The following is a 142,971-nucleotide window of genomic DNA, read 5'->3' on the forward strand; positions in this document are numbered from 1 at the left end:
CCCCCTAACCCTTCAATCTGTTTCCTCCACAGGACGCTGTGTTCATTCTCGTCAAGGTTCCCACCCCTCCCTTAGTGCTTGCTCTAACTACTACTCTCCCAGCGCTTGGGCCAAGTTCTTAATCCCCCTTAACACCTCCCAATGGCTTTGCACCTCCACCGGGCTAACCCCCTGCCTCAATGTCGCCACCCTCAATGCTACCCATGAGACTTGCCTGCTCATCCTTCTCGCTCCTCGAGTCGTTTACCATTCTGACCACGAATTTTTCCGCTGCGTGCTGAGCAGACAAACCTCCCTCCACTTACAAAGGAGAGAGCCTGTCACCGCAGTCCTGACAGTCGCTACCCTTCTAGGTCTTACAGGGGCAGGCACAGGTATCGCCGCCCTCGCCACACAGTCCTCTGCCCTCTCCTCTCTCAGACAGGCCGTCGATGAAGATATCACCTACCTTCAAAATGCTGTAAAACATCTAAAAAAATTCTCTCAATTCTCTCTCTGAGGTAGTCCTCCAGAACCGCCGTGGCCTCGACCTCCTCCTCCTTAAGGAACGGGGTCTCTGTGCCGCCCTTGGAGAGGAGTGCTGCGTATACGCCAACTCCACCGGCTTAGTCAAGGACAACCTGAGAAAGGTCCAGGAGGGATTGTATAAGTGCCGCAAAGAGCGAGAAAATGCGAACTATTTTTCCAGTGTTCTCCATACCCTCCTCCCATACCTCCTTCCATTTTTAGGCCCACTCATCATCATCATCTTAGCCCTCACTGTAGGACCCTGGGCCGTCAAAAAAATAGTCCGCCTCGCCAAAGACCAAGCCAACGCAGTATTCAGCTCCTTTGTGCAGGTTCATTATCAACGCCTCGCCACTAAAGAGCCACCACCAAGCCACCCACCGTGCTCCTCCTGCCCCCACTGCAAACACCGAACCGCATGCCTGTAACCTCCTGTCTCCCTTTCCTCACTCATCTCCCTCCTTCTCCCCCAATCTGGCGAGGGGTTCAGGAACATCACGACCCTGTTTTGCTGGCAGAGCTCGGCGCGCGCCAGGCGCCGGCGTGCGCCGACCCCAGCAGCAGGCACATGCGTCCTGGCCAGACGCTGTGTCCTCTGCAGCTGAGAGCAGCTGGGAGGGCCCTCTGCTTCTCGCCGCCAGCCGGTCCTCGTGGTCTCCCTCCTCCCCTCGTCTTACCCCAGTACCCCGCCCCATACTGCCCCTGCTGCCACCAGTTCACCTCCCCCGAAGCACATACTTTTAAACAAAAGGGAGCAATTGTCCCCGTCTCCTTCCCTCCCAGTATTGGCAGCCAGCGCTGCCCCTCCTTCTCCCCTTCTCCGTCTTCCACCTAGCCGTTATCTAGACAGCCCACACTTTCCCCTTCCCCTCCCTTGCTCCTAACCCCTTAGCCAGCTTACTGTCCAGTAACCGCCTACTGTCCAGTAACCGTCTACGCAAGCAACAGCACCCGCCGGCACCAATCAAGTCCCTTTACGTATCCCTAGACCCTATAAAACCATGTCCCCTTCTACAATAAAGCAGACTTGTGCCCAGACCTTGTCTCCGTGGTGTTCTTGCTTGCACCGCGTGTCCCCCGTGCCTGAGCGGAGAGAGCGAGGGCCCAACGGCTTCATGCCGAACCCCCTCCTCTCCTTCAACCGTGAGGCAGCCCCTGTCTGGAGAGCCCGCCCGGCCATCCGCGTCGACCCTCCCAGAGGCCCGCCGCTGCCCACAGTTTATTTTCTGATTTTAGTATAGCCACCCTAACTCTCTTGGTTACTATATACATGGATTTTTTTTTCATCCTTTTATGTTCAACTTATTTGTGTCTTTGAAATTTAAGGTGTATTTCTTCTAAACAACATATAGTTCTATCTTGCTCTTGTATCCATTCTGCTAATCTCTGTTGACTGGAGAGTTTAATCCATTTGCATTCAAAGTAATGGCTGATAATGCAGGATGTAGTAAAGCCATTTTGTCATTTTTTTCTTGTACATCTTATACCTTTTTTGTCCCTCATTTCCCTGCTTCCTCTTTTGTGTATAGTTGATCTTTTGTATTGAAACTGCTTTTGTGTTGAAATTCTCTTCACATTACCTTTTTTGTATATTTAAAAAATATTTTCTTAGTGGTTACTATGAGTTTTATATTTACCATCCTAAGAATATAACAATGTAGTTTGAACTGATAAAAACTTCAAAACCATATGCAATCTCTGCTTCTCTACCCCTCTGTTCCCTCTTTTTAGTTCTTTTCACAAATTAGCTCTTTATATTATGTATTTCCAGTAACCTGAAATAGGATTATTTTTATGCCTTTGTAGTTTAGATTATGTGAGAAAAAAAAAGTAGAGTTACATAGCAAGAGTGTAGTAATCCATTATTGTTACCTTTGCTGGAGAACCTTTATTGGAGAACTTCGTTTCTTCCTAAGGCTTCAAGCTACTGCCTACCTTTCCTTTCAACCTGAAGACCTCCTTTTAAGATTTTTGCAGAGCAGATTTAGTAGTTTTTGAAATTCCTCAGCTTTTGTTTATCTGGGAATGTCTTACAGTAAGACTCATTTTTAAAGGTCAGTTTTGCTGGATATACATTTTGGGGCTTTATTTTTTTCTTTCAGCACTTCAAATCCTGCTTGCTCTTTCCCCTCATTTCTGATGGGAATTAGGTGCTAAATCTTATTGAGGATTCCCATGTATGTGATGAGTCACACCTCTCTTGCTACTTTCTGGATTTTCTCTTTCTCTTTGCCCTTGGACAGTTTAATAATAATGGGTCTCTGTGTGGATCTCTTTAAGTTTACCCTATTTGGAATTTATTGGTCTACTTGGATGTGTATATTCATGTCTTTCATCAAATTTGAGAAGCTTTTGGTTATTGTATTAGTCAGCCAAAGGGGTGCTTGCGGCGGCTTGCTCGGTCGGCAGAGGTGGGGTCTGGCTGCGGACGAGGGGTCGGTCCAGCTCTGGATGAGGGGTCGGTCCCGCTTGGGACGAGGGGTCGGTCAGGCAGGAGATGAGGGATCGGTCTCACAGGGGTCGCGCGGCTCGGCCGACGGGGTCGCCCGGCGAACCCGGCGACAAAGGGGTCACCCAGAGAAGCAGGCGACGAAGGGGTCGCCCGGAGAAGCAGGCGACGAACCGGGGACAAGGGAGGCCAGGCCCCGCCGGGGGCCCCCAGGACTGGAGGGCGCACGGCAGAAAAACCACCGCGGAGACAAGGCAAACACGCAAGTCCAACTTTATTGAGGGAAAGGCAACAGTTTTATAGGGGCTGGGGAAGGCTGATTGGTCGAAGCCACGCCCTGTTCTGATTGGTTGCCGGTGAAAGGTCAGTGGGCGGTACTGGATGGGGGAGGGGTGGTGGTTGGGGATTGGCTGTTGCTGTTGCTGGGGGAAGGGGCAGGGTTTAGGGAATGGTGGCTGCTGTTGCTGGGGTGGAGGGCAGACTTGAGTTTCCCGCCCACGCCTGACTGTTGCTGCTGTCGGGGGAAGGGAAAAGGGCAGACTGGATTTTTCCACCCACACCTGGCTGTTGCTGCTGTCGGGGGGAGGGAAAAGGGCAGACTGGATTTTTCCACCCACGCCTGGCTGTTGCTGCTGTCGGGGGAGGGGAAAAGGGCAGACTGGAATTTTCCGCCCTGCGCCTGCGCAGGGAGAAAGAAGAAGAAGGGTGCTGCCCCACAGGCATCGTGTGGCGCCATCCGGGAGGAGGGGCAGCCGTGGAAGCATGGCTGCCGAGAAGGGGAGACCCGAGGGCACTCTGCGCCCATGCCGAGCTCCCTTCAGGGGTGGCGGTGAGTCCGACCAGCCACCCTATTATGGGGGCAGTGGCTTGGCCTGCCGCGGCTGCTCCCACGCCAGGCCAGCAAACCACACTTCAGCCCGAGGGGTGACCGCACCCAGGCAACAGAGGCACAAACCCACTTGCCTCTGACTCCCTCCCCACCACTGTCCAGGTTGAAGGCGTCCAGGGATGTGCAGGGCCGGCCTCCCTCGGCATCTTCGAGCCGTTTTACTTTGTTTTACTTTGTTTTACTTTGTTCCTCTCAATGGACCATCTCTTCTGTTTCTTTGTATGCTTTGTGATCTTTTGTCAAAGTCTGGGCTTTTAATTCCTTTGGCTTCTTGACTCTGGAATTCTACCAGATGTTAGGGTATATTGGCTGTGTGTTGAGATTCTTCTTCAATATCCAGCCCAGTTTATACTGAATCTACAGATCAGCTTATGGTGAAAAGTTAGATTCTTCACAGGGTTTCTAAGCATGCATCTTGCCCTGGCATGTTTGGGACCTTTCAAGAATTTTTCAGTATGTGCAACTGTTTTCTCTCTACAAAAGGATTTTCTCTTCTCCGGTTCTCCTCTTTGGGCCCTGGATTGTGCTGTTTGTATCAATTACAGTCTTTCACCCCAGGCACTGCAGTCATCTCAGCTCTGTTCCCCTGCTCTGCTCCTCCTTTCTGCACTGTTTCTCCATCCTTGGCAAATTCCATGTTAGGCAAAACAAACATGTGCTTTAAGTCAGTCTTCGAAGAAGCAGATTGGAGCTGATGTACAAAGACATATAATGTGTGTGTTTGGGTAAGAGAATCACCAGGCATCAGGGACCAGAACTTCAAGATGTGCAGGCTGCCAAACCATCAAGCCTAAGATGCTGGGCCAAGCCAACAGCTGGGGAGGGGCTCACAAGTGAAGGTGTTCTGCAGCTTTCCAACCAATTTTAGGCTTTCTTTTTCCTGATTCATTGTTTATTGAAAAGTTATCTATTGCCAGTCAATTTCCAGAATTCTGGGAAAGTTGTTTCTGACAGAGTCTGCCAGGTTTCCACTATTCTAGGAAGAGCCATTCACCAGGAACATCTTATTCCATTTTGCTGATGTCACCACCTCAAGTTTTGGGTTCTTATAAATAATTACTTTTTTTAAAGTTTATTATTATCTTTAATAATTTGGCATATTTCATGGATCTGACTCTACAGTTGATATTCAAAAGGATTTGGCAGTTGATAAATCATGCAGAAGTGAACAAAAATTTGATATTGTAGAGGAGCATCGTAGCGTGTTGAAAAAAAGAATTTTTTCACTCTAGCTCAAAGAATGTCAGAAGAAATCATAGTTTTATATGAGGAGCTTTGATTTAGGAGACTTATTTTTTTGGATTGAAGAGTTAAATTGCCTTTTAAATCATTAACCAATTTATCATAATATTGGGGGGTGAAATGCATGCTTTCAAAGGATCTAGAATTGTCATGTCTGCTTTGTTTAACAGAATATTTCCTCAGAAATACCAGAGGTGGCATTAAAAACAGGTAATCAGACCAATTTTTAAATATAAACCTAATTCTTGAGCTGCAATGCTTTTAAACTTCTCTTCCTTCACTAAGTAGGTTATGTCTCTTTTTAGAGCATAGTGTCCTTCTTTCTAGTAGATGAGGCCATTGTTGGCCTGTGGGAGGGTCTGGCTGAGTAGACTGATGTATGAACCCTGGACTTTCCCTTGCCAGCATGCGCAATTAAGGAACCCATGCTCCCATCAGTAAGAGGAGGCTGGAGGGACACACTGGGTATGCCTATGACCAGAACCACATGCATGCTGTCCATTCCCTTTCATTTATGGTTCCATAAGCATTTAGATGTCACTTTCAGGAGATAAGTTCAATAATATTGCAAAATGCAGATAAAATGAGGATGAGATTAGTTTTTGATTCAGAGAGATATTCAAAACAGGAATTACAAATAGACTCAGGTCTCCTGAGTACGGGGTCCTACACCTGAGCCATCCAATATGGGAGCCTCGAGCCACGTGTGGCTGCTGAGCACATGGCTGGCCCAAACTGAACTGTGAGTGCAAAGAATACACTGGGTAGGAAGGTTTGGTATGAACAAAACAATATAAACATCCCATTCACTTTTATATTGACTGTGTGGTGGTTTGCAGCTGTCTGTACACCCGGAAACATGTTCTTAAATCTGACCCCGTGGGTGTGGACCCAGTGTAATAGGGCTCTTTGATGAGGCTTCTTCAGTTGAGGTGTGGCCCAGCTCCCTCAGGACAGTCCTTAATCCTATTACTGGAGTTCAGAGAGGGAGCAAGAAGCTGAAATCAATGAAACCCAGAAGAGATGGGTGCCACCATGTGCCTTGCCATGTGACAGAGGTGCCAAGGATCACGGGCAGCTGGTCTTTTGGCGAAGAAAGTTTCACCCTGATGAGCCTTGGGTTGGACATCATCTTGGCTTCAAAACCATGAAGCAAAAATTCCCATTGTTCAAACTATGAGCCACTTCTTGAAATTTGCTTTGAGCAGCATAGGAAACTAAGACTGCATTTTGAAGGGAACGTATTTTGGACACAGTGGGTTAAATAAAACATTATTAAAAGTAATATCTGTTACTTTTAATAATAGAAAACTTAAATGCTGTGGCGGCTTGCATACGTGGCATTCTATTACTGTTGGGTCATATGCAGTCCTGGGGGGTTGCAGACCCCCAGGGTGTCCCCACCACCCAGGCTGCCCTCCCCTCGAGTACCCCACCCTTTTGACATGCTGGATCCAATCACAGCCACCACCCACACTGCGCTGCATTTGCCATGCTTCTCACCGACCTTCTCCACCTGCCAAACACCCATGTGCTCCCAGGCTCAGAGGCCACGTGCTTGGGGAAGCCCCCAGCTCCATCTGGCCCCTCCCTGAGCCCTTTTTGACCCCCGCTGAATCACGCCTGACACCTCCTGACCTCTCACCTCCTCCCTGGCCTCTGTCCCCTCCTGACCTCTCAGCTCTTCCCTATCCTCAGGCACCCCATTCCTCTCTCCACATTATCAGCCCCACCTCCTCCCAGTCCTCAGGGGTGGACACTGTCCTGGGCATGTCCCCTTCCATCCCCAACCCCTGCCGGGCACACAGGACAGGGGACGGCTCAGCTCAGACAGCCTGAGGGAAGGCAGGGCCCAGTTCCCAGGAAGGTAGAGGCTGAGGGGGATTTGCCTGGCCCTCTGGGGGGCTGCAGGGAGTGAGGCTCAGCAGGATTGCAGGAGCCTGAGGCCTCCCTGTCCAGGTGGGCAGGGACAGGGGTCCCGGGAGGCCCGGCTGGGGCGTGGGTGGGAGCATGGAAGATGAAGGGACTGGAAAGGCCCCGAGTGCTCGGGCCTCACCCAGGCAGGGCCTCAGCCGGCTGTCTGGGCAGGGCCCTCAGGGGTCCATCCTGGGACCGCAGGATGGAGGAGGGGTCTGGGGAATGAGGGGCCATCTCCCCAGAGGTCGTCCCCAGGGAAGGGGAGGAGCAGGGGGGCTGCAGAGAGGACCCAGGGACATGTGAGACAGAGGAGAGCCGGGCCCTGCACCAGGATACTGCGGGCAAGGGCAGGGTGACCAGACGGCGACGACCACCCGGGACCCGGGTGTGACGGGTCTGGGACTGGGGCTGGGCGCTGAGCCGCATCCAGGGAGTCTCCGTGGGGAACAGGCCACGTCTCTGCTGGACAGCGCATGGACAGAAGGACAGAGCACCTCACCTTCAGGGCCTGGGGGCTCAGCCCAGCCCCGAGGCAGGGGGCCTGGAGAGCTGGGGAGCGCAGCACCCAGAAAGGCCATGATGTCCCCGGCACCTGCACCCCACCTCGCCCGGGGTGCGCTGCGGGAGGAGCCCGTGGGCCCCCAGCCCTGCTCCCCTCCTGCTGGGCGCACCTCTGCAGCCGCCTCCCGTGGGCCCGGGCCCAGGACGGCCGGGTCAGCTGTGGTGAGGTCCCCGCTGCCCACGCGGCCTCAGGCCCGAGAGGAGTGGCCGAGGGGAGGCGCGCGGCCCCGCAAGCTCCTGGGGAAACCTGCCCCCGCACGCCCCCCGCCTGGGCTGCCGTGGTGGGAGCCCCTGGCCACGGCCCTGAAGGCAGAGCCTCCTCCAGGCAGCCAGGGCAGCGGGGCGAGGCCCACGGCGTCCTGCCGGGTGACTCGGGGGGAGCGGAAGGCAGGCGTCGCCTCGTCCCTGCTCCTCCCACCCGCCCTGCCCCCTGTCGGGGCGTTTCCAGTCCTCTCTGCTCAGAGCTGCGCCAGCTCAAACATCGGAGAAGGAGGTTTTCAAGGAAAGGGTTCCTCTAGGGATTTTGCATCTTGCTGCATGGTCTTTAGGCCTCCCAGCCTGCATCCTGAAAACTGAACCAAAATTACGCGAGTCACCCATCACCTCCCCTCCTGGAGAAGCAGCCTGCAGGGGGCCTGCCGCCCCCGGGGGTGCCGCCATTTCCAAGGCCAGGGAGGTCCCGGGCGCCCTGGGAAGGGCCTTGCTGATGCCTCACCCCTAAGCCGGGTCTCCTGCTCCCGGGGGAGCAGGGTGCTCTGCGCGAGTTCAGAAGCCCCCGGCGCAGCTGGGCCTGCTGAAGGCTAGGGCAGAACAGAGTTGGGGTCCATGCCCTCCCCCAGCAGTCCACAGCCGCCTCCCCCTAAAGGCCTCATTTCCGGCCTCCCCCAGCCTGCCATCTGCCGGTGCCGGGAGCTGCTGCCCCGTCTCCCAGGACACGGCACAGGCGCCAAGGGCCCACCCCCAAGCAGGGGGCTCCTCGCACCTTCACCAACCTGTGGGATAGTCGTCTGGTGGTCAGAACCCCGGCCGGAAGGTTCTGGAATTGGCAGGTAGTCAAAATCTGGAATCCTGGCCTCGTGGTGTTTTATTTCTCTCCCACATAAAGATGGAAAGAAAGCCAGTTCTTGACTAAAATGGATCACTAAAATTCATCTGAAATCAAAATGTCTTATTCTAGTCTCATTGGCTCATTGTGGCAAATTTCAACATCTTAATTTAGCCGCTCATGCTGGAAGATAACTTATTGAGATGTGATTTCATTTTTCCAGGTACATATTTTCCCTCCTCTGTTCTGTGAAGTGAGCCACGCCCTCAGTTCTGCTCAGTACAGGCCTGCAGACAGCTTTGCAGAGACCACCACCACCAAGGCCTCGACCCTCTGGGAGGTGGAGGGGCAGGACAGAGGGCTCTGGGGACAGGGACAAAGAAGAGGAAGCCCAGGAGCTGCCTGCAGGTAGGAGAGTGTATTAGTCAGCCCAAGAGGTGCTGCCGCAAAATACCAGAAATGGGTTGGTTTATATAAAGGGTATTTATTTGGGGTAGGAGCTTGCAGATACCAGGCCATAAAGCCTAAGTTACTTCCCTCACCAAAGTCTATTTCCATGTGTGGGAGCAAGATGGCTGCCGACGTCTGCGAGGGCTCAGGCTTCCTGGGTTCCTCTGGGCTCAGCTCTTCTGTTTTCTCCACAAGGTCAGCTGTAGACCACGAGGCTCTCTAGACTTTGCCTCTCTCCACAAGGTCAGCTGTAGACTCTCAGGAAAATAGCTCAGTCTCTCTCCCTGGGGCTCCAGCTTCAGCATCAAACTCCAACATCAAAACTCCAATATTAAAAGGCCCCCCAACTCTGTCCTTTGCCACACCTTTTATCTGTGAGTCTCCACCCACCAAGGTTGCGGAGACTCAACACCCTAAAGACATGGCAAAATTAAAGCCCTAATCAAAACCCAATCATGCCCAAGTACAGATCAGACTACAAACGTAATCCAATATCTATTTTCAGAATTCATGACCATATCAAAGTGCTACAGAGAGGATGGGGTGGGGGGCTGCCTGAGGGTAGCAGAGGATGGGGAGTCCATCCGAGGCTCAGAGTTAGGTTAAATCCTTGGGGTGGGGCTGCTGGAGAACTTTCCAGGCACCAGAGAGACAGGGAAAAATTCAGTGATGATATGGTCCCACTGGAACCATAGGATTGGGATTCAGAGTGATTCAATTGGATAGAAGGGATTTATGGGATGTGAGCAGCGTATCCCAGAATTGGATTACAATTCACGCCTGCTGACGCGAGGCTTTGTGACAGTCTCACCTGCCGTCACTTAGCTGGGTGTGAAGGTGGCAAGGGCCCTCTGGTGCCAACAGGAGGGCAGGAGCCCCAGGCCCAGCGCCTGGTCCATAGCCACGGGGTGTGGGCATCGGTCACCCACAGTCTCCACAGCACCACGGGGCTGTCGCTGGCTGAGCAGCGTGGCCTGATTGTCCTCACGTGACGGTCACGGGGAGCAAACCCAGGCTTTGGCCGAGGGATGGGAGGGGGAGCAGGTGCCGTGGAAGGTGGAGGATGTGGGTTCCAGGCGTGAGGCAGGCACTCCGGAGGGTGTCGTGGGGGGACGTGGGCTGTGAGGAGAGCATGGGGGAGCTGGTTGGGAAAGGGGGACTGCGGGGACAGGGGAACAGGAAAGCAGAGAACCCGAGGGCTTGGGCGATGACGGGACCAGCTGGCCTGTGCGGCTTCCAGGACTCAGCTCCGCACGTCGCCTGTGGTCCTGCATGTCCCTGGAACTAGGGTGGCTGCAGGGGGCTTGGGAGCGGGGGCTGGGGCCTGGGGCTGCTTCCCATGGCCTGTGCGGTGAGCTCATGTGTGAGGAGCCTCACGAGGGAGCCTGGGGTTCAGCAAAGAATGTGGAGTCAGGCCCTGGGTCCCCAGGCAGGCACTGACCCCCTGGCCTGACCTTGGGCATGGGGACCTGCAGAGGGGCTGGGCCCACCTGGGGGCTCAGGGTCGGGCTTGCTGATCCCAGCAGAGGCTGAGCTTTGGCAAAGGGGCGCCATAAGCCTGGCGCCTGCCTGCAGAAAGGGGAAAATCAGCCTAACCATGGAAACGTGGTGAAATGTGTGACACGACGGTCAGGAAACCACCTCTAGGTGAGACAGAAGTCCTAGTCCTGTGTGTCCCCTGACTGCAAACACTGCGGTTTTGAGATCTGCTCTTTAAAAGGGCAAGGGATGACTGCAAGCCATGAGCGCCATCTTCTGGAGCCAACTGCACATCACAGGGGACTCCCCAACCCCCAGCCCCCACCTGGGCACCTGGGCATCTGGTGCTGAGGCAGGAAGGCGCTGGGGGGTGACCCTCAGCCCCAGGCCTTCTGGCCCTGCACCCTGGCTCAGGCTTCCCAGGCAATCTCTGAGACAACCCCCATCCAGGGCAGGGTCCCCCATCCCCAGTCTCCTGCCTCTTGTTGGTTTCCGGGTCCCAGGGAACACCTCCCAGGGCCGGTGCTACAGGAGCCAGAATCGGCTTCCTGTGGAGGCCCCACCCAGTGGGGTGGTGAGGTGGGGGGGCCAGTGGGGGGGTCCCAGACACAAGGAATCCTGTCCCTCGGGCTTGAGGGCCCCAGGTCACCTTTGGGCTCAGGAGCTGCCCTGCTGGTCATTCTTCCACAGGACGTCACTGGGGCCCCACCCCATCCCACCCACTCTCCTGCTCCCACCTGAGCCACCTGAGCCACCTGAGCTGAGCAGCGGGGTCCCCGTCCAGCCCCGCCCCCGGGCCCCTCATCTGGGGGTTGCTGGGAGCTGTGCAGAGCCTCGTCCACCCTCAGGACCACCGGGCTCCACTCCCCCCTCCTGGTGGTGGCTGCACAACGTGCCTGGGGCCACAGGGTCAAGCCTTACCGTTGCCAAAGCTCGGGGGTCTTTTCAGAGGTCACCTTTACCCCCAGTACCTCCCACTTCCTGAGGGGCTCCTGAGGTGTGGGCTGAGCGCTGACCCCCACTTCCTGCACGTGAGGGACAAACCGCCCTCGCCTCCCAGGCAGCACAGCCCTGTGGAGGCTGGGGCAGCAGGGGGGACTGCGGGGGGGCAGGTGCTGGGCAGGGGGCAGAGAGGAGCTCAGCGTGACCCCAGGGCTCAGCTTGCCATGAGGAGGCGCAGCTGTGGGAAGAGAAGCAGGAGGGGGAAGGGCACCCCAAGAGGACAGAGGCAGAGGCTCCCCAACATGTGCAGAGAACTCCGGGAGCGCCTGACAGTCCCCGGCGCCCCCTCCTAACTGCCCCTCCGCCTGTCTGGGCCCTGACAGCAGCTCTGTTGGAGTCATGTGACCAACGGGTCACCAGGAGGGACCCTGATGAGTAGGGGCACCGGGCAGCTGCCTGGGAGCCCCTCAGTCCTCCGTGCAGGGGCTGTGGTGGGGGGAAAGGGGTGCGGGCAGCACCCAGAGGGCAAGAGCCTGCAGGAGGAAACGCTGCTGGTTCCCAAGGCTTTCCAGCTTCTGGAGCCCTGGGCCTGGCTGCTGCCACGGCCTGGCCCTCAGGCCCCAGGCCTTCAGCCCCCAGGCCCTGCTGCCGGTCTCCGCCTGGCACCCCAGGTCCCGCCCTTCAGCTCCACCCAGGACCCGCCCCCAGGCCAGAGACCCTGCCCCAGGCCCCGCCCCTCGGTTCAGTTCTAGGCCCGCCTAGGCCCCACCTCCAGTTCACTCCAGGCCACGCGCCTCGGTTCAGCCCCAGGCCCCGCCCCCTCAGCCCTGTCCTCTGCTCTGGGGTCGCTGCCTCTGCGCAGCCTGAGGCAGGTCAGTCCTGTGCTGCTAGAAGCGGCCTTTAGCAGGGCTGCTTTGATGTTTCCATGGAAACGCCCCTTGGACAGAGGCACTGAGGGACACCGCAGGCTGGGGGCATCTGGAAGTGGCCTGTGGAAAGTTGTGCAGGTTTCATGGTTCCCTGGAAGCTTCCATGTTAGGCGATAGAAACCCCCACATTCAAGATGCAGCCTTCCAAGCTCCTGAAGCCCCCCTCCCATGATGGGGGTTCCCCCTCCCCAGGCTGGTGTCAAAGTCCAGAGGGGCCTGGCCCTGCTCCCGTCCTTGGGGCTGCCCGGCTCACCTGGTTGTGGCCTGCTTGGGCCTCAGGCCCTGGGGCCTCTGGGAGGGCAAGTCCTGGTCACCACACAGCCCTGGGACCAGTGACCTGCTCAGGGTTCAGCCCTGGAGCCTCAGGCTGGTTCCCTCTGACACCTGACCTTGACCTCTGCCCTCTGTCCCTGTTGACCCTGCCCGTGTTTAGAGACACAGTGTCCCTTGGGATGAGCATCAACCTTGGTCCATGCTGGGAGGGGATGCTGACCCTAGGCCTCTCATTCCCCTGCCAGCCTGGGCCACCTGCCTGTCCCATGGATCAGAAGACAGAGGACAGCAGTGGCCCAGCTGCCACTGCCTCGCCTGGCCCAGGCTGCCCAGCATGGCACAGGCAGAAGCATCTGTGCACATTTGAGAAAAGCAGTTTCCTCTGCGAGTCCTGACCCCCACTCCATCTCCATTCTGGGCTAGGCCTCGATTTGGACATTTTCTCAGCCTCAAGCTGTAAGCTGACAAACTTCCATTGTCTAGGCCACCTGATTTCATGGTATCTGCTTTTTAGCAGCCTAGGAACCCAGAACAGATGTGGGTACCAGGAGAGAGGGGTGCCTCTATTGCAAATGCAAAAGAGTGGAAAGGGCTTTGGAATTGGGTTGGGCAGAGGTTGCAGGAATTGTGAGGTGCTTGAAAGATAAGCCTTAAATTTATTTGAAGAGCCTGTTGGTAGGAATATGAATGCAAAAGGTATTTCTGATGAGTCCTTAGAAAGAATGCATGTGTTATTGAAAATTGGAAGAAAGGTAGTTGTAGCAGTTTGATATGTTTATGAATTCCAATAATAGATATTGGATTATGTTTGTAATCTGGTCTGTACCTGGGTGTTATTGAGTTATGATAAGGGCTTTGATTGGGCCATGTCATTAGGGCTTTGTGTCCCCACCCATTGGTGGGTGGGGACTCACAGATAAAAGGCATGGCAAAGGACAGAGTTGAAGTTTTGATGTTAGAGTTTGATGCTGAAATCTTAAGCTGGAGTCCCAGGGAAAGAGACAGAACCCTCCACTTGATATTCTGCAGTTGACCTTGTGGAGAAAACAGAGGAGCTGAGCCCAGAGGAACCCAGGAAGCCTGAGCCCTCGCAGACATCGGCAGCCATCTTGCTCCCACATGTGGAAATAGACTTTGGTGAGGGAAGTAACTTATGCTTTATGGCCTGGTATCTGTAAGCTCCTACCCCAAATAAATATCCTTTATAAAAACCAACCAATTTCTTGTATTTTGCATCAGCAGCCCTTTGGCTGACTAATACAGCAGTCTTTGTTTTAAAATGGGAGAGAACTTGGCAATATTGAGTCCTGATGACAGACGGGAGAACTTAAGAGCTATGAACTTGAGGATATTTCCAAGCTAAGTGTGGGTGGAAGGTGCAGCCTGCTTCTCCTTGAACCTTATAATAAAACGTGAGAGGAAAGGGATAACTGGAAACTGAACTCTTGGGTACAGGAAAAAAAAAAAGAAATTGATGATTGGGAAAATTCTGAGCTTTGAGAAAGCAAGTCCCAGAAAATAGCGCTCCCTGTGAGGGTTTAGCTGAGCATGGAACCGGGCAGTGGTTTCCTTCCAAGTCAGGACTGGAAATGCGGCTCTCCAGGTCGGAGCTGGGAACGCCCTGCTGCCTGATGGCTGGGACCCCTGTGCAGCACGTGAAAACCAACAAGCTTCTGTGAGATCCCTATGAAAGGAACCCCTGCCAGCCTGGGCTGGAAGGGACAGAAAAGGACAGATGGAAGGAAAACCCCTTCAAGGGCAGAACATGGGAGGCTGAGGTCTGGACCACAGGCATCCACTGGGGCCCAGAGAAGGGGCCACCTGTGCATGTGGGAAGGGCGAGTGTGCCCACAGCTGGAGGCTGCGCCTTCCCCCCGTCGCTCAACCAGCGCTGCTGCCCCCAGTTGCTCAACCAGTGCTGCTCCTAACTCCTGAGTGGGCGGAGCCCCCACCCAGGATTGTGGAGGGTCTGGCCCCCAGCCCAGGGCTTGAGGGGGGGGACAGTGAATGGGCACTGCAGGAGCCCGGCCAGGCCAGCGCCTGAAGAGGAGGCAGTCGGCGAGCCCGAGGCCCTGGCTCTGGAAGGCGGGGGTTCTCAGGGTGCAGGGGACCCCGGGCTGCGAGGCCAGTGGGGCCCATGGCTCCAACCCCATCACCGCCCCTCCCTGGGCTGGTCTCGCCCCTGCCTGTGGAGGCCTCAGCAGGGAAGGCCCTGCGGGTAGGGTGGGCGTGGGTGGGGGACCCTCAGGACTCACCTTGCCACCAAGCCCTCAGGTTCCAATCCCCTGCTGCCCTCCCCATGGGGGCTGTTGGGCTGACAGGTGCAGTGCAGGGCCCAGGAGAAGCCCCTTCATCCGCGTTTCCACACAGGGCAGCCCCCGTCCCCCACCACCCCTTCCCTGGCAGGTGATTTGGGACGACAGCCACGTCACATCCTGCCGCCACCTCTCCACGGGGTCTGGCTCCAACTGTGCCTCCCCTCAGCATTGTTCCCAGAGCACATCCTGACACACTAATCACCCCCTGGCCTGCCTGCATCCCCGGGTCTCCTCTAGCTCAGGTAAGCCACCTGGAAGAGGTCAGCTAGCACAGGTGTGCTGACCTGGTCCACCAGGCCCCGTGGGTGTCACTGCCATAGCCCCTCCGCGTGGATGCCAGGGTGACACCAGGAGGCCGGCTCTGAGGTCCTCCTGCTCATGAGGGGTCTGTGCCAGAGCCTGGGGACTCTCCACGTGTCCCTCCTCCCTACCTGGGCTCACGGCTGGACTGAACCCCAGGGCCTGTGGTCAGGTGGGGCCACATCTGAGCTCACGTCAGGGCACATGGCCAGGCAGGCCCCTGCCAGCCTCTCCAGCTCTTCCCCCTCCTGGGTGACGTTCCAATTGGCAGGGCCGCCACTGTCATTGGCCTCGAGTGATCGTGTGGCGGCTCAGCACCCACCGTGGCCAGGAGCCCCTCTGTCCTGTCGGGGTGAGGGAGTCCTCCCACATGGCATTTCATGAGTGGGGCTATTTGTTCCCACACCCATTCCAGCTCATTCTGACTCTGCAGGGTCTGCTTCATTTCTGCCTCTTGGGAAATGTGCGTTTATTGCTCTGATTTAAAATAAGGAGGAAGAATTCCCCAGGAGAGTCCCCCTTTCACTCCTCTCAGACGTGGGCAGCTCAGAGGGAGGGCTTGGTTTCTCCAGCCCCGAGGACTCAGGCAGGGGGGGTCACAGAGGGCTGCACCCCTCCTCCCCCCACTAGGGTTGAGGGGCCCCCAATCAAGGCCCCAGCCAAGGGTCAGCTGAGGGGAGGGAGGGTGGGAGAGGGCCAGGGAGGGACTGTCCATGAAATCCTATTTTTCTGAAGCCTCATGTTCAGTTCTCAGCAGAAGCCGAGGTCTGAAGTCCCAGGTGTGGCCATCAGGGGGCCCGGTGACCTCACAGATGACCTCTGACCTAAGCCTGATGCTGCCGCTGTGTCCTCGTGTGCAGGGACAGGGAAGGCATGAGGGGCCACACCAAGCTCGTGTTGGTTATACTAAGAGCGCCCTCAGCCTCCACTGTAGGAGGACGTGGTGGCTTCAGCGGGACTGCGTGGAGTCTTTAGGAGGGACAGATCCATTTCTCCAGAGTCCAGAGCTCCAGGCATGGGCAGGGGTCTGCTCGGTTCACACAGGGTCAGGGGAGCACAGCAGCCAGCTGAGGCACACCAAGCCTTCGGGCACAGCCAGCTGAGGCACACCGAGCCTCGGGGACAGCCAGCTGAGGCACACCGAGCCTCGGGGCACAGCGAGCTCTGAGGCACACTGAGCCTTGGGGCACAGCCAGCACTGAGGCACACCGAGCCTCGGGGCACAGCCAGCTGAGGCACACTGAGCCTCAGGGCACCAATTATGGTCGATCCAATGTGTCTGCCAGAGAAGGAAGAGAGGTCTCTACGCTTCCAGGTGATTGCAACCCCCTTGCTATACTTTTCTTTTTTCAGTGCAAGTAGTTTGGGGGCTGATCCCAGGAACCACCTCAGGAAGGGGGGGTGGAGACGGGGATGAGAAGGAGGCAGAGAGCACAAGGCAGTGGGTCTCAGCGGATGACTGCTGTGGGTAGGACTGAGCCCAGGGGCTCTTAGGAGACAGTGTAGACCACTCGATCGAGTTTTCCCTGCAGAAGTGGATAGGACTGGGGCAGTGGCCCACCAGCTCCTGTGTCCCGTGTGTCTCACTGCAAGGGGCACTGACTCCCTGACATTTCCAGCACGCCCAGTGTGTGGACAGGGCAGGCTCAGGTGACTTGAAAAGCCCCCAGGTGAGACCTGCAGGTGCTGGCAGGTGGAAGTCTTGTTTTGGGGTTTGGGTACACAGTGGGGTGCTGAGGGGACATGGGGGGCAAAGCTACAGCATCTGCCACATCTTTACTGAGTGCTTATTGTGCGACGAGGCATCATCACGGTATAGCTCCCAATCCAGAAGATTAGAACCTAGTAAATTAGAGGCAGCGGGACACCCAGTGAAGCAGGAAGGGGACAGTTTAGTTACAGCGGGTTAGAGCAGGCTTCCGGAGGAAATGGCATCTGAATCTGAATGTTGAGAAGATCCAAAATCCAGACAACTTGGGGAGCAGCATTTTAGGTGCAGGACAACCAGCAAGGAAGGCCTGAGAGGACGGAGGCAATTGTAAAGATGAAAGGAGCTGATACCTTAGAGGACTCTCGGCTTTCCATACTTTTGATCCTAGTTCTGCCCCAGTCCCCCAGAGCCATAAATCCAAAGTCAGTCCTTGAGAGGCATCTGGAAGGGTTTGGACTCCCCCATCCAATTACCCCCACTCCTCAGAAGCCCTTTCACCTTAGACAAGGCCTTCAGCTCCGAGCCTTATTTTCCTCCTCTGCAAAATGGCAGGGACAACTGTGTCTACCTTGTAGGATTGGGATGCAGGTTGGGAGGCTCCCTTTCTCCCAGGCAGAGGAGAAGGGTTCCCAGTGCATGTTACTCTTGTACCCAGGTTGTTGAATTTGTTATTGGCTCTATTACTTTTTTTGTGAATTCTTTGGGATTGTCTATATAAAGGATCCTGTCATCTTGAACAGAGTTTTACTTCTTCCTTTTCTATTTGGATGACTTTTATTTCTTATTCTTGTCTAATTGCTCTGGCTAGAACTTCCAGTACAATGTTGAAGAACAGTAATGAATGCAGAAACCATTATCTTATTCCTGATCTCAGAGGGAAAGCTTTCTGTCTTTCATCATTGAGTAAGATATTAGCTATGGCATTTTCATAAATGCCCTTTAGAATGCCAAGGAAGTTCCCCTCTCTTATTTTTTTCTGAATGTCTTCATCACAAGCAGGTGTTGGATATTTTCAAATGTCTTTACTGTGTCAATTGAGATGACTGTGTATGTTTTTTTCTTTCATTCTATTAATGTGGTGAATTTGTTTGATTGTCTTCTGTTGAACTAGCCTTGTATTCCTGGGATAAATCCTACTTGGTCTTGGTGCAAAATAATTTTAATATGCTATTGGATTCATTTACTAATGTTTTGTTGATGGTTTTTGCATCCACATAAGGAAAATTAGCTCAGGGTGCCCCCACCTCCCACCTACTCCCCAGGCACTGAAGCCCCTCCCCGATGCTTCACGCTGCAGGCTGCAGGGACAGAGCACAGGACGCAGGCGCTGTGACCAAGGGCTGGCTCCACTGAAGCTCTCACCGGGTTAACTACTCCCCCCAGAACCTGGGTCCCTCCAAGTTCAGCCCCACAGTCTCGGGGTGGAGGCAGGACCCAGAGCCCTGATGGAAATTCAAGCTCCAGCTCCCACTCGTTAGCCCCCCAGCTCCCAGAGACAAGGCCAGACACCCTCAAATCCACCGTTGCCAGGCCTCGAGCCAGACCTGGCAGGGGGTGTTGGGGTCCTGGGTTGAAGGCAAAACCGCTGCTCCCACTCCCGTGCCTGAGCTCCGCTGCACCCGTGTGAGCCCCCGCCCTGCTGCCACCGGCCCTGCCGCCTGCTGAGCCCCCACGCTGCCCCTTGCAGGTGCCAGCTGTTGCGAGGGGAAGCCTGCTGCCCTTTCTCTCCAGCAGCTTCCAGGTGACAGGCCTGGCGACGGGAGGGGCCCCCACACTCGCAGACCCGCCACCAAAAGTCACTGCCGAGCAGGTCCCCGCTGGCCGCGCTCAGCAGGGGCCCACGGAGGTGGCCGGGGAGAGGGCTCCTGCCCAGTTCCCGGGTGGGCGCAGGGCTCAGGATTCCACCTCGGGGAGGAGGCAGCTGCCGGCTGATGAGCGGGCACACCTGCCAGGCTGGGAGGCCCTTCTCCCCCTGCGCTGAGCTGGGGCATCTGGACGTCGGGCTTGGCCATGTCTTTCCTCCACGCCTGAGCCACGCTTGTCGGGCTCCCCGTCCTCTGACGCTGTGACTTGCTGGTTTCAAATGGCCGCTCAGTTTTTTTTTTTTTTTTTTGAACTTTCTCTTTTTTTTTTTTTAATATTTATTTATTATTATTTTTTTAATTACATTAAAAAAAATATATGAGGTCCCATTCAACCCCACCGCCCCCGCCCCCCACTCCCCCCACAGCAACACTCTCTCCCACCATCGTGATACATCCATTGCACCTGGTAAGTTCATCTCTGAGCATCACTGCACCCCATAGTCAATGGTCCACATCATAGCCCAGACTCTCTCACGTTCCATCCAGTGGGCCCTGGGGAGATGAGATGTGGAGGCGTTTTCGGGACGTGGAGTTGTCCTGGATAGTGCTTCACGGACAATTATGGCCGCTCAGTTTTGCGCGGCGGGGATGATGGCTAATTGCTTCTGTGTGACTTCCGTCTCGTGTGTTCCTGTAGTCCTCCCAGAGGTACCTGGCACAGAGTAAGGGCCATATAACTGTTATTATCCCTGCTGCTTCCTCAGGCCTCAGAGCTCTGCAGCCTCTCTCTTGCAACTCGAGAATCTCTGATGACGTGCTGTGCTTCAGCACCTGAAGACCAGAGACGCCCCTCCCCTCCCTTCATCCTCTTTTTTTTTTTTAATTAATTTTTTTATTGACTTTGTAATAATGTTACATTAAAAATTTATATGTGAGGTCCCATTCATCCCCATCCCCCCACCCCCCCTCTCCCCCCCCCAACAACACTCGTTTCCATCATCATGACACATCCATTGGATTTGGTAAGTACATCTTTGGGCACCTCTGCACCTTATAGACAATGGTCCACATCATGGCCCCCACTCTCCTCCATTCCATCCAGTGGGCCCTATGAGGATTTACAATGTCCGGTGACTACCTCTGAGGCACCATCCAGGGCAGCTCCATGTCCCAAAGACGCCTCCACCTCTCATCTCCTCCTGCCCTTCCCCATACCCATCGTCCACCATGTCCACTTTTCCCAATTCCGTGCCACCTCTTCTATGTGGACATTGGATTGGTTGTGTCCATTGCACCTCTATGTCAAGAGGAGGCTCAGATTCCACATGGATGCTGGATGCAGTCCTCCCATTTTCAGTTGTAATCACTCTAGGCTCCATGGTGTGGTGATTGTCCTTCTTCAACTCCATCTTAGCTGAGTGTGGTAAGTCCAATAAATCAGATTGTAGGTGCTGGAGTCTGTTGAGGCTCAGGACCTGGCTATCACATTGTCAGTCCAGAGATTCAAATCCCCTAAATATATCTTAAACCCCAACGTTAACTGCACCTCCAGCACATTAGCATGAAAGACTTATGAAGGGAGATCCCATCTGAGTCCAGATTCATCACACATAAACACCATTTCCAAAGAGGGGCCATCTGCCCTGATAGTTAACCCCATCGGCCATGACCATAACTCTCATGGGTCTCTTTAGCCTTCAAAGGAACCATTATCTGGGGGTTGTATCTGCTTTATCTATCCTTTAAACCCATCGCTATATGCCATTCCCTAGTAAGGGACCATGACATTATATTGGGCCTCAAATTTCGGGGAGTTCTGGATCACAGAGTGTTTCAACAATGGCAAAGGAGGAATACTGGTATGGGATACCAATTACAGGTGATATATGGCTGACAGGGAGCTATGCAGAACATATGTCCAGGGTGCATGGTAATGATTGGATATACTCATGGTGGCAACAATTGGAAACCACAGCAGGGGGGGTACTGGGTTCCTGGCCAGTGGTGCTCTGTTGTGGTCCCTAGGGGAGCAGCGACAGTCTCCCAGGTACAGCGGTGGGGACCGGGAGGGAGTGAGGGTTCAACGGTGAGCCCCTGATGCTAATGACTATGCTTGTGAGCTGATAAACCTAAAATAAGAACAAGGCCTAGAGCAACATTGTGCCTGGGAATTTCCTCCTGTCAGCCTTCATGTTACTCAAATGTGGCCAGTCTCGAAGCCAAACTCAGCATGTAAATGCAATGCCTTCCCTCCAGCGTGGGACATGACACCCGTGGATGAGCCTCCCTGGCAACGAGGGACCACTATCAAATACCAACTGATGATGCAACTGGAAAAGGACCTTATACGGAAGGTTCAATGCGGATCAGCAGAATATCCATGTCTACATAAAATACCATGACTTTAAAATGCTGTTTGACCTAAAGTAAGGGGGAAATGGAAAGGAGAAATGAGTTTATATGGCTACGAGTTTCTAAAAAAGAGTCTGGAGGCTGGCAGAAGGATTGCCCTCATGCACAACTGAGCAGAGTCAGAGAGACAGATAAAGCAGATACAACCCTTCATCCTCTTGTTTGCGCTGGGGTGAAAAGGTGGCGAGGGATGGGGGGCTGTGTCCTCTGGCCTCGAGAGGCTCAGGCTGGCCCTACGAACCCCGCAGGCCCCCTGGAAGTCGGGGAGGCAGGGAGACAACTTCTAAACAGATGCAGAAGCCCCTCGAGGGGCTCTGAGTCCTTGGGCCAACTCCCTTGGTCTCTGTAAGTCTCATTTTTTTTATCCCTACCTCGGAAGGCTGGAAGCATATAATCTCCCGTTTTCATCCCTTTAAGCTCTCACATTTTAGGATCTGCCTTATGCTGAAAGGTCTCTGAGTAACCTGTGGATTTTAGAATCCACAGAACCTAAATTCAGGGACTGTGGAAGATACCCGATAGATATGGGTTACTGTGGGAAGGCAAAATCTGAGTTAATCAAAATCAGCATCATAAAAGGGCTGGTTTTCCAGATAGCTAACCTTCACTTTTCTAAAGCACCAAAACTTGGAACTCATTACAAAGGAAGACAGCTTGAATGTTTTCAGCATCTACTCTCTCTCATCTAAACCCCCCTTAAGGGAAATTTTCAGAAAAACCAAGTTACAAACTGAATTTTAAAAAGCTGTAAGTGGAGAGAGAATACTGAGGTGCATATGGAAGGGGCTTGTGCGGGGCTGCTTGACACAACCCTGGGTACCCTGGTGCGGTCACCCCTCGGGCTGAAGAGTGGTTTGCTGGCCCGGCGGGGGAGCGGCCGTGGCAGGCCAAGCCGCTGCCCCCATAATAGGGTGGCTGGTCGGACCCACCGCCACCCCTGAAGGAAGCTCGGCATGGGCGCAGAGTGCCCTCAGGTCTCCCCTTCTCGGCAGCCATGCTTCCCCGGCCGCCCCTCCTCCCGGATGGCGCCACACGATGCCTGTGGGGCAGCACCCTTCTTCTTCTTTCTCCCTGCGCAGGCGCAGGGCAGAAAATTCCAGTCTGCCCTTTTCCCCTCCCCCGACAGCAGCAACAGCCAGGCGTGGGCGGGAAACTCCAGTCTGCCCTCTACCCCAGCAACAGCAGCCACCAATCCCTAAACCCTGCCCCTTCCCCCAGCAACAGCGACAGCCAATCCCTAATCACCACCCCTCCCCCGTCCAGTACCGCCCACTGACCTTTCTCCAGCAACCAATCAGAACAGGGCGTGGCTTCGACCAATCAGCCTTCCCCAGCCCCTATAAAACTGTTGCCTCTCCCTCAATAAAGGGGACTTGCATGTTTACCTTGTCTCTGCGGTAGTTCTTCTGCCGTGCGCCCTCCAGTCCTGAGAGCCCCCGACAAGGGCCTGGCCTCCCTTGCCCCCAGTTCATCGCCTGCTTCCCCGGACGACCCCTTTGTCGCTGGCTTCGCCGGGCGACCCTGTCAGCCGAACCGCGCAACCCCTTGTGAGACCGATCCCTCGTCTGCTGCCGGACCGACCCCTCGTCCCAAGTGGGACCGACCCCTCGTCCCAAGCGGGACCGACCCCTTGTCCAGAGCTGAGCCGACCCCTCGTCCGCAGCCAGACCCCACTTCTACCGACCGAGCAAACCGTTGCAGCCTGGTATGCTCACTTCATGATTTATTGGTTGTACAGTTGTATTCCCTCCACCTCCATGGTTCCTTCATCTGTCTGCTCGCTGTGCCTGCTTTTGTCTGTTCTTTTTTTTTTTTGTCCCTGCTCCATGTGCCCACTTATCTTCTTTAGGAGACACTGGGAACTGAACCCGGGACCTCCCATGTGGGAGGCAGGTGCCCAACTGTTTGAGCCACATCCGCTCCCTACAGTTGTATTTCTATACATTACTATGCATATAATTCTTCCCAGTTATTAAAAGACTCAAAAGAGCAGCAAATAGGTTACTTGGGCAGTTTTGATAGCCATTGTTTGGTATAAAATACTTGGTGTGTGCAAAGTAGCACTGCTTGAAAGCCACTGACCTGGCCCCACCCTCGTTTAGCCAGCATGTCGTGGTGGACAGGCCTTCTTCAAGAGCACAGATGGACAGCCCCCAGCTCCTGCCCCAGTTGTGTCCAGGCAATGACTGGGCACTCGGAGGTAGCAGCACCGGCCGCTTCCTGCCGGACACCAGACTCTTCTAAAGAGCTATTTGTGCTCGTGGCCTCCCCATTGGCCTGGGTGCCATTTTCTCAGAACTGCGCTGCAATCGAGGCTCTTCCTAGTCCATCTGTCCTTCCCTCTCTCTCCCTTTGCAGGAGCCTGATGTGGCTCCAGTGTCAAGCCTTCCTGGCTGTCTCTACCATTCACAGGCCATGCTCCCAATAAACCTCTCATATGTCTAATCCCATCTTGGCATCTTCTTCTCAGAGGACCTGAATGGACTCCTTTGTGAATATCAAGGTTTTTTCCTTATGCATATTTTTTTAAATTGAGACCATCCTGGTGTGTATTTTCATATAACATTTTGAGCATTTTCCATACTATTAAACATTCTTCAATATAGGCTTATAAAACTGGCTTAATATATGTTATGAATGCACCATTATTTATTCTTCCTATTTGGGACATTTAGATTTGTGGTGTACACATGTGCTTGAAGCTGCCCAGCATCCTCTGAACATGTTCCTCCATTTGGGAAGTTTCCCAAATTAACAGGCCTTGCCTCCCTACCTAGCAGCCCAAATTTGCTTTCCCAGACTCCCTTGCAGCTAGAGTGCAGAAACACGACTCTGCCAGACATGCCTGCAGGGACCCTGAGTAAGAAGGAGAGCAGTGAGCTGGGAGTGGGGTGGGGGTGGCTTTTGTTGATGATGGCAAACAGAGATGCGTGGCTTTCCAGGGCAGCAGTCCCTGTTTGTTCTTCATCCTTCAGTCACCATCTTATTGGTTGTCAGAAAGTAGCAGCCCCCTTTATAAAAAAAGAAAGTAAAATTTGAGGAGATAATTAAGGGTTCAAAGTGACCCAACCATTGTGAGCGAATCCAAACCAGTACTGAAGTCCTCTGACTCCTGACCAAGTGTCCTAAAATTATACACAAGGTGACTGATTAGTCTCTGGGAGGCTAAAAAGGCCAAAGAGGGGACACTAGAGGAGGCATCGGGTTTATGAGAATGGTTTGGCAACATGGTATTAAAAAAAAAGATCCCAGGGTTCTAGAAGCAACACGGTGCAGGCTTCAGACCTGTCTCTTCTCTTGGCTGTCTTTGGTCGAGGCACTGGCTCAGTTCCCTTTACCACCTCTCCATGGTTTCTTTGAGAATAAAATTAGATTATGCTTCTCATAGCAGAAAAGCTAAAAACCAACCAACCAACAAAAGCTAAGTCATTAATATAGAACTGACTAATGACAAATTCATCCAAACAAGAACCGTGCACAGTTGTTTAAAAGAAAGAGGTAGAGCCACATGCTCTGACACAGGAAAACCTCCATGGCTTTGGGTGGGGACGAAATTATCAAGTAGGTTAACTATGATTTTGGTAGGCAAAAATATGAGGGGAGGCGTTACATAAGTTTGTTTTTTTTCCCTTGCGTAGGCATAAAACTATAACAGTGATTACTTCACAATTGGAGCACAATAGACTCTTCCCTGAGCTTTACTATAAAACAGTCTAGTCTGATATTTTTTTGAAATGGAAACCTAGATCGAAAACTGACATTTTGCCAAGTCATATTTCCATTTTTGGCTGACCCATTTCAAAGGAAATGGCATTAGCCAGTCCATCTCTGAAGAGTTGAGCACGCATCACCACAACGTATTCCCCTACACAATTCCATAAGCACCCGAACATAGCAACCCCCTAGTATAACACCTAGTGTAGTACATAGTCAACTTCCCCCTCTTGTCCCCCGAACATCCTCTGCAACTTTTCTCTTGTATTTGGTTATTAGTCTTTCAGGACTTTTCCAGTCAGGTGCCACTGGTGAAGAGCTTGCGCCTGCACCCGCGTGCCCTCCAAGGGCCCACTGCATTCTGGGCGGGTCTCAGGAGGCAAGGAGACAGCTGCACTCGTGGCACCCTGCACACGGGGCAAAAGCTTCCTTCCACTCGACACACTCCATTTTTTTTATCCATACCACTGAAGAGACCAGGTCACTGGTTTGTAGAACCTGTATTTTAGATTTGCCTGATTGTTTCTTCATGGCATCTGTAGTATCCTGTTCTTCTATTTCCTTAATTTCCTGTAAACTGGCAGTTGGACTTAAAGGTCTGGTGAGGGCCAGGTGATGGATTTTTTGCGGGAACACATTGCCTCATCTGATGCCACCCCCCCCCCCCCAGTGATTTCGTTATTACTGATGCGGGATGATCACAGGCAGGTGGAAAGCGCCAGACCGCTCACATTGTCAAAGATTAGGGCCTCTTTTACTTTTCATTTCAAACTCTGCTATACTGTTTGTGTTTTTGCCATGTGCCTATATTAATATTTGCCGTAAAAGGATGATTTCCTTTTTAATCAGAAGTTATTTTAATCTAGAATTTATTTTAACCTGAAATAAGTGCTCCCAAGGATGTAATTTTAAGTCGCGTTTTGAATACCTGGCTTGATAGATCAAAACAACCTTGTTTTAAAATGACAAGGTTTGGCCTTCTTCTCATTGTTCATTACATTTTGGTTGAATAAAAGAATAGTATAAATGAATACTGATCATTAAAAAATTTTTTAACCATGGGGAGATTTCTAGTATATGAAAGTCACCTAGTATGTGGCACACAGTAGGCGTCTTACAAACTAGAGTCCATTCCCTTGGCAGTGCATACCCCACAAGACGGCCACTCAGGTTACATTTGGTTACGACCAGGTGTCCTAACGCCACCCCCCACACACACACAGCCGTGGCGTTGCTGAGCTGCCGTCAACTTGTCCCAGTCCTCGGTGGCATCGGCGCCACCATCGTCCTCCTTTTGCGGCCATCATACAGCCTTTCCCTTTGAGAAGGAACACTTGGCGTCCCTTTCTCCAAGCCTCTTCCTGTCTCGAGGTCTCTCTGGCAGCTCCAGGTGCCAGCACAGCAGTGAACACAATGCTGGGGCAAAAGCCACCCCCAATATTTTGGGATTTTGTGTTATTGTGAAAAAATTAAAACACAGAACACCGAATGCTACCTCCGGGGTGGGAATTCATATTTGACTTGGCTTTGTACACACCAAGCAGCAAGAGGAGTGAAGAAACTGATTTTAAAATGTGTAACTTTCTGGGCTGCAGGGTGGAAGAGAATCCTCTTTCACTGCTCATTTTTCCACATCTTTTTTCACTTTTGCCGCAACCTCTGCCCCTTCCCCCACCTACCCCCCCCCAAACCCTTCAGGGAGGTCTGACCACGAAATCCTTCCAGAGAGAGGTGTCCTAAGCCAAGGCGCAAGCCCCTCTCAGCTTGCCTGCTGAAATCGTGAGGGCCTCAATTCACCTCGCCACCGCCCCCCCTGCCCGTGGCCGAGGGTGAAGGGAGACAGGACGGAGAAGGCCGCCCGCGTGCCTGGGCCTGGGGAACCAGCGAGGCCTGCCGTGGAGAAGCCATGACAAAGAACTCCAGAAGCCTTTCCTCCCAGCACCTCCCACAGGGGCCACGGGCTGCCCCGGGACCCCCACAAGGGGACACGCACCTCCCCGCGGTCCCCTCCAGCTCTCCCTCATCTCTGCATTTTTAAGGACCAATTTCCCGAAGTAAGGAACCTGGCTTCTCATCTTCGAGGGTAGGCGCAAGAACACATACCTTCTAGATTCAACTCTGAGCGTTCTGGTTTAAAACAAATGAAGAGCCCCTCAAGCAGCAGCCTGCTGGAGGGTCCTGGGCATGGCCCGCGCAGTCCAAAGATTTAATACACTCACGGGAAAGTTACAAAAAAATGCAATTTTCAGGGAAAGTTACAAAAAATGCAATTTTCAAAAACGCACTGGTTTTATGAACAAGGAAATTGTTCAGAAGGCATCAACTATGTTGGTGAAAGTAAATGGTTAATATATACTTCAAACACAAAAATGTAAAACCATGTCACTGAACCTCAAGTTAAATAAATGTAAACTGGGGCAGAGGACTTGGCCCAGCAGTTAGGGCGTCCGTCTACCACATGGGAGGTCCGCGGTTCAAACCCCGGGCCTCCTTGACCCATGTGGAGCTGGCCCATGCGCAGTGCTGATGTGCAGGGGTGTCCCCCACGTAGGGGAGACCCACATGCAAGGAATGTGCCCCATAAGGAGAGCCGCCAGCACGAAAGAAAGTGCAGCCCCCCCAGGAATGGCGCCGCCCACACGGAGAGCTGACACAACAAGATGATGCAACAAAAAGCAACACAGATTCCTGGTGCCACTGATAAGGATAGAAGTGGTCACAGAGGCACACACGGCGAATGGACAAGGAGAACAGACAACCGGGGTGAGGGGGGGAAGGGGAGAGAAATAAATAAATCTTAAAAAAAAAATGTAAGCTTGCAAAATGCAAAAGTTAAACAATATTCTCTTTGTTCTAATTATTGAAGGTAATTTTCCAAAAAAGTTAGTTAAAAAACACACTGTCCCTTCCAGTCAAACATCTGACAATTTTAGTTTTATCATTTTTATATTTCCATGGAGAACCAATACCAGCACACATTGTTGCTCAACTCAAAGCCGCTCTGGTTCTGTTCTTTAAAGAAAAAAAACTAAAAAGATCATTCCATGCTCAGAGGGGCAGATGGACGTCAGCCGTGACTCCAGATGTGCTGGGGGAAGGAGGGACCCGGGCCCTTCATCCCACTGCTTGACGGCAGTCACAGAGTTCCCAGCATCTCTGTGCACCTTTACTTGTCTTAAATGGTGTGCATAAAAATAGCTAAGGTGGTTTACTTCCTCAGAGCAGCTGATGACTACTGCTACGATTTTCTTGCAAGGATCAGCATCTGAGAGGGGCCAAAGAGGCCCACTCCAAAGCAAGCACATGTTTTCTCTCCTCCCTAAAGGTGCCAGGACATCACGAAAAGGGCTTAGGCAATCTACCCTGACTGCTCAAAGCCTTGGCGTGCTTGTCTGTGAACTCCTCACAGAAGCTTCTATGAGGATAAATTTAAATAAGTCCATCAACACAAAAACCACTTGATCCCAGTGCCTGTTTGTTGGGAACAGTGAAGTTGTTAAACCCAGGTGATGGCTGCTGGACATGGGCCTTGCCAGGATCCAGTGCCCAGGTCCTCAGGCGCCACGCTAGGGGGTGGTGGGGAGGCGCTGCGCAGTGTCGCTGGAGCCCCTCATCAGCAGACTCGGGGTAAGCGAGCATCCTGGATAACCTCGGTGAGCCCGATGCAACCAGGCAAAAGGCCTTCCACGCAGCAGAGGGATCCCCGGGAGGAAGAAATTCCACCCGGGGACAACGGCCTCGGCTGTGCTTGTGGGGCCCCACGTGGCTTGTGATCTTCCTTTTCTGACATCCTGCAGACAACAGCTTCGGCCAGCGCCCGAGAGCGCCACCCTGCCCGTGACCCTCCTCGCCTTGCCCGCCAACCCTCGGGGCTTAGGAGCAGCTTAGCCAGCACCCGCACTCACGCAGGCCAAGTCCTCGCAAGAAATCCACACGCATAGCTTATCTATGCTGTACAGGCTCTTACTGGTTCTCCTCCTCTGGTTGAACCTGACAGACACACCTTCCAACTGCAACAGGATGCTGCTGTTAAAAGAATGAGGCGTGCCTTCCAGCTCTGTCCAAGACCCCAGTAAACGATGAGCAAAGTAAATAATAAAGGAATATAAAGAAATACAAAACTTACTTCTGGGTTAAGGAAGCAGATTGATACATAAACTTAATTTTGTGCCTCCTAAAACTCTAAGAAAACACAGAAATACAGTAAAAGAACTGCTTTTAAAAAGACAAACCTAGAAATATGAAGACGGCTGGGGAGGCAATGACTGCAAAATCATTTCAGAAACTGAAAAGTAGATGGGCCAGTGATGAATTACTCAGCAGATCGGAGAATGCCAAATCCCAAGTCTGCAGAGGGCAAGGAACTGTTGCGTGGTTACTTCTAGAACTTGGGGGAAGAAATGAGGAAGAGCTGGGTGGGAAACAGACCCAGATTCCAAGCTACAGGGCTCCTGGCTCCCCCTCAACTGAGCAGAAGCATGGAGGGTTCTCCTTGGAGTGAGAGAGGCTTTCTGCAGTAGGGCGCCAGGCACAGCTGGCAGCGTGGGTACCACACTGAACAACAGGACTGTGACCACATGCGCCCCACTGAGTGCTGAATGCAAAGCGCCCACTGGGCTCACAGAACGCTGCCAGCCTTATCCTCCAGTCAGGAGCGGAAAGACTCCTCTAGGGAATCTGACAAACTCCAGAAGAAAAACCTAGAAAGACCTTCACTGAGATTCCCCAACAAACAGTGCAGCCAGGTCCTTAGCGTGAAAGGCAGAGATGACAATCCTACCGTGCGTTCTGGAGCTTCCCTCTCTCATGCTTATCAACCAAGGCAACCCAGGAGTACCAGATACCTGAGGTTAAAGCTTCTAATAAAGAAACGAGCAATTAAGAAAGAAAACAACCTCGGAGGAATTAGAAATATGGTGGGAAGAGGAAGGAAACTAAACTATGCTCAGATGAGAACACGTCATAATTGAAACAATTACAAGATGCTAGAAAAATGGATATTCAGAAAATGAAAGAGTTCTTGGAAAATAAAAACGATAGCAAAACCAAAAAACCAACTGAAGGATTCAAAAGATGAAAAGTTGAGGGAATCTCTCTGAAAGAATACCGTAAAGACAAAACCTAGGGGACGGGAAAATGCGGGGACCAGTCCAGGGTCTCCAACACGAGCAATCAAAGCTCCAGATCCAGGGGCAGCTCCCCAGGGGTCGGTACCGAGGCCCTCGGGAGCCCGGGGGGGCCTGTGCGTCCTCTCCAGGGCTTCCCAATGCCCACGTACATATGTAGGCAATGGGAAACACTCGGCGCTGCCTTCTTCTCGGCCCAGAGCTTTCCCAGAAAACAGTCCTGGGAGTAATCACCTTTCCGTGGAGAAGGAATTTGGATCTGCGTTAACCTTTTGTCTTCACACATGATGCAGGCAACAGGAGTGTGACAAAGAAGAGCAAGAAGGGAAAATCAGAAATAGATGGTGAAAATTCCCAGTAAATTCTCAGGAAGTGGGGAGAAGTACCAGGCTGACAGCTGGCACCAAACCCGGAAGACAAACTAGCCAGTTTGGGGCAGGGCCTCAAGCCAGGATGTCCCGAGCTGCCTGCACCGTGGCCCCTGCAGCCTGGGTGTCTGCTTAGCACCAACGGTGAGGCGGTCGCAGCCCAGTTCTGGACTTCTATCACGTTGGCCTTGACAATGGGCTGATGAACTCCCTGCTCTCTAAATAAATCAGCTGCAGGTCCTCCTCTCCTCCCACAGGAGAAACCTACAGGGCAGTTGTAGCGGGTGTAAAAACAAACAAAAGCAGCCCACTCCCTCTGACCATCTTTCTGCCAGACAACCAGTACCTGGTCTGGGGACTGTGCTGGTACCCGCCCCAACAGTGGTGGCCTTTTGTTCCCAGGGCCCACTCAATCCCCCGCTCACTGACTTCTCCGTTAGCAGCTCTTGTCAATTACCAGGGAAGCTGAAGTCCACTGTGACCCCGAGATCCCCTCGCCTTCTCTGGCAGACTTCATCCAATGGTGCCAACTAGGGCATTGTCCCCACATAGCTGGGTTTGTGCCTGAAGCTCAGTTTTCAAAACTGAGCAATATACTGTTCCAAGATAGCTCCACAGGGGCGTAGATGATACCCCTAAGTCAGGGCGGGGCTTGCTTTGGTGGAGAAGGCGGGAGGGCTCCCCAGGCAGTGACAGTGTTCCACCCCCTCACCTAAGGTGTTGGGTGCCCCGTTTGTTTCCTTCTTCGTGCAACTGCCCATTTGGATTGTAAATGCTCTTCTGCACGCATGAGAATATCATTTGGGGGGGATTCAGATCAAAAGGCATAGACCCATACTAGCAAGAACTGAAGGGGAAGGTCTGACAGCAAGAGGCCAGAGAGGAAATCCCAGAGGGTGCGAGCAGGTGAGCGAGCACGTGGACTAAATACGCTGAGGAAACCCGCGGCAGGGGAGCCAGGGCCAGCAAGCAGCAACACGGGTCCACCCTGCTCCCAGGATCCTCTTCGCATGCCCCTGCCCCGAGAGGACCGTCATTCCAGCGCCAGGCCCTGCTCCGACTTTGAATCCATGCTTGCTCTGGCCCCACCCTGCCCTGCCTACCTCTCTTCAGCCTTGACTCCCCTGGCCCAGGTGGCCCCCTGCCCTGTCAACCCCCAAGGAGGCGCAGCTCGGCTTCCCAGTGCCGATCTCCGGGCTGGTCGGTTGCCGTTTGGCCTCAGTCAGGCCTTCATCTTAGTGGCCGCTCCTCAGCGTTAGGTATGTGGGCGTCTCCTCCACCTCACAAGAAAAAGTCAGGTGAGTCAAGGCTGCCGGGGTTTTCCTCAGCCTCTGCAAGTCCACTGCTGCCTCCCCGTACCACAGAGTCATAGGTGTCTGCTCTGATCAGCAGAAGGCAGAGATGCGGAGGCGCCGTTCGTCCAAGGCCTCGTGGTTAGAGCCGATCATCAGCTCTGCCTCTCCGACTTCTTGGCTGGGCCCTTCTAGAATGATCTAGAATGACGGTGTTCACATGAGACACACACCAACTTGGGGCAGGGCCCATCTGGCTGTGGAACCAGCACCCACCAAGTGCAGTGTCTGGGGGGTTCAGAGACGAGCCTCTCACATGGGTGAGGCGAACCCCTCCTCTCAGCACTACCCGGCAGGGCCCCCGGCAAGGCCTCAGCGGGCCCAGGTGAACGACCTGTGATCTCAGTGATGTAACGGGCCCTCCATTTTAAACAGCTGAGCATCTTTCCCCTTGCAATTATAAAATAAAACCAAGTTCACTGCAGAAAATTTGGAAAATACAGAAGTCTAAAGAAAATAAAATCTCATCCGCTGCTAAGGTTTTGGCATTGTAACCGAGCCCTTCCTAAACAAGTAGCCATGCCCCCTCCCCCTGCACTACCCCCCACCCCCTAGCCCCATTTGCTGGTGGGGGGGGGCTTAAAATCCGTGGAGCTGCTGCCCGCTCTGAGGTTGGCCCTGGGTCATGGCAGTGCAGGGCCAGGCCCCACGGCCGAGGACACCCGGGCAAATGCAGGGGCTGAGGATTTGCCCCAGCTCCCACCCACTCAAGAGCAGAGCCCAGCTCAGTTCTGTAGCTCCCGTAGCCCCCAGGGGGCCAAGGCTGCAGGTCCACAGCGGAGGGAGGGACGAGGGAGGTGCCAAAACCAAATCTTCCCCCATGGGCCCAGCCACCACGCCAGCAGTTGGTTTTTCTAGAACATTCTGCCCTCAAGCCCCTCCAAGCCCAAAGAGCAGGGAAGGCGGCCTCTGCTCTGCCTCAGGCCTCTGTCCATCTGAGGCCAGTGCTGGCCTCCCAGGGGCCTCCCCACCACCCCGGCGCAGGGGCTTTTGGGGCCAGGCGGCTGGAAGCCCTGCTGACCCTGCCTGGCAGGCTGGGCGTGGCCTGGGCCTGGTCCCCTGCAGATGAAGCGCTGACTGGACAGCAGGACCTTGGCATCCTGCAGGGCCCCCGAGCACTCAGCTTCACTGCCCCCTTTCCATTTTGCCCCCCCCGCCCCCCCAAGCCCACACCTGCAGGCCAGAGGGCAGGCTCTAAGGCCCCAAATCCGCTGCCTGGGGCAACGGTGGCCTCGGCCACCATGCCTATTCAATGCTGGACAGAGGGGAAGGATGACACAGGCTGAGGACGCAGGTCCGAGGGCCTCCTGATCGTCCTGAGCTGGGAAGAACGTCGCCCAGCAGCCACGCTCTGCAGAGGAAGGAAGCTGTGGCAAGTTTTAGGAAACCGGCGAAGCTGAGGGCGCAGGAAGGCACGAAACCAAGGGAAACACAGGTGTCTGCACACACAAGTTATAGAAATTGACCTTTATTTGTCGTACTAAAGTCTGTTTAACTTTTGATACAAAGTAACATTTTAGTACAGAAAATCCCAGTCTGCCAGAACAGTACCTGTCTGCTCCCGCGTACCACCCTCAGCCCGAGGCAGCCCGAGGCTCCGAGAAACCACCCCCGAGGGGCCTGAAGGTAACACGGCGAGACCTAGTCTACAGTTTTTCTTAATTGTGTGAGCTAGAAAACTTGTACCTATAAAACAAAGGACAGCATTGAGGACTGAAACTTCTTTTTGAACAACTGTGCAAGAAAATATATCCCTTTAAAAAAAAAAAGTCAGTAATGGTTAAACTACAATCTAATGTCTAGAATTACAAAGAATAAAATGAAATCGGATTTCTTGCTAGGAAAATGAAATGTTAGGAACAGGATGAAAAGGCAGGGCACGCTCCCACAGAGCCCCGTACAGTACCTGGGAAAAGGACGCACAGCTTTAGGAGGACACCTCAACCCTTCCACCAGAGACGCCCGGCATGGGCAGTGCAAGCCAGCCCCAAATGGAGACACCTCCATGGGGCCCGGTGCAGGCAGGGACGGCTGCCACCTAGACTGGAGAGGCCCTTGTTTCAGTTTTAGTTTCAGCATAGAATGCGCCAATGCACTCGCCACACTCTAGAATGTAATAGCTTACGAGGCACCCCGCAAAATCTCCACTGGTCAAGGCTGTCGCCAACTACAGAACCTAAAAAGGACCCTGCGGTCACCCCTCGGGCTGAAGTGTGCTTTGCTGGTCTGGCAGGGGAGCGGCCGTGGCAGGCCAAGCCGCTGCCACCATAATAGGGTGGCTGGTCGGACCCACCGCCACCCCTGAAGGGAGCTCGGCATGGGCGCAGAGTGCCCTCAGGTCTCCCCTTCTCGGCAGCCATGCTTCCGCAGCCGCCCCTCCTCCCAGATGGCGCCACACGATGCCTTGTGGGGCGGCACCCTTCTTCTTCCTTCTCCCTGTGCAGGCGCAGGGCAGAAAATTCCAGTTGCCCTTTTCCCCTCCCCCGACAGCAGCAACAGCCAGGTGTGGGCGGAAAAATCCAGCCCGCCCTTTTCCCTTCCCCCGACAGCAGCAACAGCCAGGCGTGGGTGGAGAAATCCAGTCTGCCCTCCACCCCAGCAACAGCAGCCACCAATCCCTAAACCCTGCCCCTTCCCCCAGCAACAGCGACAGCCAATCCCTAACCACCAGCCCTCCCCCGTCCAGTACCGCCCACTGACCTTTCGCCGGCAACCAATCAGAACAGGGCGTGGCTTCGACCAATCAGCCTTCCCCAGCCCCTATAAAACTGTTGCCTCTCCCTCAGTAAAGTGGACTTGCGTGTTTACCTTGTCTCCGCGGTGGTTCTTCTGCCGTGCGCCCTCCAGTCCTGAGAGCCCCCAACAAGGGCCTGGCCTCCCTTGTCCCCAGTTCGTCGCCTGCTTCTCCGGGCAACCCCTTCGTCGCCGGCTTCGCCGGGCGACCCCTTCGTCGCCGGCTTCGCCGGGCGACCCCGTCAGCCGAACCGCGCAACCCCTTGTGAGACTGATCCCTCGTCTGCTGCCGGACCGACCCCTCGTCCCAAGTGGGACTGACCCCTCGTCCAGAGCTGGACCGACCCCTCGTCCGCAGCCAGACCCCACCTCTACCGACCGAGCAAGCCGCCGCAGGACCCAACGGTACACAGTGGCCCTAGCTGAACAGAACCTGTCACCGGGAGTCTACGAAGCTCCAAGGGACCAAATGCTTAAAGGATAAACCCAGATGGAGGAAAAAACGAGAGGCTGTGGAAGGCAGGAGAGGAGGAGAGAGGCGAGTTTACTGGACTGCTAAAGCAGTCTTCCCTCCCCAGGGGGGGACGCTGCCGCTGGCGAGGCGACTCCACAAAGGCACTGGATCTGCCACCTCAAATGGCCTGAGCACCTGCGGTCACGGGGCCCTCCCTGGACAGGAGGAAGGCTGCCACAGCTCTGGTCCCACCGAGAACCTCCCGGAGCAAAGCAGCCGCTAGTGAGGTTCCAGAGTCGTTTCGCTGAAAGCAGGAAAAGAAACAGATGGGGCAGAAAGATGGAGGGGAGGCGGGGCAGGGGCTTGGCACCAACAACGTGAAGCCGTTCAAGTAAACAGAAACCGCCAAATACTTAGAAAAGGCTTGTAAACTTGTGATCTGGAAGGTTCCCTTTGCAGCATCTCTGATTGGCTGGAGAAAGAAAGGTTGGTGTTGAACCCCTCTGTCGAAAGTCTTTTGTGTGTTTTTGTTCAGTCGAGTCTTAAGCACACAGGTGCGAGGAGCGCGGTCCGCTGCCCAGGCCTGGATCCATTTGGCCGCCACCCTCCGTCACCCGGGCGGGAGCTTCCGGAGCCTGTGCTCGTGGGAGCCTCCCCTTCACGCTCCCGTGCAGTTTTCTGGTTTTAGTCGCTAAAGAGAGCTGAGCCACGGGTTCACGCAGGCAGAACATGTGCAGTCTCTTCACAGGACGAGGTTTCCCTACAACGGGCAGGCTGGGATCCACAGGACTTTATTTTGTTCTTGATTGACCGTTGCCAGGATTTGCGTGCAGATGCTTGAGAGGGCTCCTCCCTGGACGACCCCTGCAAAAGAGCCCCCCAAACACACATTCAGCTCAGAGGGAGGGCCTGGGGTCTTAAGGCCCCTTTTGCTGCCTGCTCTGAGCTTCTGTGGCACCCCTGCCCCCCACCCACCCCACTCTCCTCCACCAGGCAAGAAGGTGGGGAGGAGAAAGAATCATGAAAAAATAAATAAAAAGATAGAAGACAAAAAATAGAAGAGTGGAGCGCACATCAGTTCCGCATCCCCCCTGTCCCTCCAGCGGCATCTGGTCGGCTCTTCAGCAGGTGGCTGGAAACACAGGCTCCAACAAGGCTGGGCTGGGCTCCGGTTTATCCTGCAACCCAGGCGGCCAGGGCCTGGCCCCGCGCACACACTGCCCACCGTCCCAATAACTCCCCGGGCTGGGGGATCCCAGCACATGGAAAGCCGCTTAGGGGAGGAAGGGTGGGTGTTGTGTGGCCCAGTCGGTAGAGGGATTCTAAAGGGAACTAGGATGAGTTTAAGGGGTCAGGCTTCCAGGCCCAGAGAAGATTCCAGCAAAGCCAATGAAATGCATTCCACTCTGGCCCAGCTCTGCCCTGCAGGCTTCAACCACAGGTTCGGTGGACGTGGATCGGGGCGACGCACCTCCAAGCTGCGCAGAACAGCGCTGGCCACAAGCAGGCCCCGGCTGCCAGAGGTGAGAGTGGAAGCAGACAGTGTGCAGAAGCCGCCAGAGACGGGCAGGATAACTTTGTGTCAGTTGAATGCAATAAAAAAGAGAGCTCGCATTTTCCAAGTCTGGGGGATTTTTAAGGTTTGTCTCTAGTAATTTGCTTTTAACGTGTTTGACAAAAGGACTGGTCTGTGATGGACTATGGACTGGAAATTAAAACACACGGATGCACCCCTGACCACGGGGGGGCAAAAGAAGGAAGCCCTGTTCTAGATCACAACCCACTCCACGATTCAAGTTCACTGCCCCTTTCTTCCCACGACCAAAACGTTAACCCCCTACGAGTGTCTGATTTTACTGAAGAGGCTGAAAACCAGGAAGGAAAAAGGCAGCAGGTAAGTTGGAGCCATGGTTTTTTTGTTTTGTTTCAGAGCCCAGAGATGGGTTTTCTTCACACAACCCCGTGGCCGAAACTGACCACTGGGGGGACAGACGACCACGGCGCACACGCTGCCTGCTCGCCAGGGAGTGCTCGGATCCGGGGCCGCAGGGACCCAGGAGCTGCGCTACGTGGTTCCCAGGCCCCGAGACGGACCCACGGCTGCCCACTAAGAAGGTGGGTGAGAAAGACCAGCTGGCGACCAGGTGCGCAGCTCAGAGAACTTTACATTTCCATCTTAAAACGCCCAGTGTCGCCCAGCGACGGAAACTCCAACACCTCAGCTGCGGTGAGAGGTGCCTGCAACCAGGCCCGGGAGGCGGCCCGTGAGCCCGGACTCCTCCTGCTCTCAGGAAAGACGCCCTGGAAGCCTCCGGCTCCTCCTCGCCGTGCCTGGCACCTACCTGTGAAGTACCTGCCATACTCCTGCTCGATCTTCTGCGCCGTCTCAAACTGCTCTTTGGAATGCCTCTGAGTCACCTTGTCCCTCAGGTAGATGGGGTCCCTCTGCTCCCTGGTGGGACACTCAGCATAGGCTGAGCCTCTCCCCTCCAAGGCCCTCTTTTTCCTCTCCTCGTCCAGGGGAAGGGGCATCCCCCAGGCTGTGGGGCGCCCCAGGAGCACCTCAGAAAGCAGAGCAACAGCCCGCGGGTCCTGTCGGGGCTCTAGGCAGAGGGAACAGTGGGGGGCCCAGTGTGTGCACAGAGAGTGACAGCCAGCTGGCCCCCAATGCGTGGGAGCCCAGGAAGGTAAAAGGAGAAGCAGCCTTGGCGGGCTGAGGACACCCCGAGGAAACGGCACCTCAGCGAGAGCAGAGCTGGCCTGAGGCCGATCCGGGTCGGCCTGGCTCTGCCGGCCCTTTGTGTCCTCTGAGCCCCAAAGTGAGCAGAAGAGGAAAGGGGGGCAGAGAGGTGGGAAGGGGCTGTGCAGACAAAGCTGGGTGTGCGAAGGAACCGTGTGGCCCCTGAGCAGGGCTGAGGGGCTGCCTGGAGGAGGGGACACAGTTAAAGCGGCCTGGCTGAAATGGAACAGGGCCCACGAGGGGCACGGCCCCTCCCTTCCTCCTCCAAGCACCTCCTGCCTCTCCTTCGCTGCCCCCCGCAACCAGGGCCACCGGCCCCCAGCCCTCACCGTCCAGGCCGAGCCCTGGGGCAGTGGCACCTACTTGATCTGCTTTGCGCTCTTGTAGTGGGTGAAGATGACGATGGGGTAGATGTGCATGTTGTGCAGCCGCTCGATGGCGTGGGGCGCGACGTCCAGGAGGCAGTGCCAGTTCTGGGGGAGGAGGGAGCGTGAGTGCCACAGGCAGGGGCGAGGAGAGGGCGGCGCAGCCCAAATCCAGACTTCCTTCCCTGCCTTCGCCCAGGTGTGGGGAACTTCTGGGATCCCAACCACACCCCCAGCCCGGAGGCCTTATTTCTGCCAGACCCAACAAATGAAGAGCTGGAGCGTCCTGGAGGGGAGTGTGGCTTTGCGTGGCTGTGACTGACATACGTTCCCTGGGTCCCCTGAGCCTCCAGGCTGAATGGGGGACAATGAAAGGCCACAGGCTTGTGCCTGGGCCGCCCGCCCCAAACACCCCTGAAGCTGCACCAAACACCCCTGAAGCTGCACCGGGGAGTCCCTTCTTCCACCCCCACAGGGCAGTGTGCACTTAGAGCCGCAAGAGGCCAACTCCTTCAACAGGAGGAACCAACCCAAAGAGGTGGACTGGCCAGCCCCAGTCGCAGAGACTGAGAAGGACAAGTCCTAAGGGGACCCCGAGTCCCCTGCTCTGCCGGGGTCTTTCCAACACGCCTTGCAGAGCCACCAGTCTTTTTCTCGGGCTTCCCGACAAATGGACCTGAGGGCGTTCAAGTGCATACAGAGCTAGATAGCAACGGTATGGAGGCAGGGCCCCCCAGGCGGCCGTGCTGGAAGCTGCGCACCGGCCTCCAGACGAGGCACACAAACCTAAGAGTCTGCTCACAGGTTCAGCAGAATCTGTTTCAGAATTCCCTGCAGGAGGCTCTTCCCTGGAGTTCAAAGCTCTCATCTACCTCCTCGGAGGGGGAGCGGCCACAAGCTTGCCCTGGCGCCAAGAGCCAACGAGGGCAGGCCGCAGGCAGGTGGATTCTGCCAGAGAGCATGTGGATGAGCTCCGTGAAGCTGTGGGAAGAGCTGGGGGTGGGGGCTCTAGAGACACGCAGGGCAGGGATGCACAGGCAAAGGGCCCTGACGCAGCCAGGGGCGCCCAATCCCGACACACAGTCGGGCCTCTTCCCCGCGGCCTAACGCGGGGGATACCTTTTCTGTGATTTCTTTTATTGAAGCCACCGTGGTGACGTCGAAATGCCCGCTTCTCCGCTTGTAGTCGACAAACAGGCAGTCTTTGACGCCCCGCTCGATGGCCTGCTGGGAGGCCTTCATCACCTCTGCAAGGCAGGCACGTGGCATCAGGACTCTGCACCCCAAGGCCCCTTCCAGGTACTGGGCACTGTTAGCCCTCACAGCCTCCCCCGGAACGAAGCCCGCTGTGCACCAGCGCTTCAGGGACACGCCACTGCCCTCGCCCCGGGGGAGGCAGGGCCGGGGCCGCACACTGATCTGACCCAGTCTGTGGTCGCCTGTCCTCTAGGGAAGGCTCCGGAACAGCCTGCTCTGGCTGACTCAGGGACAGACGTGCCCGGCAGGTGAGGGGGCACCCCTTACCAAGGGGGCATCTGCAGAACTTACTGGGCGCCTCGTTCACCAGCATCTCCTTCACCACGTCCAGCAGAGGCCCCAGAACCAGGACGGGCTGCAGGGATGTGCACTCGACCTTCTGCACCCGCTGATAGGCCAGGCTGCTCGCCGGATCTGAAGGAGAGAAGGCGGGGGCATCACCAGGCTCCGTCACTCCCCGATGGATCTGTGGGGTCCGTCACACGGATCCACAGCCCGGCTGGGGACCAACTCGTCCCTGCTGCCTGGGACTCTCCTGCAGGCAGGGGCAATGGGGCCCCTCTGTTGTTCCTGGAGACCAACACAGTTCTCTCCCCCACATGAACAGCCAAGTGTCCCCCGGTCCTTCAGCTCTCACATGCTTCCTTGTGTGCCCCGTGCCTGCTTTCCTTCCACCCAGTATCCAAGCTCCTCTTGAGATAAAGTCTGAGCTTAGCCAGGCCTGGTCATCGGGGTGTGAGCAGCTGCAGCTGCCACTTCCCAGCTCCCTCCCCATCGGCTGGGATGAAGGGTGCTGGAGCCAGCCCTGGCCAGAGCCAGCCCTGACCACCAAGGTGAAGACAGGCCTTTGGAAACGGCCGCAAGACAGAAGGGAACTGGGCCCCTGGACGGACCCCACAACACAGCGCCTCCCCCAGGCAACCCACCAGCTTGGACAGTTAGAGGTGACAGAAACAAGCTTCTCATCAAGTTTAAGACACGGTTGTTCGGTCTCAGTGAAGGCAGTTGAAGCAGCATGCACTGCACCCTGCATCCCACATAATGGACATAAAAGCCCTGGCAGGAGAATACTGTGCCTCAAAACCTGCAAGCATCTTCTTTGCATCCAGCTGGTTCAAGTCACCGCGTTGGCATCTCAGAAGTACAAAGAGTGCACAATAGAAAGCTCAGACTCTGCCTGGCACCAGGAGATAACCAATGTGAAGAGACAACACAAGAGCTGCTTAACAACACTAGGCAGCGGAACAAGGGCCTCCAGATAGCAGCAGGGGGTGGAACAAACGCTAGGGGTTGGAGTAGGGGATGAAGAGGCCATCAGAAGGCCCGGGAGTGGGCGGGATGACAGCTGGGCCCGAGGCGGAGCATGGAGGGATGTGCAGGGCGCCAGGTGAGGGCGAGGGCCAGCGCCAGGCTGAGCAGCAGGCAGGCCTGAGGGCGAGGCTGAGCAGGTCTCCCCGCTCCCTTAACCTGCCCCAAGCGCGGCTTTTTTGACTGCCAGTTGTCCACGCCCATCCATGTGGCTCTCTAAACAACCTAGTGTTCCACAGAAGGCCAGAGTCACAAGACAATCTGTTTTAAAAAAAAGTGAGGGAGGATGTGGTGGTCAAATAAGCTTGGGAAACGCCACACACATCACATTCACCACCTGAGAACCTCCACGCATTTGGGAAAATATCTAAGGAGTCCCCGGAAAAAGATCTTCCTCCAAGAAGAGACGAACATCTTCTTGCGTAAAGAAAAAAAAAATTACAGATAAAGCTAAAGTCCTCTTTGATGCCCATTTCCCAATCCTGGTCCCCTACTGGCCTCTTCAGAGGTGACTAATATTATGGGATGGAAGCATATCCTTCCAGTCATTTTGTTATTCTCAAACGTTGATTTTTATATATTCATAAAACTATATATTGCTATTGCATGTGTTTGACAAAAATAGCATGATAATATATTCTGCAACTCTTTGACTTAGTGTTCTGTTTCTGGAATGCACCCAAGCTGATTCAGACATATCTCATTTACTCCTTTTGAGCTTCACGAATATGCATCCATTCCCCCGTTTCTGGACATTAAATCAGTATTTCCCTTAACTTACTTGAACAAGAACCATATTCTCTTAACTACTGTTAACACCCATTTAACAGATGCACGTTCCTCCCTGACTAATCCCCATCAGAAGTCCTCACAATTACAGAATCGTAGGGCTAGAGAGCATCTTTCCTATCACTGAATCTAACCAGGTAAGTTAGAGGCCCAAAGAACTGTGGGTGTTCCGAGGTCACAGCTAACCAGGGCAGAGCAGAGGGGTGGTCTCAGGGGCTCCGTCCGTACCGTAATGACCTCTTGAAAAGGAAGCACCAGTGCTCAGTGCATAGCCCTGAGACATGCCTGCACAGGTCCCTAAGGGGTCAGGGACAAGGCCAGCCCGTCCTCCATGGCGGTGGACAGCCCATGATGGTGGGTGTGCAATCACGAGGAGGAGGCCTTCTGGGGACACACGCGGCAGCTGGAACCAATGAACTAAAGCAGGAATTCAAATGCCACATAAAAGAAGAAACACCTTTCTGGAGGCATCACAGAGCTGTTGAAGCAACCAGGAATTGAGATGCAAGATCCTGGGGAGAAGGGAACCCCGAAACAGTAAGCCTCCCTCCAACACAGCATTTGCAGTTTTTGGAGTATAAGCGAGAGGCAAAGAAGCCAGCAGAGCTGTTGGCAACCACCAAGCAGGTGAGATGAAATATAGTTTAGGATTGCCAAGGCAGCCAGGGCTTGAGGGGCCAGGATTCCAGAGAGAAGGGAGAGGCAAAGAACTAAGCCTGATATTCACCCGTTTTTTCTTAAAGTCATTTGCCAAATTCCTAAGCAGAGAAAAGAAGCTGAGAGTTTAAGAAAGTCACTAAATTGCAGAACTGAGGTCCCTGCAGTCTCATGGTGCTGAGGAGACAGAGTCAGGGAGTCAAGGACAGCTAGCAAGGAGGGGCCTAAATGATACCCCAGGCTCAGACGGGACCACTGAAGGGCCATGCCTAGATTTCAGGATGAACCTCCAACTGCACAAAAGCTGCAGCTCAGCCTCAGGTCCGTTCAGTGCCTGCCTGCAGCAAGGTGACCCGCCACTGCTCTGGAGGACAGGGCCCCAACAATTTCCTAAATGCTGACATTTCAGCCAAAGATGACCAGGTATTCCAGGAGAAAAAAGAAAGACAATAGGAGACTCACAGATAACCAGGAAGAATGATGACCCAGTCTTTAAAATTAATGTGATTGATACGTTTAAGAAAACAGATAACAAGAAGGAAAATTTCACCAGGGAATTAAAATCTACTAATGAAGAAGCAAATGAAAACGCTAGAATTAAAAGATGCAATTTATGAAATTAAGAACATACTGGACACAACAGAAGAGGAGATTAAGGAACTAAGAAAAAAGGCCAGTAGAAAACATACATACTGGAACATAGAGAGAAGAAAAGAGACAGAAAACGGAGAAAAAAACATGTCAAAGATAAACGGGCATGGTCAAAAGCACAAAGGAACAGGAGTAGAGCAGAAAGGTAGATAGTGGTTAAAGAACCATGATTTTATTTTATTTTTTTTAATGGTGGAAATAATTGAAAAGCCTAAAACCTAGGGCCATTCAAATAACCAACAATTATTTGAGTGACATTCTGCCAGGCACTGTCAGGGAGACCAACCTAGATCCTCATGACGTGAAATTAGGAAGCTCTGATGCTTATGAATGTGGGAAAGCACTGATGAAAACAGTAAATATTAAAAAGGATATTGAATTGTACACACATGTATATATGTAGTTATGTATGTATGTACAAGTGTGTTTAATACATTACAATAACTATGCAAAAAAAAAAAAAAAAACCTATGGAAAGAAGACACCACAGTAAGATATACGAAAATATTACAGATTTAAAAACAAAAAAGAAACAATGGCCAGAATTTTCCAAAACTGACCAAAGTGTCAAGCTACGGTATTCAAGAAAATGTTAAGAACTCCCCAAGCAGGATAATCATAAAGAAAACTGAAGACAAATCTTAAAAGCAATGGGGGGTTGGGGAGCAAAATATTACCTTCAACAATAAGGGTATGAAAAATGACTTCTCTCCAGAAACCAGAAACAGCAGGCTCTTCAAAACCATATTTAGGTCCTAATCCCCAGAACTTGTTACTATTACCTTATATGGCAAAAGAGGTGACGCAGTTAAGGATAGCAAGAGGAGGAGCTTACCTGGGTGAGCCCTAAATGCAATCACGGGTGTCCTTGTAAGCGGCAGATACACATGGCAGAGAAGATGGAGCAGAGGGAGAAAGATGCAGGTGCTGTGGTCACAGGCCAGGGAAGGCCAGCTGGCACCAGACCTGGAAGAGGCAAGGAAGGACCCGCCCCAGAGCCTCAGAGGGAGCCTGACTCTCCTAACACCGGATTTCAGTCCAGAGATGCTGAGTGGGACTTCTGGCCTCCGGGCTCTGAGAAAAGTGTGTATTGTTTTCAGCCACATGGTTTGTGGTAATTTTGTTATGATGGCCCAAGGGAAATGAATGTATCATGAAAGCCAGGAGACAGTCAATAACACCTTTAAACTGATTAAATAAAACACCTGTCCATCTAAAACTCTATACTGTCCCCAGTGAAAATCATCTTCAGAAATGATGGCAAAACGGACATTTTCAGACAAACTGAGAGACTTTATCAACAACAACAAACCTGTTCTAAAAGACATACTGAAGGGAGGTGTTCAGCAGAAAGAAAACAAAATCAGAAGTAAACACGTAACTGCAAGAAGGAATGAAGGGGGAAATGGACCTGGCCCAGTGGTTAGGGTGTCCATCTACCACATGGGAGGTCCGTGGTTCAAACACCAGGCCTCCTTGATCCATGTGGAGCTGGCCCATGCGCAGCGCTGATGAGCGCAAGGAGTGCCGCACCACGCAGGGGTGTGCCCCACGTAGGGGAGCCCCATGCACAAGGAGTGCGCCCCCTAAGGAGAGCCACCCAGCACGAAAAGAAAGTGCAGCCTGCCCAGGAATGGCACCACCCACACTTCCCCATGACGCTGACGACAACAGAAGGGGACAAAGAAACAAGACGCAGCAAATGGACACAGAGAACAGACAACAGGAGGGGGGGGATTAAATAAATAAATAAATCTTTAAAAAAAAAGAAGGAATGAAGGGTAATGGAAAGAGTAAGTATAAGTGAACAGTTGGCCGGCAAATCAATAATACTCTCTTGTGTTTAAAGTATACATAGAATTAAAATGCTAATATAAAAGGTGGGAAAGAGGTAAATGAAATTACAGTATTCTGATGATCTAGAATCTTTCCTTATAACTTATATCAGTAGTAAGTCAGTGATGCATGTTGTGTAGTCTACTGTAACCCCACAAAGGAATAAAATGAAAATGAATAACTTTAAAAACTAAGAGATGAGGAAAGGGGTGGGATGAAATAGCAAATATACTTGATTAATACAAAAAAAAAATAAGAAGGGAAAACAGGCAGGAAAAATAGAAAACAAATAGACAATAAATGTAAATCCAAATATATCAGTAATTACATTTCATGTAATGGATGAAATACTCTTATTGAGTGACCAGAACAATTACATGTATGTTCAGGCTGTGAAAACTCTCTATGTTGTTCATGTCTCAGTAAATGTATGTGCCCTTTTCTGTACATATATTTCAGTAGAATTTTTTAAAAAGATATATGGTCACAGTGGATTAAAAAAAAAATCCACATGCTACTTATAAGAGATATTTAAATATGAAGAGACAGGAAGAATTCAAAGTAAAAGGATGGGAAAAGATGACCCAGAAGAAAACTTGTATAACTGAATCAGACAAAATAGATTTCAATGCAAGAAACATGACAGACCTAAAGACATTTCATAATGATAAAAGGGTCAATTTACCAGAAAGATATGTATTAATTTAAAATGTACTTAATGACAATTTCAAAAATTATCATGCAAAACTGAAGGACTAAAAGGAAGATTTGACAAATGGCTGTTTTTCAAAGATATATACATATCTAGGACATACCCCAAATGCACTGGAGACGGTGCCTGCGAGAGGGAAGAAGGGGACAGGGGAGAGCAGGCAGCGAGGAATGAAGGAAAACCCAAATGAGGGAGAAGCGTAGCCCTAGCCCTAACTGAGGCGCTGGCAAACTTTTCCTGTGAAGGGCACGGGAGTATGCATTTCAGACAAACGGCAAAGCTGAGCGAGACTGGGGTAACAGTCCCTTTCACATTTTATATTTAAAAACATAAAAACCACCCTTAGCTCGCAGGCCGCGGAAAAACAGGCAGGCAGACCTGGCCCCCGGGCTCTAGTCTTAACGGAGAGTAATGGGGAGCCCGGGACCCAGGGTGTGGGTAACTCCACTCTCTGAGCCCCAGGCCTCCATTTTAAACACAGAGGAGAAGGGACAGGAAAGGGAGGGAGGAAGGAAACCACCCCCCCTTCTGTTCCCGCCGGCCCCTGCACGCCTTTCCCCTGCCCGTTGTGCCCGCCCTGAGCCATGCCCACCATGCCCCATGCCCGTCCTGCCCCTGCCCGCCCTGCCCAGCTGGCACACATCCTAGGGCTACAGGCCAAAACCAGAGCAGCCTTGGGAAGGGCCTGCTTTACAGGACAAATGCACCCTACCCTCGAGGCCATCTGCCAGGGTCCACCTGACCTTCCCTGGTACTTGATGCCAAGGACCTGTGGAGATGGGTGGCCCTGGGTCACCACCAAGCAGCCTGAAATGCAGCCATTCTGGAAGGAACATCCCTGAGCAGAGACTGCTTTTGGCCTCCCCACTGCCCATCTTTGTCTCTCCCTTACTAATAGGGCTTCCTGTAACGTTGAGGCCACAATGCACCCAGCCAAATCCCTCTTTCCCCATGTCCCTGGCAGATGAGAGTGGTCAGTGAGACACAAGTGGAAGCCACAGCATGGGGCTGTGATTTAAAGAGAGTTGTCAAGCAGAGGTCCAGCCTCCTTTCTGCCACCTGAAACAAAGACATGATGACTAGAGCTGCAAGGACACACATGGTGACCACAGGGAAGCCCCAAGACGGGAGCCACACACTATGGGTGGCAAGCAAAATGATCATAGACTCTGAAAACTGCAGCACCACCCAACCAACCCAGATGCCTGCCGCCAGCCTTCTTGCATTTGAAAGAAAAATAGACCCTGTGTTGCTTAAGCCACTGTCTTGAGGCTTAAGTGATAAACCTCAATCCAAATCCTGAGAGTCCACTGGAAAACCAAGTTTAGCCACTTGCCTTCAAAGAGTGGAATGGAGTCATTGGAAAAGGCGTCCAAGGCCAGAAGATCCCTCCCTTCTTTGGACCCACTGCGCTTGTGCTTATGTTTCCTTCAAAAGAAGGACCTGAGTGTGGTGGCTGACAGCGTCTTTGCAGCGTTGTTATCATCTTTGACTTCGGACATGCTGAGCCTCCTGGAGAATCCTTGGTCCATCCTGTGGCCACAGAGAATGGCAGCGCTGGGCAAGGCCACTGGGACCATCTCCCTGCCCACACTGCTCAATGAGGAAGGTGAGAGCCGACACAGGACCAGGGCCTCTTCCAGGGCTCCCCTTTGCAGGTTTCATAGCTACTTCACCCAGCCCACCACCGAGGACCCCTTCACGCACCTTTGCAGGGGGTTGCACAAACACCAGTGCTAGGGGCCAGCTCTTAGGAATTTCTACCACTTTCTACTCAGATCAGTGTCAAAGGAACTGCCACGAAAGCCCTCGCTTAATAGCATTTTCTTGAGCCTGTTTTTCTTCTTTTCTTTTTTTTTTCAGAAGGTACTAGGGATTGAACCTGGGACCTTGTACATGGGAAGCAGGTGCTCAAACCTCTATGCTACAGCTGCTCCCCAGCTTAACAGCGTTTAAAGTTATGCTTCCTGAGTCACCACTGTCTCTCTGCACAATTCTGATTTATGCCAGGGGCAGTTCCTTAGATAATTGATCTTGGCCAACCAGAGGTGGGAATGAGCAGCTTAGCCCTCCCCGCAGCCCAGGCCCCTGCCCTTCATCCCTGGGACAGCTCCATGGCTGGCAGCCCACTCTGCCCCTGCCCGAACCCCCGGCCCGGGGCTGGAGAAGACGTACACATATTTGCTGGGAATCTGCCCGCGCTGGATCTTCTGGGCGTTCTCGTCCATCTGCCAGGCCATCCAGTAGCCAAACGTGCCCTGGGGCAAGGTGTCATCAATATAGAGGATGTCATCCTTCTTAAAGCTCAGCTCATGCTCCACCTCTGCCAGCCGGTCGTACAGGGCCCTGGGTGGGTTGAGGACGCAATCAGGGGGAGCTGCACCCTGAAGGAGCCGCCCCCCAAGACTGCTCTCCTGCACTGTGCTTCCCCCAGACCAAAAAGTCATTCCAGAAACTGGAGCTGGGCCTTCCCACTCTGCAGCGGCTCCCCGAAGGCGGGCGCCCGTGCTCTGCACAGGAGGACGAAGGTGGTGCCTTGCCCTAGAACTAGGGCAGCACCATCTCCCTCAGACTGAGAACTTCTGGCCAAGACCTGAGTCCCTACCCTCCCCTTCCAAATGGGTCTTCTTGCATGCCTTCCCTCCTGAAGGCAAGGGCCATGGTTCCTACAGACTAGAGACCCCGCAAGATGGAAATAGGCCATGGAGACAGGGAAATGCACCACATGGTACTTCACGATCAGTGGTTCTTAATTTTGGGGGGGCTCTCAGATCTGAGGGATCATGAAGAAAGCTAAAAGTCCCTCCCAGGAAATGCTTAATCCTGTGCCTGCACCCACACCATGTCACAAGGCACCCCAACGTCCACATGCACACTGCTGGGCAAGACAGGAAGAGGAGTGCAGACCAGAGGGAAAGGGGGATCTGTGGCCTCCAAACCCCCCAGGCCCTAAACCCCAAATAAGAAAGCCCACCTGCTCCTCAAAGCCCGCAAGGGTGTTTCGAAGTCACGAGCACCGTGCTGTGACTTGCAGATCAGGCGGTCAAGTAACAGCTAACACGGCCCTACCCTTAGGAGGCAGGAAGCACAGGGGCACTGACGAGGAACGGAGCGCCACTGGAGGCCCCTCCACTGGCCCCGACCCCCCAGGCCCAGCACCTGATGTAGAAGCTGTCGCCAGGCAGGCCCTTGATCCTGGTGAACTCCTCGGGCCGGTACTGCACCTTCAGGTGGACGCTGTCCTTGGGCTTCAGCATCTCCATGTAGACCTCCTCCACCGTCTTGCTCCGGATGTCCAGGGAGCCGTACTGCCCGGGGATGAGGGGGATTGGGGTCAGAAGGGCAGAAACCAGGGGGCGGCCTGGACAGCCGGGAAAGGCCAGTGTGGCGAAGAGGCAGAGAACCCACATCCCCCTACCTGGGAGCCCCCCTGCCTCCCCTCTGGAGGAAGGGCTGAATCCTTGGGGTCTCCCCCAGTGCCCAGGAAAAGCCACGTTCAAGTCCCCGTGCAAGTATGAGATATTCAAAATACAGCACTCCCTCTCGTATGCACTTGAACCTTTAAATATCTATGCACCAACTCTCCCATCAAAAGGGGACCCTGTGCAGGGGAGGTACAACTCTCCCCGTCAAATCAGAGGCTGCTGCGCACAAGAGCAGATCATCTTCCCCTGGACCCCCGCAGCCAGGCTGGGGGGCTCTGCCCACAGCTTCGCAGAGGCCTCCCCGGCTTCCCAGGGGTCTACCCAGAGGGTCTATGCAGCACCCTGGGTTTATGAGGGTTTAAAATAAAATCACCCAGGGGTCACCCGGCATCAAGTCTGCACTGTCTGTCCCCGGGGCCATCTGAGACAGACCCCCAGGGTGCAGCTAAGGACTCACCTCGAGGAGGAGGTCCCCTGGCACGAGGCCGTCGGGACCCCTGGCAGGGCTGTCATCCTCCACCTCGGCCACGAACACCCCGTGCAGGTTCCCGCCACATAAGTGCACCCCGAGCTCCAGCTGGGACTTTTTGATGAAGATGACTCGCAGCTCTGGGGTCTTCTTGTTGGCATCTCCCACCATCCTTTTGGGAAGAAAATCAAAGTTGCTCGATCATGCACAGACGGGGAGGCGGGCACGGGCAAGTCAGAACTGCGGCTGATCCGGACCCGGGCTCTACTTGCCTCACGGTCTCCTGCCTCCCCCTGCCACCCTCCTGTAGCCTTTCAACTGAGCCACTGAGCCTGTGCCCAGGACCACCGCCCTCTAAACCAGGCGCTCCCTGGGGGTGAAACTGCTCTGACGGCCCCAACCCCGAGCCTGATAAACAAGTGAGGGATAAAAGGAAAAGAGAGAGGAGAGGTGGGGCAGAGAGGGAGTCAATGGGAAAATGAGAAAAAAGAAGGGGGGGAGGAAAAGAGCAGCTATGGCATGCACCTCCCCGCCCCTACCAACACCAAAGACCCGGTGTGCGGCTGGGGTGGCTGGGGTGGCTGGCAGCCGGTGGGGACGCAGCAGCTGGGGGGTGGGGAGGGCTGGCAGCAGCCCCCATGCCCATGCGCTCAGAGGAAGAGCTGGGGCTCACAAGGACCCCCCGCCTGGCTGCCCGCACAAAGGGAGGGCTCCCAGCCCGTGCCGGCTGGCTGACCTGGAGCTGGGCGCACTCTGCTTGCACGGGGGCGTGCCAGGGCCCTCGTTCTGCTCCATCAGGGGATCGATGGCAGAGGCGTGCTCCGGGGTGGTGGCACCGTTTCCCTGGAGCACGGAGTGGGTGCTCGCAGGGTCCAGGTGGGAACTGGAGCGAGGAGGGGCAGGGAGAATGAGGGGCAGCCGCCCAGAGCCACACCCCTCCAGTGACAACGTGGGTCCTAAGGGGGGACGGGGTCCACGTGGGTCCTACCCCGAAGCCCAAGGAGATGCAGGTGCCTCGTAGCTTGGACGCGCATGGCCGGTCCCCTGCAGGAGGTGCCGGTCCACCTCTCCCCTACCTGTCCAGGGCCCGCTATGTCCTCAACCCCGAGGTCCTCTCAGACAACTTCTGGACTGATGCCTGTGGCACCCTGGTGACACATGAATTCTCTGTCCCTTTTCCTTGGCTCATGTCTCGACCCCCCACTAAGCTGCAACGTGCTAGGCTACTGGAACCCTGTCTCCCCCTTCTCTCACCTGCCCCATGGCCCACAGCCCGGGGTAAGACACAGGCAGGGGTGCAGGGTCTGCTCAGGACAGAGTGTGCCTGAGAATCCGGCCCTGGGCTTCAGCCTCTGGCTACCCAGCGCGACCCTGGCCCACAGTTAACTCGCCCAGTGTCAGGAGGAGACAAGTCCCTTTAAATGTCTCTCTCATCCAAAATCTAGGCTGGTCAACTCTCCTCCTCCCAGGAGCGGGAGGCCCAGGAGATGCAGCTGGTAGCCCTGCTCTCCAGCAGCTCGCCGTCCCGCCCACTCCCCAGCCCACAGTCCAGGGCCTCCGGCCTCACCTGGAGCGTGAGTGGCTGCCCAGCTGGTGCATGTGTAGGTTGTACTGGGCCAGGATGGTGACAGTGTCACACTGCTGCCCAATGATGAGCCGGGTCTGCTGCTCCGTGGCACTCTGCAGGTTTATGCCATTGAACTGGGGAGACACCCACAAAGGGCTGGGGACGGGATGTGGGGGGTGGGCTGGGCAACAGGGACGTGGGGGGTGAGCTGGGGGATGGGCACATGGACGTGGGGGGAGAGCTGGGGGACAGGCACATGGGGGGCGGGCTGGGGGACGGGCACTTGGGGTGCAGGCTGGGGGATGGGGATGGGGATAGGGACGTGGATGTGGGGTGCAGGCTGGAGGATGGGGACAGGGATGTGGGGGGTGGGCTGGCAGATGGGGAGGAGAGGAGGCCGAGGAGGAAAGGAGGGTGAGGAGGAGAGGAGGCCGAGGAGGAGAGGAGGGTGAGGAGGAGGAGAATGCTGCCACGAACATGCTATGGAGGGCAGCCCTCTCTCACCTCAAGTAACTGATCTCCGTACTCCAGGCCGGCCTGGTGGGCGATGCTTCCCCCGGTCACCTTGGAGACGTAGATCCTGCCCTTCTCACCACTCACGATGGAGACCCCCAGAGGCTCCAGGCCCTTGTGCACCTTGACGTGGCGTGGCTCCTCCACGTAAGGCCTTGGAAGAGAGCCAGCAGTTTGGGGGACTCAGATCCAAAGAGTTCTGGGGAAGGGTCTGTGCTCAGGCATGCAACTGGGCTATGCAGAAGAGGCCAGGGAGCGCGGGTGCTCCTGGGGTGACACAGCCGGGTGGAGGAGTGGCTACTCCAACTCTCTCATGACAAATGATGCACGTTCCTGCTACCTCATGTAATGTGAACATGGCAGCAATGGACACCAAAGCACCCCATCCCAGAGACACGAGAACGGTCCATGTGAACTATAAACACTGATACGTGCAGGGGAAAACCCTGAGATTCTCCACGTGAGCCGAGCTGCCTCACACAGCATGCAATTTACAAACTCCAGCAGGGTCCCAAGAACCCCCTCCTGGGAAAAGAGATGGCTTCTGGGGTGACATTCCCTTGAGGAAAGACAGTATAAAATATCAGTTTTTATATTTATTGGCTACCCAGGGTGATGCAAATTGATCATGGCCCCCTTTGGACGGCTTGGGTTTGCAGCGGCAGTCGGCATGGAAGCCATGGAAAGACCATGCACTTGCTGCGCCCCCGGGGAGCCGCCCCCCGCGCCACGGGCCACGGGGGAGAAGGACCTGGGCCCGGCAGCCACAGGCAGTCTCAGAAGAGGTCTGTGGTGGTACAGACATTTGGAAGGCACAAAAGGTTGACAGAGAACAGAAGGAACGCTCCGAGGAGGAAGCTGGCACAGCCGCCCAGCGAGAAAAGACGACCGTGTGGGGCTGACCGCTCCCCCAGGACCGGGACCGCACACAGCCGAGGCTCCACTCTCCAGGGCCTGGAAACCCCTCTCCTCCTCTTCCCAGGACAAGCTGAGGCAGGCAGCAGGCCTGACCCCCTCTTTGGAGCCCCTCTAGAGCACAAGGTTGGAGACCCTGAGCCCCCCCAACTCCACGAGCTCAGCGGGCTCAGGTGGGTCCCCGCCGCCCACAGCCAAGCCCTCGCAGGAGAGCTGAGATTACACCTCTGCCGGCACGGCCCTTCCCCCGGCGCCCTGCAGCGCTTCCCTCGGCCTCCCCAGCTCAGACCAGGCCTGGTCCATGGCCAGGTCCTCTCCATGACTCAACCTGCATCCAAACGCAGACGGTTTAGAGGTGCAAGACCTCAGAGAGCAGGTGCCCCCAAGAGGAGGTGCTCCAGCCGGGGACGCCACAGTCCTCCCTTAACACGCCGCCCTCTGTGCCACTTCTAACCAGTACCCTTTCCTCAAAAGAGAAAAGGACAACTGTAAAATAACAGCCATTCAACAGAAGCCATGGAGCCATCACAACTGACGTATCGATCACAACAACTCCTCTGGAAAGACGAACAGGACACACTGGGAAACGAGAAGGCAGGTCCGTACAGCACAATTCCACTTCCACAAATGTGCACGTGCAAACTTACATGTATGCACACGCATGACGACATCACAGAAGACCACCGACATGTTAACAAAGTGGACCTCTAAGTGAGGGCATGTGTGGTGATTTTGCTTGTTAATCTTCTGATTTTAATTTTTTAACATAAGCACAATTAATTTTTCTCAGGATAATGAGGTTGCATTTTTGTGAGCGGTTAAAACACTATTTCCTTGAAATCTTGTTCAATTTTTTAAGGTTCCTTTTAAATAGGTTTATGAAGTATACTTCATGTGACAAGGAGCTTAGAGTAAGTAAAAGATGTGACTATATATAACAAATAAATAATGAAACAGGAATAAAATACACAGACATACACATCACAAACAGTTAGCAGTTATCAAATCTCTGGTTGATGAGATTAGTTTTTTCCTTCTCTCAGGAAAAAAAGGATTATTTTAAATAAGTAAAGTGTTCTCTACTCTGATGACTTGTGTTTTTGTCCAGTTTTCTATGAGTAGTTATATGACAGTATGCTTCAAAATCAGGGGTAAAAAGGATTTTTTTAGGAGGTACCAGAGACTGAACCCAGGACCTTACACATGGGAAGCGGGTGAGCTACATCCGCTCCCCAGGATTATTTTTCACACGTGTTGTCTGTTCTGGTTGCTCGTGTTATCACATTTCTCTGATGAGGCCGTAAGCTCACAACACTTGTGTCCTTCCCAGTGGAGTCCCCAGCTCTCTGCACGGCACAGGGAGCGAAGGGATTACTGGACTGCGACATGACGAAACCCCCTCTACTTCTAAGGACGCACTGACTTCAGGGGAAGGTCTTGGTCTCGCAATGACCAGAGCCGGGGTCGAGAACCTCCAGCCCCGGCCCCACGCCTGCAGGCCGTGTCCCTGTGTGCACACATGGGAAATCCCCGTGGGTGAGGACCGGCCCTCCCCGTGGACTCACACTGTCCCCTAACGGGCCAGGCGCTGGTGAACGGGGACACACCCCTCTCCCAGGCTCTCGGGCTGTTTGACAAGGTCACGCTTTCAAGTCAAACACGAGATTTTCTTAACGGAGCCGCCCTCCCCGACCCTGCCGGCAAAGGTCACTTTTGAGGCTCACGGCTACGGAGGGTCTTCAGCTTTTTGGTCTCGCCTGGACAAGGGCAGCTGTGTTCTTTTTTACGTGATTAAATAAAGGCAAGTTCAAGTTTAATGAGATGGCCTAAAGACCCACACTCTGGACAGGACCTTCTAAATGTAAACACGATCCACCAAATCCCATTTGGAGGAACGACAGAGGGGGACGAGGTGTGTGTGGGCAGCGTGTCTGGAGGGGAGTACGGACTCATAGACGGGGTGGCCTCGGACAGACATGAGGCCTACAGTGAACCTAAGAGCGAAGCAGGGACTGGCCTGCACTTAAAATTGAAACCACGCTGGCTTAGCTGTACATTTAGGCTTTATATTCTTTCTTTGCCCCTTTATGTATATTTCACAATAAAAGGTAGAAATAATAATAACCAAGAGCTATAGCTGTTCTGGGACCAAAGAACAAGGCAAAGAGTGAATCCCAATGCCCACTGCTAAGACGTGACACAGACAAAACACTACAACTTCCCAGCCTCAGTTTTCTCATTTGCAAAATGGGGCTAATGACAATCATAACAACGTCACTCACACTGGGGTTAGTCTGAGGCTCTCACGACTTAATGCACTCACGGTGTTTACACAGAGCGACAGCCGCGGCCGTGGAGCCACCCTCAGGCTCGTGTCCAGCACCCTCCCCGCAGGCCCACCGCGCCCCGCGGCACTCCGTGGAAGGAGCCCACCCTGTTCCTTGCCTTGTCACCTACACGTGCCCACCCCTGGGGGCACAGCAGGCTGGGCTACGGCTCCCACATCCCAAGGCCCCGTGGGTGGCACTAGGGACGCACCAGAGCAAGACACGACCGAGCACCAGCGGAACCCAAACCCAGGTGGCCCAGTCCTGGGATCAAATAACAACGGACCCCGCCAACCCCTGCTGTGTGCGCCCACGAGCCCCCGTTGTGGGATGCACCACCCACCAGTGTGGCCATGACACGGAGCCCAGGCAGTCCTCACCGGTCCTTCCTGCGCTCCCCAAGGGATGCGGGGTTGACTGTGATCCTTGGCAGCGTGGAGGCCGAGGCCTGGGACTGGCTGCAAGAGGACAGGGTGTCAATGTTCAGGGGCGACCGAGGCGGCGTGCTGCACTCAGAATGTGACAGGGAACCTGCAAGAGAGCGTGGGAGCTCGTGGGCCACCATCATCTCCAGGGGCCCCGGCTGCCACGGCCAGGAGGAGGACGTGTCCCCGCCGCTGTGTGCCACGGGGCCTGACTGCACCACGGGGCCTCCGCAGGGCCTGACTGCGCCGCAGGGCCTGGGTCCATCCCAAGTCGCCAAGCCCAGGGCTGACTCGGCAAATGCTGATCAACGGAAGCAGGTGCAAGTTATCAGCTGTACCCAGACACTCAACAGTGAGGAGAAAGGGAAAGAGCAGGGCTGGCAAGGACGGGGCTGCGAGAGGCGCTTACCTCGATCAGAGCCCATGACAGACCGGGGGTATCGGGGCGTCGACGGGATTTTAATGCGTTCCGCCTTGTACTGCAAGTTACTCGAAGACCCTAGAGTTCCAAGGGGACGAAACTTTAGTCCTACGATTAAACACCAGCCCTCACCACCAATTTGGAAGACCAGAGAGATGTACAATCACAACAAAAACTCTGAGCTGAGCCTTGCCATTCACCCCCTAGAGGTCTAAACAAGAGGAGATGGAGAAAGATAGGCGCTGAGCCCCTGTCCTTGAACAAGCCACACAGCCGACGGCCACTCCAGACAGGACCGCACAGGCAGGGACAGTGACCCAAGCCATGCAGCGGCCGCTCCGTCTTCTCTCCCCAACACCGTGAACCACCCCCTCAGGGTGTCTAGGGGGGACCTGCAAGACCCTACGTGGGGCTACGGTCCCCACAAGTGGACAGCAGAATGCCTCCCCCAGGTCGCGTGCAAGCTTGGGTGCCCAGAGCGAGGCTCCCTAGCCACGGGATTCCTCTGGAGCTACTGCAGCAGGAAGGCAGCAGGGTCACTGAAGGAAGCGAAGAGACACGGGGAGCGGCTCTGAGCGGGGCGGGGTGGGACCGGCCCGCAGGGCTGCGTGGAATTGAGCCGGCCTCCACGGGGGGCGGGCGGAGGCAGCAGGGAGCAGGCCACCAGGAGGCTCTGCCCACAGGGAAGGGGGAGGTAAGCGAGGGTGGGGGCCAGGCGACCGCGGCCGGCGCGGTTACTGAGGCGGGCGCTGGAGGGCAGCGAGTTGGAGCCGTGGGAGGCCCTCATCTCAGGGTCGTCGCTGCAGACCCAGGGGCTCAGGTCCAGGCTCAGACGTCCTTGGTGCTGGACACTGGAGAGAACGAGAGGGGCGAGGGGGCTCAGGGAGGAAGACCTGAGCGGGGCGCCCGGGGAAGACGTGCGCGCGACGGGCGTCACCGACACCCCCTGGGCTGGCAGAGGGCGGCCCGCGGCCCTGGGACTCTGCTGCTCACGGGCAAACTGCTCCCGGGCAGAGGGCCCCTCAAGCAGCACAGAGGGCCACACAGCCGGAGCCGCCAGCCAAGTGCACTTCAGCCAGGGCTCCCGTGAAAAAGGGACTTCCGTATGGGAAAAGAGGGGCTCCCGAAGCCGGTGGGCTCAGGCGGCTGGAACCACTCCTCCGAGGATGTGGGCCAGGAGAGGCTGGCCCGGAGAGGGGGCTCTGTGCCTTGTTCAGAGGGCATGGCAGGTCACAGAAGGGGGGCTGGCCTGAGCGCAACCCAGGGACGGCTTCTTCCAGCTGTGCAGAGAGGACGCCTCTTGCTTATGCCCTCCCTCCCACAGACCCCACCGGACTCGGGACAAAATCCAAACCTTTGCTTTCAGGCCCCTATGACCTGTGACCCCCTCCTGAGCCACTGTCCCCCACCACACTCCAATCACTCTGCCCCCCAAGCCAGTGCACTGCCTGCTACCCCCCACCCTCAGCCCAGGCACCTACCTCTCTGCTCCCCTGGGGCGCTCCCCAGTCTTGGGACAGCCAGCCTCCCCTCCCGCCTCGCAGTCACTGCAGCACCCCCCCATCAGGCGGCCCACCCTGCCTTCGAGTCACAGTCCAGCCTGTTGCCATGTTTTCCCGTCTCCAGAGCCACCACCCTGCCTGCCTCCCCACACGTGAACACAGAGCACTGCCGGGCCAGCAAGCTCATCCTTCAGTGCCCCGCTGCATCCCCTTGAAACTAGAACAGTCTGTGGCATCTAGGAGGTGCTCAGTAAATACTTGTCAAATAACTAGATGAATGAGCCCAAGAGTGGCCTCCACCCAGCCCCCTCCTATGCGGCCATCTCCTCCTCCACGACAGGGTCAGTGCTGGCACTTAGGGCACAAACACGCTGTGGACACAAAGCCAGACCTGTAGGGAGGTCTGGGCCTCTGTGGGGTTCAAGAGCTTTACAGACCCTGTGCTGGTGGAGGGAGGGGCCACCTTTAAAGCTCACCTTCCAGGGGACCCCAGGCTGCTCTAAGCCCCTTCCTGGCCAAACTGCCCACGAGCTCTGGGTGCCCGGCAGCCCGGGTAGGCTTGGACAGCAGGGGAGCCAGGGAGGCATGGGGGGTTCGCATACCTGGGGTGCAAACCCTGGGGGCCCAGCTCTCTGGGGACGGGGAGCTGCAGGGGCCGAGCCTGTGGCTGTGCACGGTGTAGATGGGGTTCCTCAGGATGGAGCTCACAGCGGTGCTCGGTGTCACGCTCCGGGGGATGGTGCCTGGAAAGGGTCTGGGTGAGAACCACTGCCCCAGAGCCTCCCATCGGCCCCGTACCCGGCCCCTGGCCCTGAGCACCACCAAGAAGCTGCAGAGTAATTTGGGGAAAGGACTCACAAGTCCAAAAGGGCGCCAGCTGCCAATCCGCTACCCAGCAAAGAGCTACCTGCCTTTCTCCACCAGTAAAACGGACAAACCCACTTTAATGCTTCCACATCCCGGCTCGGATGGGGGATAAAGTGCCTTGAGAAACGACTGTCACCGATGCCAGACAAAACATCACAGGCAGGGACCACCTCCAGTTCTTCAGGCTGTAAGCCAACGCCCCCCACCCTCCCAAGTCTGGGCAGACCCATGCGACCACATGGACCTCTGCCCCCACCCGCCTCATCAGCTCACCCACAGACACCCTGCTGGGGTAGAGCAGGGGGTTGCCGTGCCGACCGGAATGGCCTGGAGAGTAAGGGGACCACTCCGGGAGCTCCGGGGAGAGGTCACCACCTGCCGGGACACACTTCTGATCCTGAGGAAACAAAGGCAAGAGGCGACTGCTGGAAGCAGGCAGCGACGTGGGCGCGCCTGAAAGCTGACGTCTGCTCGGGAGCTCCTCCCGACACCAAGGCGCTGCTCATTCACGTTGTGCAGACATTAGCGGAAAGGCAAGAGCTTCCCTTAAAACCAATTCAGAAGAAAACCAGAGACAGAATCCCTGTTCTTTCAAATAAAGAGGGCTTATGTGTAGAAATGGTGAGAACACGGGTGCTTCCAACACACAGTCACAACCCGGCTTGCACCGTGTCGTGCTTCCTGTCCGCCAGGAGCGGCACAGCTTCCCTGAATGCTGCCCGCCACCTGTGGCATTCTCTTCCTTCTGGAAACGACTACAGCACACACCAAAACAACCACACTATCCCAGGCTGGCTGAACAGGTACGCCAGCCTGTCTCCCTAAACCTTTCAAGGCAAGTCTGCGCCACCGTGTTTTCTCGCAGATGCTCAAAAGCTGTTTGAATAAGCAAATCAAATGCTACTCCTAAGAAAGGGCTCCTCTTTTAGCTCCGCATTCCCACCTCCCATTGGGGCTGCTTCCCCCCTCCACCTCCTCCACTCCTTTCCCTCCCCTCGGGCGAAGGAGCCAGGGCTAAGCAAGCTTGGGGACCTGGTGCAGGACGCCTTGGTGTGGCTCTCGACTGCTATGACCCCCCATTCCCACCAGGCCCCACTCCCAGGCAGAGCTCTACCTCCAGGAACGGAGCGGGAATGACCACCGGGGCAAGTTTGGGCCAAAAACTGGGAGCAGACTTGGGTCTGTGGCGCTTCTGGCCCAGCTCGTCAGCCTTCTGGGAGGTGAGGTCCTCGTCACAGGACTTCTTGGCCGGCAGGTAGGAGGAGTCCCCGTCACCTTCAGGGTAGTAGCTGGAGGCGATGCGGACCTTCGCCTTACGAGGGGGCGAAGTGCACGTGGGCTCCCCGGGGTCCGCGCCAGGGGGCAGGGCCGCCGGGAGGCTGGTGGATGGGGAGCTGCCCACCAGAGTGGCCTCTGACTCGGAGCTGGTCTCCAGTCTGTGCTGAAACTTCATGGAGTCGCTCCTCCTGGGAGGTTTTGGGGGTGTCAGGGGCCCCACTCTCTTGGAGGCCTGGGGAGAGTGAGCAGGGACGGGGAGAAGGCAGTCTATCTTGGGGGGTGTCTGGGGGCATTTGAACGTGTTCGGGTCAAAGATGAACTTTCTTTGCTTTGGCTTCTTGTACACAGAGAGCTTCTCGGGCTCCACCACGGAGCTGAGCATGGCCTTGGGCCACGTCCCGCCACTGTTGGAGCTCTTGGACTGTGCCTTATCCAGGGGGGCCTCGGACATCCCACAAGGGCCCGCCTCTGTCTCAAAGGGCAGCAGGGGCCGCCAGCTGCACACATCCACCAGCCCATAGCCACGCTCCCCGGAGAGGTCCGAGCGGAAGGAACTGGGGCTACGCTCCGCGGTGCCTGGGCAGGCCTGCGGGGAGCCCGGGAAGGGCCCCCCAGGGAACGGCTTGTGCAGGAAGGAGCCGCTGCCCCCAGGGGGGCCTGGCTCCTTCCTGTCCTCCAGCCTGTCCACGGAGAAGATATCTGTCTGTGTGGAGTTGTTGTGCTGCATCAAGTTCTGTTTATTGTAAGCCTGGACCTCGGGGCCCTGCGCTTGGAAACTCAACATCTTATCCGAGTCCTTGATATTTTCAAAGATGTTCTGGCCGTTCCATGAGGAGCTCTGAGGGAACACCTAAAGCAGAGGAGTGAGAGCAAGGGAGATGAGACTGCAGGACCTGAAATGGGCCATCCAAAGACCTAGAGGGGCTGATGCACACACCTGTATACACACTCACACACCCCTGTCTCCCTCTGGCAGGTGCGGCTTGCACCTGCAGTTCTCAGTCCTGGCCCCTTGGAACTCACATGAGCCACATGGTTCCTTTGAATCTGAGCACTTTCTGAATTTACCTGTACAACATCCTACACATTTTTTAAAAAATTATTAAACATAAAAGCAAAATTGCAGTGTTAAAAATACATAGCTCTTATCGAAACAGACAAGTAATTTTGTTCTATTATAAATTTTGCCAACTATGTAGAAAAATTAATAGGAAAGTACAATGAGCACCCATAAACCTACCATCTGGATTCAACATTTTACCAAGTTGTTTTTTCCTGTCTGAAAGGAAGTTGCAGATATGACATTTTACTCCAAACAACTTCAGCACATACCTCTCAAAATAAGGCTATTCCCTTACACAAGAAAATAATTCACTATTATCATCTGAATAACTAGATATTATTATATGATAACATCATATTAGATGGTATTCAAATATACCCTACTGCCCCCAAAATATACTTTTGTATATAAATATACAGTTATAGCTGCTTTTTGTTTTAAGCCAGGATCCCATCAGGGCTCACGCACGCCCTACATGTTGTGAAACAAGCTTCCGGCAATGCTGAGAAGTAGAGCTGGGGTCCGCAGAGCTGAGGCTTTGTCTGTGTCCCAGACAATGAGAGCAGAGCCAGGCACAGGGAGGGAGCCTCACCTTTAGGAGAGAGAGGGTCAAGGAGTCCTGGCAGCTCCGCAGCAGAGATTCACATTCGTTCAGAGACTTGTTGTCCAGTGCAATGCCATTGATCTAGGACCAAACAGAGAGCCCATCAAGCTCACCCGCAGGGCGGCCCCGGGCAGACCCCAGGCAGGGGCATGGCCCGGCTGCCATCCTAGGGGAGCAGGCCTGGTTCTGTAAGGCCACACCTTCTGGAGTGGGCAGATGAGAGAAAGCCGCTCAGTGGTAAGACACAAGGAGCCAGGCACAAGGAGCCAGGCAAAGGCTTCTGAGGCCAGTGAAACACACACCCTTAAAGTTACTCCAGGGAAAAATGCCTGTCCGTCTGGGGCCAGAGCCCCAAAGACCTTAGGGGGTCATTTCTGTCCCACCACTTCCTGCTGCATGATGCTGGATGCAGCTCAGAGCTTCCAAGTCCCATTCCTTCATATTAAAAAATGGAAAATAAACTCAAACCCCTCCCAGAGGCAGTGAGGAGACTGGAAACACGGTTGCAAAAGACTTTGTAAACCGAAAGGAGCCACGTGAAATGAAGGCTCATCTCTCAACCCTTGTCCCTGAATCTCTGCCAACAGCCCTCCAGGCATGTCCAGACCTATTTTTTTTTTTTTTTTTGAGGTCCTGGAGCTGGGGATTGAACTCAGGACCTCAGGTGTGGGAAGCCGGTGCCTAACCACCGAACCAGACTGGTTCTCCTGAGTGCTTTGTTTGTTATTTTGCCCAGGGACCAAGCCCAGGACCTCCCTGGGCTTGTATGAGAAGCAGGTGCTCAACTGCTTGAGCCACATCCACTCCCCTGATCTTTTTAAAAAGGGCATGTACAATGTGTGAATGGTTAAACAAACCGTGGTACTTTCATGCCATCAATTAACACTCGGCAATAAAAAGGAACAAACAGCCGATACACAGAGTACCCTGGATGGCTCTCAAAGGCATGAGCCTGAGCGGAAGGAGCCAATCTCAGAAGGTCACATACTGCAGTTCAACTGTACAACATTTTCAAAATGGCAAAATCACAGAGATGGAAACCAGATGAGTGGTTGCCAGGTTTAGGAATGGTGGGAGGGGAGGGCTGGCTGTTACTACAAAGGGTCAACTCGAGGGCGAGCTTTGTGCAGATGAACAGTTGTGTGTCTTGACTACACTCGTGGTTCCATGCAACCACACGTGCTGGAACGGCACAGAACCACACATACACATCGTACAGCTGTCCACTCCCTGGTCGAGATGTTCTAGTTGTGTAAGATGTAGCCCTGGAGGGAGAATGGGTAAAGGATACATGGGAGCTCTCTAGGTTCTCTTTGCAATTTCCTGTGACTCTATAATTATTTCAAAATCAAGTTAAAAAAAAGTATATGGAGGGTGATTATCAAAGTGGAGGATTAATTTGGTTATTGCTCTCCTTGTAACTTTTCCACGACTTAACATTTTTCACAATGGTCGTTTTAATATGCTTTTAAACCCCAGCTCAAAAGAAAATCTGAGAAAAACTGGCAAAGATGTGAAGCAGGGAGCTCTCTCATATACTGCAGGTGGGACTGAAAAGGCCAGGAGTGAGAAGATCCTATCAACTGCTAAATGCACAGGGCTCCTGGCCGAGCAGTAACACCAGGAATTTACCCCATCGTACACTTTCCAGGACAGCCTGGAGCCCTCTCCAGCAGTACTTGTAAAGACAAAGATGTCTTCAAAGGAATGCAGAGTGCTGCAGGCACTATAGAAAACAGTGAAGAAATTCCTCAAAGAGTTAAACAATGAATTACCATGACTACAACTGCTCTCCTAGGTATACACCTAAAAGACCTGACAACAGGGACACAAACAGATATTTAGACACATGTTCACAGCAGCATTACTCATTGTTAGCCAAAAGGTAGAAGCAATGCAAGTATCCATCAGCAGAGCAATGGGTAAACAAATGTGGTCTAGACATACAATGGAATATCCTTCAGCCATAAAAAGGAATGAAGTTCTGACTCATGCTACAACATGGGTGAACCTTGAAGACATCATGTTGAGTGAAATAAGCCAGACACAAAAGGACAGATATTGTAGGATTCCTCTTAAATGAAATATCTAGAATAAGCAAATTCTGAGGAACAGAAAGTAGATTACAGGTCACCAGGGCTGAGGTGAGGGGGTGGGGAGTTGTCTCAAGCGGGCACAGAGTTTCTGTTTGGGGTGAGGGGGGAAAAGTCTTGGTAGTGATGGTGGTGATGTCAGCATAACATTGTGAATATGATTAATGCCACTGACATGTACTTAAAAATATTAAAATGGGAAATCTTATATATGTTACCAACATATATATTTAATTTTTAGGGAAAAAAATGTCCTAATGACCATCAGGAAGAGACTGGTTCCACAGCTTGTGCTGCTGCCGTCAAGGAACACCATGAAGTTAGCAAAACGGGGAGGCAGACCGGGACATGCAAGTGTGCAAGGACCTCCAAGCCACGCCGCTAGAAACTAAAAGCAAGGCTGACACCTGAGCATGCTCTGATCCCATCTGGATGAAAAGGCAGAGTAGGAAATACCCATGTTTTAAATATTTCTGCAAGAAAACCCAATCAACTGTTAACAGTGGCTGCCGTGGGAGGTTGCCGAGGGAGGTTGGTAGATGCAGAGTCTGGAACTGGAGGAAGAGTTATTTTCACTGCCAGCACTATGACTGGAATTTTGTGGGTATATCATGAAAAAGTTTAAGACATTTTCAAGTTCAGAAAGTGAGTTTAAAATATTAAATGTGCATGCCCTATGACTCAGAGTAGAGTCGCCAGAGAGAGAATCATGTACCCAAAGCAGCTATGCACACAGGTGACGTTTGGTGTAGAACTGTGCGCAATTGCAAAAACTGGAAATGATGCCTATGTCACCGGCAAGGGAGGGGGCTTTACATTACACATAATCCAACAGAACATCACTGAGGGGATAGAAATGAGACTCGATATGGAAAGACAGCCACAATGTAGAGGGCAAATTGTAGAGTAACACAGTATGAGCTCACGTACTCAGAAAGAAACACACACCCACCAGAGCCCTGTACGTGCACACGTGGGTTTGTATAAGCACTTAGGGTCTGGGGGCACATCCAGCAAGTGGGGGCAGAGATTAGCTCTGGGAGCAGGACTGAAGGAAAGAGCCGGACCACTTTTCACTGTATGCATGTATCTATCACTTGAAGATTTTACAGCAAGTCTTACTTTGACAATAAAAAAATGAAAGAAATAAAGGATATAATGTTTAGTATGAAAGATCCAAAAAGTTACACACCAATGACATCAACTTGTGAAAAAAAAGTTCTCCTAAATGTACATTCATGCATAGAATACAGGCTGCAGGGAAATTCATAAAAATGTTAAGGAAGCTTTTCTACAGGTGGTAGCTATACAAGTGACTTTTATTTCCTCCGTTTTCTGTATTTCTTAAGTTTCTAAAATAAATAGAAACACATCATCAAGACATCAGGATCAAAAATCTTTTTTTTTTAGAGGTACTGGGGATTGAACCTGGGACCATGGCAAGCAGGAGCTCAAACCACTGAGCTATACCCGCTCCCCCCAAAATTATTTTTAAATGTTCACACAGAGCAATGCCCAAGAACATTTCTTTCTCAAACCTTCCAACTGTAATTCAACTGTCTGTCTGCAGCGGGTCACCCTGGCCCTAACCTCGTCCCAGCAAGACTTGCCACCACAATCCTGTCTCCCACTGCAAGAGACCCTTCCTTGGCAGCAGGGCTCCCAGGTACCACGGCGGCGGCGTACACTCCATTCTCCAGGCTGACACCGCTGTCTGCAAGCACAAGGCAGACCGCGGTCACCGCCTGGCCCGGCCAGTCATGGTCCTGCCTCATCTTTGCTAACCAGACATCAAAAAGGGGGGTGCTGTCCGACTGCACCCTGCCCGAGCCGGCACCCTGCCCAGGTCAGGCCCCGGATGCAATGCACATCTGGTGAACTGAATCAAGCATGCAAAGGGAGACCAGCAAGACCAGAAGGGGAAGGCGCGTGGGCAGCGCTGGAATGACATCCACGCCTTGCCCCTGCAATGAGACCCATCACCTGCCTGAAAGGAGGTGGCACCCTGCCCCCTCTGCCGGCCCCTGTACCTTCGTGTCCACTTATGTTGATGTGCAGTGGCGTGACCACCTTCCCACCCAGGGACTTATGCCACCGCACCACCATGTTGATGGCCCCCCCTCCGTTGAGGAGCGCCTTGACCGCCTGCTTCTTGTCCTTGTTGATGAGATCCACATCGTTAATTCGCAGCAGCCAGTCATTGACCCTGAGGAGGGGCAAAGCCAGGTCAGCAACTTCGCTCACGCCGGACCAGCTGTGCCTGTTTGGAAAGCGGGGACCCCCTGTACGTCCAGAAAGATTTCCTCTTCCCAGCACGTAATGGCTAAACTATTAGGTTGGTGCAAAAGTAATTGCAATTTTGCATTGCTGAAATTTGCCATTTGATACTGGAATACATTCTTAAGTAACTGTGGTTATGTTATACATCATTTTAATGTACATTTCTAGTTTTATGGTTTTTTGCTAATGACATTACTTGCTGTTTATTTTGTATTTATTTTGACTATGGAAATGATGTTAGAAAAAAAAATTCAAGTGATTTTCTTACTTGAGTTCAGAATTGGTTGTAAGGCAGCAAAGACAACTCACAACATGAACACCACACTTGGCCCAGCAACTGCTAACGAACATACAGTGCAGTGTTGGTTCAAGAAGTTTTGCAAAGGAGATGAGAACCTTGAAGATGAGGAGCATAGTGGCTGGCCACTGGAAGTTGACAACAACCATTTGAAGGCAATCGTCAAAGCTGATCCTCTTACAACTATAAGAGAAGTTGCCAAAGAACTCAATGTTGACCGTTCTATAGTTGTTCAGCATTTGAAGCAAATTGGAAAGGTGAAAAAGCTTGATAAGTGGTGCCTCAAGAGCTAACCGAAATTCAAAAAAATCATCAAAGTGTCATCTTCTCCTTTTCTACGCAACAATAAGGAACCATTTCTCGATGGGATTGTGATGTGCAACGAAACGTGGATTATATATGACAACCAGGAATGACCAGCTCAGTGGTTGGACCAAGAAGCTCCAAAGCACTTCCCAAAGCCTAATTTGCACCACAAAAGGTCATGGTCACTGTTGGTTGGTCTGCTGCCGGTCTATCAACCACAGCTTTCTGAATCCCAGCGAAACCATAACATCTGAGAAGTATGCTCAGCAAATCGATGAGATGCACTAAGACTGCAATGCCTACAGCCAGCACTGGTCAACAGAAAGGGCCCAAGTCTTCTCCATGACAATACCCAACCACACGTCGCACAGCCAATGCTTCAAAAGGGAAAGAACTGGGCTACTAAGTTTTGCCTCGTCCGCCATATTCATCTGACCTCTCACCAACTGACCACCACTTCTTGAAGCATCTTGACAACTTTTTGCAGGGAAAATGCTTCCACAACCAGCAGGATGCAGAAAATGCTTTCCAAGAGTTCATCAAATCCCGAAGTAAGGATTTTTATGCTACAGGAATAAACAAACTTATTTCTCATTGGCAAAAAAGTGTTGATTGTAATGGTTCCTATTTTGAGTAATAAAGATGTGTTTGAACCTAGTTATAATGATTTAAAATTCATGGTCTGAATCACAATTACTTTTGCACCAACCTAACAGCAGACTTAGAGCTGGGCTGCCTGGACTGAGTTCCACCCAACCTTGAGTGACCTTCCGCAAGTGACGTAGGCCCTCTGTGCCTCAGTGTCCTCATCTGTAAAAGGGGAGTAATAAAGCATCTTCCTCATAGGATGGTAAAGATTAATGAATTTATTTATATACATGGAGCAAACAGTAAGGACTGTGGAAGCACACAGTATTTTCAGTCATTCCTATTCCAAGGCATGAGCAGGCATGCCCTACGCTTTTACTCATTCCACCGAGACCTTTCCTAGTCAGAGGAGCAAGCGGCAGCACCTTGGTGACAGGGGGAAAGCAGAGGCAGAGGCAACTGAGAGGCAGGGAGGTTCCTATAAGAACAAAATTAGCAGCCGCGCCTGCAGGCCTTGGACGGACGCCCCGCAGGCACACGGGTTTAGTCGCTGTCTGGCGCTCTCGGGGCCCGCTGGGAGATGGCCCCTTGCATTGGGTTGGAGGGGACCCCTTCCCTCCAGGGCCTGGGGCTCCTCGGCTCTTACCTTAACCTGCCATCAGCACCACTCCCTTTGTCCACTTTAGTGACAAATATGCCGCAGTCCCCCGGGAAGCAGGGCTCGTTCACGCCTCCTGCCATTTCAAACCCGAGTGCCTTCAAATCCACATCCTCCTGTCAAAGCAGCAGCAGCACACTTGACCGAGCACCAAGGAGGAAGGTTTGGCTCTCAAACCCCCAAGTCCCCTCACCGTGCCTGACGGAGCCCGGGCCCCCGGCTGGAAACCTGCGAACAGCTGCCCCGCCTGTCAGCCACTGCAGACAGACACACGTCCTCGTGGCGCCACCTCCCCCCTACTCTCTGCTCCTCTCTCTGCCTTCCGCGTGCATGCTGGCATCTGCCATGTGACACAGGGGACCGACGTGCTGCCACCCAGCTTGGGGGTCACACTCACACTCCCCAAAGGCAACTCACCGTCTCCCTCTCAAACTCTACCACTTCCGTTTCCCACTCCATGGAATCCGTGTCGATGGCCGAGTCGTGGGAGCTGTGGGCCATCAGCTGTCGGAACCGGGCCTCCTTCTCTAACTGGGATTCCATCTGCTCCCTGCGGAGAGGGTCATGGGGAAGCTCTCTGGGCGGGGAAGCACCCAGCCTGTCCCAGCTCCCAGCCCAAACCGAATGCACTCCTTTCCCCCTCCCCTCACACTGGCTTCCCAATCAATCTGGAGGGTCAGTCATGGCCCCTTCAGTCTCAGTGGGTTTTCACGGTGGTTGGTTACTGTGTTTTTTTAAGGAAGACTCAAATCCTTTACAAATTGATCTATACATTCGATGCATTTCCTACCAAAATTCCACCAAGATTTTTTCTTGTAGACATGAATGAGACTATCTAATATTTATACAGAAGAGAAAAGGAACTAAAATAACCAAAACAATTTTGAAAAGTGTGGCAGTTTGATATTACTGAGGAATTCCAAAAAGAAATACTGATTATGTTTGTAAACTGGTCTGTTCCTCTGGGCTAGTGATACCCTTAAATTGTGTTGAATTTAGGTTTCACTTTTACTTGATTAAATTATGATTAGGGCTTGGATTGGGCCAGTAGGATGTGGGGGCAGACTCACAGAAAACAACAAGGCAGAGGAGGCAGTTAAGAGTTTTGGATGCTGGAGCCCTGGGAAGTAAACACACAGGAGAGGAACAGAGAGGAATAGATACGGTAGAGACCCCAGGAAGAGAGAGAGCCTGACGGTCCATAGCTGACCTTGTGGAAGGAAGAGAGCAGCTGAGACTGGAGAGAGAGATGGGACTTATACCAGCGATACTGGAGGAAACTGGGACATGGAGCCTTGATGGGGGGAAGGAGGTGGAACTCGAAGACGAGGCAGCCATCGTGCTCCACCATGTGGCAACTTTGGTGAGGGAAGTACCTTACGCTTTATGGCCTGGTGACTGTAAGCTTCTACCCCAAATAAATACCCTTTTAAAAGCCAATATATTTCTGGTACTTTGTCTCAACACCACTTTGGCTAATACAAAAAGGAAGAATAAATTGCGGACTCACTACCTGACTTCAAAACATATTATATACTACATTGATTGGGACTGTGTGGTACTGACACAGATCAATGGTATGAAATAGAGAGCCTAGAAACAGACCCTCGCAAGCAAAGGGCAACGGATTTTTAACAATGTGGATGAAACCAACGCCAGTAGTGGAAGGATGGTCCGTTCAACAAACAGTGCTGGAGCACCTGAACACCACAGGCAAAAAAGTAATGATCTAAACCTCAAAACTTCTACGAATTAACTCAAAATGGATCATGGGTTCAATTTTTAATTTAATTTTGTAGATTTAAATGTAAAATTTAAAACCACAAAACTCTGAGAAGGACATATAGGAGAAAATTTTCAAGACTTGGGCTAGGGGAAGATAAAAAGGACTTTCGTGAAATTAAAAACTTCAGCTCTGCAAAAAGCCATGAAAAAGATGACAAAAGACTCAATATCCTGATGACTTGCATGTGATGCCCCTTCTTCCTAAAACCCAAACCCCCTTTCCGGGTTCATCGGTGTGACCCTTCAGCCCCAGGGACGCTCTTTTGTAACCTGCTCGATTCCTGCTCAAGTGTGCCCTCCCCCAAGCCCACAGCTCTGGCCGGCCCGAGGTCTTTCTGGCCATCTCCAAAGGCTGCTTGGCCTTCCTGGGACACCGCCAGTCCCCACCCCAGACCAGGTGAAGGGTGCTTCCACCAAGGTCCCACAGCCCTCGGCCAGCGCTCTGCATTTAATGCGTGCTGCACTCGCCCCCGCTGTCATCTGATCGGGTGCACACCTGTGCTCCCACAGGCTGGGGGCTTCCTTGGGAACAGCACTGACCCCTCGTCAGCATCACGGGTTAGAGAACTTAGGAGCTTAGCAGAGAGAAGGTACAAATCCAAGTATGCCAAAGGAACAAATGGAAGATGCTTGAAAGTTCCCGGCATCTCTGGTGCAATTAAAATGCAAAACCTTCTCCCAGGTTCAAGCTCCAGAGGTTCCAGGATTTAACTTAATTTAGATCCATTGCTCATGAGAGCCAAGGCGGGCACCTGGCAGGGGGAGTTGGACACTTAGGTTCCAAATGCCTGAGACTTTTCTTAGAGCACTCAAACCCTGGAGATTCTGGTTTGATTTTTCAAAATAAATATTAGGTTTTACTGAATGGAGGAGGAAGCACTGTCAACTCCCTCAAAGGCCACCACTCAAGTGTGTGCAGGCTTGTACACTCACACAACACACCAGCTCTTACCTCCCCTTCCCCACACTATCAGCATAGGAAAACTTCCAATGTACAGAGAACCACTGCTTCTCAAGTTCAAGTTCTCTATTACACTGATGGGTATCGGGCTCTGCCACTTTCTACGGTTAAAGTGTGATCTTTCTTTTATCAACCACTGCTAAAGGCCACCATGCCTTAAATGGCTCTCCTGGGAGCAAGCTGGAACCACAGGGAGGATGTCTGATACCCCAAAGATTCTCCTCTAAATGGACAGCCTCATAACACAAGCAGAGTGGATGGATGAGCCTGAGATATGCTGCCTTGGAAACACTGACTCACAGTCATGACTATTTTCATTGTTGACATATTTGTTTCTCTAACGGCCCCATCTGTCCAGCTCCTCCTAGGGACTTTGCTGGCTCAGCACTGTCTGCCCACGGCTGTCCAGAGGGCCTGGCCCATACCGAGGACATCCTCAACCAACATCACAGAATGAATGAATGGCTGGCAAGTCCCCAGGCAGACTGCCCGGACAGACTACATTGCAAGGCTTTCCTCCTTTGTGCCTTCACACATGGATCCTGCTGATGGAGGGGTTGGGGACACGTTCCGCAGCACTCTAAAGAATTTCTAGTGAGGGACGCAGATGTGGCTCAAGCAACTGAGCTCCTGTCTACCGCATGGGAGGTCCCTGGTTCGGTTCCTGGTGACTCCTAAAGAAGACAAGCTGAAGTGATGGGTAGGTGCAACAGGGTGACACAACAAGGGACACAAGAAGAAAAACACAATGAGAGAGACACAACAAAGCAGGGAACAGAGGTGGCTCAAGCGATGAGGTGCCACCCTCCCACACCGGAGGTCCTGGGTTCAGTTCCCAGTGCCTCCTGAAGAAACAAGGAAGACAAATGGACACAGCGAGTGCAAACAATGAGGGGATGGGGAGCAATAAATCTTTTTAAAAAAAGGCGGCACTTAGACCTGCCCTACGGACTGACGGAGCGGGGCAGAGAGAAGAACATGGTGCCCAGGCTGCATGCGGGGAAAAGCCCTTGCCTCATCCCCAAGGCGCCCACCCCAGCGTACTTGAGCTCCTTGAGCTCCCAGCTGATGTCATTCTTCTGCTTGCGCGTGTCGTCCAGGCTGCGCAGGGCCTCGGCCAGCTCGCTCACCGCCTGGTCCCGCTCCCGCCGCAGGTTGTCACACAGCATCCTGGCAGAGAGGGGGCAGCGGGCAAGGTCAGCACAAGAGGCATGGAAAGCTTGAGGGCCTGCGATGGACACTCCTAGATGCACAGAAGGAGGCTGGGGAGCCAGGGGGTGATCATCCAGGCCGGGCCCATCATGAGACAGAGGGGACAGGGAGGACCCCCGAGCAAGCAGCATCAGGTTCCAGGCTCTTCCCACTGTTTCCCCCTCAACGTGCCTGGAGTTACAGACCACCCTCCTCCCCGCCCCACCCTCCTGCAGATGCTCACTCCCACCTGGCTCAAGACCCACCTGGGAGGTCTCTTCCATGAGCCCCCCTGCCCACCTGGCAGCCTGTGCTGCAGAGCCCATGTGTCTAGGAGCTTTCTGGAGCCACCCCCCAACCCACAGCCAGGTGGGAGCCCCAGGCTCACACCTCTGCAGGTCTGAGCCCCTCCAGGGCACAGGCCAGGCATGGCATGGCTCTACTAAAGCAAACTGTGGCTTTGAGGACCCTAGGACTACCTCAGCTGTTCCAGAGAGGAGGTGGGCATGGGCAGCCTTGGCAACATGGGAGCCTGGGCTCTGTGCCACTTCTGGAACCGCCTGATGCTGCTGTGCCCAGGGGCTGGTCCCCACCTTTCCATGGCCCCAAACCCCACACCCGGGCCCTGAGCAAGGACTGCACCCGGAGAAACCACGGAGAGGGTCAGAGCAGGGTCAGAGCGGGAGCAGACAGGGAGCCCACCACCCCTTCCCCACCCCCGCCGGGGCCTCCCTGGCCACACCCTCCAGCCCACACTGCGCACTAAGGGGCTCCCAACCGGCAGGGTCCCCGGGGGGGGGCGGTGCCTACTGGATGCTGTCGTGCTCTGCCACGATCTTGTCTTGCTCCTGGAAGGCCCAGTCCCGCCGGCACTTGGCCACATCTGCCTCCTGGAGGGCTTCCTTCAGCTCCTGGCACAGAGCCTTGCACTGCTTTCGAAGGATTTCAACCTCGTTGGCTCTCCTGGCATCCATTGTCACTGTGTCTTTGATCTGGGGGAGGTGAGGGGACAAGCAGAGGGGACTTTTGTGGGGCTTTCTGGCTCCTACCAGGATCAGGGCTGGAGCCGAAGCTCTAGGTTTGGGGGAGGCGCGGATCACAGCCACAGCCAAAGCCAACAGCCGCTCCTTCTCCTGGGCCCGCAACCCCCATGTCCACAGCCACGGCTCGGGCTCCCGATGAGGGGCCCAGTCCACGCCCGGCTCAGCGGAGGCCCCGGCTGAGGGCTTTGTCAGAGGCCCTGGCCAGCCCCTAACTGGCTTCTATCTGCAAGAGCGTGCTACATCTCTCTAAAGGGCTGGCAACAAAACATCATGGGGCGAGGCTGCACTGCCCACATGCTCCAGGCAGGAAAAGAATGCTTGCCCCACCTTCTGTGTCTGCCATACTGGTTTTTATAATCTGGCAGACTGCATTATTTTTAAAGGCTAAAACTCCAGGAATTTTTGCTGAAGAACTGTTTATCTCAGCTTGCTTAAAAAGCTGAAATATGAAGCATCTGCATCTTGGCACCTCCTCAAAGAATTGCATGCTCTACTAAAATCTCAAATTGAACTTTTATAAGCACTCATGTAGAAAGCTCTCTCTATGCTTCTACAAACCTTAAGAAGGGGAAAAGGTGAAATGACAAAGCAAGTGTCTAGTGCAAAAACCATCTCTGCTTCGAGCTCAACGGCAAGCCGCGTATGACCATGACATTCATTTCCACATGGGCCATCTCCACCTCTGCATAAGGCCAAGGAAGACAAATGAAGAGCGTACCCAGCTACCTCTCCATGGAAGAGAAGAGAACCGCCTCTGCTGAAAACAAATTCAAAAAGACCTCGGGTCCTCACCAAGACACCAGGACGAAGGAGACAGGGGAAGATCCTAGGCGTCACCCTGGAGCTGCCCCCACCTCTCAAGCAGCATCGGAAAGGGCTGGGGCAACTGCACCACAAATACGCCGGAAATCAGCAAGGCCTCTGACCCACTCTGCTCAGACCTCACATTTCACAAGATCAATTTCAATCACTTTACTTTCCATTTTCCGCAGTTCTCTTCACTCTTATGCAGTGTTCAGTTTGCTATTTTGAAAGGAAACCCTTATTTGTATTACTCTTATGTCAAGTGTTATAATAAGCAACACGTTCAGCAATCACACTCTTAAAACCTGCCGTTTTACTCAATGCTCAGGATTCATCGAGTTCAGGATCTGAGAGGTCTTAGTACCTAGTTCCACTCTGGTACGGAGCCATCTCACTTTGCCGTCCAGAGGTGGAGACCCCAAGGGGAGGTGGCTTTCCCCCTTCCCCTCTCCCTCCCCCTGGGCCCCTCAGCCCTGTGGGTCCCAGAAGTGAATTCACCCAAAAAGACTATTTCCTTGTAAGCAGCACAGCAGCTCTGCACCTGGGTCTGTGGAGGGGGGCACGAAGGCGGTAACTCATAAGGAGCGCTGCAATTCGGGAGCTGAGAGGCCCCGAGAGGGCCCTCTGTGGGAGCCTGGTTTGCTGCCGAGGAACCTCAGGATCCGAGAGGCCCCCAAGGCCCCCGCTGGTGGGAGCGCTGAGCCCGGACCCCGGCCTTCCAACTCTCACTCCAGAGTTCCTCCCTCTACACCATGCACCCCCCAAGGTCTCTCCCCACAGCCCCTGGGCGGGGCTGGGGCCCCAGGTTGGGGAAGAACATGCTGGCTTTCCCACCACTCGTGGGGCGCAGGCCTGAGGCCAATTCAAAAGGCCCCCGGGCTGCAGCCCAGCCCCCCAGACGCTCCTCTCAGAGTCCCGTCTCCTGCTGCCTTCCCTGCCCCTGAATAGCTCCAAAACTCCTTCCTGCTCCTTTCCTCTCCCGCACTGCTCAGGCTCTCTCCACCACAGCTGAGCTCCGCTCCTAAAGGGGCACTGCGGTTGCCCGGGCGATGGGGGGGCAGGGACGCAGCAGCCACTGTGCCAGGCAGCCACGCCATCCTTTCTGTGAGCTGGGGGCTTGGTCAGAGGGGCCTGACCTGGGAAGCGACCCAGCACCTGGGGAGAACTTGTGACCAATGGCAGTGCCCACCCCACCCCCCACTGCCCCAGGCAGCACCTTGGTCCACCAGAGGGCCACAAGCCCCAACTGGACCAGGTCAGCTGATGGCCAGAGGCTGGGGGCATGGTCCAGGACAGGCCCACGCAGCAGCTGGGAAGCAGAAGGGAAGGCAGAGGGATCTGGTGTCCAGAGCTGACCCGACACCCAGAGCAGACCCAGATTCTGGAGAGGACCTGGCGTCCACAATGGGCCTGGCGCCCAGAGCAGAGCTGGTCCCAGGGCTGGGCAAAGGCCTTGACTGGTCTCCGGACCTCCCGGGCCCCTCCTGCCCATTCAAGAGAAAGGCATGGGAAGGGGAGTGGACCAAGGGAAGGAAAGCAGAAGGGAAGGAGGGAAGAGAGGTGCAGAGAGAAGGGCAGAGACTGCCAGGGAAGCCTGAATCGCACCAGAGACAAAAAGCAGCTGATTCTGAGATCTGGGGGGCAGGTCACCATGGCGGAGGTCCTGGACAGGGCACTGTGGTGAGGCATGGAAAGCAGGGAGGTGTGCCCAGGGAGAGGGTCAGACCCAGGACGGCCCAGGCCACAGGGTGAAGTGGCGCATCTGGAGGCCAGGCAAAGTGCAGAAGGGAGCCGAGCATTTCAGCCCTGGAAGCCCTTGGCTGCGGGGGAAGGGAGAGGCTCTCCTCTCCCGCCTGCCGATTTGGAACAGAGCCTAGAAAAGATTCCAGCTCAGCTGGCCGGCAGGCTCCATGCTCAGCCAAGACCCCCCCCCACAGTCCAGGAAGCGCACTCTGTTCTCGAGTGCACTGGGCAAGCAGCCGGCGGCAGTGAGCTCGTTCCTGGAGCTAGCACCCAGGGCAAGGTGGGCATTGATCTGCCCACACTCCCTGTGCTTTCAGACTTCCTCAAAGGGCACAACTCCTCCAGCGGCAGGCGCCCCCCAGGCAGCCCCGCCGCCCCACTGCGCGTCACCTGCGCGATCCACTTTTCTGCGTCTGCTCTTCCTTGACCCTTTTGTTTACTTACTGACTCAGTCATTTTCAGTTTTCATCCTAGTCATTTTGTTTCCCTTTCTGATATGGACAATATCCACTCACCCCCACCCCCAAAATTAAGTACTTAAATCCCAGAAGGGGAAAATGAGTTGATAGTTTTCCTGGGACCATTACTGAGTTCTAATGCATTAACTTTGCTTATTAGAAATTCCTTCAACATCTTTTCAAAAAATCCATCAACATAAAAGGTATACCCTATTGTGTTTCAACCACCAGCTAGAGAAGTCTCAGTCCTTTTGAATGAAATTGCCATTATGTGACCCTCTTTTACCTACAAAAACATGATTTCCTATGGTTCAACCTGATATACACAGGGCAGTAAGCTTCCGATGAGAATAATACTAACCTTAATAATAAAAGTAGAGTCAAGTTGTTCCTAAGTCTCATGGGGCCCACTCTACGTGCTTTTTCTACATTCAACCATTTGATCGTCACAGCCCTGGGAGGCAGCTGCCACTGTCTTCCCCACTTGGCAGGTGAAGAAGCCGAAGCATAGAGCGGCCCCCGGCTGCGGAGGTCCCCTGCAAGCACAAGGCTGTGTCCCTCGCATGCCCGCGGTCCCTGGCACCCCTGGCATCCCCAGCACAGGAAGAAAGCCTCGCGGGGCCCTGGACGCCTCTCAGGCACCAGCCCTGCGCCATGCTTGGTAGAGGGGAGGGGTCTGGCTGTGACCACCCAGTGCCCACCTCCCCCTGCCAAGCTGCCCCACCCATAACACCTTGCTTCTTGTTTCTCACAGACCAACCTTAAAACCTACATTCTGACTGAGCTGCCAAGGAAAGCAGCAACGTGGAGAGGCATAAACAGATGGTTTTGATGGGGAGAACATTCACTACGATCAAGTTCAGCAACACACAGCAGAGCTGAAAGATGTAAAAGGGAAGCTCAAATACGGGGGGAGCTCCTGCTGGACACAGATGGCCTTGGGGTCAGCAGTGACCATGAGGAAGGCCTGGGGTGACCAGGTAGGAAGTCTTCAAAAACTCCACACTGAAGGCACAGGATTCCAGCAGAGTGGCCCAATGCTGGTGCTAATGAGCAAGCCTTCCCTTGACCCTGGAGGTAAGGCCCCCAGGGAGCAAGGCTTGAGGAGAAGGGTCTTGGGGTCAACCCTGGATAACATCTTCCCGGAAGAACGCTGACCACCCCTTTAATAAGCAAATGCCCACGACTGAGGGAACACTTCCAGACCCATCGACAGCTTTGGGGACTTGGTTGGCATCTTTCTCCTTCACGAGCAAGCCCTTGCTCTAGCCCCTGACTTTTCAAGATTATCTACTACTGCTTCACCATGGGTCTGGGAGTGAGGGTGCCTGGGCAGCGTCCGAAACTCAGCCAGCGTTTCGGGCGAAAATGAGCAGGCCTTCGTGCCAACTCGGAAGGCGGCTTCTGACCGGCCACTGTGCCCACTGCAGCCCCCTCCTCCCTGGCTGCTTTAGAAGATGCTGGACGGCCACCGTCCCCCTGCCTACCTGTCACAGTGCCTCCATCTCCTCGCTGGCCGCCTTCTTCTCAGATGTGCTGCTCTTGAGCTTGGACTCGGCCAGCTCCACCTCGGTCTGCAGCTTGTCCAGCTCAGAGATGACCTGGTCCCGCTCGCTCATGATGAGCTTGTACTCGCTGTACACTGCATCCCGCTCCTCCTTGTACTTCTCCGACTCCTTGGCGGTCTTTGCCTGCGTGGTCCGCAGCTCCACCAGCTCTGACTGCAGCAGCTCCATCTCCCACTGCAGGTCCTTGTTCTGGGTCGTGGCCTTGTTCAGCTCGTGGTGGATTGCCTTGAACCTAGGGGAGTGGTGCCCAGGGCACCGGGGAGGGGCGGGGGGCCTGCCCAGGAAGCTGCTAGGCCGAGGCCACTGTGCTGGACCGCCTTTCTCCCACACCCCCGACAAAGGAAAGTTATGGAGTCCTGGTGTCCGTGAACCTAGAATCTTTCTCAGCCTTTAACAAATACCAGAAGCTGAGCTGAGGATTTTACGCCTCCCGTTTTACTAGAAATAACACCTTATATCTTCCACAGCCAAGCCATGTTCTTTAAAAAATAAAAATAAAGGCTGCAGCAGCCCAGCACACGGGAGCTCAAAGCAGCTTGGATCTAAGTTGAGTCTGACCACCACGTTTTCACAGACACTAAGGCCTCAAGTCAGTCAGCACAGAGACCACAGCTCCAGCCAGCCCCGTGCAAGGCAGCCCTGCAAGTCAGGGCCTGCAGCGCGAGACTGGCATTCTCAAAGGCTGTTCCTCGAAACCCCAATCCTGCACAGGGTCCCACTAAACATGCTGGGTGCTCTGGAGGCTTATGTTTGGGAACACTGCATCCTGTGCCCCACTCTTGGCAAGTCACATTGCGCAATACCAGAGTAAAAGGCCCCAAGAGGTCCTGATGTAAAGAAACCTGTCTGCAATTCAATCCAGCAATTTCCAAACCTATTTATCAAGAGAAAACGTCTACTTAAGAAGCCCAGGAAGACTGCTGAGAATTGGCGTTGTGCAGGAACGTTCCTTACGAAACACTATTTGGAGGAAGGGAGCACACCCCTGAAGAAGATCATATTCCTTAATTTAAAAATAAAACTTTGGAAGGAACAATGCCTAAGACAAGTCGCTGTCCTATTTTCTGGGTGGGTAACTGACACAGATGGAAACGCTTGTGGTGAAACCTGGATGAACTGCATGCTTTGTTGATATGTATCAATAAAATAGATTTGCTTTTTTTTTAAAAAAAAGATTTACCAGCATTAGAAGAAAGAAAGAGAGAGAGAGAAGGGAGGGAGGGAGGAAGGGAAGAAAAGGAAAGAAAAGGAAAAAAGCAAGCTCAGAGCACTCGGAGCTACTCAGGGGAGAGGAAGGAGCCACAATTCATGAGACTTACTGGGTGTCAAAAACAACGCTTCCTGGAGACCAGGAGCCTGTGCTGGTTTTAATCCTGGAAGGCGCTGGGAGCCTCGCAGATAACCACCAGCCCAGAGGTTAGCCCCCTTCCCCCCCACGCCCAGGGGAGTTCAAGCAGCTCCCCCGCCCTTCTCAGAGAAGGTGGGGTGGGTGCAGGCTCTGCCCGCCCGTGCCCCGCTCCCAGCCCCCCGGCTCCTACCTCCTCAAGGAGAGGGCGCACTGGTGCTGCAGCTGGATGGCGGTGTCCCTCTGCTGGGTCAGCATGTCCGTCTGCTTCAGCAGCTGCTGGTTCTCCCCCTCCAGCTGCTCCAGGAGGTTCAGTTCTGAGCTGTGGATGGCCACCTTCTCACTGAACCTCTTCCGCAGGGCGTCGTAGTCCTTCTTGACCCCCTCCAGCTTGTCCATGGCCGTGTTGTACAGCTTGTTGAGAATCTCCAAGGACCTGCTGTGCTTCAGCACCTGGAGACAGAGACTGCCGGGCTCACCCAGGGCCTGTGGAGGCTGGGGGGCTGTGCCCAGAGCACAGCACACCCACACTTCTATCTGGGAGGGGAGGCCCCACCCTCTAGCCTGGGGGAATCTGGCTGTCTCATTCACAGGCCCTGCCATCACATGAGGCTGATTCATTCAGATTTATTCATTCACAAATCTCTATTAAGTACTGTGCAGAAAACCATAAACATTGCAGACCTAAGCCTGTGTTTAAGGACAGAAATCCAGAAAAAGGCCTGTTTGCAAGGCTGGCCCTTGGCTGGTATCTAGGAACTTGAAGGGTAAACAGTTCCCTGCAGTGACATAAAACCTTCCCTAAATGATCAAATTGGCTCATGGTGCCTAAACTGTACAAATAACATGTTACACTCTGAGCACCTGCTCTTCTTCTGGGAGTCACATACTTAGTCAACAGAAAGCCCTCATGACTTTTAGATCAAGCAACACCTTGTACCCAGGTCTGGCAAAGTTCCAGTAACTACAAAGTATTGCCCTTATTCATGGGAAATAACTCAAAACTTCGAAAAGAAAGACTTCAAATATTCAATTACCAAACATTCCCTAAACCAGGTGAGAACCCGATTAGCTCCAATCTGGTTTACTGTGCAGCCCCGGCACTGCAGTTATTCCCAAAGTAGCCCACAAGGGGGCAGTCCTTTGCAGACCAGCCAAATGCTCTCCAGATTTGTCTCACAAGCTTCACTGAGAAAATGATTTAAAAGGCCATCTGGAGGTGAATGAACACAAACCTGGTAGAGCCCAATTTCACATGTCTGGGATAGAATTTGGAGTCTATATGATGGTTTGGCATCTCTGCATTGTAAGTCCTTCAAATACCCCAGCCTTGAATTTAAACACTGACAGTCCAGGGACAATTCAGGGCCGAGTAAATCACAAGTTCACAGTGAGCAAGGGCACGCAGGGACAAGCCCAGGGATAAGGAGATGACAGAATCTCAGGGTCACAGGGGACCCCGAGGGGCCACTTCCACCAGTGTTATAACCACACTCACGCACAGGCAGACTGCACAAGAACGCCTGGCTTACTCTGAGCTGAAATCCACCTCCTCTAACTTCAAAGCCTGTTCTTCTACCCCTGGAATCATATAGAACAAACCTTTCTCCACAGGACAGTAGCCGAAGAGGTGCTCGCGTGCCCACACGCTCTGCAACCTCTTGCCATAGGCAGGTGCGCCGGGGCCGCCTCTGCGCATCACCATCGACAGCCTCTGGAGAAATCGGGGGAATCACCGCCTCAGCGCAGACCAGGAAATTTGAAAATTTGAAAAGCTATCCTAGTAGTCCAGACTTTTTCCTTTACACCGTTAGAAGACAGTCTTCTTAGGAGCTAGTTTCCCACACACTGAGTCGCAGTCAACGGTGAGACGTACATAAACGCACACACAACTGCAGCCAAACATTCAGCCTGCCAGCCCAAGGGCGGTGGAGGTCCGAGGGAGAGCATTTACACCCAGCCTGGGATCCTACCGTCCTTCTCGTCCCAGGCAGGCAGCGGTCTCCAGAGATGACTCCCCAGGCCCGAGCTCCCGACAGTCTGCCTGGGAGGACGGGGTGGGAGTGGCGGGAGGGAAGGACCAAGCCCCGCGTTCCGCTCTATCCACGCCGCACGACAGCCGTGGCAGGAGCGGCTCTAGAAGGCAAGCAGAGCAAGAAGAGAACGCACCTGGGGCTGCACTCAAGGCGGGTCAAAATGCTCATTATCTGCGCTTCTCCCCAGACGTGTCCTTCAGGGACCAAGAAACCCCTTTGCCCCTCCCTCTGGGCCCATGACAGGGCATTAGCCTGTGGTTCCTGGGAAAAGAAAGTCAACTTTCAGGAATTACAGAAGAAAAATACTGTATTTTAAAGACAGGGGCCAGGGCAAGAAACAGAAGAGAGAAGACTCCAGGGGCCTTATGAATTTCTCAAATAAACTGGCAGAGCCTATAAAAAGAGAAAATGTGCTTTGCCTTGAACCCAGCAATTTTATCTCTAAGAGTCAAACCTAAGAAAATGTGGAAAAAAGAATGAGGGCAGACGTAAGCATGTCCCGGGAAAGATTATTTGCAATAGGATGAAAGTGCAAACAACCAAGGTGCTTAACACACGGAGAACAGGGTTAGGCCATCCCTGACAACGAAACCATGGAACACTTGGCTGGGAGTTCCGAACTGAAAGAAAACTACAAGGAAACCCACGGTATATTGTTGGGTTAGGAGAAAAGGCAGGTTGCAGGAAATGAAAATAAATGCTGTGCATATGTTAAGTATGACACAGAAAAGTATCTACGAAATTAGATGTCAGGGGTGACTGGAGGAGTCCCCTTTCAGGAGGGAACCTGGGGCTGCAGTAGGGGTTGGTAACTGCATGGCTGTTGAACAGGGTGTTGGTTATTTCGTTCATGGCCTGTTTGACCAAAGAAGACGTACAATTTCAGTAAAGAAAACAGACAGGCACACATCCTGTACCTGCTTCCCCAGCCAAGGCTCGGCAGCCCCTGCCCTGGTCACTGGGGCATCCCCAAGACAGCCAAGAAGAACCCAAAATGCCGCAGCCCCCTGTCCACATCTGGGCCGCGGCACTCCCCATCCCCTCCGCGCACTCAGAGGGCGAAGCGCCCATCTGCCCAAGAGGGAACGGGCCCGGACCCAGGCCCACGAAGCCCCACCCACCAGGGCAGCCTCACTTCCTGTGAGATAAACCATACCGAGGGCAGAAGGGCCCCACAAATCCCTCAAGCAAACACACAAGTCAAACAGCACCTTTTACCCAGCAAGGGCCTCTTCACGTTGACAAGGCGTGGGAGGAAGCGAGCCACAAAACCGCCTTGTCCCTGGAGACCGACCTTTGCCCCCCAGGCCCCGCAGGGCACAAACCTGGGGCCTGCTGCCCTGGCGGAGGGGGCACGGGCAGCCCCGGCAGCTGGACACAGTCCCCGCAGTGGCCAGGCCACTCCTCCCCCAGCTGCCAAGGTGGCGGCACTTGCCCGGTGACAGCCAGTGCCATGAAGGACCTGCGGAGCCTGGAGCACGGGCATTTAGTCCTGCCCCGCGGGACAAGCCTTCAGGAAAAAGAAACCAGGGGATGGGCAAAGGGGCCGACAGAAAACACCCCCACTTTATTTGGGAGGAGGGGGACAGGACAGGGAAGGAGGCGAAGAGAATGGAGATGCAACTCTCAGTCTGGCTGCCTGTCAAAGCCATGTACCTCCGGAAGAAAGAGTCAGATTTGGAGGCAAAGAAGTTTTATGCTTCATGAGGGCAGATTTTTTTGTGTGTGTGATGGAGTCTTTCTGAGATCTAATTCACCCTTTTAATGTAAAACTTCAGTTGGTGTTTAGTATCTTTATGAGGTTGTGCAATCACCACCGCCACACAATTCCAGAACATTTCCATCACCCCGAAGATAAATCCTGTACCCATGAAGCAGGGGCTCTCTGGTCCTCCTCCCCTCAGCTCCTGGAAACCGCTCATCTGTGTTGAGTCTCGACGGATTTACCTCTTCTGGACATTTCATGGAAAGGAATCCTGCAATACGTGACCGTCTGTGTCTGGTGGCTTTCATTCAAAATAATGGTTTCCAGGCTCATGCACATTGCAGCGTGCACCAGAACGTCATTCTGTTTCTGGCTGAATAGTACGCTGTTGTACGGGTAGACCACATTCTCCTCATCCATCCATCCGTCAGTGGAAGTTTGTGTTGTTTCCACCCTGCGGCTACAGTGACCGATGCTGCCATGAACGTTTGTTCACAGTTTTGTGTGGACAAGTTCTCGGTTACCTTGGTTTTATACCTAGGAGTGGGTCGCTGCGTCACCAGGTAACACCCATGCTAACTTTCTTTTTTTAAAGATTTATTTTATTTATTTATTTCTCTCCCCTTCCCCCCCACCCTGGTTGTCTGTTCTCTTTGTCTATTTGCTGCATGTTCTTTGTCCGCTTCTGTTATTGTCTATTGTCTATTTGCTGCGTGTTCTTTGTCCGCTTCTGTTATTGACGGGAATCTGTGTTTCTTTTTGTTGCTTCATCTTGTTGTGTCAGCTCTCCGTGTGTGGCTCTATTCCTGGGCAGGCTGCACTTTCTTTCGCGCTGGGTGGCTCTCCTTACGGGGTGCACTCCTTGCACGTGGGGCTCCCCTACATGGGGGACACCCCTGCGTGGCAGGGCACTCCTTGCGCACATCAGCACTGCACATTGCCCAGCTCCACACGGGTCAAGGAGGCCTGGGGTTTGAACCGCGGACCTCCCATGTGGCAGACGGACGCCCTAACCACTGGGCCAAGTCCGCCACCCCATGCTAACTTTTTGAGGACATGCCAAACTGCCATCTAATGGTCCCACTAGCAATGTATAAGGGTTCCAATTTCTCCACATCCAGATCTGAAAGGCCCAGGATAATAACAGCAAACATCACCGAGCGCTTCAGACATGCCAGGCCCCTGGTGCTGTGCTCTGCATGCAGGCCTCCTTTAATCTCCTCAGCAACCATGAGATGAACTCAGCCAAAAGCCCACTCTGCCACTTCCCAGCAAGGCTAGAAAGGTAGAGCTGCAAACTCTCTCGAAATGATGAATCCCCCAAAGAAAAGGCAAAAGGTTATCTGATAATTAAGGTAAGCAAACTCACAGAGACAGACTCTAGATGTAAGTTATGAGGGGACGGGGTACGGTAAGAAAATGAGGAGTGAATGCTTAGATTGCCCTGAAGTTCTGTTTGGATTGATGGTAAAGTTTTGGTAATAGACAGTGGTGCTGGTAGCACAATGCTGTGAACATAATTAACAGCCCTGAAATATATATTTGAAGGTGGCTAAAAGAGGATTTTTTAGGTTGTATACACGGAACTAGAATAAAAATTGAGAGAAAAAAAAAAAAAAAAGATGACCTGAGCCAAGGTCAGAGCAGGCAATGGCCAGGAAAAAAGGAGAAGCAAAGGGTGAAGTCAGGGAGGGCCGCCCACCCCTCAGACCAGGAGTCGCCCCTCACAGTAGAGAGAGGCACGAGGCCTCGGCTGGGGCTCCGTGACCGACTGCCAGGCAGCTCCCGCTCACACCGGGAGCACGGGGGCAGGCCGGCCCGGATCGGCCAGAGCTTCCGACAGGTGAGGCCCACAGTCCTACATGGCTGCTCCGGGAAGCTCGGTGCACAGGCAGGGCAGGCGCACGGGCGCTGGCCTCAAGGCGGCACTTCCTGTCAGCGGCACCTGCCTCCTCTCATCCTTGCAGCAATGCTCCAGGAGCATCGCCCCTCCCTCCTGGGACTTTTACCAGGACAGGGGAAAGGAAGGCGAGGGTGCTGCGGAAGCCACTCTGGGGTCATGTGTCGGGTCAGCCATGGAGGTGGCATGGGGACCACGTGGTCCATGGCGCTCCCCATGGGGCCCGGGGCCTCTGGCTGCTGTCCTGGCCTGCACCAAACTCCACTTCCTGGGAGCCTTTCCTCTTGCCAAGAACCAGCCAAGGCCTACAGCTAAGTACCAGCCCCCACCCCAGACTCAGGCCTGACCCTGGCCGGCCATATCCCCCAGCAGGGAGCTCATGGGAGGGATGCAGGGGCATCTCACAGCAAGGCCCTCCCAGGGCCCATCAGCCAGCCTGTCCCATATGCCACACAGGACCTCAGGAGTTATCAGCCAAACAAAATAAACCACGGAAGCAAATTTTTAAATAGAATATAGCGTATAATGGGAAAATACTGAAAATAGCCCTAGGTGTAGTCAATAGGAGACTGGCTGAATCATTTAAGTACTTCCATGGAATGCAATACTCTATATAGAAGTTAAAAACAATGAGGTAGCCTTGTACCAAAATAGAAAGAAGTACATGACCTATTAAGCAAAGAAAAAAAAATTCTGGCCAGAAATTGTATCGTATGATGCCATTTCTGTAAAATAAATGGAGACAGAAGGGGTTGTGTGTGTGTGCAGATAAAAGTCTCAAACCTTCCACTGGTAGTAGGCTAAGGACACAAATGGCAGTTATTTCTGTGTAGTGAGAATATGGGAAGAATTCTGCTTTTAATTTTTGACATTCCTATATCACCTGATTCTTTCATTATTCAGTACAAAATGTTTATTAATTTTGCAATTGGAAAAAATAACCATAGCATAAAAAAAGAAAAAAGCCCCGAGCCCCGCTTTCTGAAGAATTGGACCTGAAAGCCATTAGGTGTGGCAGAGCAAGGCAGGCACCCTGGAGGGGAGGCGCCCTGAGGGGGCTCAGGGCCTTAGTGGGATGGGGAGGGGTCCCCGTGGAGGTGAGGCCCGGAGCAGGAGGGCCCAAGAAGGGCAAGATGGGCCTGGCATGGGGGAGGGGACAGAGGGGCTGGAGACAGGTTACAGAGGTGGACACTGATCAAAGTTAATAGCTCAAAGAATAACAGGCACCAGGTTTCTCATCATGTGAGGACCGGGGTAAAAAAAAAAAGGGGGGGGGGGAAATGGGAGAAACCAGGCCAACCCCGTGGTGTCAGTGTAAACTCATGGTGATAATCAATCGAGATGCAAATGTGTGTGCATACACATGTATGCATATACAGATATTCCCTACTTCTATCCACTGAGAAGGCCTAGGAGCAGTGACACCCCAATACCTATGAGCATAGCTGGCATTCAGATCTTGCCCCTAACTACCGTTCTCCACTAAAAGGAATGAAGGCTCCTTGGAGAAATGGCTAATTTCCAGGGCTAGGGCAGGAGATGTATAAAACAAGCCTGGAGCATCTTGTACCAGAGAGCAAGGAAGTGCTCAAATAATGATAGAAAATGTCAAAAAAAAAAAAAAAAGACATAAGTGCAAGGCCAAAGGGGGGGTTCCCACTGGCCTCAACAGATTATAGCCTAGTGACTAAAACAGGAAACCAGAGATGGATAGGTAAATGGATACACAGATGGAGGGATGGAGGACAGGTAATTGAAAATCTGATGACAAATGGGATATCTGCAGTTTCAATGGACAGCCCTAAAAACACTTCTGAATCACGAAGAGGAACTTTACAGTGGAGAAGCTTGGAGACATCGCCGCAGTCAAGTGATTCTAGTGACCAGTATGAGGAGCGGATCAGAGGGCAGCATTTCCCACCGGCAGGATACAAGAGAAGAAGGCAGGATCCCTTCTGTGACACTCCTACCAAAAATACACTAACCGATTCTAACCATGAGGATCAGAGAACTCTACATTGAGAGCCACCCTACAAAATAACTGGCCTCACGCCTGGGTCAAGAGGATGGGGTGAGGCATGCCAGGGCTCCACCCCGACACAAACTCTGAATAACCTACAAGAACTGGCAGAAACATCTTTCTCAAACAAAGCTCAAGAAAACGGTTAGACAACAGTACCAGGACGAGAACCGAATCAAGAAAAAAAGCTACCTACAAAGTGTTGGCTCTCATGGCACCCTGGCCGGCCCCTCACCCACCCCTCATGGCTGGGCACGGGGTCAGCAGCGCTCCCAGGGTGGGTCCCTGACCCTGGATGCAGAGGGAGCAAAAGAACCCTCGTGCATATCCTGGCAGCATGCACGTCCGGCCCAGCCTGCCTGGCGGTGGCCTGAGGGACTCGCTGCCCCAGAGCGTGCCCTGCCATGGAGGGCAGCTTGCCCAGCTCTCCTGCAAAAGGCAGAAGGCAGCCGGGGGGTGGCAGGCTGTCAAGCCATGCTGCCTGGGGCAAGGGATTGCTGGCTGGAGGACACAGAGGGCCGTGCTGTGAGGAAACTGCCTCCTAGGAAAGAGGGACATTCCTATGTGTGTAAACGGGAATTCCTGGGGCCACAGAGCAAGCCCAGGGAAGACCTAACCTGCAGAAAGGGCTCTGAAGGAGAGCACAGGTCAATTTGCAAAGACTGGGAACAGTGCATTCTTTCTCCTTTTTTAGCTCTTAGGCTAGCTGTTTACTAGCTTAAGGAACAAACACCTCAGACTCTAAATTCCAGCGATAACACATTTTAAAAAATCATTTAAAATATTGAAACATCCAGCTTTTAATGAAAGATTACAAAACATACAAAGAAAAGGAAGTGATGGGCCAGGCAAAGGAGATGATTAAAGCATTTGAAATTACCCAGGAGGAGGGGCCAGACCTGGGACATAACAAAGACTCAAAAAAAAAAAAAAAAACTCTAAATATGTTGAAAGAGCTAAAGGAAAACATGGACAACAAACTAAAGGAAATCAGGGAAATGACAGATGAATGCAGAATAGCAAGAGATGGAAAATATGAAGGGAGTGGATGTGGCTCCAGCGGTTAAGCACCCACCTCACACCCAGGTTCGGTTCAGGTGTCTCCTAAAAAAAAAAACAAGCAAAACAAACGGAAAAGTCAACCCAGGGAAGCCAATATGGCTCAGTGGGTGGACACCCACTTCCCATATACAGGGTCCTGGGATCAATCCCCAGCCCCCATATCTTTAAAAAAAAAAATTATGAAAAGGAATGAAACAGAGCTGAAGACAAGAGTAACAGAAAAATTTAAATTCCTTTAGGTTCGGTTCAACAACAGATAGGGGCTAGGAAGAATCAGGTAAACTTGAAGATAAGACAGTTGAAATCATCCAGTCTGAGGAAAGACAAAAGAATGAAGAAAAGTGAACAGAGCCAGAGGGAACCTGTGAGACACCATCAAGCACTGTGGGAGTCCCAGGAGAAGAAGGAAAGAAAGGGGCAAAGAGAAAATTCAAAGAAATGATAGCTGAAAACTTCCCAAATTTAACAAAAGACATGAATAACATAACAGCAATATAACAAAAGATATCCAAGATGCTCAAGGAACCCAAAATAGGATAAACCCAAATAGACACACAGTACAGTACCTTTTAATCAAACAGTGCAATACCAAAGATTAAGAGAGAATTCTAAAAGCCCTGAAAAAATGTGTCTCATAAAGAAGCGTCAGTAAGATTAAGTGCCTATTTCTCATGGAAAACCATGGAGGCAAGAAGGCAGTGAGGTAACATATTTAAAGTGCTGAATGCAAACAATTATCAACCAAATTAAAACATTTCCAAATAAACAAAAGCTGAGGGAGTTTGTCTACCACTAGACCAGCCCTACAAGAGAGACTAAAAGAGTTTTGAAGGTAGAAAGGAAAGGACACTAGACAATAAATCGAAGCCACATGAAAAGCATCTCCAGTTAGGGTAATAGCTGGAGTATATATAAATACTAGCACCCTTGTGTTTTTGGTTTGTAACTCCACTTCTCACTTCCTACAGAATCTAAAAGTCAGATGCATAAAATGTCATGAGAAATCAGTGATTTTTTATAAACAAAGTATATAAACCTGTAATTTACAAGAACTACCTGAAATAGTTGGTACATACCATTGAAGTTAAGTTGGTCTCTACACAAACAAGAAAGTTTAGGATAGTGGACTTGGCCCAATGGATAGGGCATCCGCCTACCACATGGGAGGTCCGTGGTTCAAACCCTGGGCCTCCTTGACCCGTGTGGAGCTGGCCCATGCGCAGTGCTGATGTGCGCAAGGAGTGCCGTGCCATGCAGGGGTGTCCCCCGAGTAGGGGAGCCCCACGTGCAAGTAGTGCACTCCATAAGGAGAGCTGCCCAGCATGAAAGAAAGTGCAGCCTGTCCAAGAATGGCGCTGCACACACGGAGAGCTGAAACAACAAGATGATGCAACAAAGAGACACAGATTCCCAGTGCTGCTGATAAGGATAGAAGCCGACACAGAGAGCAGACAACTGGGGGCAGGGTGGGGAGAGAAATAAATAAAAAAATAAATCTACAACAAAAAAAGAAAGTTATAGACTTAAAACTATTTATAGGATGTTTACACTTAAGCTCCATGGTAACTACAAAAAAAAATCAGTGAACCGCAGTCTCACAGAGATGGACATTACAATATGGGTAGTCAGGGGTGGGGAAGGAGGGGACAAGGGGAATGGGGAATTAACACATAACAGGCACAGGGTTTCTGTTTGGGAAGACAGGAATGGCAGGTGGTAAGGGCACCACAACAGGGAAAATGCGAGTAATCCCACTGAGTGGTTGAGATGGAAACATTTGCTATATGTGTGTGTGTGCATATATTCACACACACACACACAAAAAGAGCAACTGAAGAGACAAAGACAATTAAATGCAATACGTGATCTTATACAATAGGAGAAAAGGCTCAAAAGCAAATTTTGGGGACATATGAAAAAATTAGAATATAGACTGTAAGCTTTATATCAATGTTAAATTTCTTGAACTTGAAAACTGCACTTAAGGTGATTACATAAATGAATATTCTTGTTCTTAGGAAATGTGCATGGCACTATTAAGTGTTCAAGCAGCATGATGTATATAAACAATAAACAAATGTTAGAAAATGGACTGATAGATGAGTATAAGATAGACAGACGGACGGGTAAGTTGCTGCATAGATAGAAGGAGAATGATAAAATGTTAAAATTAGTGCACCTGGATATTGGGGCATAGGGTTATTTTGAAATTCTCTATATGGCCTTTATTTTATTTCTGTAACTCTCTTGTATATTTGAAAGTATTTCAAAATTAAAAGTTTAAAAAATAATAATTGGCCTGTAAGCTTCAAAAGTCAAGGTGACAAAGGTCAAGGGAAGCCTGAGGCACCGTTCCCAATTGAAGGAGACTAAAGAGACAGAAGACGTACATTTTATGCTACAGACAATCTGAACTTGACCCTTTTCCCAAAAAAGACAGGACTGAGACAACTGGCAAAACGTGCACAGGGTCTGATGATTGGTGGTACTGATGTATCGTGCTAACTTCCTGGGGCTCGTGGTTGTGTTGCTGTCACACGGGAGAATACCCCTGTCTGCAGGCAACACGCGGTAGAACCTGTGGAGGGGATCCTACTCTTGAATGAGGCAGGGGCAAAAAAGGTTCTTTGAACCATACCTGCAAATACTCTGTAAGTCTATAATAGCTTCAAAATTTAAATGTAAAATATGTTCACATGAAAAGAAAGCAAAGAATACAATGTCATACTAAATTATTGGACGAGTTCTGACTGTTACCCATTAGTTTATAAGCAAAACCCAACAGCCCTGCTTTAACTCTCGAGGGTCCACAAATGCCCTCTGGTGGGGACGGGGCGCTCTGCTGCACCGCATCCTGGGTTGCGGTGCTCAGAGCCTCTGCCTCGCCTGGGGAACGCCTTCCGACCCCAAACATCCACAGCATCTACAGACCCACAGCACGTCATGGGCCCTGTCCAGATAGCTGGGCAGCTGCAGACTGTGCGCTAGGAGAGGAAGACCCCGCCCAATGCCACTCATGGCAAGCCCATGTTCTGACGGGCCTGCCGCTCATGCCGGCCCATCGGAGTGAATCAAGAGCTGAACTGAGGGAGGGAACTGGCTGGGACTGGAGAGAGCCCCAGAGCAGAGGCCACACTCCCAGCCACAATAACGACAACAACCGCTCCACCTCATATCCGTGCAGTATTAAAATTTCCAAGCTCCTTTCCATCCATAATCTCACCTGATCCATACAAAGGAAATAAGATACAGAAACCCGACCCCCCAGATTAAGTCAAGCCCATGTTAGGCCACATCACACCATACACCTCCTGCTCAGCAGCCCCTGCAACACCCGGTGTGTGTTATGAGATTCATACTCCTCCTCTCCCCCCGCTGGATGGCAGCCTCCAGGAGAGCGTGGGCTGTTTGCTCACGGATATCCCAGGACCTCACAGGAGGCACACACCCCGGGGGCACTGGGGAGAGGGAGGGAGGGAGCCAGCCCTGCTCTGCCCCCCACCACCCGGCCCGGTGCTACCTGCTGCTGCTGGGCCCGGGGGTCGCCGTTCTCCTTCTGGTCCTCTTCGTGGAGCCGCTTCATGTCCTCCCACGACTGCTGCAGCAGGTTCCACTCACGCAGCAGCTGCCCGTTCTCCCTCCTCAGCATGTCCATGTCGTCCTTCAGCTGCATCTGGTCACTCAGGAGCCGGCTGTGGAGTATGCTGAAAAGCCCACGCAGTGAGCCCCAGCCGGCCTCCTACCCCATCCCGAGGCCTTGCCCCTCCAGGTCCCAACACTCCCAAAACACCCAATGGGAGCCGGCACGGCCAGGCCAGCAGCGCTTGGAGGCAGACCCAAGCCCAGTACCGGCCACGTTCCAGGAAGACCCAAACCACTTGTTGAAAACCCGACATCAGAAATGGCAAATGTACAAAGACCAAGGAAAGGAGATAAGCCCTTAGCTGGTACGGACCCAGCACCTCCCAGTTCTGAGGTCCGGGAAAACATCAGGAGGGGGAAGGCAAATACCCTCAAAGGGGCGCCAGGAGCCAAAGAAGTCCGTGCCACGTGCCCATCTGCCCGTCCTGCAGCCACATGCTGCGGCAAAGCCCGGGCAGCGACTGGACGGGGTCTGCCTGGCCCACTGTCTAAGGCAGGTCCAAGGGCACACGTCCACTCACTGAAGGCAGGATGCTTGCTAAGTGGGAGAAGAGGACCAGGACCAGAACCCCAGCTCCACATCCAGAGACCGGCGGGAGCCCCGGCCGGGCAGGCCCACTCACTGGTAGAAGTCGGTCTCCTTGGCCACCTCCTCGCACCTCTTCAAGGCGTTGGTGTGCTGGTTCTGGAGGCTCTGCAGGTCCGACATGGCCCGCACACTGGATCTTCAGCCTCTCGTAGTCGGGATTCAGCCTGTGGTAGGGCCTGGCCCAGACCAAACAGCCCAATGAACAGAGTCCCTGAGATTTGCACTGACAATGAAGGTCTCTCAGCCGGGAGGCATGTGGACTCCTACATGAAGCTCTCCTGGATTACCCCAGTCCAGTGGTCCCCAAATACTGGTCTCCTATGTACCAGCATCCCCTGGGGGCTTGAGAGACCCAGAGGTCTCAGCCTCCCCCAGATCAACAAAATCAGAATCCCTAGGATGGAGGGAGCCTCGGTTGTCTGAGCTCCCTGCATGTGTCTGAGAAGGTGGCGCCTCATCCCCTAGGAGCTTGCAGCAGACCATGCAACCAGCCAGTATGCACAGTGGGTCCATCTGGAAACCTGGGAGGGGACCCTTGCATTCCCACGATGGGGTGAAGTTTCCTCCTTTTAACCAGTGTGTTTCAATCTCGGATACTCATTAAAATACCAATGCCCAGGCCGATGGCATCGGCATATCTGAGGCTGGACCCAGGGGTCAAGAGCTTTTTAAAGCTCCCCAGGTGATTCCAACATGCAGCCAAAGTTGAGAACTATGGCCAGGTGCAGAGGTGCTAAAAGTGTGCTTCCCAGGGCATCAGCATCCGGACCTCCTGGGGACTCCTTAGAGATGTGAAGTATCAGGCCCAGCCCTGGACCTAAGGATCAGTGGCTCTGGGGGAGGGTGTGGGAAGAGGATGACTAGACCAGAAGCCCATGAGTCATCAACAAACCCTCGGTGATTGTGCTGCATGCTCAGGTTTGAAAACCCCTGCTCTAGAAAGTCAACTAACTTTTCCTGTAAAGGTGCAGAAGTTAAATATTTTAGGCTTTGTGAGCCATACAGTCTCTGCTGCAGCTACTCAGCTCTGCCTTCGCAGCATGAAAGCAGCCGGAGACATTACACCAACAAATGAGTGTGGCTGTCTTCCAATAAAACTCTTTAAAAAGCCCAGGCAGTGGGCCTGATTCGTCCTGCAGGCCATAGTCTGCCTGCTCCTGCTCTAGAGCATCCTTAACTTCACTCATCCTGCCTTTGTGACAGCTGACATAGGGGCATATTCTCATAAAAAACAGTTTCAAGAACCAGGCTTTGTAGCCCTGACATCATCCCAGAGGAACCTCCCTTGGGAGGAGGCACACACCTGTGATGGTCCTAAAGGAAAGCAGTTAAATCACTCCCTCTGTCCTCAAGACTCCTGCCAGCCACTCTGGACCCGTGTTCCTTCCCCTCCTCCTCCACGAAGCCCTCCTGGATCATGCAGGTGCATAAGGACACTTCCTCTGCCCTGCTCTGTGGCCGCCCTTCCCTCGATCTACCTCTGGTCCCAAAGAAAGAGGGGGATGAGGATTTTCTTCCAAACAAGAAACCAGGTGGAATACACCCTTCCTAACACCACGCATGGCAACGGGACGATAAACGTGCTCACAAGTCACACAGCGAGCCACTCGACGTGAGGCCAGCTGGGGTCTTCTGGGAGGCAGCAGCACACACAGACACACAGACAGACGGACCCACCAAGGGTGGGTGGCAATGGCCGACTGTGCCTACGAGGGCAGGGGCTTCACGCAGCCCCTGAGGGATACACAGGGGACGCACTCTCTCGGGGCGGGAAGGCAGAACCAGAGAGCAGAGTGGGGAGCCCAGGGCCATGCAACAGACAGCAGGGCCACCAAGCGAGCACCACGAGGGACAGGAGGGGGCTGAGGGCTGTGCCCCAGCACTCCTGTCACCACACACACATCCACAGCCATTGGGGCCTCTCCACGCATATGACAGGATGGACAGATGGACACGGTAAGCACAGCCATTGGGGCCTCTCCACACATATGACAGGAGGACAGATGGACACGGTAAGCACAGCCATCGGGGCCTCTCCACACATATGACAGGATGGACATATGGACACAATAAGCACAGCCATCAGGGCCTCTCCACGTGCAAGACAGGACGGACAGATGGACACAATAAGCACGGTCATCAGGGGCCTCTCCGCGTGCATGACAGGACAGATGGATGCATGTGTGTACACACAAGCACACCTCTCACACAAATGCACCCCCGTAAGGGGTCTCTCCAAACGTGGCAGGACAGACAGACAGACAGCTGGATCCGTGCCCTCCCCTGGATTCCTGAGTGTCGGCTTAGATTTGGAGGAAGCCTGCATCCCCTGGGCCTGCAGGCAGCACCTCTGGGTGACTCTCCAGATGTGAGGTGGGGCCCGGGGACGCCAGGAGCACAGCCAGACCCTGGGAGCTGGCTAAGCGCTTGGGGACAACGGCACCTGCGTCAGGACGGCAACCCTCGCGCATTGGGCCTGAAGAGGAGACCAGTCGCAACTACCTTTTGTCACAGGTGGTCCCGTGGGAGGCAAAAGCCAGGCGCTTCCGCAGCTCGTTCCTCTCTCGGGTCATGAGGCGCAGTTGAATAGAGAGGTTTTCCACCTTCTCGTTGGCTTGCCGGTCGGCGAGGAGCGGTGGGGATGGCGCCTTCCCAGTGGTGCCTGGGGGAGGGCAGCGATAAGGGCAACTCGTATTTAGACTGTGCTCCCCAAGTGCTGGGCAGGGTTCTGAGCTCCTGCTCCTGCTCAGCCAACCCGGCAGGGCGGGCACTCCAGGTCCCCTTCACAGACGCGAACGCTGAGCCTCGAGCCCGGGCAGACGGGCTCCACCACCCACACACCCACCCACATCTGCTCCTACACTCTTATAGGACCAGGGCCTTGGCTCAGGACCCTGACAACACCCCTCAACCCCCAACCTGGCTTTGAGCCTTCCAGGGGGATGCTGGCTTGCCCCCATCCCTGGATCCTTACCTGGTCTGGAAACACCAGCTGTCATCCACCCCTGCCCACGGATTTAGCCCGGCAGGAGAAACTGCACAGGCCTCGGACCCAGCCCGAAGACAAAGGCGCCCAGGGCCCCGCAAAGCCCCCACAGACTGGGGCAGCTTCCTCCCCCACCAGTGCTGGACACCATGCCCTACACAAGCTCCCTTTTCCAATCCTTCCAGCTGCCTGCTGGACCTGTCCAACTGGCCACAGGTGTGCAGGCTGGGAGGAGGCAGCCAGGGAGAGCAGCCCACAGTCCAGGTAAGTGGGTGAGGCAGGAAAGCCCTGGGGCCTCCAGCTCTCCAGCCCACAACAGGTCCTGATAAGCTGCCCCCAGGACCAAAAATGTCCTGAAGGGAGTCCCACGCCTCACGCTCTTACTAAGGAACAGCAGCCAACACCAGCACATCTCACAAGCTACAACTCTGGTTCTAGGAGGAAAGCAATCCATCCATCCAGGAAGAAAGCGCCTCACGCAAATGTCCTAGAGAAGTGAGACAGCACAGCGGGTTATTCTCAGCTCTGTAAAGCACGTTCTCCTGATATCAGCCATCCCGTTTTATGGCTGTGATCCATGGCTGACTCACCCCACGGGAGACAACATTTGTCCCCCTGGTGGAGCTGCAGAGCGGGCAAAGGGCAATCACTGCATCTTCCAACTCTCTGTGCCGTCCTGAATCACACGTCCCCTTCCCCCTCACCTGCCTAATCCCTTGGAGGTCAAAAAATCCTCAGCTGATCGGTTGTCCACCTTCAGGAGCTCCCGGGAGGGAGCGAGTTCAACGCTGGGGTTGGGTCAGCTGGGTACGAGATGGGGGCCTCAAGCTCCCAGCTCAGTGCTTTTCAAAACTGGATCCCGTGCGTCCTGAAAGGTCTGTTATTTTAACCCCGACACACCCTAACCACCAGGATTCCTGCTGTCCAGCACAGACCTCTCTCAAAGTGGGGTCCAGAATCAGCATTTTTCGTAAGCACGGCCCTTCTCCAACGTGGTTCTACTCTACAGCTTGAGAAGCCCGCCCTTGCTTCTCCCCTCAAAGACCCTGGCTCCATACCCCTGTCCCCAGCAGAGGTAACAGGCTAGTTACAGCTCTGAGGGGGCTGCAGAGCTGCCTCCCCTTCTAGCAAATGAAATCACTGTGGTGGGCGTGAGCCAGGGCCAGTGCCCCCGCCAAGTCTTCTGGTTTGCAGCAACTTGCTTGACTTTCGGACAAACAGGGCTTTCTTTGGACACGTCTGAGGCCCCTGCTAGAGGTGCTTACTATTCACCCTCTAGCCAATTCGGGGCAGTGGTGGGGGCGGATCATCAATGGAGGATCGACAAACCCAAGACAATGGGCTGGAAAGACTCTCAACGAGCACCCAGCAAAAGGGAGCTTCCACGTCCAGTCATGGCTAGCCCCCCAGAACAGCCCAGAGAGATGACTTCTCCTGAGTGCTTACTATGTCCCTGGCATTAATTGGATCTTCACAACAGGTAGGTGCTATTGTCATCATTCCCATTTCGCAGGTGAGAAAACTGAGGCACTACAAGGTTAGGTAGACAGAGCCAGTGGGGGCACTGGGAGGTGAGCTGAGGCACCCTGGATTCAGGGCACATGCTCCTCAGTCATCGATAACATTTCATGCCCAGCCATTTCTGAAGTGCTCTTCACACATTATGCCATTTAATCCCCATGAAGTAGAGGCCGCTGTTATCTCCATTTTATAGATAAGGAAACAAAACCTTACCAGGGTACAGAGCCATGGCAGAGTTGGGATTTGAAGCCCTCTCTGTCTGACCCCAGAGCCCAAGATTAATCTAAAAGTTTGCAAACTTTTTGACCCTAGGACCTCTTTACGCTCCTAAAAATCAAGGAGGACTCAAAGAACCTTGGTTCATAAGGGTTCAATCTATCCATATACACCAGATTAGAAATTAAAACTAAGAAAAAAAACTTCTAAATTTATTAATTTTAAAATAACAAAAAAGTATTAATATTGTTAGGAAAAATGAAATACATTTTCCATAACAAAACAAAAACCGTAGTAAGGCGTGACATATTCCATTTTCACTGAGTTCTTTACTAGGGGACGGCTGGATTCTGCCAGGGCCGCACCATCACACAGCGCGCTGTAACCTGTGAACGCGCCACTCCACCTTCGTGGGAGGACAGCGGGAAGAGCAAACGCCGTCCCAGCGTCATCGTGAAAACAATTTTGACCTCACAGACTCCCTGAAGGCGCCTCAGGGACGCAAGGTCAAAAACCAGGAAACATGAACCCTCCAGCCTCACAACTGAAAAGGACCAGCTGCCCGCAGCCTGCCCGGGGAGCTGAGCGTGTGATCCCCGCTGTACAAAGGAGCGACAGGAAGGAAGCCAGGGCGAAGGCGGGACCGCGACGCCCTCCCAGGGCGCGGGGGCGAGGCGGCGTGCTCTGCGGCTGCGCGGACCCCCGGTGGGGGTGCGGACCGCGAAGAACGCGGCTGCAGCTTATGGCCGGAGGGACCGCGTGAGCTGAAGGCACGCAGCGTGGGCGCATCACCCCCAACACCCACGCCAGGGCGTGCTACGGTCACCCCTTGAGGAACCATTACACAGCCGGGAAAACAGCAGGCCGCGCAGGCTCGGGGCCAAGGGCTCCACCAACTGCCCACCCAGCGGCGTGGGGTCCTGGGGGCTTCACCCAGCAAGCGGCCCTCTCGACTCAGCCGACGGCGCCGCCTCCTGTCCTTTCACAATAATGGGGAGAGAGAGGGCAGACGAGGGGCACGAGGAAACTTCGAGAAGAATCCCAGAATGAGGCAAGCCAGGAAGTTCCAAAATAACAGCAAGTGTTGCGGGAAACCCTCTCCATTCCCATTCAAATTAAAAAAAAAAAAAAAAAAAAAAAAAAGCTTTTGGCTTTTTACTTCCATTTCAGAGTTCAAAGACATTTTGAAATCGGCACAGTCTTTGCATCATCCCCCATGTGGCCACTGAGACCCTTGGAAAACGCTAATGCAAAGTGTTAATAATGGTGGGGGAAGGTGTCTACAGGAACCCTCTTTTCTGCATGACTTTTCTGTAAAACCTACAACTTCTCTAACTAAAAAAGAAATTTATGTTTAAAAAAAAAAAAAAGACCGACCTCCAGAATGAGGGGCTTACTATCACAGCAAAGTCCATTCTCTCTCTCCCTGTCTTAGTTTTCTAGGGCTTTCGTAAGCACTTCCCACAAACTGCATGGCTTAAACAACAGAAAGTTCACGTTTCTAAAGGCTACAAGTCTGAGGTCAAGGTGCCGCAGGGCCAGGCGTCCTCTGAGCTCCGCAGGGCTCTGGTGGTGGCCGTACTGCATGATGCTCTGTGGCTTGTGGTAAAACTCAAATCACCACCTTCATCACACAGCTGTCTTCTCTCCACATGTTTCCTGTCTGTGGATTACGACCCGCTCTGATCCCGTTTGGCCTCATCTTAAATAACATCTTCAAAGATCTTACTTACAAGTAAGTTTACATTCACAAGATCTGGGTAAGACTCAAATGAGTCTATTTGAGGGACACAGTTAAATCCATAACACTCCCCATAAAACGATTCTCTGTACTGACCCACCCTAGTTCTACCCGAGGGTCACAGGGTACATCACAATGCCTCGTCTACAGAGCAGACCTATTGTCCTTTTGAAGACAATGATCATGATCCTATACCAGACACTCTTATCAAAATGGGTAAAATAAAGAAGAGACAACACGAAATGCCGGCAAAAGTGGGAAACGTAGTAAAATTGCGTGTTTAACTTTATAAGCTCATTGTTGGTGAGAAAACAAGATGACACAACCACTTTTGAAAGCAGTTTAGCAAGAGCTTATAAAGTTAAACACGCACTTACTACAGCAAACAGCAATCCTACTTCTGGGTAATTTACGTGAGAGAAATGAAAAGTTATGTTCTCACAAAAACCAGCCTGGGTGGGAAGCGGATGTGGCTCAACTGATACAGCTTCCACCTACCACATGGGAGGACCTGGGTTTGATCTCTGGGGCCTCCTGGTGAAAAAGAAGATGAGAAAGTGTGCCTGCATAGCAAGCCGTGCCCACACAAGTGCCTGCATGGTGAGCCAGTGCCCGCACAAATACCCACACGAGTGCCTGCGTGGTGAGCCAGTGCCCGCACAAATACCCACACGAGTGCCTGCGTGGTGAGCCAGTGCCCGGCAAGTGAGTCACGCAGCAAGATGATGATGCATCAAAAGAGAGACAAGAAGAGAGTCAAGGTGAAATGCAGCAGAAACCAGGAACTGAGGTGGCACAATTGACAGGAAACCTCTCTCCCCATCAGAGGTCTCCAGGATTGAATCTCAGTGAATCCTAGGAGAGAAAATGAGAAGACAACACAGACAGCAAAAACAGCAGGGCAGGAAGAGGGGAAGGGGGGTAAATAAATAAATAAATCTTTAAAAACAACAATAACAACAACAAAAACCCAGCCTAGGGGGAGCAAATGTGGCTTGAGCAGTTGAGCACCCACCTCCCACATGGGAGGTCTAGGGTTCAGTTCCCAGTGCCTCCTGGTGGGGAGGGGGAACAAAAAACAAGGGAAACATGTGGCTCAAGCGACTGGGCTCTTGTCTACCATATGGGAGGTCCTGGATTCGATTCCCAGGGCCTCCTGGTGAAGACAAGCTGGCCCACACCATGGACACGGAGAGCTGACGGCCCACACTGTGGAGAGCTGGCACTGCAAGATGATATAACAACAAAAAAAGGGAGACTCAGAGGAAAGACCGAGACACAGCAGACCAGGAAGATTAGGTGGCGCAAGCAACTGAATGCCTCTCAACCACATGGGAGGTCCCAGGATTGGATCCTGGTACCTCCAAAAGAGAAAGAGGAGAAGAAAAGCAGACATGGAAGAACACACAGAGGATGGACACAGAGAACAGACAGCGAACACAAACAACAATGGGGGGGGGGACACGCACAAACAAACAACAAGCAAAGCAAACAAATGACAAAACGAAAACCAACTCAGAGGAGCCAACGTGGCTCAGTAGTTGAGTGCCGGCTTCCCACATAGGAGGTCTGGGGTTCAATCCCCGACCCCAATACCTCAAAAACAAACAAACAAACAAACAAAACCAGTCTGCCTTTGGTGATAGCAGCAGTGTATGGACAAACAACTGTGCTATATCCATACAATGGACTTCTACTCAGCAATAAAAAAGGAATGAATTACTAGTATGCACAGCAGTATGGGTGAAACTCGAATGCATTATGGTAAGTGCAAGAAGCCAGACTCCAACAGCTGTGTACTATGTAATACCATTATGACATTCTGGAAAGGCAACAACTATAGGGATGGGAAACTAAAGGAACTGGGTGGAGGGAAGCGCTGACTACAAAGCTGCAGGAGGGAAGTTTTCAGTTGATAGGAGAGTTCTGTATCTTAATTATGTCGGTGGTTACACGACTGTGCATCTGTCAAAACTCACTGAAATTTATTTTTTAAAAGGGTAAATTTTACTGTATTCAATGATACCTCAATAAACCTGGTTTTTTTTTTTTTAATTAAAAGTAAGACAGCGTGGTGCCCTGGACTGAAGCCATCATCCCAGGAGTGGGGTGACTGGTGAAGAGCTGAGGCTTGTCACCCTCCCTCTGCCAGTGAATGCAGTTACAGTAACCGTTAAAAAAAAAAGCACAGTGAAATAAAAACGAACACCAAGTCAACCGTCAACAAAAACCTCCAATGCCTTTCCCACAGCTCCTCTGTACGATCCTGGTGCAGATCTTCTTTTGGATTCAAATGTAAAACTGTCACCTGTCCCTCATTTAAACCCTTCCTCTTCCTAAGTCAGGAATTCACTCAAGAAGGCAGATTTTACTTTTCCTTGGAATGTCCACGACAGGATTCAGAAGGTAGGGGCTTGGACTGCAGAGGCCTGAAAAGGGGTGCTGGGAGCCGGCACAGCCCCTGGACTGTGGACCAGGGGCAGAGGAGCAGAGGCCCTGCGCCCATCACTGGACCTCTCCTCTGGCCACTCTGTGATGCAGCTCCCCACTGATGCCAAGGCCCAGGCTCGGGCTCTCTGTCCTTGGTCCCCTGGTCACCACTCTCCAGCCTCCTTGGTCTTATTGACAGCTGGGCAGGTCCCAACTTTGCTTCAGAACCCTGTGGGCCTGTGGTGCTAGGAACCGGGGAGAACACTGTCACAGGCGCTCAGGCTGGTGCAGGGGAAGCTTCTGGACCTCCGCCAGGCACTGGCTATCAGGGAGAAGCAAAACAGCCCCACAACTGGTCATCAGAGGCACCACGGAGCCGAGCCAACCCACCCTCACCTGCAGCCGGGAGAGCCAGCGCCACCCGAGGCCTAGGCCCGATTCCTGCAGCGAGGTCAGCTCCGCTCAGAGAACTTCCAGGACCTCCCTCAGACCTACTGAACCCGAAACCCTGGGGCAGAGCCTGGTGGCGGGGACGGGGCGGGGGGGTTGGCAAGCCCTCCAGGGAGTCTGGCTTCTGATGCCCGCTAAATTTTGGAACCGTGTCTGTAGCCAGGGTGCATTTAACGGCCAGCGTGGGCTTTGCTTTCCCTTGTTTTACCAGCTGTCCAGTAGCCACACCTGAAGGAAACCCCAGGGATGAAATGCAGGGCTATCCTCCAACCCCCCAACTACAGAAATGGAAGGGGGCTTCCTCCTTTGCCAGTACACAACTCTAGCTCAGCTTCCTCCTGGGACTCAGAAAGACAGGAGCCAAGGCGAAGGAGGTGACAATTCCAACACAGCAGCTGCAGCTGTGCCTAGCTCTCAGTGGTCCTTCCAGACACAGTACTTGTTCTAGAATCCTTGCTTCAGGGTCTGCTTCTGCAGCAGTGGCCTATTGCTTCCCCATCACTCCCTCGTCTAGAGCACCATCCCTGAAAGGCCCAATTCAAGTGCCAGCTCCTCCACAAAGGTCTCTGATTCAGAACAAACGACTCCACCCCCTGGGCTATTTCCTTCTGTTTTACACAGGGCAGAATGGCCACTTATCTCTCTGCCTCCCTGGCTGGATGTGAAGAGTAGGGACCATGCTAAGGAATGAAGAGAAAGCAGGCTTTCCAGAAGGGGGAAGGAAGGGCAAGAGGGCACAGAGAGCCAGAGAGCAGCCCCTGTCCCCTGATGATTTATCGCTACCTTCCCCTACCAACCAGAAGCCACACTTTCAAGGAATCTCCACAGGGACACAAGGGCAATCCTCCGCTCCTTCTCTTGCCAACCAGCCAGGAGATCTCTGTTTAATAAAACATCTCTCCCATTACCTCCATTTGCATGAAATTTAAGGCGTGCTTTACAAATGCTGCCCAAGAATGTCTCTTCTTAAAACCTCCCCGGTCATCGAAGAAGAGAAATGAAAGGCAACTCAGAAAATTAGGTCAGGATGAATAGGGAGAAAGAAATACCAATTGCCTGAAACGAGCGTGCATTCCCTGGGCAGACTGCACCAGCTACCCACACGGCAGGGTTGGAGCCAGGCTACAATAATGGGCCAGATGGCATGGGGGAAGCCACGTGCTGAGCGGAAGAATGTCTGAAAAGACCTCAGCAGGGAGACACTGCAACCTCCCAGGCTGTTAGCAAAGGTGTGAGGAGTCGGTAGTGGAGTCCACGTGGAGAAGCGAAACAGGAGAGAGTACCTGACGACCTAACGCCAAGCAGGTGGACTTACCAGGTGTGAGTTATGGGGGGAAACGCTACACCCCAGGCTCCCCCTACCAATACTCTCCTATGCCGAGTATAATCTGCCAGACTTTTCCCAAATGTTCTTTTTAGAGAGATGAAAGTGGGAAAGTAGAGGTGGTCTTATTTTAGAAACTTGCTCCTGCCTTTATTTTCACAGAGACCAAGCACATGGAAACAACCAGGCTCCATCTAAATGCTCCGTGCCCTCCTGCCAAGGGTGGTGGCGGGCTCCCAAAGGCTGGCAAGGGAAGAGCTGTCTCCTCTCACCGAGGTGGGCTGAGCCAGGAGGAATTTCCCAGGAGGTGCTGGAGCCCATCACCCATTCTGCCCCAAGCCCACCGCCAGCATCCGGGACCTTGCCAGGGCTGGGTGAGGCCAGAGCGAGCCTCGGCATCACGTGGAGGGCTCCGAGAGCAGCCCCGGCCAGGCCCCACCCTGAGTTTCCGACCCAGCAGGTGTGGGGTGAAGCTGAATGGCTGGTTTCCTCACGAGTGCCTGCACGGTCCAGGGGCCACACTCTGTGAGCCACCGGCTCAGGCACAGTGGGAAGAGAGGCACATCTGTGCAACGGGCCTTCTGGGGAAGGAGACCCCAGAGGACACAGCCATCTTCTTCCTAGGGACCGTCTGTGCTGGGGAAGAGAGTCTATGTCCGTGCTAAGACAGTCGCCACTAGCCACAGGCGGCTACTGAACACTGGAAATGTGGCTGGGAGATGTGACTTCATTTTAATCAATTTAAATTTGAATAGCCACGTCTTTCAGCTCTGAACAGGATGCTGGAGCTGCTGCCGCAGACACCCTGCCATCAGCGTGACGCTCCCACGAAGGAGAGGGCAGAGCCAAGAGGGCCACGTGCCGCAGCGGGCCCACCTTGGGGCTGCACCTCTCTCGTTTAGGACGTGCGTGTGTCCCTGTTGCAGCCATGGGCCTCCTGGCCAATACAGCCGAGAGCACCTTTAAGGCAGCCTGTGGAGAGACGTTGCTGCACACCCAGAGGACAAGGGCAACGGGAAAGAGAAGAGCGAGGAAACCAAAACGTGGCTCCCTGGGAACCTAGGAGCGTTTGTTCCGGCTGGAAGGGGTGACGAGTGCTTTCTGCGTTAAAGGCCTGGGCACAGGCGGGGAAGCTGCCCCTGCTCCAGAGGGTCCTGCCTGCCTGTGGCCGGTGGCATCGCTGACCCCTCCACCCCAGGCGCGGAGCCAGCATCACACGGGATAACACCGGCCAGCGGACTGCCCACACGAGGCCTCTCCCAGGGCATGCAAAGGGCCAGCCACACAGAAAACATCTTCCCACTCATGCCTCAAATTCCCCCATTAGTAATAATTGCTACGGGTTAAGCAATTCCTCTGTCTGGAAGCCTTTTTTAAATTTCAAAGGCTCCTAGGAAAGGTAATACTTTAAACCTTAAATGTCGAGGGGAATGAATTTGTCAGATCATTGTTACTCGTTCCCAAGGGAGAAATGAGGCACCATAAATTCACAGGTTTTTTTGTTTATTATTATTATTATTGAAAAAATGAAAATGCTCTAATGATGATTGAAGTGATGAGTGCACAACTATGTGATTATACTAAATACTGCAGATGGTACACTTTGGATAAACTCTATGCTTTATTAATATATATCAATAGAATTGATTAGGTTACAAAAAAAAAAAAACCACAGGGAGCCGAGCAGAGGTGAGGCAAGAGGGTTTACCCAGTTCAATTTTCTAGAAGCCCCCACCTTACCCTCTGTTGACCCTGATGCCCCACCCCCATGCCCTTCCTCAAGGGGCAGTCCCATGTTCAAAATGCCAACCACCCCACATTCACTCGATGAGTCTAAAGACATCCAAAGCAGGCAGAACAACAAAAATGAGCATGCCACGGCCGAGAACAGGCCCCTGGCTGCTCAACAGGATGAGAGCACCCTGTTGGTCCTCTCTTCCCCTCACCACAATGGCCCCACTTACTGTAATCACTAATTAACCATCTCCCCCATGCACCCCAAGATCTATGTGTGCAATGAGGGACCAGTCCTTCCCATTCTCCACCAAACTCCAGAGCCTACTCTGGCTCATGGGAGGTCTTCAGTAAATAGGGGTCAGATTCACCTATGAAAGCTCTGCCTGTGGCTAATTCTGGAATCTCAGGCATGAGGCTTCCCTGCCCTGGATGTCAACTTCCGCCTCTGTCGATATAAGGAGGAAAGAAATAATTGGACCATGACCTCTGCAAGCCCTTCTGGCTCCACAACTCCAGCACTCACCACTGAGGCGGCACCCAGCAGACTGGAGCCACAGAACCCACGCTGGGGGTGCTAGAGGATGTCACCCAGGAACCCTATTGCAGAGGTGGTGTGAAAGACAAGAAAAGAGACACCGCCTTCCTGCCCATGTGTCGGTAGTGATGCGAGAGCACGGCCGACCTCACCTTAGGGGTCTCTGAAACCCAGGATCAGAAAGACACATCCAGTTCAGCATGGATGGCTGTCCCTGGCCCCAAGGTCACACGCTGTCCAGGGGGCTGCTACTGCTTACAGTGGAGTCTCAAAAGGCAAACAGTCTCACGGATACTGGTTGCTGAGGGAAACAGGCTCCCTGAGAGGGTCAACATCCTGAAGGGTGCGGCGGCTTGCTCGGTCGGTAGAGGTGGGGTCTGGCTGCAGACGAGGGGTCGGTCCGGTTCTGGATGAGGGGTCAGTCCCGCTTGGGACGAGGGGTCGGTCCCACCTGGGACGAGGGGTCGGTCCGGCAGCAGACGAGGGATCGGTCTCACAAGGGGTTGCACGGTTCGGCTGACGGGGTCGCCCGGCGAAGCCGGCGACGAAGGGGTCGCCCGGCGAAGCCGGCAACAAAGGGGTCGCCCGGAGAAGCAGGCGACGAAGGGGTCGCCCGGAGAAGCAGGCGACGAACTGAGGACAAGGGAGGCCAGGCCCTTGTCGGGGGCTCTCAGGACTGGAGGGCGCACGGCAGAAGAACCACCGTGGAGACAAGGTAAACACGCAAGTCCAACTTTATTGAGGGAGAGGCAACAGTTTTATAGGGGCTGGGGAAGGCTGATTGGTCGAAGCCACGCCCTGTTCTGATTGGTCGCCAGCGAAAGGTCAGTGGGCGGTACTGGACGGGGGAGGGGTGGTGGTTAGGGATTGGTTGTCGCTGTTGCTGGGGGAAGGGGCAGGGTTTAGGGATTGGTGGCTGCTGTTGCTGGGGTGGAGGGCAGACTGGATTTTTCTGCCCAGGCCTGGCTGTTGCTGCTGTCGGGGGAGGGGAAAAGGGCGGGCTGGATTTTTCCACCCACGCCTGGCTGTTACTGCTGTCGGGGGAGGGGAAAAGGGCAGACTGGAAGGGCAGGGAGAAAGAAGAAGAAGGGTGCCGCCCTACAGGCATCGTGTGGCGCCATCCGGGAGGAGGGGCAGCCGCGGAAGCATGGCTGCCGAGAAGGGGAAACCCGAGGGCACTCTGCGCCCATGCCGAGCTCCCTTCAGGGGTGGCGGTGAGTCCGACCAGCCACCCTATTATGGGGGCAGTGGCTTGGCCTGCCGCGGCTGCTCCCCCGCCAGGCCAGCAAACCACACTTCAGCCCGAGGGGTGACCACATTTCCCCCTTCTTTTCAAATAAGGACCAGGATGGCAGCAGCAACAAGTAGCTGAGGCCCAAGAGGCAGTAAGCAATGAGAGAAGCGGGGCTGAAGAGGGAGGTGAGTATGACGGGGATATAAATGTACAATTTAGGGGGTGGTATCTTGCCGTTGCAAGCAAGGGTGGCCAATGTCCAATTCTTGTTGATCTCGGCGGCTATAAGATCCATCTGTTGTTAAAAGTCCAGGATGACAGTGCGTTACAGGGAGTTGATCTCTTCTTGGCGGCGAAGAGCGGTAGAGGCAGACTGTGTGATGGTCTGGAGGATCGCAGCGGTGAGGACAAGTCGCGTCAGGGCACCAGCGACGGTGGTGGCGGCAGCGTCGGGAGTGGTGGAGACGTAGGCGAGGACAACAAGAAGGCCAAAGTCTTCACGGGCGCGAGAGAGGCCGATGTTAATGGGGCGGGCCGACATGGGGCGGCCCAATCTGCAATGCAGTAGGGGTTCAAGCGAAAAAAGGAGGGGGGCGGGGGACGAGAAAGGATGCTTTGGATGGCTGAGAAGAGGAGTGAGGTCGAGACAGGAGGAAGCTCCGCAGAAGTATGGGGAGGCAAAAGCAGAAACGTTATTAGATGTTAGAAAGCAGGCCGCAGGCCGGGGAAAGTGGGTTGCGGGCCGTTTAGCGGGGCTGGAGCTGCTTGAGAGCGATGGCGGCATGGGGGGCCATGGTTACAGAAGACTTGGGGCTGTTTCAGAGAGATCTTACACCGGTGAGTGTCTAGGAGACCAGCGAGGGCCCGAACTTGTGGGGCTTGCTTAGCAGATAGGATGTTACCCATTGCTAATGGCCTTTTGGAGCCGATAAGAAAAGGGGCCCTTACCTTGAGAGTGTGGCAATGGGAGCCGAGGTGCGCGGTGAGACGAGGGGTCGGAGCCGGTGGGGCTCCGACGGTGGTCGCAGGCCAAGAGAAGGCCCCGACGAGGGGAGGGCGGGACGACGAGCAGTGGAGCAAGGCAAAGGGGAGCAAGCGTGGAGGGGAGGAGGCAGAGGTGAAGGCAGGGGTGGAGGTGCTCAGGCACGCGCTCCTGAGAGTTTTATTGGCGCCTCTTAATCATAGCGGGTCGGTATAAGCCCCCAACATGGAAGGAGAAAGCCATCCAGCGATTCTCCCAGACCGCCGTGGATCATATGAGGTCACCAAGGTTCAGGAGCAGCAATGCAGAGCGAAAAGATAGGGGTGAGAAGAGAGGAGGGCGTAGAGCTGTGGTAGGGTTACTTCAGACGTGCAAGCGCGTGCTCCCGAGAAATCTAAGGCTCCTCTTAATCATAGCGGGTCGGTATAAGCCCCCGACATGGAAGGAGAAAGCCATCCAGCGATTCTCTCAGACCGCCGTGGATCATATGAGGTAGCCAAGGCTCAGGTAGCAGCAATGTTGCACGAGAGAAGTCCCAAGGTGAGAAGAGAGGAGGGGGTAGGGCTGTGGTAGGATTACTTCAGACGTGCAAGCGCACGCTCCCGAGAAATCCAAGGCTCCTCTTAATCATAGCGGGTCGGTATAAGCCCCCGACATGGAAGGAGAAAGCCATCCAGCGATTCTCCCAGACCGCCGTGGATCATATGAGGTAGCCAAGGCTCAGGTAGCAGCAATGTTGCACGAGAGAAGTCCCAAGGTGAGAAGAGAGGAGGGGGGGGCCGCCAGGTTATGGAGTGAGGCTGTGGTGGAGTTGCCTTGCCCCACGTTGTGCTGTGGTGGGGTTGCTTTGCCCCACGTTGGGCGCCAACTGCGGCGGCTTGCTCGGTCGGTAGAGGTGGGGTCTGGCTGCGGACGAGGGGTCGGTCCAGCTCTGGACGAGGGGTCGGTCCCGCTTGGGACGAGGGGTCGGTCCCACTTGGGACGAGGGGTCGGTCCGGCAGCAGACGAGGGATCGGTCTCACAAGGGGTTGCGCGGTTCGGCTGACGGGGTCGCCCGGCGAAGCCGGCGACGAAGGGGTCGCCCGGAGAAGCAGGCGACGAAGGGGTCGCCCGGAGAAGCAGGCGACGAAAGGGTCGCCCGGAGAAGCAGGCGATGAACTGGGGACAAGGGAGGCCAGGCTCTTGTCGGGGGCTCTCAAGACTGGAGGGCGCACGGCAGAAGAACCACCGCGGAGACATGGTAAACACGCAAGTCCAACTTTATTGAGGGAGAGGCAACAGTTTTATAGGGGCTGGGGAAGGCTGATTGGTCGAAGCCATGCCCTGTTCTGATTGGTCGCCGGCTAAAAGTCAGTGGGCGGTACTAGATGGGGGAGGGGTGGTAGTTAGGGATTAGTTGTCGCTGTTGCTGGGGGAAGTGGCAGGGTTTAGGGATTAGTGGCTGCTGTTGCTGGGGTGGAGGGCAGACTGGATTTTTCCGCCCAGGCCTGGCTGTTGCTGCTGTCGGGGGAGGGGAAAAGGGCGGGCTAGATTTTTCCACCCACGCCTGGCTGTTGCTGCTGTCGAGGGAGGGGAAAAAGGCAGACTAGAATTTTCCGCCCTGCGCCTGCGCAGGGAGAAAGAAGAAGAAAAGTGCCGCCCCACAGGCATCGTGTGGCGCCATCCGGGAAGAGGGGCGGCTGCGGAAGCATGGCTGCCGAGAAGGGGAGACCCGAGGGCACTCTGCGCCCATGCCGAGCTCCCTTCAGGGGTGGCGGTGAGTCCGACCAGCCACCCTATTATGGGGGCAGCGGCTTGGCCTGCCGCAGCTGCTCCCCCGCCAGGCCAGCAAATCACACTTCAGCCCGAGGAGTGACCACAGAAGGGGTGGGGGGGGTAATGGCAACACACGTGCCTCCCCCTGCACCCCCTTCCTTTCTAACACCTGAACCAGAGTCCTGCCCTTCTCCATGATATGGCAGGGACAGATGCAGGGCATTAAATATCCTGCCATAACCACTGGGAGGACTGGGAGTGTGTGAACTGCAATGTACACTGAAGTCCATGCAGTGTAGCAGGGCTCCAAAATGTAATCAAGTGCAGAGAAGGTGCCGTGCTGATGGGAGAGGTTCTGATGTGGGAGGAGTGGGGGGGGTAATATGGGAACCTCTTACATTTTTTAATTTAACATTTGTGTGATCTATGTATCTTTAAAAAAGAAAAGATTAAAAAAAAAAGAGGACTAAGTGCTGATAGGAGGAAGAGAATGGAAATGATGGGAGAGGATAGTCCTGAGGGATGTGACAAGTGAGGGCCAGAATCCAGCCCAGGAGCCGGGGGCTCTAGCCCACACCCAGACCCCACCCGCCTGGCCACCTCCCGGCGGGGTACTCACCCACACTGCTGAGGGAGCTGCTGCTCTCCGAGTCCGAAGGCATGATGGACAGGATGCTGTAGGTGGAGCCTGAGGGCAGAAGGAAGACAGATGGTTACCAGCCCCGGAGGAGCTGCTCGCCTCACCCAGACAGAACTGCCAGACCAACTGGGCCTCAGTCAACACCAGGCCATGACGACCAACGCCAGGACTAGAACTCAGGAACCAAGAGCCAGGCAGGGGGAAGCGGGTGTGGCTCAAGAGGCTGGGTGCCCGCCTACCACATGGGAAGTCCCGGGTTCGGTTCCCAGTGCCTCCTAAAGAAGACACAGAGCAGACAACAAGTGCAAATGATGGGGTTGGGGGGTGGGGAGAAATATATAAGTAAAATAAATCTTAAAAGAAAATAAAAATAAAGAGCCGGGCAGAGAAGGGGCAGTCCACCTAGCCCTCCACTGCACCTCTCTGCAACATTCTGGCTCAGGGGAGCAGCTCAAGGGGCAGAGTGGCAACTGGGAGTCACTGCACTGGCTTCCTGCTGGGACATCTGGGGAAAGGCTTAGCCAGGGTACAACAGGCCCCAGGGATTTCCTGCAGATTGTTATCAACGTGATTCTGGCAGAGGCAGCAGGGCATCAATTAAGCATCAACCGAACTATTTGTTCTGCTATGTCCTAGCTGTCCTTAATAATTTAGTCAGTGTCTTCTTCCTGATTAAACATTACTCATAAACTTATGAGCAATTACACCATCACCAAAGCCAGGGAGTAACACAGGCTTTCCTTTTTCCTTTTTTTAAGTCTTGGTTGACAATGTTAACTCCTGATCTTTGGACACAATTAATTTGAATTCAGATATTTTCAAAGCCAAGATGTTGTCCTCCTGGCATCTGGGGGAAAAACAAACCTTGGATCTGGAATCCCCATTTCTGAACCCACAACTCAAGTCTACCTAAAGAAGCTAAGTCAGGCCCAGCAAGTCACTTCAGTTTTCTGGGACTCTAATTATTAATGATTTTAGAAACAAATGGTGTGCTTTGCTTATCAAGACTACAAATGTGGGAAGCAGATTTCGCTCAACTGATAGAGCGTCCGCCTACCATATGGGAGGTCCAGGGTTCAAACCCAGGGCCTCCTGACCTGTGTGGTGAGCTGGCCCATGCACAGTGCTGATGTGCACAAGGAGTGCCATGCCATAGGGGAGCCCCACACACAAGGAGTGCACCCTGCAAGGAGAGCCACCCCACATGAGAAAAGCGCAGCCTGCCCAGAACTGGTGCCACGCACACGGAGAGCTGATGCAACAAGATGACACAACAAAAGAGACACAGAAGAACACACAGTGAATGGACACAGAGAGCAGATTGGGGGGGGAGGGGGAGAGAAATAAATAAAAATACATCTTAAAAAAAAAAGACTGCCAGTGACAGAAAATTAAGAGGGAGGGAAAATCAACTCCAATTCTTAACTGGGAGTTGGGGGTGGAGCACAACATGCAGAGATTATGGATCAAATAAAATAGGCTGATGAGAGGAATGCAGTGTTTTATACTTGGAATCAAAAGAACTATGCAGTGAAGAGTTGTGCACCATGGCACTGGGAGGGCAAGCCAGAGGTGGCTTTTTGCAGTGGAGTCTTTGAACAAGCCTTAGGGTATTGGTAACAAAAAGCTGCCAAGAAGGAATAAATTCTTGGGCTCAGGAACAGAAACGTGGAGGCCAGATTTAAGGGGTTCTCTTCCACCTCCACTCTGGACTAGCCACCCTACACCTGGACATCCTCAGAAGGGGAGGAAGATGCTGAGGAGATGGGGCAGAAATAGCCAGGGGGACTCAAAGACTTGTACAGGGGGGCAGGAGACCCCAAGGGGGGAATGGAAAGACCACACGTGTAAGCCGAGTGGGAGGGGCACCTGAACATAAAGGTGTGCAGGTGAGCGGGCACGTGTGCCCATCAGAAAAAGAGACGAAAGGGGAGGGAAAAAGAGAAAGCAAGGAAAAAGAAGGATTTGGGCAATGGGGAGAACAAGGACAGTGGCCAGGAATGACGGGCAGCCTCTTTAGCACACTTTCTGGGTTTAAGCTCTGAAGAACCTGAGGGTGTTTAGACTGGGTGGAAGGGAACAGGGAGGTGTTCTAATCCAAACAGGACTGTCTGAAGGGATTAAATGCATCCTATATGGCCTTCAGCAACAGAACTGGGAACAGAGGTTGATGCTGGAGGAAGCTGCAGCTCTCCACAAGCTGGGACACGCACCGACACGCTTCCTGCTCCAGGGGCCTCCAGTTTCTTGGGGTGAAATCCCCTCAGGCACCCATGTTCGCAGCAGGCCCGGCGCTCACTGGGCTTGTGCTTATCACCCAGGATGTGTCCAGCTCCAAAGGGAGATGGACCCAGAAAACCCTGATCCATCCCGAACTTCTACGATCTCACTGAAAACTGAATGAGGGGAGCCGACGTGGCTCGAGCAGCCGAGCACCTGCTTCCCACATGGGAGGTCCCGGGTTTGCTTCCAGTGCCTCCTAAAAACAGCAAGCAAACAAAGAACCAACTCAGGGGATGGGATGTGGCTCGGTGGCTGAGCACCCTCTTCCCACAGACGAGGTCCTGGGTTCAGTCCCTAGCCCCAGGACCTCAAAAAACAAAACAAAACCGTATTCAAGGCTCAGCCTCCCACATTTAAAGTCAACCCACCCGCTACAGCTTTCCTGTCCATTCACACCTCCACATTTTGGTCTCAGCAAAACAATGCGCAACATGATGTTTTCCAAAGTCTCTCTCTTCCCATTCCATAAATATTAATTGTTGCTTACAGATCTGTGAAACCAAGTCAAATTTCATGTTAGGCAAATCCACTGGTATCTTTCAAGATCAAGAACCCAATGCAAGGTCTATCTCCTAAACTCAATCGCCATTTTTAAATTTTTATTTCTTAAGCAGTACTGGGGATTGAACCTTGGAACTCCTGCATGGGAAGCAGGCACTCAACCACTGAGCCACATCTGCTCCCCAGTTTTTTCTTTTAATGGGAGTAAGGGAGGCTAGCTGGGTGGCTTTTTTTTTTTTTTTTTTTTCGGTAAAACGCCTCCTAAGAAAAGCCGGCACAGATGGGCGCAAACATTCTGCTCGGAGGCCTCTGCTATGCCCAATCCTCCTTGTGACGCTGCGGCCTGCTCTCCACTCATTTTCAAGGTTGGCATCAACAGCGCCCCACCTTCCACTAAGGTGCCCTCCTGTTCACCCCCCCATGGTGCATTCCACTGTTAATTAACATGGCAGATGCCGCCTCCCTTGGCGGGGGGAGTCCCCCGGCCAACCCCGACATGTTCTGTCCCTCTGCCCGGTCCCCCAGTCCTGACCCGGGGAAGGGTGACATCTCTCTGCATCTCTGGGCATCACCTCCCCCCCCAAGTCAGCTGGCAGGGCTCCTAGGAGCCGGGGGCGGGGGGCAGGAGCGATTGTAATTGGAAAGAGCCCAGATTTTACAATGTTCTCAGCGCCTCGGACGTCATGAGGGTGGGGGGAGCCCGAAGACGCTGTTGTCTTGGTCACACCTTGTCTCTGCCCCTATTGTTGTCTTAAAAGCCTGTGTGGTCAGGGCTGTCGGGAACAGGCAAAGACAGACCCTCCTGGAGTCACGCCGCGTCCTTCCAGGCTGGTGTCCTGGGAATTTCACAATCAAATCCGGAGGCCGATGCGAGTCCCGTCCACTCCCACGCTTCCCTGCCCAGTGGCCCTCAGGGTCCGCCACTGCCCAGTCCAGTCTCCACCCCAACCCACCCTATAACCTGAGGCAGCTCCAGACGTGGGCCGCAGGGAGAAACGGGAGATGATGAGCACTCCCCAGCGCACGGAGAGGCCCGGGCTAACCAGGAAGCAGAAGCAGCCCCCTCCCGTCCCCCACCCCCCCACAGAGCCCGGACGGGTTCAGGAGGCTCAGAGGCTCCTGCAGCGCCCCAAGCCCAAGCCTGTGCAGAAGTCCCCAGGGGACCCAGAGAAATCAGTAGGATGAGAGGGATCTGGAAGCATTTCCAGAAAAGAAAAGGCTGAGGCCACGCTTCAGTGGGTCAGAGTGATAGATCTGCAAGTTTGCCATCAGAGGACTTATCCCGGGACCTCGTCAAAGGACAGTTTCCCACTCCAATGGGGGTGGGGCCTGAGGGTCTGCACTTCTAACAGGCTCCCAGGAGATGTGGTCTGGACAGGGGCCCTCGCACTTGCAGGAGATGGGCAGATGGGGTGCCAGTGCGAGTGGTGGCAGAGCCCTGGGGGGGAGGCCGACTGGGTCTGGGGACCCCCAGGACTACAGGCCTGGCCCCTGGGCAGTGTCTGCATCCTTCCCAAGGCCCGGCCTGGCCTCTGCGAATTCTGTTTACTCTGTGACTCAGGCCCTCAGGTCACAGGGACCACTTCAAAAGCACTTCCAGTAAAATCATCCGAGCGAAAAAAGAGAACACCCCAGCCCTAGGGCCCGAGCCTGCAGGGCCCAAGAGAGTTGGGGGTGCCCTCTATGCAACCCTTCATTCACCTGCAGCTTGCAAAGGTGGGGGGTGACGGACGACACACCACGACGACCACGACACACTCTTCTTCCACCCGGCAATGAAGCCCTTCACCCGGGACTCGTCCGCCTCAGCCTTGAACACCAGGCGGAGCTCTTCCCGTTCTGCCTTCCCAGCCTTCCAAGGAAAGGCTCACTGGCCGCGGGACCCCGCCCACTCCGTCCCCCTCCCCAGCACCTCGGGACAGGGGAAGCGGTGCTCCCGGGGGCTCTGGGCTCCCTGAAGGCAGAGCAGGGGGTGCTGCCCGTGCACTCCCAGGCTCCCCCTTTGCCCACCTCCAGATCACACCCTGAGGGACCCACCACCCCACACTCATGGGTGTCGGTCAGGATCCCGACACACGCCCTGAGCCCTGAGAGGCACCGGGCTAGGTTTCAGTAGAAGACAAGCCCGGGGCCCAGAAGCCTTGGGGGCTACTCGCCTGCTGTGAGACTCTACAGAAATCCCTGCCCCTCTCTGGGTCCGTAAACCGAGGCAGCACACTGCCGTGATGAGAACATGGATGCCAGAGCCAGCCTGCCTGAGGTCACCTCTCAACTCTGCCATTTACCAGCTGTGTGCCCTTAGGTAAAGTGACTTAGCCTCTCTGTGCCCACCATTTGCTTATCTGTAAAATGGGATCATAGCAGGACTTACCTCATGGAGATGTTGTGAGGTCATCTGAGTTAATAAATAAAAGGCGCCTGACACAGCAGCTGGCATGGACAGCAGTCCAAGGGTATGCTCCTGTTTTTATCTTCAAAGGAGACCACTAAGTGCCAGGACTGAGCTGAGCACGTCACATGCACTGTCTCATTTCATTCCCCTAACAATCCTGTGGTTATCATGATCATCATTTTACAAAGGGGGAAACTAAGGGTTAGAAAAATGGAGCCACTTGCTTAATAAGGGTCATGGTACAGCTAATAAGGGGACAACAAGGAAACAAAGCCAGGCAATCTGGCCCCAGTGCCTGTGCTCTTAGCCCCTGTATACAGTACTTCTGCCTGGCTCTAGAAATGCAAATGCAGTCAGGGAGGACTTCCTGGAGGAAGGGGTCTGGAGTGAGTGGTCCCTGGGGGCTGGTGGACTTGGATAAGTACAAGAGAAGCCAGATCAGCTTGAAGCCAGACAAGCAGCAGAACCTGCACCCTGTGCAAGTGAGAAGCCTCCAGGCCCAGGGCCGCCCAGAATAGATGCGCCAGGGGCGGGGGTCCTTGTTGCCTCCCCGCCCTCCTCCCCCCTCTAAGGCATTCTGAGCTGAGCAAGAAATGAGACTGAAAAGGGGAGGGGGGTCAGCCCTCCCTGGAGAATCACTCAACTCAGTGCTGCAGAGATAAGGCGGTGGGAGGGGGAGCTGTCCGCTCATCACCCGGTACAGAGCCCCCTTTCTGCTTCCGAGGTCCCCGAGGTGCTGGGAGGGCGCCTTCAGCTGCTAAGAAGCCTCCCTGCAGGCCTGTGCCCAGGGCCCTGCGGCTCCCCTGGGGGCCTCAGACTCCCGCACTGTAACAGCTCAGTCAAGGCTGCGGGCCCCGAGACCCAGACTTGAAGGCTGCCAGCCCCCAGCATTCCAGGAGAGGTGACCGAGGGATGGGGGACCGAGGGATGGGGGACTGAGGCCCCGCGAGCGGCTGCACTGCACATGCACGTGCCCACCTTGGGTGGGGGGGAAACACTGTTCTCCTGACATGCCCCGAAGAAGTGGGTAACAGAGGACCCTGGCTACCTCTGGGTCAGACAAAGATTCACCCAACCGGGCACCTTTCAAAGTATCAGGTTCATAAGTTAAAGACCTAAAATTGGTTTTCCCCAGCTGAGATGCAGCTGCAGTGTCCTTGACAAAGTTTTAAACAAGAATATTCAGGGAGAAGATGTGGTTCAACCAATTGGGCACCTCCCTCCCACAAGGGAGGTCCCGGGTTCATTTCCTGGTGCCTCCTAAAAAGAACACGAGCACTCAACGAACAGACACAGAGAGCAGACAGCGACGTAGAAACCACTGGAGGTTAGGGGGTGGGTAGAGAAATAAATAAATAAAATAAATCTTTAAAGAAAAAATAATCAAACTGCTGACGTACCCGAGTAATGATGCTCATTTCCCCCTTTTCGAGTCATTGTAAGGACAGCAGTCTGTCTTTCAAGGGTGAATGGGAGTATCCATTTCCCAGGTAACCGGAGAGTTAAAGCTGAGAGCGTGCACAGAAAATCTGCAGGGGGCAGCACGACCAGGAAGCACGCCTGCTGGGCTCCAAGCTCATAGTTTAAACCCTTCTCCCACAACTCTGGGGACCACCTATAAAGTAACAGGCTGAACGAGCAGATTCTGAGAAACTCTCAGCTGTCAATTTTGCCCCCTTACCTGCTCAGAAGGCAAAAATAAGAAAACAGAGGGAAAGCAAAGCATACACAGCCATAAGTAATCATTTGACACTATTAAAATAAAGGCCTTCTCTCACTAACTTTTGTTTCTTTTTTTTTCTGGCATATGAAGAAGGAAAGATGGAAGTCTTGAATTTTGGAAGAAAAAAAATAGCAGTCAGGAAGCTTGCTTTCCCTTGTCAGCTAAGCAAAGGTTCCTGGAGGTTTTTGGAAAGGCCTATGTCTGATGAAAGTCACCTTCCTTGGTTCCTCTCCTTTTTAGAGCCTCGGGATGGAGGCAGGAGAGGGAGAAGGGAACCGGGCAGGGGGGTGAGGGGGGGGGAGGTTTCCAAGACCTTCAACTTGGCCCCAGGGCCTGAGGTGAGAACACCTCTCCATCCTGCCTCTCCATCACTGAACACAAGTCCTGCTTCCTGCTGTCATCTGGCCAGCCACGAGACAGTGTGCCACCCAGGAGGCCCAGCAGGAGGGCCCTCAGCAGGGTCTGGGGAGCTGGGCCACAGCGCACACCCCAGAGGGTGGAGGATGGACTGGGACCAGCTCCAGGAGCCCCCACCACCATGCAAGGATCATCAGGGCACACGGTCATGATCAACGGATGCGGCCCAGCCTGACCTGCACCCCAGAGGTGGGCACAGAGGCACCAGCCACAGCATCTGCAGCAACAGCAGCAGCAAGCTCCCCTCTTCTCTGCCTGCTCCACACAGCGAGTGTCCCCGGCATGAGGACAAAACCGAGAGGGCACAGGGAGCCTGAGCAGCCACTGCCTCTGCCCTGGAATAAACCTCTGAGAGCATGAGAGGACACGCGGGCAGGAAGCAGCTCCTGGAAAGGCACAGCACTGGCTCCCTCCAGCTCCAGCGCCCCAGCAGTGCTCCATGTCCCCTTCTCAGCAAGACACAGAAGAGGCAGCTGCCTCCCTCGCACACTGCACCGCCCCGCGTCCCCCACAGAGCACACCAACCACCTCGGGCACAGGCACAGGCTCCGGGGCCAGATGGCCCAGCTCAAACCCGCCACCTTCCAGCTGTGCAACTGGGGCAAGGTGCTTCAGCGTTCTGGCTGTTTCCTCATCTGTACAAAAGGAAGGAGAGCGGTGGGCTCTGGGGACTCAGTTATGCCGCAACAAGGAGAGACAGGAAGAGCCTTAGATTGGGCACGAGGCAAAAGGGCCATAAAGCCTGCCTCTCCCCGGTAACCTGGCTCTCCTGGCCACCTAGGTATGGCAGGGCACAGCCTCGCCTCTGCGGTGTAGACTGTGAGCTGCTACTAGCTAGTCTTGGCAGATGACCACCAGCCTTCCCTAGAACATGGGGCAGCTTTATGGCTCAAGCTGCTTGAGCCCCTGAGGTGCCTCCTATTACCCCACCCCCAGGACCTGACGGCTCTCCTCCAAATGGGTGTCCCCCCCGCTGCACACCAGCCTCTCAATGTCTGAGTGCAGCCCTGTGCCTCTGCTTTCTTCTCCTTTAGGGAAAGGGGGCCCCCGCACCCCTGCCACCATTCCGCCAGCCGTGGCCAATTCCCAGCCATCCCCCTTCTCCCCTCTTGAGCTCCCAATTCCACCATTCCATCAGAACAAATACGGGTGTCCACCATGAGCTTGGCATCGCACCAGGCCCTGCATCTGCTTTCTCACCCAGTCCTCACAGCCATGTGCACGTGGCCTCAGGCAAGGAGCCGGAGGCACCAGAAGAAGTGCCCGTGCTCTGGACAGGACACTGCCCCCGGGACTCAGATGCCCCCGAGTATTGACCAGATGCTCACTGAACACCATTCCAGGTACTCGGGATGCAGCAAAGAACAAGACGGACAAAGTCTCCGCCCTCATGGAGCTCACGTTGGCGGGAGGCGGGTGGTCAGCAAAGTAAACCAATCAACAAATATAAACTGTATCAGGTGATAATTGCTATGGAGAAAAATGCAGCAGGGTGCCTGCTGTAGGGAGGAGAGGTGGCTGTTTTGTCCAAGGGTCAGGGAAGCCGCTCTAAGAAAGCCACATTTAAGCAGAGACCTTAGGAAAATGCGGAGTAGGAAGCAGATGTGGCTAAAGTGATTGGGTTCCGTCTATCAAACAGAAGGTCCAGGGTTCGAGTCCCAGGTCCTCCCGGTGAAGGTGAGCTCGCCTGAGTGGAGTGCTGGCCCATGTGGGGGGCTGGTGCAGCAAGATGACACAACAAAAAGAGAGACAGAGAAGAGACAGTAAGAGATGCACAGACCAGGGAGCTGAGGTGGCACAAGAGACAGAGCACCTCTCTCTCACTGCAGAAGGTCCCTGGATCGGTTCCCAGTGCCATCTAAAGAGAAGACAAGCAGACACAGAAGAACACACAGCGAATGGACACAGAAAGCAAATGCAAGCACAAAACAATGAAGGGGGGCGGGGTATAGAAATAAATAAATAAATCTTAAGGGGAAAAAAGAAAATGCAGAATGCTGGAGAAATGTCCTTTCAGGCAGAGGGAAAGCAAGTGCAAAGTCTGGGGCAAGACTGTGCTTGATGAGTTCCAGAAACAGCAAGGAGGCCGGTAGATCTGGGTGGAGTGCAGAAGTGAGAGGGGCAGCAGAAGCTGGCTCCTGCAGGGCCTGTCCACCCCAGGGAGGATACTGGGTTTTATCCCAAATGAGATGGGAAACCTTGGGAAGGTCCTGAGTGGAAGACAGACACAGTCTGCCTTACATTACCTTAAGATCACCAGACACTGCGCTGAACACCGTCCACAGGTCGGGCAGGTGGAAACCAGTTAGGGAGCAACTGCAGCATCCAGGAGAGCGACACTGGTGCTCAGACCAGGCTGGCAGGAGTGAGCTGGAGCAAAGTGGCTGGTGGGCAGGGATATTCTGGACGGGGAATAAATGGGGAAACCTGTCAGAGAACAGGCAGGAGGGGCAAAAACAAGGCGCTAGCGTGTGGCCAGGCTGCGTCTGAGATGTCTACAGACTCACGAGCGGAGCCACGAGGGAGGCCCTGGGATGGACCAGTCTGAAGTTCAGGGGAGGGGTGGGTGAGCATCAGAGAAATAAGCTGGGAATTATGTCAGAATACGCTTAGTATATGAAAGTGATTAAAATGGGGAATTTAGGTTGTGTGTATGTTAACAGAGTAAATAAATAAATAAATAAATAAAAGAACTGTATAGCACAAAGAGTGAACCCTAATGTAAACCATGGACTATAATTAACAGTAGCATTGTAATAATATTGATTTACCAGTTGTAACAAAGGTACCACACTCATGCAAAATATTAATGAGAGGGACAGGCATGATTATATGGAAACTTGGAACTTTGTGCATGATTCTTCTGTAAACCTATAACTGCTTTAATTGAAAAAAAAAGAGTGAAAAAAAGAAAGAAAAAGGCAACAAGAGTTGATGGGATCACCTAAGGAGGATAGAGGAGGATAGAGGAGAGGTCCAAGGACCAAAGCCTCAACATTTGAGGGTGGGGGATAAGAGGAACCAACAAAGACGACAGAGGAGGAGTGGACAGTGGCGTAGGAGGAAAGTCACAAGTCCAAGTAAAGACACTGAACACAACAGCATGTACTCTTGATGCTTAGAGTGACCTGCTATGCCCAGGCTGCTTAATAGCGAAGGTGCGAAAGATAAGCCACTCACTCCTGACCCAAACTGTACCTGCACTCCACCTATCTCCTGAATTTGCATAGCAAGGAGACTGGTGGAGGTGAATCAGAGACCTCTTTAGGGAGAGCCTACAAGGTACACTGGGCATCTTACATGTTATGGCTCAAGGCTTGAAGTTACACTCCCAACTCCTAGTAGCTGCTAACACTGAGTACTTATTGCAGAAAAGGCACTATTTATATGGATAATTTCAGTGAATCCTACCAGACACATACTATTATCAGCAAATCTTCTAGATGGTGAAATGTAGGCTCAGGGGGAATAAACAACTTGCCCCATGGCCACAAAGCTAGTAAGTGAGTCCAGATTCAAACATGACCCATCCACTGACCCTATCCTAACTCACCAGTCCCCTGCCCCAGTGGACAGCACAGGACGAGAGCAGCCATCCCCCTGCTCCATGAGGACACTCAGGAGAGCACCTGAGAGCTACCAACTGCTGGATCACTGACAAGGGGGGTGCTGCCAGGAAGTGGCCTGGGGGCCATCTTTCAACTCTGCAGCCAAGGTTATCCTTTCCAACAGTGGGAAGGAAGGAAGAAGCAGGAGAAATGGGTTTCTGACTCCCTGCTGCACATCCTCAGCCACAAGCCTTCTCCTCTGGTCCTGGCTTTGGTCCCCACTGCTTGACCCTGTCACTCATCCCACCATCAACTTCTCCAGGGCCACCCAGGAAAGACCAGTCCAATCTCTGAAACAAGCTAGAGAAATATCTCTGGGTTAGAAGGCAGCAGGCAATGGAATGGGCCAATGGGGTTTCGAGAACCTGTTCATGACACCAGTGCCTGGACTAGAAGGCAAAAGAAGTGCAAGAGGCCTCTGTGGAAGACGGTTTGGTGGTACCTCAAGAAGGTGAATATAGAGCTGCCATATGATCCAGCAATCTTGTTACTAGGAGGATATTCAGAAGAACTGAAAGCAAGGACACAAACTGACATTTGTACACCTATGTTCAGAGCAGCATTATTCACAATTGTTTAAATATGGAAACAAACTGAGTGTCCATCAAGCAGTGAATGAATAAACAAAATGTGTATATACATACAATGGAATACTATTCAGCTGTAGGAAGAAACAAAGTTGGGATGCATATGGCAACATGCATGAACCTAGAGGATGTTAAGTTGAGTGAAATAAGCCAGACACAAAAGGACCAATATTGCATGGTCTCACTAACATGAACTAAATACAATGAGTAAACTCATAGAGGTGAACTCTAGAGTATGGGTTATAGGAAACAGAAGATGGGTTTAGAATGGGAGCTGATGCTTAATGTATGCAGCATTATTAAAATGAACAGAATTGATGGCAACACTTAACAGAGAGTTTAACTACCACGGCTGATTTATAAATGTGATTGGGGCTGAAAGGGGTACTATGTGGAAGTAAATGCCAATTGAATAGAAACCAGACAGTAATCCAGGGCATGTATAACAGTGATTTCAGTGGTAGATGAAGATTGTGTTTGACAGCATAAATATAAAAATGCTCTTCTTTTATATAGTGCTAAGAATATGGTGAAATGCTGGAAAATTACAACTAATGTAATTTGTGGACAATAGTTAACAGTAATATTATAATATTTTGCAGCAACGGCAAGATATTTCAATACTAAGGGACACAATAGGGGGAGATAAGAGGCTATGAGATTTTTCCTTTTGGAGTAATGAAAATGTTCTAAAATTGACTGAAGTGATGACAGCACAGTTCTGATGAAAACGAGAGCCACTGAGTGTGCACTTTGAATGGACTGTACAGAGTATGGGACTGTATCACACAGTGAATTCTGTGGTAGATGACAGACCTTGATTAACAGGACAAATATGAGAACATTTTCTCCTGAATGATTAACAAATATAATATTAATACAGGGTGTTGATAATTGATTAGGATGGAGGGAAAATATACCAAGTGTAAGATAGGGGCTATATTAGCAGTAATATTTTGACGATGCTCTTTCACAGTCTATAACGAATGTTTCACAGCAATGCAAAGTGCTGGGGGTGAGGAGATGCAAAGGAGCCTTGTATGAGGACATGCATGTTTGTTTTGTCAATTCACAAATGCTACTGTGCATTTATGGTTTATGTGTGTTCATATATAAATGATATACTTAAATACATTTTATTTTAAAAACTGCAAAAGGTGACTCTCCCCACTGTCTCCTTAATGCCACACCACCCCTCCAAGTGGTCACTTTCCATTCATCTCAGATCAGGGGAAGCCAGGGAGCAGCTGGAGGGAATGGAGACCCTGGGAACAGCTCAAGTCCCAAGGCCTGAGCTGGAAGGTGGGGGCAGGACATGACACGCCAGGTGCAGTCAAAGGTCAGGGTTCATTCAAGGAGGTGCCAAAAGGTCACTCATGGGTGATTTCAGTCCACAAAGGTGGAGGAGGGGGAGATACAAAGGAAAGGTCGTGTCTTCATCAGCAACCCTTCTTATCCCAATACCGGCAACGCCAGCGATGGGCTGCTCGGTTCCTTGCCACCTTCCTCGTAGACTTTGTGGGGCACCTTGAAAAGTCCTCCAAGCCTGGGCCCCCAGGAGCAGCAAGGCCTGGCAAATCCCTCCCCTACCACAGTATTCCTGCTGAATTTGAACATTTCAGGACCCCTGCACCAGGTGGGGGAGGCACAAAGTAACTGTACAGTGGTGACAGGACAGGCCAGGGGACAGATGCACCTGGGCTCTCCCTGGCTTAGCCACCTACCAATCCGGGGACCACGGACATGAGCGTCAGTTTCCTCATCTCTCCACGGAGGCTAAACAGTCTTTTTTTTTTTTAATTTTTATTTTATTGACTTTGTAATAATATTACATTAAAAATATACATGTGAGGTCCCATTCAACCCCACCCCCTCACCCCACCTCTCCCCCCCCCAGCAACACTCCCTCTCATCATCATGACACATCCATTGGATTTAAACAGTCTTTATCTGCATTTCAGGGGGGTTGTGCCCAGGAAATGTGATAACAGATGCCACAGTGCTTTGTGACTGGAAAGGAACTCCTGACGAATGTTACAGCTAACATGTGCAGGTGTCCCGAGTATCACCCTCTCCCAGAGGGCACTGTGTGCCTTTTCCAGTCCCTTTGCTCCTCTACTTTCACCATTAGCCAATTTGCTTCCAGAAGCTACTCCTCATTTCCTCTACTCATATTTAAAACACACACACAAACAAGAAGGAAAATAAACACAAAAACAAGAGTTTTACATCCTCTCTCTCTCTGTTACCTACTGCTCATTCCAAATCCTTGAGCCCTGAGGGTACCTCAAGCCCCACCCAGTTTTGCAAAATCCTACGGTGAATTTGCTTCCTACAGGCCAGTGCCCCAGCTCCTCAGTCTTGGAATTCAAGAATGCCAGAGGCTTTTGAGCACAGGACGGAGCCAGCAGGGGTGACCTCCAGCAGCCAGGAGCTGAAAAGACTGCTCTCTGCTTCCACAGGAACAGGGGAACAGTTGGGATGTTCTGGCAAGAGCTCCCCTGAATCCCCGGTCTCGGGGGAGTTGAGGAGGGAAGGCACAAGAGATTGTGCAGAGGTGGGGGAGTGAGGTTGCGGAGACACTGGGTGGGGAGTACAGGAGGGTGCTGGGGTTTCTGGTTGGGGCGTCCACTTCATAGGGGCAGGGCACCCAAAAGGGAAGAGCTACCTAGGCAAGAGGAGAGAGTGTGAGACACGCCAGGTGGCAGGCGCTGAAGAACGCCTCCACGAGGGCGGTCAGCTGACGCAGGAACTGGAGGCTGGGCCGGGGAGGGCGTCCCCAGCCAGCACAGCCTATTTGGGGGTCATCCCAGGGAGCCTGCAGGGTGAGTGGCAAGCCCAGAGCCATGGCCTGACCACGTGAAGTCCTTGGATAAAGAGAGTGGAGGGGAGAAGTGGGAGGGGAGGGGAGGAATGGAGGAGGGGGAGGGAGGGAAGGGCCTGCTCCAGGACTTAGGAAACACTCGTGAGAGAAGTGCGGTTCTAGGCATACACAGGGCAGAACCTGGGAAATATCACCTATGAGGACAGGAGAAGCAAGAAGGCTTTCTGGAAAAGACACAAAGGAGACACAAATTGGACACTCAGGGAGGCAGGAGCGGTGTTCCACAGGGGGAAGGAGGCACTGGCCTGCCACGGGGAATGTGGAGGGTGGATGTGAAAAGAAAGGAAACCAAGTCTTTGATTTGGTCGTTTGGGGGCCAGGCAGCAGCAGTAAATACAGAGCAGGAGGCCACACTGAGGCCCTGCGGGGAAGGGGCCCCCAGTGGATGGATTCATTCCTGAGGTCTGCTCTGGGCCAGAAGAGGAAGCTCCTGGGCCCACCACGGGGGGTTCGAAGAGCAGGTGTGCCTCCCAGAGCTCCACTTCACAGGGCTTACTTCTTAGCAGGCTTACTAATACCAACTGCTGACGTGCATTAAACTCCAAAACCCAATCTGCTTCTCTAACATTCTTGAAGTGGCTGGGATTGGAAGAGCCTTCAGGGAAAACTGAAAGGACCATTCTCCTCCTCCATCTAGTCTTTCTTTAAGGCCCCTGGGTCTTTCCGGGAGGCCTAAGGCAGATGGCTTTCCAACCCAAGAGGAGTCTTAGGATACTAGAGAGGGTCCGCTCCCGAAACCACGGGCATCTGTCACGTTTTCCAAAAAGGACAGCTGCACACACGCACATGCAGAAACCCACTTCCATATGAAATGTACACCAAAAGCAGGGCTGAGGAGTTCCTAGAGTGGACTCTGGCCTGCAGACCCATGGCACCAGCCCACTCAATGAGGCAGTGTTCATGCGGGTAACCTGCTGGCCGGGTCCTCCCCGCACCAAAGAAAGATGAACCACCATGAGTATTCTCCTCGGTCAAATCCAGGAACAAAGCTCTCTGTCGTGTTCCGGTTTACAGCTACATTTCCGTGAGTCCAAGCACTCACATTTACCTTCAACTTGACTGCAATTTTATATTCACTCCAATGCTCAGAAAACAGACCCACTATCACTCTTGTCTGAGCTGCAGAGAGGAGCCCCTCCCCAAGGCAAAATCTGGGCACGCACTGCAGTCTCTCAATTGCCACAAGTCAACCACAGGAAATGGGGGAGGAGATCAGAGAAGTGTTTCACATGTACAAAAGGATGTGGGTTATCCTTCACACTGGCCTCCCTCAAGAGAAAACGTTGATTTGAGTAAAAAGAGAAAATATTTCACTATTTTGTGCATAGGGCATAAACCAAAATTTCTTATCCCCCCAAAACCAAGGAGTACACCAAATGACAGCAAAATGCACCAACCCCAAAGATGTGAGCTTCCTTTTTCCCCACCCCCCCCACTATACCGAGTGCAGATGCCCTGCCTGGCTCACTGCTGGATCACTGTGCTTGCTCTCTCTAGCTACTGCACCAGCTCAGTAAGGAGTGCAGAGGAAGTTTGGATCCAGGCTTTCTTTTTTTTTTTTTAAAGATTTATTTTTTATTCATTTCTCCCTGCCACTCCCATCCCCAGTTGTCTGCTCTCTGTGTCCATTCACTGTGTGCTCTTCTGTGACTGCTTCTATCCTTATCAGCAGCACCCGGAATCTGTCTCTTTTTGTTGCATCATCTTGCTGAGTCAGCTCTCCCTTGTGTGTGACGCCATTCCTGGGCAGGCTGCACTTTCTGTCGCACTGGGCGGCTCTCCCTATGGGGTGCACTCCCTGCACATGGGGCTCCCCTATGTGGGGGACACCCCTGCATGGCAGGGCACTCCTTGTGTGCATCAGCACTGCACATGGGCCAGCTCCACATGGGTCAAGGAGGCCAGACCTCCCATGTGGTAGGCAGATGCCCCATCCACTGGGCCAAGTCTGCCTCCCCAGGCTTTCTTTTAAACTTCAGCCTCCTTAGAGCTTAAGGAGGTCCATATCCCTGACATTTCACAGATGTCCAGAGGAGGACAACTTAAGCTAGGTCACACAGCAAAGGTGGTGACAGCACCAAGAACTCCCAGTCCACAAGCCAACCTACAATTCTGCCGGAAGGGGCTGAAGGCAGAAGACGCCAGCACCTGCAGTTAAAGCAGCTGTGCAGCGTGGCCCAAAGCAGCCCGAGGGCGTCCTCACTAAGCTTTCTCTGCCTGCTGTGGGACTCGAGGGGGAGGGACAGTCAGTCAGTTTGGCTTCTGGCCATCAGCCCCCAAACCTGGCCCCTCATCAGAATCATCCAACTGCTCTTTGAAAATGCCAAGTCCGGGGCCCTTTCCTACATCCAAGAATCAGCACATCCAGGAGTGCAGCCCGGGAATCCGGCTTCTGAAGGTGCTCTCCAGGCGATGCTGATGGGCCGCCCAGTTTGGGAGTCCCCGTCCTGGCTGCACATGCCCCACAGCTACCCATGACCTCAGGGCCTCCTAAAACCCTACACTGCCCCTGGGTCCCCCAAGACCACCCTCAGAGGCCACCCATGCCACAACTCGGGCCCTGTATCCGATGAAAACCAATCCAGACTTTGCCCACAGTGAGAGCAGGAGACTCTAGCCATGAAAATCATTAACTTACTTAAAACTCCCAGCACTCCGGCACAGGAAATATTGAGAGTACCCTTTTTACAGACACAAACCTGAGGTTCAGAGACCTTCAGGTAGACTTGAAACAAGATGTATCCACCTCCAGAGCCCAGCACCCTTAAATGCCACTAAGGCCTAACGCCTCCTCCCCGCCATCCTCAACGGCACCTCCTGCCCACAGCACGTAGACTGCTCTGCCTTCCCCATTCTGGAACCCCCGGCAAATAACTGAAGGAACCCCAGGCTTTCTACCATGTATATTTCTGGAATATTTTTCTGTCTTCTCTTTTTTAAATGAACATTGCATTGCTCTGGCAATAAAAATTTAAGAAAAAGTTAACAAGATTATGGGATTCTATAGAATCTCCTTCCCATAGGCAAGTAAATGATTAAAAGGGATATCTTTTAAAAGAATCTTCAGAAGAAAACAGAGGGAAAAAAAATACAGGCAGCCCTTGCCAGTGTACCATCAGCAAAGATGAGATAAGGAGCTCATGGGGCAGAAGAAAGACTGACACAGCCAGTGAGCCCAGCCAAGCCATCTCCAGAAAATATCTATTTTTACAAGGACATTTCAGAAAAGCAAAGAGGAGACCTGAGGGGCAGACCGGCAGGCTCCAAAGTGCTTGAAACAGCAGCAGCAGTGGAGGCAGCCACCCATGGCCGACTGGCCACTTTCATCTGAAAAATCCAGATCTGGTGGTAGACAGACCATCGGCGTCCAGCCCGACAGAGCCCCAACTTTCCTACTTACCACAGCCTGCCGGCGGCCTGCTTCCTCACTTAAATGGAAACCATCAGGCGTGGCTTTGTGCAAACATGCAAGTTTTCCTCTGGGGCAAACATTCTGAGTCTACGAACTGTTCTTGCACTTTCCAAGCTTCTCAGTCTTCAGTGACAGCATCAAAGAGGAGAGAGGAGGGTGAGGTGGGCACCAGAGAGCAAAGCAAACACGAAGCACAGGGAGATCCAAATGGGTTTCAGGCAGGAAAATGCAGTAGGAGTCTGCCAGCTCGGCTGCTCCCGGGCGAGGGTCAGCAGCGCCCTCCTCTCCCAGCGCCCCACCGGCCAGTCCCATCTGTAGTAGAGAGACTTCCCTCCATGGGACTGAGAGGTCTGGGAGAGGGAAATGATGGGAAAGTGAGTGCAAAAAAAAATAAAAGTTGTTTCAAGGTGAGAGGAAGGGCAATAAGACACTGATGACCAGAAGTCCGATAGGCAATCTACAGGAATAGGGTTAGAGACGATGGTGGCTAAAAACAGTATTACTATTTCATCAGGCAGAGCTTTTGGACCGTTTTTGGTAATGCCATTGATTCTTCTGGAACCACTTTTAAGGGTCAGCCACTTTTTCATTCTAAGGTCATCCATTTAAGCCTCTTAAAATGGTCTCAAAAGATAGACAGGTACGCGCCCAAATCTGCCTTAACACAGTCACCGCACGTCGAGCAAATGGAAATCCGAGGCAAGGGCCTCTGAGAGACTGTCCCAACCCCTGTTATAATACATACTCCTCTCTAGCTTTACGCATTAAACCTAATCAAACCACGTCGATTATGGAGCTCCTTTGAGGTGGATGGTGTGTGCAACACGTCACGTGTTTTGGGAGTGGGTTTGGGGCTGCTAGGGGTGGGGGCAGTTAAGGAGCGATCCCTCAATTTAACTGAAAAAGAGTAACTTAAACTGAAACATCCCAGTCTCCAAAAGCCTCCGCTGCCTTTGAGACGATGGTGCCCTCTGTTTGCATTTCAAGGGTCAAGATGAAGAACTGGCCGTGAAGACTCCTGCCCAGGGCTGCCCTCCCAGGCCCAGGTCCAGCCCAAGTATCAATTAAGGCTCTTGATTCCAGTCACTGTAAAATCACCAGGAACCTTCCCTGCAGCTCTGTGCTCCCTCCCCACGTCTTCAAGAAAAACAGGGTCCGTTCTGGGGCTCGCAGCACAGAGCCGGCTGGCCGGCCTCCGGCCGCCTAGTGGATCCTGGCTGTGTCCCACCTGGGGACGGCGCACCCCACGCTCTGACTCAGCACGAAGGCCACTTGTTTCCCGTGAGTGCCCAGAACAGTGGCTTCCCCAGTGAGTCCAGTTGGGGACCGTGGTCCTGATGGATGGGTGGTGGCAAGGGCTCACTGTGACCCCACAATTAGCAAGGTGGGATCAAGTCACCACGTTCCAGCAGTCACCAGCCTGGTGGGATGGGGTGCTGTGGGGGACTCTGTGGGGGCACCACGGGATCTGGCCTCTGGACAGCTGGGTGGGGGCTGGGCAGGTCCCTCCATCTCTGCCCCGGCCTCTCCATGTGGGACCTGTGGCTGTCACAGGAGTCCAGGACCTGAGGAACCTGAGCGGGTTTTGGGGGAGGGGAGGTAGCACCCCTAGGAGGCGTTTGGCAATGTGTGGGGACATGGTTCAGTGGGCTCGACTGGGTTGGGGCTGGGGGCCAGAGATGGTGACCTTCTTGCAAAGTGAAGGAAGACCCCAAAGCCACCAGCACCTGCTGAGATGCACTGCAAGTCGATCCCACGTACGCCGGCTGCTACAACCGCTCCTGGACCACAACAGCACTAGAGCCACAACCAATTTGGAAGGTAGGAAGTACCAAGAGTTACAAGAGGAAGAAAACTAAAAGATTGGAGGGAGGTAAGCAGATGTGGCTCAACTGATAGAGTGTCCGCCCACCACCTGGGAGGTCCAGGATTCAAACCCAGGGCCTCCTGGCCTGTGTGGTGAGCTGGCCCACGCGCAGTGCTGATGCGTGCAAGGATGGCCCTGCCATGCAGGGGTGCCCCCTGCATAAGGAGTGCACCCCACAAGGAGAGCTGCCCTACACAAAAAAAGCACAGCCTGCCCAGGAGTGGCGCCGCACACACTGAGAGCTGATGCAGCAAGGTGACACAACAAAACGAGGCACGGATTCCTGGTGACACAGAGAATGCAAGCAGACACAGAAGAGCATACAGTGAATGGACACAGAGAGCAGACAACAAGGGTGGGCAGGGGGAGGGTGGGGAGAGAGAAATAAATAATTTTTTTAAAAAAAAGATTGGAGAACAAGAGACTAGTTTTTGCATGGTGATCGTGAGGACAAGGGGCAGATTGGGGCTCAAAAGAACAAGAGAAGAGCTGGCAGGATTTACCGAGGGGTAAGGCAAATGGCTTTTCAAAGTGGGTTGCCCCCACCTCTGCTGACTTACCTGAGCCGTGGGAGGACGACCACGCGCCAACCTGCAGGCTGACCTCGGCTGGCAGGAACTCCACCAGGGGACGGATTGATCGCCTGCCTACGCCTGCCTGCCCCACCTCCTCTCCCCTCCACCCTCACGGCTTCCTCTCTACTGCCACCATCCTGGGGACAGCTCTCACTCATCCACTGTTGCAGCCACCTCCCAATTTGCCTCTGGCTTCTAGGACCCCCACTTTGCCCCTTGCCTCCACGGGCAAGCACGTAATACCTCTCTGCACTCTGTTCACCTCTACAGTGACTCACAGAGGACTGAGTGGATAATAGTGTCTCAAGGCAGCCCCGCTTCAAGCCACTGGGATACCGAGGGCCACCTCCAGGGACCCAGCTATGAGCTGTCGCCAAGCCCACAGCAGCCCTGAGTTGTCCTCTGTGGCTTCAGAACTAAACCTGCCTTGACGCTGGTATTCTAGGGTCTTCTTGGATGTAGGATGCCCGGGCCCCCCACTGCCCCCTACCACCACCCAGGCCTCAGGCCAGCCCGTGGGCCGCTCATCACTCCCTGCTCACGCCCACATCTTCCCAGCGGATGCCTTTGCTCCCACATCACCCCCACCGACACCTGAGCCGTCCCTCCAGGCCCAGCCTAAACGGGACTCCTCCAAGAGGACCTCCCAGGCCCTGCTGCACAGTGTCCCCCCAAAATTCACCTCCGCCAGGAACCTCAGAACACGACCCCATTTGGAAATAGGGTCTTCTCTGATAGAGTTAGGACGGGCCTTCAACCCAGTGACTGGTGTCCTGAGATGAAGAGGGAAGGACACACAGAGACACGGAGAAGAAAAGCACGTGAAGACGAGGCGCAGATCGGAGCTGCGCTGCCCCAAGCCAGGAGCAGCCGGGGCTGCCGGGAGCTGGAGGAGGCAAGGAAGGCTGCCCCCCAGACCTTCAGGGGGAGCAGGACTGTGCCCGCACCTGGGTTCCAGGCATCTACCCTCCAGAACCGTGACAGAATACATTCCTGGGGTTCTTCTTAGTTTCACCTTTTTTAGGAGGTACTGGTGCTTGAACCCGGCACCCCATACATGTGAAGCAGGCACTCAACTACTGAGCTAGACCCACTCTGAAAATTCCTGTTGTTTTTTGTTGTCACTGTTTTTTTGCGGTACCGGGAGCCGGGGACTGAACCCGGAACCTCATATGTAGGAAGCCGGTGCTCAACCACTGAGCCTCACTGGCTCCCTCCTGTTGTTGCTTTGTTTATTCCTATCTGGGTGTGTCCACATCTTTTTGGGGTGTTGCAGGGGCCCGCACCTCACCGTGCAGGTCCGGGACACATTTTTTCCTTTGTTTTGACCAGGAGGTCCCGGGGATCAAACCTGGGTCCTCCGTATGGGTAACGGGAGCTCAACTGCTTGAGCCACAGCCGCTTCCCCCTCCTGTTGTTTTAAGCTCCCAGTGTGTGTACTGTGCTATGGGAGCCTGGGAAACCAATACACTGTCCTACCTGGAAGTTACCTGTCCCACTGCCACCCTGCCTGAACATCCCCCTAGGGCTCTGAGTTCCACCAGGCCGGTGCTCACCTGCTGACCACGGGCCGCTTCACGAGGCCCCGCGCTTGGTTTCAGGCTCTGCTGTCACCGTCCTCACATTAATTTATGAGCAAGGAGCTCTGCATTCTCATTTGGCACTGGGCCTGTGCGGGCAGCGGCGGGCCTCCAGGAGGGTCGGTGCAGTTGGCTGGGTGGGCTCTCCGGACGGGGGCTGCCTCGCGGTCGAAGGAGAGGAGGGGGTTCGGCACGAAGCCGTTGGGCCCTCGCTCTCTCCACTCAGGCACGGGGGATGCGCGGTGCAAGCAAGAACACCACGGAGACAAGGTCTAGGCACAAGTCTACTTTATTGTTGAAGGGGACATGGTTTTATAGGGTCTAGGGATACGTAAAGGGACTTGATTGGTGCCGGCAGGTGCTGTTGCTTGCGTAGACGGTTACTGGACAGTAGGCGGTTACTGGACAGTAGGCGGTTACTGGACAGTAAGCTGGCTAAGGGGTTAGGAGCAAGGGAGGGGAAGGGAAAAGTGTGGGCTGTCTAGATAATGGCTAGGCAGAAGACGGAGAAGGGGAGAAGGAGGGGCAGCGCTGGCTGCCAATACTGGGCGGGAAGGAGATGGGGACAGGCTTGCAGATTAGGTAGGTGGTCCTCTGTCACCTTGTCAAGGACAAGGGATTTATCTCTCCATCCCCCAGTATGAAGTAGTGTTTGGTAGAGACCCAATGAGGGACGAAACGAGGCACAACTCTGCATCTCTGCTCTGGGTGGACAGTTAACGTCCCTGCCACCACAGCCCATGTACATGCCAGCGGGCTCGCCTCTCCTTCACACACCCATAAAGGGAAGCAATTCACCTCAGCTCTTTCCTCACTGCACATGACCCCACAGGACACCATGAAAACTGTCCTTGGATTTTAAAAGGCAGCACTGGGGGGCATAGATGTGGCTCAGGCCATTGGGCGCCCACCTCCCACATGGGAGACCCCAGCTTCAGTTCACGGTGCCTCCTCAAGACAAGCAGATGCCACAAGCGCTGGAACCAGCAGATGCTGCAAACAGCAGATGCCACAACTGCCGCAACCAGCAGATGCCATAATGGGAAGGCACTGCAATGAGCAGACACAGCAACGAGCAGACACAGCAAGCAGACAATGAGCAGACAGATGAGGGAGCCACCCCGGGGGGCAGGGGTAAATAAATCTTTTTAAAAAGGCAGCGTTGGGGATTGAAACCTGTGCCCTCTGTTCAAGTCCTAATCCCCAGTTCTGTGGGTCAGAACTCATTTGCCAATGGGATTTTTGAAGCTCCTATACTAAGATGAAGTCAGGGAAGGGGATGTGGCTCAATCGACTGGGCTCCCGTCTACCATATGTGAAGGCAAGCTGGCCCCATGCCTGCGGAGAGCTGATGGCCCACACCCGCAGAATGGGTGGGGCAGACCCTGTGCCTTCAGGGGCCACCTGCAGCCCCCAGCCTCATGTCCCACAGTGGCCCAGGGCCGTGGGGAGGGGTCCTCCTTCAGCAGACACTCGCCAAGGCCCAAACCAGGCAACGCTGCGGCCCCAGGGGGAATCAGAACATGGGGAGAGGCCAAGGTCAGAGGTCAGGCCTGGGGAGGGTGGGGGGGGCCCTGCAGAGGAGGTGACAGCCGAAACTTGTCGCCAAGTGGAGTGGAGGCTGGAGGCCAGCACCCAGGGAAAGGTCCACCAATGGGTGCAGGTGTCCTGAGCCCAGCCCACCGTGCCAAGGGAATTGCCGCCTCTGCTCCCAAGTTGGATGACCTTCCTGTGACCTTCTCTCTCTTCTCTGACCTAGAGGGGAGGTGCCTCACCTTCACCCCAGTGAGATCTCCATGCATGCCGGTGGTCTGTGACCCAGCCCTGTGCGCCCCACCCTGTTGTGAGTGGGTCCCTGTTGCTGTGTGCCTGCAGTACTGCTGTCCCTCCACTGCATACCCCCATCCCTGCTCCCAGGCACTGGCCGACTGCCCTCCACGAGCCCTGCCTGCAAAGTGCTAAGGCTAAAGCACCAAAGGGCCAGGATTGTTGACTTGCTGAGGTGGACACATAGTTTTGGTTTTACAGTCAAAAAGATGTTGGCATTTGTTGCTGATGATTAAAAGAGTTTATTACATGGTGAGTTTCTGTCCTCTCTGAGATGCATGTACGCTCCACCTGCTAGAATAAGGCACCCCGGAGCCCCGTGGGGGATGACATGGATTGTGCCTCTCACAGCACCTCTTCTTAATCCATCTGCCAAATTCCGCTCCATGAAAAAGCCCAAAGAGCCTGTTTCATGTGAATCCAGTCCTGTGTCTCCCTCCCTAACTTCATGCAAAGAGAAGCCTTTGAATTTCTCCTCTCCTTTCTCCATGTCCCTGGTCTCCCACTTTGGAGTCCCACATTCTGAATGTGTCATAGAAGGTGGTGAGGAGCCCCCAGGGTCACTAGCTGGAAGCACGACTTCTCCGTCCAGGTGCCCCAAAATGTGTCCAAGCCCAGAAGGATTCCACTGAACCGTGTCCTCTCCACTAGAGAAGAAAAACAACTCCCCATCTGGTTCCATCTGCCCCTGCTGGAGAATCCACGCCCAAGAAGGATGAGTTTTAGTGAGCAGCGTCCTCCCACCAGGCGTAGCCCACGGTCTCTCTGTGTCTGTGAAATCACCAGGCCCATGGGCCCCCGGAACCTGGCATGGGGTCCCCGAGCACCTCAGGAGGGTCTGCAAGGGCAGCTGTGACTGAGGGCACCCAGGCATTCACTTCATTAGGGAACTAGGCTGCTCTCCACCTCAATCCCGTCTTCCTGAATGCTACATTTCTGCCTTTCAATTGAGTGCACGGCAAGAATGGGGGGAAAGATGGCAGGTTTTGGAGTTTAATATCGATTGAGTTAGATGGCTAGTGAGGGAAATAGCCATAATTTCTCCCATGTTTAAAAAAATTTCTCTGGAGGGGCCCGTTTCTGCGTATGCAGGTGTGTGTGCAGGCTTACCCTGGGACAAATAACCATTGACCTTCAAAGCCTTCCTGTCTGGCATTGCTGCTGCTTGAGGGAGCCCCCTCTCCCCTCCCTGCCCCTCGCCCTCCTGTGCAGCCGAGTCCCCCATCTGTCCAGCCAGCCACCAGGACGGGCTTGGGGAGAGCATTCCCCACTCGCCTCCCAGGCTGTCTGTGTGCCAGCAAATCCTCTCCCAAGCTGGTGGTAAGAAGGTTGCTCCTGTGACAAAATGCCGCATAAGGTGAGGCCGAGCAATGGGCCAACTCAGAGCCAGGAGCGAGGGAGAGGGGCTTAAAGCCCTGGGGAGGGGCTCAGCAGTTCCATTTTTGTTGTGTGTGTGTTTTTTTTAATATAATAAAATTTATTTTTAAAGAGCTTTTAGATTACAGAAATGTTACATCGAAATTATGAGGAATTCCCCGTACCCTCCTCACTCTCCCACATCATCCCCTATTTTTCAAATGTAGCAGTACACTTTATTATGATGTATCTGTAAAATCTGCTCATTAAAAAAAAATGCACATTTAAAAAAATGACTCATTGTGGTAAGGACTAACCTACCTAAGTGATAATCTAAAAAATAAACCATCATTGTGACATTTATCAGTACTTCACACATCCGACAAATACTGCAGGTTCACAGGGTGGGTCCCATTTAGTGCATCTGCCTGTCTGCACACACAACGGCTCCTGAAAGACTGACTCAAGGTGATCACTGGTTTTGCCTAATGTGGAAAGTATGCAGGGCAGAGAAAATGGGTGGAGAAGCAGGGCAGACAGATCATGGGGAAGAAATAGGCCACAGCCACCAGGGTAAAATGTGGTGAAGATATAAAAGCTGCCTGGCACACAGGAGGAAGAGCTGGAGAGTTTCTCTTTAGGATGGGAAGCTGGGACACAAAAAAGAAATTTGTGCATGCCAGAGAATTTTTGAAAGCTCCTACACATGTCCAGGGCAAGATGCATGTGTTGAAAGACCAGAGAGGAACCTAATTCTTTAATATGGGCTGGTTTATGAGAGCTCAGTACAAATAGGCCTACATGTAGAAGGAGACCCTCAACACAGAGTTGATCCACATTACAGCCTTCAACGATCACTAAACAAACATTACAGAACACTGGGAAATGGTAGAATCTGACTTTAAACATTAACACATGAAAATATCCAATGTTTAGACTTCAGCAAAAATATCACAAGTCATACAAAGAAACAGGATATGATGGCTCATTCAAATGAACAAAATAAAATGAATAAACTACCCCTGAGAAAGGTCAGACACTGGAATTCCTAATCAAAGACAGTAAGTCAACTTTCCTAAATAAGTTCAGTGAGATGAAATATGGACAACGAACTAAAATAAATCAGAAAAATTATACATGAGCAAAAGGAAGAATTAGAAATCTAAAAGAGGATCAAAACAAATTATGAAGATAAAGGGTACAGTAACTGAAATAACTCACTAGAGGGGTTCAACAACAGATCTGAACAGGCAAAAGAAAGAATCAGCAACCTTGAAAATAAGACAAGAGATTATTCAGGCTGGTGAGGAAAAATGAAAAACAATGAAAAAAAAAGTAAACAGAGCCTAAGAAAGCTGTGGGACACAATGAGCCATATCAACATATAATAGTTCCAGAGTAGAAGAAAAAGAGAGAGACAGAATATTTGAAAGAATAAAGGATGGAAATTTCCCAAATTTGGTGAAAGGTATGAATATAACATCCAAGAAGCTCAACAAAGTTTAAATAGGATAAATTCAAAGATATCCACATTGAGATGCATTATAGTCAAACTGTCAAAGGGCAAAGACAAAGAGTCTCCTAAATGCAGCAAGAGAGAAGTCACTAGTTACATACATGGGATCCTCATTAAAATTAATTGCTGATTTCTAATCAGAACCCATGGAGGTGAAAACGCAGTGACGGGACATATTTAAAGTGCTGAAAGAGAAAAATTGTCAACCAAGAACTCTATATCTGGCAAAACTGTCCTTCAAAAAGGAAGGAGAAATCAAGGCAGCCACAGAAACCCCAAAATAGAGGGAGATTGTTACCACTCTAACTTCCCTATAAGATATACTAAAGGGAGTCCTCCAGGAGGAAAGGACAGGACACCAGACAGCAACTTGAAGTCATATGAAGAAAGGAAGAGTTATTGTAATGTTGGTTTGTAACTCTAATTTTTTTTTATTTTTTTACATGACTTAAAATATAAAAGCATAAAAGAATAATTCTATGTTATTGAGCACATACTATATAAAGATGCAATTTGTGGAGAAAAAAAACACTATGCGAGGGTTTGGAGGAGTATTAAGAGCAGAGATTGTGTATTCTATTGAAGGCAAATTATTAGTATCAACTCTATCTAGATTGTTATATATTAAGGATGCTAAATGTAAACCTCATGAGAACCACAAAGAAAATATCTTTAAAATATCCAGAAAAGGAAATGAGAAGAGAATCATATCATTTCACTACAAAAGATTAATTAAAACAAAAGAAGGAGATGGAGGAAATGTAGGGTACAAAAGGCATCAGATTTACACACACACACAAAGCAAAATGGCCATAGTCAATCCTGCCATATCAGTAATTACATTGGATGTAAATGGATTACACTAGCCAACTAAAAGGCAGAGATTGACAAAATGGGTAAAAAGCATGACCAGCTATATGCATTTACAAAATGACTCACCTTAAACCCAAGGGTGAAAGGAAAGAAAAATATTCCAAGTGAATAATAGCAGACAAAATGGACTTTAAGTCAAAAAGAGTTATAAGAAATAACTTCACTATATATTAATAAAAGGGTCAATATATCAAGAAAATATAATGATTTCAAATAACTATGCAGCTAATAACAGAGCCCAAAAAAATTTAAAACAAATACTGAAAGAATTGAAAGGAGAAACAGGCAGTTCTACAGTAGTAGTTGATGGCTTCAGTACATGACTTTCAATAATCAACAGAACATCTAGTCAGAACTTCAAAATAGAAAGAGGACTTGAAAAATATTATAAACCAATGGGACCCAGGAGACACATGCAAAATTATCCACCCAAGAACAGCAGAACACATATTCTTCTCTAGTTGACTCAGATCACTCTTTAGGACAGAATATATGTTAGGTCACAATAAATAATAATTTTGAAATAATTGAAATCATGAAAAGTTTCTTCTTTGACCACAGTGGAATGAAGCTAGAAACCATGAACGAAAGGGATTTTGGAAAATCCACAGATAATTTGGAAATTAACACACCTTTAAACACAAAATCAATCAAAAGAGAAATTACAAGAGAAATCATAAAATTCTTAGAAAATGATAAAAATGAAAATGCAACATACTAAAATTTATGGGTACAGCAAAAACAAAGATCAGGGTGAAAACTATAGCTGTAAATGTGTACATTAGAAAAAAGAAAGATCTCAAATCCAAAACCTAATTTCAGATCTTGAGGAACTCGAATAAGAAGACCAACTAAATATGAAGTTAGCAAAACTAAGCAAATAATAAGTATTAAAGCAGACATGAATGAAATATAGAGCAGAAAACCAATCAAGAGAATCAACAAAATCAAAAGTTGTTCTATGGAAAAATAAAATTTATAAACATTTGAGAAAAGACATACAAAAGACAAAATTGGAAATGAAACAGGATGTATTTCTACTGATCTTGTAGAAGTTAGGATTACAAAAGACAGCTATTGTATTATTAGTCAGCCAAGGGGTGCTGGTGCAAAAAGCAGAAATGGGTTGGTTTTTATAAAGGGCATTTATTTGGGGTAGGTCCTTACAGATATCAGGCCATAAAGCATAAGTTACTTCCCTCACCAAGTTCATTTTCACATGTTGAAGCAAGATGGCTGCTGACATTTGCAAGGGTTCAGGCTTCTCAGATCCTCCCTTCTAGGGTCTTGCTTCTTCCTGGGCTCAGGGTTCCTCTCTTCCTGGGGCTTGCTTCTGTTTCCTCTGTGTGCTTACTTCCCAGGGCTCCACCTTAAGGCTTCAGCATCAAACTCCAACATCAAAACTCCAACATAAAAAACCCTCAGTTCTGTCCTTTGCCATGCCTTTTATTTGTGAAGCCCACCCACCAAGAGATGGGGACTGAATGCACTAGTGATATGGCCCAATCAAAGCCCTAATCATAACTTAATCATACCCAGGTACAGACCAGATTACAAACATAATCCAATATCTATTTTTGGAATTCATAACCATATCAAACTGCTACACTCCACCCTCTGAATTCCAAAAAAAAACATTACAATATTCAAAAAAACCTTAAATCAGTAACTATGCAAGTACTAAATCATATCACAATCAATGTAAAGAAATATAGTTTGTCTTGGGGCCAAGTCCTGTCTACTACAGACTTCTGAAACTTACAAAACAATTCATCTTCTTCCAATACACAAATGTACAAAAGATAAACATTTTCATCACAATATGGAGAAATTGGGAGGGAAACATGAGTCATGAGTCCTCTACAGTTCAGTAAACCTACAAGGCATCCTCCATTCCATTTCAGACTGAGAGTCATTCTTAAGATGATGGTTTCTTCTTCTTAGGGCCATATGGGAACCCACCCTGTCCACCTGCTTGTCCAATGACTATTTTCTTGGTTCCACCTCATCAAGGATCTGGGTGTCAACCAAGCTCCAGACCTCTCCCTCCAAGAGTGTTGGGTGGTTGCCACACCTCATCCAATCTTTAGGTTAGAGTCTTAACCCCTCTAGTACAGTGATGTGAAGACAACATTCCCTCTAACCTTTGGCATACAGGCTCAACTCTCCCAGAGCAATGAGTTGACCACCTGACCTTCCCTAACCTTTGGGGGACAGGTCCAACCCTCTCAGACCTGTGGGGTGCTGATCTTAACCACCATAATCCTTGGGGAATGTGCTCCACCCTCTCTGTACCCTGAGGCAGCAAAACTCTCCCAGAACACTGGGTGGGAACATCTATCCTCTTCAGCTGCTGGGGCTAACTCACCCTCTCTGTACACATGGGTGGGGTTCCTCTCTTGGCCCAAGGTGATGTCCTAATTCCAGATCTCAGCTTCCATGATGTTCCTCTTAAAGCTGTTTCTCCTTCAATCTCTCCTTTCCATGTCCTTTTGATTCCAGACTGACAGTGGTTTTGTTCATACAGCTCTCCCAAAAACCTTCTTGGTTTAGCATGCAGGAAGCAGGGGTCAAAGCCATTAGACACTAAGACTTTCTACAAGTCTTTCAAGATAACAGCAACTTCAATCCTGATTTACAAGTCCCAGGTTTAGTTAAGTCCTCCAATGGGGCACTTTCATCTGGGAGCTTGATTTCCAGAGACTTGGAATTTCCAGAATCAGTTTCTGTTTTCTTTGTACCTGACAGTTCAGTCCTCAGCATATCTCTCTCATCTAGCATTTTGCTTAAGCTGCAAGCATAAGCCAAGGTGCATTCTCCTGGTTTACTTTGGATGTTTCTTCAGCTAAATACCCAGGCTCACCATTTTCAAATTCTGCCTTCCTTAAAACACCAGGAGTTAATCTTGCTAAGTTCTCTGCAACTTTAAAACATGAATCGCCTTTCCCCCAGTTTCCAATAATAGTTTCATCGTTTACTTCTAAGGCATCATAAAGTCTCTCTAGCATCCACATTGCTTTCAACAGTCTCTTCAAAGCATTGTAGGTCTTTTTTTCCAAGCATCTCACAATTCCTCCAAAAAATACGCCTTACTCATTTATAAAACCATTCCAGCATTTAGGTAATTGCAAAAGCACTTCCCCACTCCTCGGTACCAAATTCTGTATTAGTCAGCCAAAGGGGTGTCATAAATGGGTTGGTTTATAAAGGGTATTTATTTGGGGAGGACCTTACAAATACTAGGCCATAAAGCATAAGTTACTTCCCTCACCAAAGTCTATTTTCACATGTTGGAGCAAGATGGCTGCTGACATCTGTAAGGGTTCAGGTTTCTTGGATTCCTCCCTTCCAGGATCTTGCTTCTTCCTTGGCTCCAGGTTCATATCTTCCTGGGGCTTTCTTCTGTTTTCTCTGTGAGTTTAATTCAAGGGGCTCCAGCTTAAGGCTTCAGTATCAAACTCCAACATCAAAATTCCAACATAAAAAACCATCAACTCTGTCCTTTGCCATGCCTTTTATCTCAATGTCCTTATGATGCGGCCCAATCAAAACCCTAATCATAACATAACCACACCGAGGTGCAGACCAGATTACAAATCCAATAATCTATTTCAGAATTCAAATCATATCAAACTGCTACAGCTATGAACAATTATGCACCAACAAATCTGATAACCTAGATGAAAAGGTCAAATCTAGAAACACACAGTATACCTAAATGGACTCAAGAAAAAAAAAATAGAAGAACTTTTCAGACTTATAACAAGAGAGTGAATCAATAATCAAAAATCTCCGACAAAAGAAAAGTCCAGAACCAGATGCCTTTATTGGTGATTCGACCAAACACTCAAAAGAAGAATTAACCCAAACTTTCTCAATCTCTTCCAAATTTGAAGAGGAGGGATCTCTTCCTAGCTCATTTTGTGACTACTGTTATTCTCATATGAAAACCAGAGAAAGATATGACAAGAAAAGAAAACTAGGGGACTGGGTGTAGCTCAGTGGTTTGAGTGCATGCTTCCCATGTATGAGGTCTTAGGCTCAATCCCTGGCACCAACAGAAAGAAAGAAAGAAAGAAAGAAAGAAAGAAAGAAAGAAAGAAAGAAAGAAAGAAAGAAAGAAAGAAAGAAAGAAAGAAAGAAAGAAAGAAAGAAAGAAAGAAAGAAAGAAAGAAAGAAAGAAAGAAAGAAAGAAAGAAAGAGAAAATTGCAGGCTAATTTTCCTTATGTAGATGCAAAAACCAAAACAAAATGAATCCACTCAGAGATGTATTCACCAAATGCAATGAATGTCTCATGATGATGGAGGAGATTGTTGTTATGGGGGGAGGAGTGGGATGAGGGGGATGGGGGTATATGGGGACCTCATATTTTTTAAATGTAATATTAAAAAAATAAAGACAAAAAATGAATCCAATAGCATATTAAAATAATTATGCACCACGACCAACTAGGATTTATCCCAGAAATACAAGGCTAGTTCAACAGAAAACAAACAAATTCACCGCATTAATAGAATGAAGGAAAAAAAAAATATAGTCATCTCAATTGACACAGTAAAGACATTTGAAAATATCCAGCACCTGTTTGTGATGAAGACATTCAGAAAAAAATAAGAGAGGGGAACTTCCTTGGCATTCTAAAGGGCATTTATGAAAATGCCATAGCTAATATCTTACTCAATGATGAAAGACAGAAAGCTTTCCCTCTGAGATCAGGACTAAGATAATGGTTTCTGCATTCATTACTGTTCTTCAACATTGTACTGGAAGTTCTAGCCAGAGCAATTAGACAAGAATAAGAAATAAAAGTCATCCAATTTGAAAAGGAAGAAGTAAACCTCTGTTCAAGATGACAGGATCCTTTGTATAGACAATCCCAAAGAATTCACAAGAAAATAGAGTAAAAAACAAATTCAACAGCCTTGCAGGGTACAAGATTAACATGCACTGGGGACCCCTTCTCCTCTGCCTGGGAGAAAGGGAGCCTCCCAACCTGCTTCCCAATCCTACAAGGTAGGCACTGTTTTTCCTGCCATTTTGCAGAGGAGGAAAGTAAGGCTCAGAGCTGAAGGCCTTGTCTAAGGTGAAAGGGCTTCTGAGGAGTGGGAGTAATCAGATGGGGGAGCCCAGACCCTTCCCCTGACCCCTGGATCAGGGGCCTCTCAAGGACTGACTTTGGAAGAGGGAGTGGATTTATGGCTCTGGGGGCCTGGTGCAGAACTAGGGTCAAAAGTATGGAAAGCCATGAGTCCTCTAAGGTATCAGCTCCTTTCATCTTCACAATTGCCCTCCATCCCCTCAGGCCTTCCTCGCTGGTTGTCCTGCACCTAAAATGCTGCACCCCAAGATGTCTGGATTTTGGATCTTCTCAACATTCAGATTCAGATGCTATTTCCTCCAGAAGCCTGCTTGAACCTGCTGCAACTAAAATGTCCCCTTCCTGCTTCACTGGGTGTCCCGCTGCCTCTAATTTACTAGGTTCTAGTCTTCTGGGTTGGGAGCTATACCATGACGATGACTCATCACACAGTAGGCACTCAATAAAGATGTGGCAGATGCTATAGGTTTGCCCCCCATGTCCCCTCAGCACCCCACTATGTACCCAAACCCCAAAACAAGACTTCCAGCTGCCAGCACCTGCAGTTCTCACCTGGGGCCTTTTCAAGTCACCTGAGCCTGCCCTGCCTGCACACTGGGCATGCTGGAAATGTCAGGGAGTCAGTGCCCCTTGCAGGGAGGCTCACGGGACACAGTAGCTGGTGGGCCACTGCCCCAGCCCTATCCACCACCTCTGCAGGGAAAACTCAGACAAGTGGTCTACACTGTCTCCTAAGAGCCCCTGGTCTCAGTCCTACCCACAGCAGTCATCTGCTGAGACCCGCTGCCTTGTGCTCTCTGCCTCCTCATTGCCATCCCCACCCCTCTTCCCGAGGTGCCTCCTGGGATCAGCCCCCAAACTACTTGCACTGAAAAAAGAAAACTATAGCAAGGGGGTTGCAATCACCTGGCAGCGTAGAGATGCTCTCTTTTCCTTGGCTGGCAGATACTTTGGGCCATCCATAACTGGTGCCTTGAGGCCTGGTGTGCCTCAGCTGGCTGTGCCCCAAGGCTTGGTGTGCCGCAGCTGGCTGTGCCCTGAGGCTCGGTGTGCCTCAGCTGGCTGTGCCCCGAGGCTCGGTGTGCCTCAGCAGGCTGTGCCCCGAGGCTCGGTGTGCCTCAGCTGGCTGTGCCCCGAGGCTTGGTGTGCCTCAGCTGGCTGCTACACTCCCCTGACCCTGTGTGAACCGAGCAGGCCCCTGCCCAGGCCTGGGGCTCTGGACTCTGGAGGAACAGGTCTGTCCCTCCTAAAGGCTCCACACAGTCCCAACTGAAACCACCACGTACTCCTACAGTGGAGGCTGAGAACGCTCTTAGACAGGGGCCCTGGAAGCAACCCACCTTCTAGCCCCTTCACCAGCCTACTTGAGGGTATGACTCTTGATAGAGGCAATGGTGTAGCAGGGTGGGAGATTGGGGTCTCAGCCCAGCTCTGCTGCTGGCTCCTTATGCAACCTTAGAAGAGGTGTTTTGTATCTCCAAGCTTTGGATTTTTCTTCTGTCAAATGAGTTAATACCACCAGCTATGACTCACTCGCAGGGCTCAATCCCCCAACAAATAATTACTGAGCATCTACTATGGGCTGGATATGGTTTTAGGTACTGACGCTCTAGAGGCAAATTAAATGGGCAAGAGCCTTGCCTCATGGAGCTAATACCCCAGGGAGGGGATGGGACCTAATAAGGAGAAGCACATATGAAGGCTCTGAAAAATTACAACATGCCTTGCTGTGCCATGGATGGTGACACTATCTTGCCACACCGGCCACTCAAGGATTAGACCCACAGAGCAGACCCACTTGGAATAAATCACTGGCAATGGTTACCAGGAGAAACCATTCCAAATGCCTTGTATGTATTAACCCAGCAATCCCAAATACCTGTCCATGCTGAAATAGGCACTATAAATACGCATATTCTGCAAAGAAGGAAACTGAGGCATAGAGCAGTTAAGATATCCTCTCAGAAGGACAACTCGAATGAGGCAGAGACAGGATTAGAATGCAGGTGATCTGAGGTTAGCCACATCCAGCCACTATCTTATCCTGCCTCCACCAAGACCAATCCAAGGGTCCTGCCCTTAGGGTGTCTCCCAGGCTGGCTGGAGGTGTTGAATGAACTACTTTGAATTCTACCACCACTATCCTGGGGGGTCGGGGGATGCGCCTCTGGGCCAGG

At 52.7% G+C, this 142,971-nt stretch overlaps 1 protein-coding gene across 1 annotated transcript; it reads right to left on the reverse strand.

Moving 5' to 3' along the window:
* Positions 1–35,047: 35,047 nt before the first annotated feature.
* Positions 35,048–118,011, reverse strand: LOC101422289 (disks large homolog 5-like). Its single transcript, XM_058299231.2, is given in 34 exon segments — positions 35,048–35,840; positions 37,319–37,428; positions 38,080–38,189; positions 39,201–39,328; positions 39,606–39,752; positions 46,628–46,824; positions 47,467–47,637; positions 48,451–48,599; positions 49,174–49,357; positions 49,922–50,068; positions 50,753–50,886; positions 51,257–51,419; positions 54,888–55,038; positions 55,342–55,431; positions 56,092–56,204; positions 57,458–57,494; positions 57,497–57,598; positions 57,996–58,119; positions 58,837–59,850; positions 60,656–60,748; positions 64,371–64,474; positions 64,791–64,966; positions 66,879–67,006; positions 67,308–67,440; positions 70,681–70,806; positions 71,638–71,819; positions 76,363–76,675; positions 77,982–78,241; positions 90,032–90,215; positions 90,777–90,869; positions 90,871–90,918; positions 93,245–93,404; positions 108,273–108,341; positions 117,856–118,011. Coding segments are annotated over 33 exon segments (5,418 nt in total). The 5' UTR covers positions 108,316–108,341; positions 117,856–118,011; the 3' UTR covers positions 35,048–35,736.
* Positions 118,012–142,971: the final 24,960 nt, after the last annotated feature.

This window comes from Dasypus novemcinctus, chromosome 6 (genome assembly GCF_030445035.2).
Source record: "Dasypus novemcinctus isolate mDasNov1 chromosome 6, mDasNov1.1.hap2, whole genome shotgun sequence".
Classification (NCBI taxonomy): Eukaryota; Metazoa; Chordata; class Mammalia; order Cingulata; family Dasypodidae; genus Dasypus; species Dasypus novemcinctus.